Below are 144179 nucleotides of genomic sequence, written 5' to 3'. Positions count from 1 at the left end.
ACAGATCGACCTACTCCTACAGAGAGATGTTGTGTAGTGTAGTACGATTTTAGCCGCGAGAGTCGGTGCATCCTCTCGTTTCCGGGCGTGTCCGGTAGGGACATGTGGACAGCTGCCACGCCCGTTCCTGACCAGCCTGGCCCACCCAAAGCCCCTCCATCGCCCGCGCGCGCTTCCCACCCGAAACGGTCAGCGCCGCTCAAAAGAATCGGTGCCGCATTCATGCCCGGGCAGAGCGGACGCGACCTCTCACTGGCGCAAGAGTGATGGTTGCTTCGTCCGTCCAACTTACTGCTGGGTCTATGTGATTTGATGGCTCATTGGTCTTTATTACTGAGGTGGTAGGACTGCTGGATGTCCCACGCTTTTGGCGAAAGGAGGTACTACTACTAGATTACAATTTTCTCCATTCTTACAGCGGAGGCGTGCAAGAGCAGTGAAAACACACAGGCTCAGTGATTACATGGCCCACCTCATACTATCACCTGCGACACCTAACTCTTTACATAGTACTCCCTTCGTTCCTAGATATTACTAGATGAGTCCCCGCGCGTTGCCGCGGAACAGTGGTATATCTCTCTGCGCAAAATTATCGATTTCATAGAACTAAAAAAAACTCTATAACCGCATGACAAATGTGGTAGCCAAACTAAATAAACTCCCATCATCATTTAGATCATCCCACGTAAGGAAAAAGGATCAGCCAACTCCTACTGCATAATGGGATTATATTTTTCTTTTTGACATGTTAATGGGACTTAAAAGCTCACTTACATCCATGCTACCGGTGCATGCTTGCATGCAGACATGTTGATGTGATTTAAAACCCACTCACATGCATGTGCCACGGTATTTCTGCATGCTTGCATGTGGCTTAGTGCGGAGCCTCTCAACATCTAGATCAGACGGCTATTATGGACTGATTTACTTCATCTAACGACTACATCAATTTTGATGATGTGGCTCAAGGAGAGGATAGAGAATTCCTAGTAGTGGGGGCTAGCTATTACTAGTAGATAAGTCTTTGTAGAGATTCCACTACATACGGAACAAAATGAATGAATCTACACTTAAAATGCATCTATATACATCCGCATGTGGTTCATGGTGAAATCTCTACAAAGACTTATATTTAGGAACGGAGGAAGTACTAGTATAGTACGTACTGTAATTTATCAGCGAGATAAATTTGTACAATGCTATGAAGCTTCCAGCTTCTGTTACATGTATCTTGCGTCCAAGGTTGCCCGTTGCAACATTTCATCAAATACAAAGGAGACTAACATGCATGCTATTGCATCTCATTGATTGACAGATCATAGCAAATATGTACTCCCTCCGTTCCAAAATAAGTGTCTCAACTTTGTGCAAACTTTAGTACAAAGTTGTACTTCTACTAAAGTTGACACTTATTTTGGAACAGAGGCAGCTAAGGAAAAAAACGATCCATGCAGTCCCTAGCCCTTGAACCGTGAACCCTGACCAGGCTTCAATTTGCTGGCAACGTTCGAGCTTCCTAATAAATGAAGTTTGCAACCTTTTGACCATCGGATCATTTTGTGCAGTTTCACCAAAATCGAGATATATGAGCATCCCTGTGGCAAAGAAATTGAAGAAGCATGATTAGAATAAGATTACTGGGACTAGATGATGAGACATAAACTCATCACAAATATAGTACGTAGAAGCCAGTAGAGGTATGTGCGGGGCAAAGAAGTAGAGAAATATCCACAGGGAGTGATGTGGGCAGCTGGAGCAGTGGTGCAAGCCGGCTGTAAAGGGAGTTGTACCTGAGGGACGTAGCTCAACCTTGAGGAGGGCGGCGGGAGGCGGCAACTGCCCACGTCGCGGCAGTGAGCAAGGGACGAAGGCAACCTCACCGGCTTTGTGAGAGAGAATGGTGGGGACCCCTGATCGGGACTTGCTGACAGTGGGTTTTCGCCGTCGGCGACGGCCACCGCATCTGCACTAAGCATCCACCCCTTCCCCAAGCGGACGTGATCCGCCGGGATATTAGAGATGTGGGCACAGTCGTTTTGTGCGAGAGAGTGTGAAGAGAGCAACCCCAGCAAGCAACCGTGTAGGCTGGCCCGTCCTGACTATGTATATAGTGGAGCGGTTTCCTTTTCTCTCCATATGAACCTATCATATTGCGTACGTGCCACTGAAGAAAAAAAACTTTATTTATAAATGACGCGGCACCTACTACTCGTTCTCCTATAACCTTGCGCTTGACATCTCCAAAATATTAACCTTGCGATTGGCTCTTCGCCTCTTCGGGAAGTCGAGCAATAATGGTAGTGCACTACATATCATTATGGTTATATGAGACCGAATGAATTGCTGCACGTCCACCATGTGGGCGAGGGTTGAGGGGCGAGGGAGAGTGCTACATACGGAGCAAATGAGTGAATCTACACTCTAAAATACGTCTATATACATCAGTGTTTGGAGTATGTACTAGTAGTTCATATTGAAATCTACTAAAGGACATATATATTCCAAACAATATGATATAATCTCTATAACCAAGGTAGTAGGGACGAGGAGTAAACAGAGGGAGTAGTAAAATTTTCTCCTCATCCTGCGAGCCACCGCGCGCATGGGCGAAGGAGCGGGCGTAAGGCGGAGCAAGCTTCACCTCATCCTGCGAGCCACCGCGCCCGTGGGCGGGGGAGACGGCGTACTAAGCAAGCTTCTCCTTGTTCTGCGAGTTGACGGGACACATCAAAAGTACTCCAGTGTATAGAGCCTTGCCTCTAAGGTAGGGCCCACATGGTTTGCCTCTTTTTTTAACATAACACGTCAAGTCGCAATTTGTTTGTTCACCCGTGGTAGACGATCCTCCCTCCACCAAGTGGACAACCAGTACACGTGCCAAATTACCACGTGGGCTACCTTTTTCGTACAGAAATGAGCTCCACCGTGTACCCGCGCGGGTGTGGTTAGGAAAGAGACGGGAGTACGTGCGCCGTGCATGCACCTCTTCTCTTCGTGCACGTCCCCCACCTACGTGGGTGTGTGTGAGAGATACAACCCGCGTTCATGAGTGTTTTTTGTTTTGGGGTGGGGGTGGGGTGGGGGTTGATTTCGTGAATTATTTGTGGGAATATGTGTCGATGACATCTCAAACAAAATTTTGCATGCAATGTGTGTGAAATGGAGGCCTATCCATATCATACATAGAGGGTCGGGCAATCCACGAGAAGAGAGGGAGGGGTCATAGCTATCGATAGAGTCGAAGAGAGGATCAAGTGGGTGGGTGAGAGATCGATGAAGAGAGCCATCGAAATTGTGTGTGTGTGTGTGCAAGTCAAAGATATAGGGCGACTGGCCTACCGGAACGTTAGAGGGCACATGTCAAGTTTGTGTGTGGCAGGGAGACATGACTAGAGCGCTCGATGTATCGGTGTGTGTGTGGGGGGGGGAGGGGGTGGGGGGAGGGGTAGGCAGAGGCCTAACTATAGAGGTAGAACGACTCGTATATGTGTTGAGAAGGAGAGACCCAGCTATGTCTTGAGGGAGATCGGTCGACATCTATACATAACTGAAGGACGGTAAATATGATGGGACAGAGAGAGAGAGAGGAGGGAGAGAGGGAGGGAGAGGGAGGGGTAGAGTGCTGGATGGGTGATGGAGTTGCTTCTCGAAGATGGTGGGAGAGGCCTACTAGACAAACTGAGGGTGGAACTGCAATGTTATCAATAAGAGTGGGGATGTGTTTCTGTGTGTGCCTGTGCGTGATAGATCTGTCGGGACGCATCCATGGATGATGAAGGGGAACCATGTGTTTGGTAAGCAAACCTAACTAGATCGGTAGATCTATTGTTGTTTGTCGGAGGAAGGGAGAGACACAACTAATGAGGTAGATCGATTGACGTGTGGTAAAAACGAGTTATAAGGACCTAGCTAGCTATATGTATAGCGAGAGATCAGTCGGTGTACGTCCATTTGTTAGAGGCAAATAAGGCCCAGCGAGATGGATAGACAGAGAGAATGGAGCTAGAAGGTGGTGCGAGAGGCCCAACTACTAGCTAGATAGGGGGAGGAGTGTGCGGTTGTGAGATCGATGAAAAGAGGGGCGAGAGTTTACACGTGTGTCTGACCGTATGAGAGACACGAGGCAAGGACACATAAAGGAGGAGATTGAAGGTGTGTGTGTATGTTGTAGGCAGGCATCGCTGGAGAGGTTTATCGATCGGTGTGTGTCGGAAAGGAGTTGTGGAGACTCTGGGAGAACGAACTAAAGAGAAAAATCAATGTGCCCGGTGGATAGAATGCCGAGGGAGGGCGAGGGCGAGGAGGGCGTGTGCATGCACGAGAGAAAGTTAGTGGTAGCTACAAAGGTTAGAGGATTGTGTGGGTGTAAGAGACTAACAAAGATCATAATTTGATATGAAAGCGGATTCATATATTTGAATAGGAGATCATAGTGTTTTAAACATTGCATGCATGAATATAGCGGTGATACACGTGCTGTGCACATGTTATACCATAATGTAATAATGCATGGCGTTTGCAACTCACAGCTAAATGCCGAACAATCTAAACCATACTATACATCAAACAATCTCACATTTTATTTGAATTTGTGATAACGTGTGGCGTTTGCAGCTTACAACTAAATATCGAACAATCTAAACAATACTATATATCGAACATTCTCACATTTTATTTGAATTTGTAGTAATGTGTGGTGTTTGCAACTCACATCTAAATACTTGTAGGCGTAGGGGGCGGGGCACCATACATAATGTGATAAACACATTGTACATATGAGACATGGTTTAGATTATGAAGATCTAGCTAGAGCTAGAAATGTAATGTGATTTGAAATCAAAATAAAGTGGATTCAAAAAATCTAGTTCGAGTTCATATAGTACACATAGTTCATATGTAACTCGAGACTAATCATGTGGTGTGCTGTGAAGATAATACACAAACGATGGTTTAACTTGACAATAATGATGATTGTAGATCTTATTAAAACAGAGAAACGAACTCAAATGCTTTGACTTCACAACAATCATTACTGTAGATCTTATTCAAATAGAGAAACGAATTCAAATTTAATTCATATTGAAGCGGTAGTATATACGTTTGGAATGCACTAAAACGTTCATTTGAGTAGTAGGTTGCATGCATTATACACGTAGCGAAATATTTTAATTGAACATAACATGAATTCAAAGTTTTGAATGAGATTTGTAGTGCGCATTGATTTGGTACAGTATACGTTAGGCTTGTCCGGAAATTTCAACCCGCGCCTTGTTAGCCCGAAATATTTAAGATATATCTTTGTCTCGTTGTGCTCCGACAACTCCCTCCATCTCAACCCGCGCCTTGCTATTCCGAAATTACAACGCGCGCGAAAACTCCCACCTCCTGTGAAATCCCGACACGCGAAATGCCCGTGGTACCCCTGAATCGAAAGAACCGCCTCAAATCGGTGGGGGTACTTTCGTAACTTACCCCACATTTCGGACAAGCGCGTCTCTAAGCCATGGTTCCCCACTGCCATCCCATCCGCCCACCCATTCGTACACCGAGGCCGCGAAAACCCGCGACGAAACCCCACACCCTGCTCCGTCCACCACCCAGCCGGAGCCTCTTCCCCGACGACGTCGTCCACAGCAACACCTCGACGTCCCTCATCCACTGTACCGGATGATGATCCGTCGTCGATCTCATCGTCCCGCCGGCTCAGCCACCCCGTCCTCCACCTCCAAGGAGCTGCCCCGACGTTCCCCTCGTCTTTCGCGCCACCTCCATTCCCACACCACCGTCTTCACATGCACCACCGGAAGAGCATCATCTTCACCGTTTCCTCGGATGAAGCTGCGGCCTAATCGGCGCCACCAAAGAGGTTGTACACTAATCGCCGCATTTTCTTCTTGATTCGATCTCACGGTGCTGCCGGCGCTCGTCGGGGTGAAGGAAGAACCAGCCGCAGCAGGGAGGGGGGCTCGCCGGAGAGGTACCCCACTATCTATCTTAGGGTTCAGGATGGGGGCGGTGGTCGCCGGCGGTGGCGGGGCGTTGGCGGGGTGGTGGCGTGGGGATCACCAGAGAAAAAGCTCGGCACGGGGGGGCCTAGAGGGATGGTCGGGGCGGCGGCGGACCGGCGGTGGGGAGTGTTTTCGGTGCGGGCGGGGCGGCGCACCGCCGGCCGCGGGCGGCGGGGGGCTGCTGTTTGGCCGGTGGTGGCTGGCGGCTCAGGGGAGTGGAGGTTGAAGATGAACCGCAGGCCCTTGATTTCGTATCCAACGGCTGCAAAATCTACTGACCAGAGATGAAAAAGTCAGTCGACCGACGTGTAGCCTCACCTTGCTAGTGCGTTCAGTTTCGACAGAAAAATTCAGTTTCGACAGTTACGTTTAGTTTCGACAGTTAAGTTCAGTTTCGACAGTTAAGTTCAGTTTCGACAGTTAAGTTCAGAGATGAGCGGCTGATGTATTTTACATCTAGCACTTTGTGGTTATGTATTTTATGTCATGTATTGGAGATGCTATTAGAATTCCACTCAGGTTAACATTGTTTGTTGTCTCTCTTGTCCTGCTTCAGCCTCGGCGTCGTACAACTCACCGGAGCTGCTCCAACGATGAAACCCTCCATCACAGCGGAGCAGTACCTCGGGCTCCATCTCCAGATGCCTAAGATCTTCTTCCCCTCCTCCGACCGCAAAGTCAGCCGGAGCATCCTCACCGGCCAACCCAATCACGCTGAGATCGACATGGCTTCGCGAAAGAGGTTGTACACTTGTTGCATCTCTTTTTTACTCTACATGTTATATATATTGTCCACTGAGCACACGGATTTCTTCCTTTAGTGTCTCCTTGAAAGAAAAGACGTAGGAATTTTAATTTTCACTTGTCCTCCGTTTCAAATTCCTATTCATGAAGCACAAGACTAAGAGATAGTAGCATAATAGCATTATAACCGTACATTTTCTTGTGGTTTGACTTAATCTCACCATGCTTCTTTGCATCCTGTGATCTTCCAATTGTTGTGAATCAAACACCCAGATTGGCAGAAATCCTGTGTTTTGAAATTCTCTGTTTTGCACGTGCATTCCTATCCTATTCCTGTCTACTTCCTATCCCTGCATTGTTGGAATCCTCCAATTCAAACGAGCCCTTACAGAATTACTTCTCTTACAGATAGTTGTCAAAGAAAACCTTGCGTGGTTTGTCCCGCTCCTGCTGCGCCGTCGTCCACCCCAGCTCAGCTGCTCCAACGACAGAAGGGTCCAGCACAGCATGGATCCGGCCTCCAGACTGTCTTTCGCCGCCTCAGATCTTCTTCCCCGCCGCTGGCAGCCATGAAAACTGCATTACCGTCATCAACCGAGCAGATGACCTCGAGGACTACAAGGGTCCGCAAGAGAGGTCGCACTCTTTCGTGTCTACTTACGTTATGCATCGCTTAATATTACATGATACTTTATCATCCTGTTCACCGATTAGACTCTGAGTCAGCTCCAAACTAATGGTCAAACTTGAGTTTTTAAATGGTTGTGGGGTACATATCGGGGCCGCTATCAATAGTATCTATCTACTATCTGGTTAATCTCCGGTGTCTACTATGAGTTTCATGTTGGGTGGGAAACAAACAGTAAAGAAGCCATTATCTGTATTTTTTAACTGAAGCCATTATCTGCCTGCTATTATTGGTTTTGGGTCTATCCACAGGTTGCTACCATCACTCTGGATTTCTGCATGCACTCCTTACATAACCTCACTATGTTTTATTCCTATGCATGACAGTTATTGTAAACAATGGAACTGAACATGTAGAGCAAAACAGACGAGCCTTGCATGGCAATAAAATTTCATGCAGACGTCGCTCCATGGTAGGCGCAAAGGCAGCCCCCCTCCACGCATTTCGGATTGTAATTGAGAGGAAGATATCTGTTCAGGGGGTTCAGAAGGAGAAGACAACTCCTATTTACCCCCTGAGGTCTTCGCTCTAACTTGGCATGCTGATGTTGGTTATATCATGCATATGGTGTCTTGCATTGCTTACTTTATACATCAAATATGTCATCTGCTTAGTTTAGACATCCTTTGTGCGAATGCCATCTGTTTAGTTTATTCATCGTTTATGTGAATTATGCAATGCCATCTTGTTTAGCCAGGCATCATATATGTGAATTTTGCAATGCCATCCTGCTTAGCCAGTCATCTTATATGTAAATTATATCAGGCCAACCTTTTTTCCGTTACATATTACATTTGTCAACAATGTTAGTACATTCAACTACTCTTCGTGTGCATCAGCCATTTGACACAGTGATGGCAAATTCTGGAGTGAAAACAAGGTCTTCAGAGCAGAGTATGCTATCTAACGAAGCGCATATCTCACTGGTTACGGATAGCTCCTCAGAGGAGGATTCAGAGACAGATGACCAGTCCTATTCCCCCCGAGGTGTATGCTCTAACTTGGCAGGGTTATGTTGCTCATATCGTGCGTATGGTGTCTTGCATTGCTATGTCATTTGATTAGTTTAGACATGATTTGTGTGAATGCCACCTGTTCAGTGTCTAATTACCATATATGTGAATTATGCATTGCCATCTTGTTGCAAGACATTTTATATGTGAATTATACAATGCTATCTTGTTGCAAAGGCATTATATATGTGAATTATGCAATGCCATGCTGTTTAGCCAATCATCATGTATGTGAATTATATCATGCTATCATTTTTTTGTATTACATGTTCCATTTGTCGACAACGTTTGTATATTCAACTACTCTTCCTGTGCATCAGCCATTTGAAGCTCAGCCATTTGAACCGGTGATGGAAGTATCTGGAGTGAAAACAAGGTATTCAGAGCAGACAATGCTACATGCTGAAGCAGACATCTTGCTGGTTACAGAGAGCTCCTCAGAGGAGGATTCAGAGACTAATGACCAGTCCTATTTCCCCCCTGAGGTCTATGCTCAAACTTGGCAGGGTTATATTACCCATGTCATGCATGTTGTCTTGCAGTGCTTAGTTTTTACATCATATATGGATTGCCATCTGCTTACTTGCTTACTATATAAATCATATATTTGAATTATATCATGCCATCATGTTTACATAGTACATACACATCATCTATCTGAATTATGGCATGGCAACCCATTTAATAAAGACATCATATAGTTATATCATCTCATCCTGTTTAGTGTTTACAGTCATCATATTTTGAATTATGGCATTCTATCCGTGAATGTATGTGAATTATGGCATGCCAACCTATTTAATAAACACATTATATAGTTATGTCATGTCATCCTGTTTACATAGTCTCATATTTTGAACTATGTCTTTCCATCTTTTTTAGTTAGCCATCATAATGTGAAATTGTGTCATGCTATCATGTTTAGTTAGCCATCATATATGTGAAATTGTGTCATGCTATCCTGTTTGGTTAGACAACATAAATATGAATTATTTCATGCCCTGTTTTATTCCCCACTATCCATTGCACCTGTCTATCATACAATGTCTATACTTTCAATTACTTTTCTTGTTTATTAGCCATTTGAATTGGAGAGCGTGATGGCAGTATCTAAGGGAGCAACAACACGGTCTTCAGAAAAGATAGTGCTACCAGTTGATGCAGATAGAGCCACGGTTGTACTTGCCCAAGGACCAGATCCACCACACATAACCCAGACTCTCGCAGATTGTACCCCTACCCAGTTGGACAGAGAACCAGCTACACCCCTTCTAACCCCAACCCCGGCAGATAGTAACCCAGCTCCAGTTGACACAACACCGTCTCCACGACAGAGCACCCAAACACGAGTAGTTAGTAAGGGAACTGCAGTGCCCAAAGCACGAGGACCACCACTCCGAATCCCAACTCAACGCTTAAAGGAGAAGAAGATTTGTTCTCAGGTCAGGTTCTGTAGCTATGGTTCATACTCCTTTGCTCTTGCATTACTGTATTTACTCATACCAACTATTTTCAAATTTGAAGGATGGAATTGAAACTCCAATGGTGCAACAGGTATGTTTTAAACCTGTTTCTTTAACTGGTTTGCTGTTGTAACCTGCTCTATGTTGATTTCAGTTTCAATTGAATAAACAGTTATGTTCTCATGTCATGCACATTACAAGTGTTGTTATTGCTCTATAGTTACCCGCACTTATATTTTGTCTATTCTGCTTTGTCTTGAACAAATATTATATGAACTATGTCTCTATCTTGATTTGGCTACAAAAACTAGAATGATATAGACCATAAAGTGACCATGGTACATAGATATATGTTTGTTTCATGCTGTTATCCTGTCCACTTTACTACTGAACTCATTTACCAAAATGAGTTTCATATACAACATGGTAAACATGTGATGTGCCTGCTTGTTTCTCTTTTAGAATGTGGACAAAATATTGGAGAACAGTACCGCGTTATCCAATGGTAAAGGAAGTAATGAAGATAAGGTTCAAGATAGTGAGACATCCCTGTTGGTCTCCAAGAAAGCTGAGAAAAACTATCTTGACGACAGTGAGGGAACCCAAAAGTCCTGTCTTGATGTAGTGTTCGAGTTACTGGCCACTACTACTGGCACAAGCTCTTCGAATTCGCTGCCTGAATCAGTTTGTCTTCTTGAGTCTCAACTTCAAGTTGAAAGACATCGATCAGATGTGATGCGACATGAAGCTCAAGGACTGAGGAAGTCAATGCAGAATTCAGATGCATATTTTCTGGTGCAACAGCAAGCGCTGGAGGATTTAAGCGCCAAACAAGAGAAAGTTAATAAGCTTGCTAAGCATCTTGCCAACATTATGGGTACCCAGGATATTGTTTCTTGAGATCTTCTGAAGTGGTTTCAATTCTGGATTTGTTTTGCTGCGGCGTTTATTTGCGCTGGTCGCCAACTTTGACAACCAGTGTATATGATATGCTGCTTTGTTCCCTATATTTGCACTGGTGGCGAACTTTGATGCCCAGTGGATGTAATATGTGTAATAGCCGTGATAGCCTAGCGTTAGTTGCTTGCTTATTTATTTCCTTGTTGTCTTGTTTATTTGTTTGCTTGTAGTCATTGCAGTTCTTTTTCCGCAGTTAGCTAGTGGCTGCAATGACCTATTTTTTAAAACTAGGCCACAATAACCATGGGCTAATATTTACTGTAGTGACACTGGGCCTCCTACTGGCCGTAGAAACAGTGGGCCTTCTATGGGCCGTAGAAACAATGGGCCTTCTACGGGCCGTAGAAACAATGGGCCTTCTGCGGGTCGTATCATCAATGGGCCTTATACGGGCCGTATGATCGATTGGCCAAACATGGGCCAAACAGACCACATTATGGCCGTAAACCGGCTAGAGTTGGAATCGTCCGTTCATGAGCCGACCATAATGGGCCATCGTTAATAGGCCGTATTTGATGACGCTATGAAAACGACCCAATGTATTAACGGACCACAAACGGGCCGACTATAACCACGGGCTGAATTTTGCCCACAAGCAGAAAATTACAGTAACGGGCCGTAAGTAAACGAATGCTGGAAATGAGCCCAAGAATAAATGGGCTCTGAGAAGGCCAAAAGATAACATGGGCTGGAAACGGCCCAACGGAATAACGGGCCGTTAATGGGTATAAAGTGATACACTGTTCATTACGGGCCAGTTTCACCACGGACCGTTAATGGGTGTAAAGTGATACACTGTTCATTACGGGCCAGTTTCACCACGGGCCGTTAATAGGCCAAGAGTTACATAGGGCCTCATATGGGCCGAAAGACGTCATGGGACATACATGGGCCAGAAGTGAAAACGGGCTGGAATCATATTGGATGGCCCAGATGATGCTACTGGGCCTAATTCGGATAGGGCGTAACGGGCCTTGGGTTAGCGGGCAGCGGGCTGTAATGGGCTATATGCGAACAGGCCGTTAACAGGCTTTCCATGGGCCGGCCCGCCACCTTTTGACCAAGTCAAACAGGCCGGCCTTTTCACAGGAATGGGTCTCTGTTGGGCCGTGCCATGTGTCGACGTATCATAGGCGCCTTCTGTCCAATGAGTGGATGACATCTGTCTCAACGATAAGCCGACACGTGTTTCCTCCAGCCAATGATGATTTTACACGTGGAAAATCCCCATTGGTCGGGGCTTTTAACGGGTTATCGGATCCAAAACCCGACCCAATAGCTTAACGGCGTTCCGTTACGGTGGATGCCACGTGTTGGTCACACTTGACGAAAGCACTTCTGTGACGCGCGATTTATCGTCATGGAAGTGGACACTTCCGTGATGATAATTTTGGTAATGTCATGGAACACTTCTACGACAGCACATGTATGACTATCTTGATTCTGTCATAAATTTGTCATGGATGTACATGCATGACAAAAAACGTGACCTACTGTGAGAAACACGTATCATCACAGGAGTGTATTTTTTTGTAGTGTAGAGTAATCAAAGCAAACAGTCCTAGTATGGCTGGCTGATGCAAACAAGAAATTGAACAGATGTGTGAGCAAATCTTACATATCAAGAAAAGAAGCAAAGAAGGAGGCTTAAAGACCATCACTTGACCGACCAGATTTAAGGGGCATTTAAACATCATGTGCAACGTATGAACTAACATAAACATTGCATATTCCAGATTCTACAATGGAATGCACATGTATTAGGTTATGCCATGTATGATGATGCCTAAATGTACAGATAGCAGGCAGGAGTGATTCATCATTGCACGCACAATATAATTGCAGGTTAAGGGCCAGTTCGATTCCGCCTTTTTAGGGCATATTGTCAAAATAAGCCATAAAAGATGTAAAGAAGTCATTTTTGAGTTATGGGCTTGGGCTTAACTAATTCCGCTTTGGAGGGGGGTGTTTCGGGTAGAACCTCACTAAAAATTGAAGGGAAGGGGAATAGTGAAATGACTCTGTTGTCTGCCTATATTACACTAAAAATGCAACTGCTGACGCCCATGTCACACCTGACCCTCAAGTAAAAACAAACACGCAAGCATTCATTGCCCTGCCCGCTTGCATCTCCTCTCCCCTTTCCCTCTACCCCGATCCCCTGCTTGCAGCACTAGGGTTCCTCCAGCGAGCCGTCGCCACTGGTCCCATCTGGCCTAGTCTTCGACGATGCTATGTCCAGCTAGGCTACATGGCCGGCAGGTAGGGGCAAATCTCCCTGGCTGCTCCTCCCTCTGGCGCCGCGCCTCATTCTCATGGTCTCCAGCAGCTGCTCCACCGTGGTTCGTCCAACGCACTACTCCGGCGGGCGCTGCACAACTATGGCTGATGCCACACTGCGGCAGAAGGCACCTTATTCCTCCTCCCCTCCTCCCAGGCCATGGCCTTGAGGTGCTGTTGAAGGATGAGCTCATCCAACAAGGTGAGGATCTCCTCTGATTTTTGTCAAATTTTCATTCTGATCCACTATACGATGAATTGCTATGAGCTGCTTCTGCTGCTGCTATATGATGCATTGCTATGAGCTGCTCCTGCTGCTGCTATATGATGAATTGCTATGAGCTGCTGCTGTATGATGAGTTGCTATGAGCTGCTGCTGCTGCTATATGATGAATTGCTATGAGCTGCTGCTGCTATATGATGAGTTGCTACAAGCTGCTCCTGCTGCTACTATATGATGAATTGCTATGAGCTACTCCTGCTGCTGCTATATGATGAATTGCTATGAGCTGCTCCTGCTGCTGCTATATGATGAATTGCTATGAGCTGCTACTGGTATATGATGAATTGCAGACTGCTGCTGCTGTATGATGAGTTGCTATGAGCTGCTGCTGCTATATGATGCTTTTAGGTGGTGCTGCTATACGATAATAACCAGCCACTTGGACCATTGAATTTCAATAAATAATTGTTTTTCATTTAAATGTGGGTCATCGTTCTTCGTTTAAATTAGGCAATGGGATCTCTATGGAAAACATTGACCAAAGTAGATTGTGCCAAGTAGATGGTATCTTTGTATTTGCATTTTGAGCAAATAGTGATGGTCTATTTTCCTATCATATTAATTACTGCACTGGGTTCAATTTGTGATGTTTGCAAGTCAAATTAATTTCCATATGGGCAGCAAAATGAAAAAAAATATAATGCAATCTAGACTTTCCACTGATCATACCAAAGATAAGCTGAAACGCAATGAAAAGAACTGGTTGGTTTATTACATGGAGCTTATATTCACAGGTGCTTATTTTCTTAGGATAACTCATAATAACTGTCCCTAAGAAACTTGGCTAATAGAACTGGCATACAAATAACATGTCACGATGATTGAAATGGAGGAGTGACGTACCATAGCACACTGTATAGGCTCACCGCTGCCTCTCCTTTTTTGCGATGTTCCATGAAATTGCCACATACATCTTGTACTTTTTCATTGTGTAACCCTATCTGCAAGTTGACACGGCTAATTTCAGACATCCCTACATGATACTACATTGCATATCCCTTGCGCATATTTAAACCACCAATTAACGATTGTGTGCGTACCATAAACTAGCCATGACTCTGTATGCTGGACTAGCAGGCACTCTAAGGGAGCCTAATGTAGTGCACTTGGATTCCTACATGCCACCTATGATTTTGTGTAATGTACTGCCCCTGTTCCTAAATATATGTCTTTGTAGAGATTCCAGTATGGACCACATACAGATGTATATAGATGCATTTTCGAGTGTAGATTCACTCATTTTGCTCCGTATGTAGCCTATAGTGGAATCTCTAGAAAGACTTATATTTAGGAACGGAGGTACGAGGTAGTATCATGTATGACATCTACATATCTAATTTAGCATCCAGTAGTAGAAATCATTGTCTGCACAAAGGGATTACTAGTCGAAAATCCTAGCAAAGTACGCTGGCAGGCACAGAACAATACAAGAGAGAGAGACGCGCTTACAAGATCATAGCAATGCCTCAGTCCAGGATCTTGGTTGGCCAAGCTGTTAGATCCAGAAGAAACATCGTCCTTGTAGTTTTTGCCAGCTGCATAAAGGTAATAGCGACCGGTTAGTATATTTGAAGTACATCGGGCAGGTGATGCTGGACGGGTTTAAAGGTGACAAGTACCTAGGCCGTGGCAGGTGCTTGGCATCTCTCCAGACGGTGGGAATCAGGTTAGAAACGTCGAGGGTGATGACGCTGCGCTGGCTGTCGGGGTGCGGTAAGGAGATCTAGAACCGTCGAGTAGGGTGTTTGTGGAGCGGCTCCGGTAGGGTGGACTACAGTGTGGGCGAAGCGGATCTGTGGCCGTGGACGAGGGCATAGGTGAAGTTGCTCCGGTGGTTGGGTTAAGGATGGTGTCGACGACGCGGATCTACGGTCGTGGACGGGGCGTCAGAAGCTGCTCCGGTGGTTGGGTTAAGGATGGTGTCGACGATGCGGATCTGCGGTCGTGGACGGGGCGTCAGAAGCTGCTCCGGTGGTTGGGTTAAGGATGGTGTCGACGATGCAGATCTGCGGCTGTGGACAGGGCGTCAGAAGTTGCTCCGGTGGTTGGGTTAAGGGTGGTGTCGACGATGCGGATCTGCGGCCGTGGACGGGGCGTCAGAAGCTGCTCTGGTAGGTTGGATGAGGGTGCGAGGAAGCGGATCTAAGGCCGTGGACTTGTGAGTTGGCAAAGCGGCCCCGGTAGGGTTGAGAATGGTATAGGCGAAGCTACTCTGGTAGGGTTGACGATGGTGTCGGCGAAGCGGCTCCGGTAGGGTTGAGGAAGGTGTTGGCGAAGCGGCTCTGGTAGGGTTGAGGAAGGTGTCGGCGAAGAGGATCAGAGGCCGTCGACGGGGGCGTCGGTGGGGCGGCTCCGGGGGTGTGGACGAAGCGTCTCCGGTGGGGAGTACGAATGAGCCGCTGCAGATGTGCGGCGGTTGACGAGAGTACCGGTGAAGTAGATCCGGCGCCGTGGACAAGGCCGGCACTGAATGGACTGTGGTACAGTGGTGGATGAGCAGTCTACTTGTTTCTAGGGGAGGTGGGAGGGGTAGATGCGGCCGCAGAAGCAGATCCGACGAGGTGGACGCCGCTGGCAGTGAATGGGCTATGGTACGCCGGTGGATGAGCAGTCTAGGGTTTCGAGAGGGGAGGGGAGAAAGGGCGATGAAGTACGGATGGTGTGATGTAAGATGCTCTGGTGCTGTGGAGTTAGTCGTTTTTGCGAGAGGGGGAGAGGAAATGGGGGTGCCGTGTAGTGGGGGAACCGGAAGTTACTAAAGCAGCCCCGACCTATCATGTAGATGAGGGCGGTATTGTAACTGTTGGTCTCCATGCACCAAGGACAAAAGGGGGATTTCGCATGCTAAAGACTAAGGTGGTGGAAATTTTAGAAGGAGGCGGGAGATTTTGCCTCCCGCGGGATCGTTCGTATCTAGTTTCAACTAATTTTGGAATGTGCTAGCGGGAAGGTCATGCTAGACTGTGTACACGGGGCACGCGTCAGCAGTTAATAACTGGTGTGAAGTCCACCCCAGAAAAAAAGACAATAACTCGGGATGATGCGCCGATAACTTGGACGTTCACACGGGCACGACCAATCGTACGGGTGTAGTGGCGCGTTCACAAAAAAGGGATCAAACGCTCAGCCTATGTATTTCTCGTGTAAATAGATAATTTAGTGCCATTGGTTATTTACTTTAAACATAATGCATTGACGTGTTAGTGTAGAGGCGCACAAAAAGAAATGGATATTGTAGTCAGCTACTTAAAAGTGTTACCTCATATGATTACATAGCCTCCATTTCATAAATTGCGTACCCGTTGAATTCATATATGAATATTACATATATTACTTCAAAATAGAAACTTAAATCATCCAAGACTAATGAATTTGAATGGAAGAGTAACAATGGTGCCTATACATGATAGCTACATTGGTTGTTTGAAGAAACATCACTGTAACTTTGGCATGCACAACTGAAAAGGTTTATTTAAATAGAAAAAATGTGATATGTGAGTGTCCAATCTTTATAGCGTTGAATCGATATTGTACCTTTGGCCACGATACGAAGTAGATATTGACTTATGTTCAAGCGATGCACGTCCACGATCGCTAGATAGTGATACGTGAATGAATTGTGCAATCTCTCTCACACGCATACATATCTCATTTCCGTGTGCGCATCGGAATCACACACGCGCACTTCATGTATTTCTCTCCCTCCGTTAAATTCGTCTTTCTACCCCGTCCTACAAGTCTCTCACACAGAAACACACACGCTCTCTATGTCTAACACACCCACCCCTTTAATTCCGCCCACCCACAGCCACTAATGTCTCAAAGTATAATAATGTCTCTCACACATATGCTATCTACCTATCCCTTAATATAGCTAGATATGTGTCACACAAACTCCTTCTCCCTACTAGCAAGATGCCCATGCGTTGCACGGAACATCAGGATGCATTTGTATGAGAAGTTTATCTTGTGGGAGAAATGGATGAACGAGGGAATGCCTTATTTGCAAATGCGGAGAGGGGTGTGGGTATCTTTTTGCAAAATTGCCATAGTTTCCTTCCTGTCCGTCGGATATAAATCGGATGGCCTATATTGCAGGATGGCAGGAACACCATCATCACCAACTCTGTTTTTTTATAAGAGTAGAGATATATGAGTGTCACTGCCCCCCCACACACACCCACACTTCCCAACACCGAAGGAGTAGGGTGACACCTCGATCTTGATACTAATCTATCGACTGGCTTCTCTCTCAAACATACACACACACACTACCCGGCACCGAAGGAGTAGGGTGGCACATCGATCTTGATAATAATCTATCTACTCCTCTTTCAAACACACAAACACACACACACTCACTAGTTGTGCCTCTGTGCCTACCGCGCACACTCTCGATACGTCTTTCTCTCCCTCCCCCCCCCCCCAACAATGACAGCAGAAGGGTGACAACTCGATCTGATCATAATCTGTCAATTGGTTTCTCTCTCAAACATCGTGTCTCGGTGCCTCGCTCGGTAGCCCCCTCGATATGTAGACTTCTCGCGCGCGCACAGCTGTAGTGACGATGACGCTGAACCCAGTGTGCCTTGTTTTTACCGGCCTCATGTGATAGTTTTCACCCTGTATTCTGTTAATTAACAAGGCAACCTTTTCTTTGTTACTACTAGTGAATCTGAAATCATTCGGGGCAGACATAAAATATATCACTTCAACCCAATTATCATAGCAACTATTTTAAAAGAAATTAGCTAGCTGCCCGTGCGTTGCACGGAACATCAAGATGCATTTGTATGAGTAGTTTATCTTGTGAGAGAAAAGGTTGAACGAGGAAAGGCCTTATTTGCGAACGTGGAGAGACGTGTGGGTATATTTTTGCAAAATTGCCATAGTTTCTTTCCTATCCGTTAGATATAAATCCAACGGCCTATATTGCAGGATGGCACACACACCATCATCACAAACTCTGTTTTCTACTCCCTCCGTCCGAAAATACTTGTCATCAAAATGGATAAAAAGAGATGTATCTAAAACTAAAATACGTCTAGATACATTTCCTTTTATCCATTTTGATGGCAAGTATTTCCGTACGGAGGGAGTATTTGTCTTTTTAGAGATTTCAACAAGTGACTATGACCGGACCTTACCAACATACTCAAAAAAGTAGTCCATAATTTTGATGTTACCCTCTTTTCTTGGCGGTGCAGTGCCATCTGGATACCTCATAAATAAATCAAGGACAAATCTGACCCCTTCCTGAAAAGACATACGGAGCAAAATGAGTGAATCTACACTCTAAAATATGTCTGCATACACATCCGTATGTGGTAGTCCATTTGAAATCTGAAAAAGACAAATATTTAGGAATGAATGGAGTATATATAAGAGTAGACATGGAGATATATCTCCAGCATGGTCTACAACAAAAATGTGCTGGGCTGGTTAGTGCCGGATGCTCGCAACGCGATGACATGAGTTTGAATTCTGTCTTTTAACTTTATATTTTTATATTATATATTACTCTACTTATTTAATATATACTTCTTTCGCTACTGTACAGACAGTGGAACCCACAGAGTACTTAGAATACAAGATTAAGGATGGACTTGTTTCTTTTTAACTTTCTGTACGAAGCTGTAGCCACCCTGCAACTCACGTGTACACTGTACATGCAATTAACTTTTTATAGAGGGACAATCATACAGGCAATTAACTCAAATGGATTGGATGTCACTCTATTATTTCCAGCATAAAGAGCATCTCCAACGGCAGTCGGCAAATTTCCTCCCGCTTCCTTAAGCGGAGGACGACATCAAACGCCAGCGACATACATTTTTACAACTCTAACCAACTAGATGAAATTCGTGCAAACACGGACTGATATCATATAAGCATGAAGGATTTCATATAAAAAAGCCGGATCTTCATATAAACATGACGGATTTCATTACATTTACATGAACTAAGAGGTGCCAATCCGGCTCTCTTGTATAATTAATACTCCCTCCATCCGGAAATACTTGTCCTAGAAATGGATGTATCTAGACTTATTTTAGGTCTAAATGGCCGCCCCCGGATTCCTTTGTCTTCCTCATGTCCGTCAGACACTTGCGGGGTCGACGAAGGTCCTCGGAAGAGATGAAGCAGCAAAGAAACCACCTGAATCCGCGGTCGTCGCCTCAGCGGTGGCCTTCATGGGTCTCAAGTGGCGGCGGCCTCCCATGTTCTACTTCTCCTCGATGATGGCGGCGGACACGGAGAAGCTGGCCACCGACTCGTCGCTCTCCACGCACCCGGCTTCTGTCTCTGCCTGCATGGCGCTGCCGCAGGCATGGGAGGCGCGCCCACAGACATGGGAGGCGTGGCCACCGCAGACACTGGTGGCGCGGTACGACGAGGCAGCGACGGCGCCCGTACCGGCGTGCTAGCCGCCGTGCCGGCGTGGAGCAACTCGCCACTCCTCATCGAGCTGAACTGGAGCGGCGAGTTGCTGAACCACGCGCCTGCTTGGGGCGGCAACTGGCTCTGTCGGGCCAAGCGAGGTTGGTGAAGCACCGAGCGGCCTCGCCCGTATCCGGAGGGCTCGGCGGGCCACCCAGCCGGGTAATATGCCAGAGAATGACTCATCGGAAGCCATCGGAAGAGTGGAGAAAATGGGGAAGGAGGAGATGGGGGAGCGGCGGAGGGGTGCGATTCTTGCCCGCTGTCTTTCTGGCCTCGTGTAAATAGAGGGCGGACGGTAGGAGCTTGGCCGGTGTCTGGCCTCGTTTAAGCTGAGGGCGGACGGGAGGAGCTCAGCCGGTGTTGCGTTTAATTCTGGCCCGCTCATGAACGGACGTGTGGCAGGAGTAGGATTCTCAGTTTGCATGCGGGTTTAACGGAGGGGTTTAATGGAGGCGCCGGGCGTGCAGCGGGCGGCGCAGTACTATTCGATTTGACAGCAGTAATGAGCCGTCAAATCACAAAGGCCCACGCCTCTCGTGAAACCGACCGAGCTAGACTGCCCCGCCCTCTAGCCTTTTAAAAAATGTATATAGTCCACTTTTGTACAGTAGTAGTATCGATGGATTGCGCCATGGAGAAAAACTTGAAATTAAAAAAAGGTGGTACATATAGAGAGCGCTCGTCGCCAAGTTATGCATATAGTACTATTAAAAAGGCTTGTCACAATAATGGTGTCCAGCACAAGTGCACAACCCACCCCTCAAATAAAACTAAGCACCCTGGAATTCTTTGACAAAACTAAGCACCCTGAAATTCTTTGACAACTAAACTGCTGGCTATATGATGTTGGCCATATATATTGTATGTATATAATGTGAAGAAATGAGTGGTAGTACTATACCAACTAAAAGATGAAATGTAAGAAATACTAGTATGTACGTACTGAAGAGTTAAAGTAACAAGAAGAAACATAACATAGTTCTGCCGGGGGCTCACCACAACACACCCCTCAAATTAAATTAAGCACACCTGAAATTAAACTTTGCAACTATTCCGGTAGACACTGTATTAGAACCACCATGAGCAACGACACTGCCACCTTACTCGGAGTCCTCGTCCACGTCCTCGACTTCGTTCTTGTCCCTCTTCCTCTTGGCCGATACTTCTTTGCTTGAACCACTTGGCTGTTGCTCTTCATCCAACCCTTGTAGATATTGAAGCAAAGGTAGCCATCCATTGCAGCGTTGTGGATGTGGTCTATATCTAGTACATTCTGCTGCCATGCATGACGATGAAACGTGTATGGAGGTTTCTCCAGTTTACCGTACGAAAGATGAACCATGGCTCCTGCCAGGGTCAGCATTGAAGGCTGACGAGAGGACACCAGCCGATTCTTCTGGAGGTCGAAGGTGTTGCCTACAACGAGGCCTATCCGACGCAGGACTTCTTTGTCGTTACCAAAGTCTACAGTAATGAATTTGACTAGGTTGCTCTCGAGGAAGTCCTTAAAATCCTGGCACTCAACGTCGGCATGGCATATGTGGTAGACCAAGCATAAGTCATGCACGCAAACCTGGATCACGGCGGGCTTCTTCCTCTCTTCGTCCTTTATATCCTTCTCTCGTCCCAGGACTGTGGTGTACTCAACGTCTAGCCCAGCGACCCACTCATCATCTGAGTCTTTGAACATGTGTCTGAAGCGAGAAAGGCATCCTTTCACCGTCGCGGAAGAACGGGTGTAGATGACGTCGAACTCATCGCCGGTGATGGTTCTAACCTTGTACTCACCGCCGATCAGGGAGATTTGGGACGCCATGGATTTGGGAGGAGGGTTAGGATTAGTGGAACTGTCGTAATGTGAATGGACGGGACGACTAGGAGCGAACCGCCGTAGTATTGAAGGACGTGCGGGGACGAGTAGGAGCGAACTGCCAGCGTGCGAACGGCAGGGTAGTGGCTTTCCATTCTCCCATGATACGGGCTTCCGAGAGCCCTTGGATCTGAGATCGAACGGTTGCATGGCCTGATTCTAGACCTATGGGTGAATATCCTATCCTGGAGGGTTATTCTGCAAATTTTCAGCAACTTAGCATGCGACCGTTTGATCTCAGATCCAAGGGCTGCCAGCAGCCCGTATCGTGGTCGCGCCTACCACGACCGTCGCGTCGCTCGTGCGGTCGCGCCCTTGGAGATTTAACACGGTGTGTTAGGCTATCTGATGTTGGCATGTCATACTTAGTCACTCATACTAGAACAAGGTTTTGGCTATAAGGTTGGCTATAAGTATATTTATTTTTTTACTTCTCTCTATCTCTTTCTTCGTACTCCCTCCGTCCCATAATATAAGAACGTTTTTGACACTAGTGTAGTGCCAAAAACGTTCTTATATTATGGGACACGGGGAGTACTAGTATTTATTGCATTGCCAAGGAGTAACCTCTTCCAATGAAATGGTGTTGCTAAGTTTGCTTCATTTAATTAGCTATAGACTCAAAATTGTCTTTTCACCTAGGTACACGCGCTTAGCACCGTTCTTCCTTGGGTCACCAAACTAGTCTCTCTCTTCTTGATTAACTTGCCACATCAGACTTTATGCCTATGTGGCAAGCTTAAGCACCTATAGGAGCAAGTAAGTACAATAGTGCGCTTTACATGGCATTTTTGCATATGTGGAGGAAAGAGAGGCAAGGAAAAAGTGGAGAAGTGGGCTCTCATGCAAGAGCCAGCCTCTACTACATGGTGGAGCATTGGGAGAGACACCTGTATGGAGGTGGTCAGGAATCGGGAGACTCGCGCCGGTCGTAGCGCCGCAGTTAAAATGATAATGGCAAGTCAAATCACGGGGGCCCACCTGTCCAGCAGTAACTCGCTGTCAAATCACACAGCCCTACGTTTGCAGCAGCCTACTCCCTTGTCTTCTCGCGTCTTTGTCGAACCGACTAGGCGGAACTGCCCCGTCTACCGCGCAGGAAAAGCCCGCGCAGTATACTCCCTCCGTCTAGGTGACCAAGGTGGAGAGGAAACGAGAGAACTTAATGTTTAGTATTTGCTAAGGCTGGTTGTAATGGTACTAGCCTTAGCAATTTGGATGATGTGTCATAGAACTAAATGAAGAAAGAGAGAGAGTTGAGTACTATGTGTCATACATGGCAATAAATAAAGTACTACATGATACTAATATATGATACATGGCGCAGGAGTACTAAGTATTATTAATACAGTTTTGCTAGAACTCATCTAGATGAGATATAATTTGGTCTCATTCATCTTTTATAGCCATTGGATGTGATGCTATATAAGATGCGTGTGTGCTGACGTGGGTTGTATTTGTTCTTGTGCAACGAACTAACCACTGCATGTCATGTTTGATAGTCTCAAGTCATTAAAAGCATACAAGCCCCACATCTCTTCTTGGTTGATTCCTCTATTTATGTCAAAAAATAAGAAACAACGTGAGAGTTAATGCACCACGCCTATGTGTTTACTATTTGGTTTTCGTAAGATGACTTAATACTCACCTAGACGGAGGGAGTATTCGATTTGATAGCGGGCGGCGCAGTTCCCGATATGGCTTTAATGCAGACGAGGGAGGGAGTAGCGGTTCCTGATATGTTGAATGACCAATGCATCCTCCTTCAATTAATGCATGAGGGAAGTAATGGGAGGAGGTCCGGGAAAAGAGGCTGCACGATGTGAATGCAACGCAGTTTGCCCTCATTGCCCTCATATAAAGGCGCCCCTCCATTCCAATGCATCTACCACATCGTACACACCTAAGCATTTGCCTAAGCACCTACACTAAGCGCAAAAGAGCTCACTCCAGACCCATGGCGGCGATGCGCGTGAGCGGCCAGCGGCTGCGCCAGATGGTCCACGACGCCGGCCTGCGGCATGGCGCCGAGGATCGTCTCCAGACGGTGTTGGAGACCGCCTGGTGGATGGCCGCCGTCGACGCCAACTACGACTCTCAGTTGGACCAGATGATCGTTGCCACCAGCAACAAGTTCACCGTCCTCAAGAAGCTCGCGGATGACATCGCCGTACTCCTCCAGCCCGCGTGCCCGGGCTCCTTATTGCTTGCCACCCTAATCGGCCTCCATGGCCGGAACCTCTTTCAGGCAATGGTGGCCCTGCGACTGCCCGCCGACACCACGAAGAATGTCCACCTGGAGGTCGCGCTCGCCGCGAGGCGCCTCGCCCTGCAAGAATTCATCGACCTACACATCCACGTGTACGAGGAAATCGTGTACATAGGTATCTACAAGGCCAGTGAGGACGCTACGACGTTGGCCTTCCTCAACCGGCTGGAAGCCTTGGATGCCTTTGCTGAGAAGCACCTCGACCTCGCCACAAAAGCCGCCGCTCCTTAGCCGCCGGTCGGTGGCCCGACGCACTAAGTTGAGGAGGAGGAGGTCGTACGTTCGTGGATCCATCTTTGAACTTGCCTTCTGTAACCACCACTGCGATCGCATCATCGTGGCCTTAATTCTTATTGTGCTGTTGCATTCTCATTCCAGTCAATACCGACATGTGCGATCCCTTTGCTTAATTATATGCATCACTGTAACTAGTACTCCATCTGTCAATTTATAAGTTCTGCTTACCTTTTCCATCAACTTCGTGCAACGCGCGGGCATCTTGCTAGAAACACTAGAATATGTCTATATAATCCGTATGTGATAGTCCATTTGAAATCTCAAAAAAGACAAATATTTAGGTACGGAGGGAGTAATATATTAGGAGTATATCAAAATAATAGTGATTTCTTTCAAGTTTGTGAACAAATACTACTATTCTTCTACTTTGGATCCGTCGCAACACACGGGCACATTGCTGGTAAAAGGAAAAGGCCTGTTGCGTTCGCGTCGCACCCCCACACGCCCGGGAATCGGGAGTACAACACGGCCCGTCCGGCACGACACATAGCTTAGGGAAGGCGTTTTGCCTAGCATTTTCACTTTCATGTGGGACCGCCGTTGAGCAAACCGACACCCCGCCCGCCGCCGGGTTGGAAAACAGAAACGAGGGGAAGATCTAGATGTAGCACGGAAGCCAAGAAATTTGGTGTCAGACGGGGCTCGTTGATACAGTAGGAGCATTCCGTACTAGTACTACTCCAACTAGTACCAAGTTTGTACTCCTAATACTATATTACTAGTACTACCACTATACAACTAGTAGGTACGTGCACGGCACAACATCGTAGGAACAAAAAACGGGAAGATCTTGTTTTGGGTGATTTATCTTTTTTTTAATCAACGTAGTATGAATAATATGATGTGGGGGGCACCCATGAAGCTTATGTGGCTTGGTTGCATGGCTACGGAAGGTTAGAGAAAAATAAATAGATAATGTGTTTAGAGTGCACTCCACTAAATAGATATAGTTTGGATCCATTGCAACGGACCGACACATCTATATCTATACCCCCTATATAGTGTGTGAAAAACTTTGAAAGTTGGTCGTTGGATGAAGCCAATCCGACGGTACAAAGATGGCAAATCCGAGCACTACTGGCCGTTGGATATCATCCACCAGATTCTGCCACATGTATAATCTAGAAGACTCCATGGTTGAACTTAATTGATGACTAACTTTGCCACATCGAAGCTTAGGCAAAGTTATTAGTTCTTCAAAATGAGAGCCACAAGTTGGCAAGCCTAAGGGAATCTTGCCACATTTTTTGTGTGTATCTCATGTGGGGCCTTAGTGTGGCTTGCCTAAGGTGTGGCTTGAACCAAACACTCACCTAAGTTAATCAAACTTGCCTAACCTTACATTCCACCAGATTTTGCCACATGTTAGAATCCAGAAAGCTCCACATGTAGAAGCATAATGCACAAACCACCAGAATCTCATGCGTGCAATGCACGTGTACCTTACTAATACTAGTTGGTAGTAGTAAGAAACAAATTCCAGTTTTGGCATGAGCTCGTACTGCAGGAGCACCACAAGGCCTGCCACAGGAGTTACATTTCCCTCTCGGGGCCCACGGGACCAAACTTCAGTGGCTTAGTGCCCGGCCTATGAGTCAATGACATGTGGACCTTAAATGCAGCTGGCCCACATGTCATTCTCATGGTGGCGGCGTGGTTCGCGACTCACTCGTTCGAGATGAACCGGCCGGTGGTGGCGTGGTCGTGGCGAGGGTGCCACAGCTGGGCGTCGGGGCGTTACGAGGCGTAGATGGCCACATCGGCGGGTACTACTTGTAGTACATAAGTACTCCAGCTGAGGATTGATGACCGGGAAGAAATGTGTCACAGCCGCTGGATGAAAATTCGATGGTGCGGGAGTACGGATCGGAGCACAGCAGCGGAGCAGGCAAACCGCGTCCAATCGGGTGTGTCTGTGGTAGAAAGTTGATGGTCGCCGCAGTTCGGCTGGCCCACATGTCATGCACACAAAGGCAGAGGAGCGGTGGGGCCGAGAGGGATGAGGGGCACGTCGGGGGGATGAGGATCCCCTGACACGAACAATCCTACCATTCTGTCACTGACATGTGGGACCCATAAGCGTGGGTCCCACCTGTCAGCGAAGGAAAGGCAGGGCAAGGCAGTGATAGCCACGTCAGAGGATCCATGTCCACGTCGGGGGACGTCGTGCCGTGGGTTGGAGCGGCGTCGTGGGAATCGCGTGTGGGTGTGGCAGTGGTAGAAACAAGAAACGTGATGGTCGCCGTGGTTCAACTTCCATGGACAAGCTGTCATGTCTGCTGACACAGGTATATCAGAACTAGAGTGTTTATATTTCAAGCACGTGAACAAGTATTATTCTACTACTTTGGATCCATTGCAACGCACGGGCCAGCACATTGGTAGTAGTAGTGTCCATCTCTATCTCTAGAGGCCTTCCCTCGTTCATCCTTTTCTCTCACAAGATAAACTACTCATACAAATGCATCTTGATGTTCCGTGGAACACACGAGAATGTTTCCTTGGGGTCTCTCCAGCGCGGCGTGGCCGTAGTTGCAAGTTGACGCCCCTTGAGATGCCGACGTTGAGGGGCACTCGGATTTCCTCCGATGAGCAGGTAAGATGAGTTTGATCACGTAGTAAATGCATTCTAAAGACTACTTCCGTGTCCATTTCCTAATTATCCCCCTGCCCACTGTTTCACAGGTTAGGCTCGGTGCGAGTGGAGATTGGCTTGCATATGTACGGGAGGGTACCAACATCAATTTGCACAACATTTACAACGGTGACACCATTCCCGTAGAACCTTTGTCCAACATTGGGATCAGCCATGCAACGGGGCACCGCATGAATTGGTATGATGGAACCACGGTGAGATTGAATAAGATAGCATGAACCTTGCACATGGAGGTCAAAGGCGGACCATGCTGTCTGCGGCCCATTTGTTGCCGTACGAGTAGGAAGACGCTGTGCTCCTTTCTAACCGCATCTTCGCGGTGATAAACCAGGGGACTTATTTTGTATGGGACACATCCTACGATATACTCCCACTCTCCCAGTTTATTTGTTTTGGATCTTTTCGTTTTATAAGTTTCAAATTCAAATTTAGAGCTCCCCATCACATGTTGAGATTACAATGTCCATTAAATCGTTGCGTGCATGTATAGTAAAGAAACAAATCTCGAGTTTGGCACGAGTTCGTGCTGCGGGAGCACCACAAGCCCTGGCGCAGGAGTTACATTTCCCTCTCAGGGCCGTCGGGACTGAGCTTCAGTGCCTTACTACACCAACCTTTGAGTCAATAACATGTGGACCCGATAGGTGACTGGTCCACATGTAATGCTCCCGTAGGCAGAGGGGCAGTGGGGCCAAGAGGGGTGAGCCGCAGGTCGGGGGACGTGTGGTTTCATGGGTTCGAGCGGCGTCGTGGGAATCGCGGGTGGCTGTGGTAGAAACTTGATGCTCGCCGCATTTTAGGTGGCCCACATGTCATGCACACAAAGGCAGAGGGGCGGTGCGGCCGAGAGGGGTGAGGCGCATGTCGGGGGGCGTGGTGCCGTGGGTTGGAGAGGCGTCGTGGGAATCGCGAGATGAAACGTGATGGTCGGCGTAGTTGAACTTCCATGGACAAGCTGTCATGTCTACGGACACATGCACTGCATACCGATCACTGGAAGGAGTAGCAAAGAAAGCTATATATGCGGATAAATAGTTCCTTATAGTCAAGTGGACCCACGCTACTACTCTGTTCCAAATACATGCACACCATCGAAATAGTCCATCTATATCAATATACACCAAGAGGGAATAATTTTTTTTACAAGAGAGGAAATAGTTCATCCATCCATAATGCCCTCCTGCTAGTGCAGCCTTTTCTTCTTCTTCTTCTTCTTCTTCTTCTTCTTCTTCTTCTTCTTCTTCTTCTTCTTCTTCTTCTTCTTCTTGTTCTCATTCTCTGTGGGAGACGGCTTCACAACAAGCTCTTTGGACCTTGCAGCTATCTCGAAACTCACACGGGCATCGAGGGCAGCATATTTTATCCGCTCGTACGTCAAGGGATAATTCTCCCATCCAGACGATCTTAATGCCACCGTCTCATCACCCTTCTGAAGATTTGTACCAAGCACAAAATTTGCTACGTCGAATAGGGATGGTGTCTGTTTATCACAATCTTCTACAGGAATTTTGATTCTGGTTTGTAGGTCAGCGATGCTTTTCAAATCAAGGTTGTACGGCTCCATCTTCTGTTTGTCCCCTTCGATGGCTGCCCCACAGAAGTATACGTCCTCCCGAGACAAGAAATCGTGAAGCTCACCTGGTATGGAGGGCGAGTGTATGATGTGGTACACCAAAACATCATCTTCGAGGCACAGCTGAAGGACGGCGGCGCGCTGGATCTTCCCAGGGGCACGCTCCGTGTACTCTGCGTCGAGACCGATGACCCTCGTCTCTACCTTTTCGAGGTAGTTGGATACATTGTTGATCCACTGCCGAACAACCCTTGGGTGGACGGTGACGGTGGCAACTATGCGCATCGAGCCTTCACGAGGACATGTTGGACGCTAAAAACCTGCATCTCGATCTCTTTTGCCATTTGGAACCGCTGGAACGGAGGGCTATGGTTTGGAGAATTAGGATTAGATGGCTAGTCTAACTGAAGTAGTAGATGATTATTTAAAGAGGTTAAAACAATGTGAATGCAGTGGGGTTTGGATGCAAATGAAGACGAAGGGGAGGTGAAGAAGCCGAGGAGAATCGGTTCCCGATGGAGAAGTAAATGGGAGAAGTGGCGTGCAGGCAGTTGATTAGACGGCTAGGTAGACTAAACGAAAAGGCTATGCGGGTAGACTGATGAGTCATACCTGTTCGTGTATGTGCACATCCTTCCTGATAGGTGGGACCTATGCAAACAGATAAAAAAATGTGTCGTAGTTTTTTTTGAGCATGTGAGTGGGAGACACAACATTCTCTGGTTAAGGAATACTCCCTCCGTTTAGGTGAGTATAAGTCACCTTATGAAAATCTGGTTTTCCCAAAACCTTTAGGCCTGGAGCATTAACTTCCTGCTCGATCCCCTCCCAGCCTCGTTAGCCAGCGTTCTCTTCCTCTGCTGCCGCATTCTACCTTTCCATTTTTCCTCTTCTCAAGTGTGGAACGATCTGCATGCCGTCCTTGATGCACCAGAACGACCATTGCATGCATCGCGGCAGGGCGTTGATTGGGCATGCACGAGAATTTGGTTCTGCTCGCAATATGGATGATACCTGAACGATGAAGTGAACATGCATGCTAGCACGGGAGACCTATTTCCGCTATACAATACTGGAGTACTCATGTTCCTACTGGTAGTAGTAGTAGTACAACTGTGGTACACTTGATGGTCAAAATACTATTCATCCAGTCCTCACAGTGAAGTGACAACACCCTGCGCCTGACACTAGTCCAGGCGGCGTGTTCAGGTTACCAAAGTCAGCCTCACCCTGTGCACTGTGCAGTCTGTCACCGCCGCTGTACAGCACATTGGCGCCTCGCCTCGTCTCCCTCTCCGCTCCCATAGCACCACTCCATCTCCATCTCCTTCTCCTTCTCCGTCTCCGTCTCCATCTCACTGTGCCCCCGTGTACCGTCGCCTCACTCGCCTCCCCCAGTACCACTATTCCCAAGCTAGCTGCTCCAGCACCGACATCCTTCTCCCCCGTAAATCAAGCCCCCTTCCAAACTCCACCATGGCCGAACGCGAACCGCGCAACATCCATATGAGCCGCGATTGGAGCAATCTCCCCAGTGACATCCTCGACCTCTGTTGTTCGTGTATGGATATGTTGAGCGCCCTGCGGCTGGCTGCATGCTCGAGGGACATGCACACGACCATCGTCGAAGCGAGGCCTAAGCTTTTCAAGACACCCTGCTTGCTGCTATCTGGTCTTGCGAGATTGGCTCACCATGATACGGAGGCGTGCATGATGCCCCTCGACTTCAATCCAATCTCCATTAGCCAAAACTTCTTTGCAGGTATGTAGTGGGTCGCCGTACATCATTTCCCTCGACATCGATCCGATCACCATCGCCCGAAACTTCTTGGCAGGTATGTACTGGGTCGGCATGAACTCCCACTGGATGGCTGCCTTCAGAGAAGACGGTAAAAAGTTGGTGCTCGTGAACTTCCAGACCTCCCATGAGATTATCCTTCCTCCGTTGGATTATATAGAGTATTACCATCGCGGTCCAAGTCATCTAGATTACTACGTCAGTTGGACGGACCATGTTTTGCAGAAGATTGTAATATGCCAAGTGCCCACCCGACATGCGAATTACGCAGACTTCAAGCTAATTTCCTTGTTCGATCGCGGACTCGCCTATCTTTACGCCGGTGCCTTCTTTAGCTGGAGACAACTCGGCTCGCAGTGGATCATCGTCAAAGCTGATACACACTTCTGTGATGCTATTGAACACAATGGCATCATCTACGCGATCGACAAAGCAGATGGCACCATGTATTGCTGGGACGGCGCGTGTAAGTTGTTTCCGTCTCATGTTAATGATGACGTCATAACACTGTAAGAACTTTTTGTGATGATTGGCATATCCCTGTTTGAGCAGAATTTGAGTAGAACTATGGCAATGTATTAGAGACGCCGTAAATCAGCTATATTTGGAATGAGTTAATTCATGCGATTGTGACCATGTCATTACAGCCAATTTGTACCCTAAATAATCAAACAGTTAGGAATATATGGATATTATCCTTATTTTACAATAATCTATATACTACTACTAAATATGAGTGTGTATCAATGGCCATGTTAGTTTCCTCATTTTCATGATGTAGAAACATGCACCACACTGTTGGTTTCATCTAACCATACATTAGGGAAGTAAATGTGCATATGGAGGACTCTATATTTGGAAGTAGTGAAATCCTGCAATGCTTACCATGTGTACATACCTATATTCGCCCTTCAGCAATCAATGGCTAGAATAATATCCTCACAAAAAATTTGCCCACAGAACACGAGTATATAACAATGCATGGTCTGTTAGTTACCTTGAAGAATTTGTTTGTGAGGACAGAACATGATTACTCCCTCCGTTCCCAAATATTTGTCTTTCTAGAGATTTTAACAAGTGACTACATACGGAGCAAAATGAATGAATCTACACTCTAAAATATGTCTACATACATCCATATGTTGTGTCTATTTGAAATGCCTAGAAAGACAAATATTTGGGAATAGAGGGAGTACATAACATGCATGACATGGTAGTTTCCTGTGAAGAATCGATTGCGAGATAACATGAGTATAACCATGCATGGCACTTCTATATTTTCGAACCCAGTATACATTTCCCTGTATTTTCCTCCCAGTTCAAGAGGGACATATCAATGCTGTTTCTTGCATTATCCTACTCATACTCTGAACAATGCTGATCTTACATTAACAATGCCTGTCCTTTTTGATATGATGCAGTGCCCCTACAGTTACTGCCCTTTGTAATCACACCACCTTTGCCAAAAACAGGGAAGCACAACTGGTTCCTCGCTCGATCAGACGACGACAAAAGACTGATGATCATTCGGACACATGAGCCGGGAAAGTTATATTGCAAAAACCCCACTGTATACAAGCACCGTGTAATACGTGAGTATCCGGACAGTGGCTGTTACGTCTATGAGCAGGATACCAGCTTGTTGGGGCCTTTAGGATTTTTTAGTTGGAGGCGGGTAAACAGCCTTGGTTCACACTCTCTGTTTCTTGGACTCAATTATCCGATTAACCAGGAGATCACCGTTGGCAAGGACCTTGATGGCAGAGAGGCTCTGTTTGCTATGGAAAACTGTGTCTACACGGCGAGCCCTACGAGTTCGGGAGCAAACTCCCCTGATTGTCAATGATACAGCCTGCAGCCAAAAGAAGGTGAGAATGACAAAGGCATCCGGATTAACTTTGATCCTTGGATGTCTCAATTACGACAGGCAGTGAAGTGGTTCAAGCCTTCAGGTTGATAGGTAATTGGGCTGTTGCATCGAAAGGGTGGAGTACTGGTGTCTCCGGATCACTGGTCGCTGAAGCGGGGCTGCAAATTATGATGGTGTTGGATCATCTCTTCGAATGACTTTGTTGTCTTTGCTGCTGGTTCTGGATGGGTAGTTCTTTCTTTTGTTATGCATATTCCTTGTCATTTGGTCATCCTCGTCTATGTCACTCTTACTATGTAATAATTGCTTCTGTTTAGAATGTCATTCTCGTCTGGATCACGAGAGTCTGAGCACTGCAGATGGGTGCGTTTTGGTGGTGTAGCAAGACTTCTTATGAACTATCATGTCTTGCTGTTTATGTCAGTAGTAGTCACTAGTCAGTATTTGAATGTTGTATATATCGTCGTTTCGAACTGTTTATTGTCTCGAACTACTGGTGGGCTAAATGAGGGCATCACCATTCTCCAGTGTTCAGAGTATATCTCCTTTTTTCAAGTTATATAATTTGAGCTCAGTGTCTTTTCGATGATGTACACTTGTTTGGACCAGTGAGGTGTCGTTGAATATGGGCCGAGTAGTAACGCAATGCCAAACAGGTCAATTATGACTCTCAGACCGGGCTCTCAAAAGATCCTGAAAGAAAGGCCGGGCTCTCCAAAAAAGAAAGAATAAGGACTCTTAGGCCGACATGTGGGTGCCACCGGTGTTTTCGTGCGCTTGCGTGCCGAGAGCATATTGGCGCGTGCTCAAAATTCATGCTACCTTTTCATCCCCAGTCTCCCGCCCCTCCCCCACCTCTGGAATCTCGATTCCTACTCCAGTTCCCCCAAATCCCCCTCATGTACTCCCTGTACTCAAGCTCACTATCATGTCACCAGTCAACGCGGATCTCCGAGCCGGAGATCCTGAGGTCCGTCCTGCCTTCGGTCACTGCGTGCTGTTGCTCAACAGTGGCATGGCGGCGCTTGACGACCAGTTTGCCGGCAAAGTGTTGATGGTAACCATCAACGGCAACCGGCCTCCCGTCTCGCCGGACGACCTTGTTAAAGCTCTTGGCATTGCGCACGGCATCCAAATAAGTGACTTGCTCGTCGAAGTCTGTCCGCCACCGGCTGATTTCTTCGTCAGGTTCCGGACAACTTTTGACTGCAGTCGTGTGTTCGAATCTTCCCGGCGTTTGTTCTGCGATGGCGCGCTGGTGAGCTTTGATCGGTGGCACCCAGGATGGGGCTCGGTGCCCTCTAAGCTTGAGTTTTTAACAAATCTTACCTTCCACGGCATGCCTCGACGTGCTTGGAACAGCGAGTCCATGAACGAGCTTATCAACGACCTTGGAGGTGAGCTTGTAAGTATGTTTGTTCCTCCAGACAGCTGGGCTCTGACGGTTATGGCATGGATGAAGAAGCCGTCCACCATACCGAAGGTGATTGGTGTTGAGATACCGGTGCAGGAACCGGGGTTGTACTATTTGTCGCCACCAAGGCCGCCGCGGACCACGTTAGGGATGTACCTGTATCGAGTGTTCGTGCATGTCGAAGAAGTGGTCAATCCATCAATCGAAGTCCTGCCGCCGCCGCTGGTGCCAGGGTCCGTCGACGACGTCCATTACAAGAGTCAACGTCAGACTTTCCCCGTGTTGCTCGGAACGATGGATGGCACAGGGCCTACTCCATCGCGCGGCGGAGGCCACTGCTTCTTTGGGAGAAGAGGCAGGGCTGGCTGCCTGGATGTGCTCTAATTTGAGGTAACAACGGAATCTTGTCAGATGCTAGTTAAATCCGACCTATGGGTGTGAAGCACTGATATGCCAGTACATTTGATTGTGACCTGTTCTAATTTTGTACCTGAACTTTTTTTAGAAAGGGCTGTACGTCAACTTAATTTGCTAGCAGAACTTATTGTGGTGTCTGTCTGTTTTCTTTGCACAACATTCAAGATATTTCCCTGTCATTGATAAAGACGATGAACCGTTATGTACGACTTCGTTGGTTTCAACATAGCCCTTCCCGTAGCGATCCACTGCTTCCATCCTGATTGTGCCGCCTGCGTGAAATTTTTGTATGCAAGTTCAGTGTGCTATGATGTTCTATATGATTGTGTCAACTATATAAGTTTTTACTAAGCATCAGCAATGCATATGGCTGAAAGATGTATTTACGAGCATCGACCGATGGGTCTCTCTCTCTATCTCTCTCTCTCACACACACACACGCACACGCACAAGTGGGACCCGTTGAATTATTTATTTGCTCATGACAGCTTTTAATTAGGTTCCACTGTAATCTAACTTTTTTCTTAAGTTATTAATTGAGCTCAGTGACTTCAAAAAGTTGTACAGAAGCCTTGTTTGGGCCTTTCCGGCGTCGCTGAATGTGGGCTGAGTAACCATGTTAGGTTGTACTGTACTACACATGCCTTTTTTTTTTCAACATCAGCAATGCAACTGGGCCGACAGTTGTACACAATATCCGGGTCAACTTGTTATTCTCCGCCCCGCTGGGCTGCAAACTTTCCTAGGAGGTATGCATTAGGCTTAACAAGAAAATGGACTTTAAGAAATAATAAATGGGATGTAATTATAATAACTGGACAGTTACTATGCACCAAACACGTAATTAGTTTGAAAAATATATTATTTTTGGAAATTGAAAATTTTAATTTTATTACTTGTTGCGCGCGCAATATTTCGTTGGATTTTAATGTAATACAACTTTATTTTGAAATTATATTTAACCTGACTAGAAATTTCGGATAAAAATATTTCGGATCCCATCAAAATGTGGGAATTTTTTTTGAATTCTGTTTTGAGCGGTTGTTTGAAATTATTAATCGTTGTCCTAGCTAGATGTTGGGCTGTACTTTTAACAAACTGTAAATGGACTGTAGTAAATTCCATTAGAATTAAAAAATGGGATGTACATTCTTAGAAATCGCAAATGGGCTATATGTTCTCTGCCAAATCCGAGCTGTGGGCCTACTAAGTTGACGCGTACCAAGGGCTTTGTCAACTTAGTCAATATAAACGATTCTAGCTGCAGTGATCGTACGATGTCTATCCAACGGCCGTAGTGCTTCTTCAACCTCTGGTCTTCTTACTCCAGCCGCCCAAAGCAGCGCCGGTCGTGTCGCGTGCTCCTGCCTCCCGTGGCCGGCTGTGATGCCGCGGAGGCCTCACCGCCCCGTACTACTCCCACCGCTGGCCATGCCATCCCTCTACTCACCCACACCCCCTGTTATTTTGCGGCGACGACAGCCTCACACCGCAGCCGAACCAGTGAACCCTCGTACTCCTCTCCGCGCGGGCTTCCACTGCTGCGTCTTCCCCGGCTCCGCGTCGTCCCCTTCCCAGGCCTCGCCGTCGTCCAGACCACCACCCTGGTGCTCTCGGTGCAGCATGGTCAACGGTCGACTTCCATCGGAAGAGTACTGTACGTGGAGAGGCTGACAGCTGGGTCCAGGCGGCCGCAAGGAAGTGCCTCCTTATTACGCGCAAAATAATTATTCCTCCACCTGACAGCAGGGACCCACCGGACGGGCCACCTTATTTCACGAAAAAAAGTTCCCCCCTGACTGCTGGGACCCACCAGATGGGCCAGCGTATTTCGTGAAAAAAAGTTCCCCCCGCTGTCAGCTCGGACCCACCGGAAGTGCCTCCTTATTACGCACAAAAAAATGAATACTCCCCCTGCTAGCTGGGACCCGCCATGGTGGGAGGCTGACTTGTGGGCCTACTAAGTTGACTAGGATGGGGGCCTTTGTCAACTTTAGTCAATATGAACGATTATAGCTCCAGTGACCGTACGATGTCCATCCAACGGCCGTAGTGCTTCTTCAACCTCTGGTCTTCTTGCTCCAGCCGCCCAAAGCAGCGCCGGTCGTGCCGCATGCTCCTGCCTCCCATGGCCGGCTGTGCTGCCGTAGAGGCCTCACCGCCCCCTACTATTCCCACCGCTGGGCAGGCCCTGCGGTGACGGCAGCCTCACATCGCAGCCGAACCAGTGAACCCTCGTACTCCTCTCCGCGCGGGCTTCCACTGCCGCGTCTTCCCCGGCTCCCCGTCGTCCCCTTCCTAGGTCTCGCCGTCGTCCACCGCCCTGGTTCTCTCGGCGCGGCGTGGTCAACGTAGTCAAGGAATGACTTCCATCGGACGTGGACTGTACGTGGAGAGGCTGACAGCTGGCTCCACGGACGCAGCAGGGAAGTGCCTCCTTATTACGGGGAAAATAATGATTCCTCCACCTGACAGCGGGGACCCACCGGACAGGCCACCGTATTTCGCGAAAAAAACATTTCCCCCTGACTGCGGGGACCCACCAGCTACATCTTCGCACGCAAGGAAGTGTGTCCGGGCAAAAAAAATGATTCGCCCCCCTGACTGCTGGGACCCACCAGCTACATCTTCGTAGGCAAGGAAGTGCCTGACAGTCGGGACCCACCTGGTCGAAGCGTACGTACCATTGTCATTCAGGTCGCGAACGTGTACGTACATACTGGTCGATGTAGAGGCGCGCACGTGTCGTAGTAGAGGCACGCACGTAGCATGTACACGTACGTACAGCGGCCAGTGTGCAAGAAAGAAAATACGGCCATGTACGTACCTACGGGCAGGGTCTCGAACGCCTACTCGCGCATACGTACGGCCAGGGCTCGTGTACATGGCTGGGTCAGAACGGAGAAACATCGTCGTTGTCGTGTTCATGGGTAGCCAACCGGCTGGGTCGGAACGGAATTCGTCGTCGTGTTCATCGGGAGGGCTTGGACGGAACAGCTGATGGAAACGAGGCCTGGCGTACCGCAGAACGGAGAAAATGGCCTTGTGTTCGACCGGCCATGTTTGAAACGGGATCTTGTTCATCGGGAAGGGTCTGGCGTACTGCAAAATGGAGGAAACGGACCTCCTACGGTTGAAACGGGGGTCCTGTTGATCGGGAGGGGTGTGGCGTACCGCAAAACGGAGGAAACAGACTTGTGTTGGAGCGCTACGGTCGAAATGGGGGTCCTGTTCATCGGGAGGGGTGTGGCGTACCGCAAAACGGGACTCCATGGGACACTGTTCATCTCCACCGTCGACCCCCTCCAGCCTCCACGGGCTACTGTTCATCCACCGTCGACCTCCTCCAGCCTCCACCTGCGACTGTTCATCCACGGGCTCCTGTTCATCCAGCCTCCACCACGCGCTACTCCACCGGCTACTGTTCAACCAGCACTCTCCACGGGCTCCTGTTCAACCACCCCTCCACGGGCTACTGTTCATCCAGCCCTCCGCAGTCTACTGTTCATTCTGCCCTCCACGGGGTGGTCCTGTTCATCCTGCCCTCCACGGGGTCCTGTTCATCCAGCCCCAACCGGCTTGATCGATCGGGGTCATGTTCATCCAGAGGCAACACCACGGGGTCCTGTTCATCCACCCCCACCGGGAACTGTTCATCCAAACCCCCCAGCAACGCTCACTGTTCATCCAGAGGCAGCATCTATCGGCTTCAGTTAGCAGCAGTAGCGAAGGAATCGCTCGATCGGGTTCAGTTAACAGCCATCGATCGATCGCTCGGGTTCAGTAACGCGTAGCCTGTAGTGCAATCGCTCGGGTTCAGTTAGAGCCCAACGCCTCGCTCGGGTTCAGTTAGAGCCAACGCCTCGCACACACGCGCGTACGTGTACGAGAGAAACGCGCATCGCTCAGCCCCCGACCTCCCACCGTAACCGGGAACTCCCCCAAATTTTCCTCGCCCTTGCTTCTACCACGGTTTTTTCCGTCATGGACGGCCCAAAGAATGTCATGCAGCTGCGTCTCCGGCCCGCCCAGGGCAAAAATCCCATTTTCTGTCATGATTTTTTGTCATAGAAGTAGGAGCCCACCACATCTATGATGATACCAGGTTTTGTCACAATTATCGTCATAGAAGTGTCATATGTATGACAGAAAAAAATTCGTTCGGCCCAAAATGTCACGGATGTGTCTTTTTTTTGTAGTGTCTTCCCTTATTAATTCTTTCATGAGTTGCATCATTGACTAATGCCATGTTTGTCAATCTCTAATAAAATTTTCTACTTATACTTTTCCTTATGTGGTGTCATCACCTACCATAAGATTAGCATATGATCTTCTTGATTTATTTCCTTTCTTTTTATTGTAACATCAAAGTAAAGAAAGCAAAAAACTCAAACTAAACTTTATTATATAACTCGCACACGATTACAAGGATAGATCACTAAGCAAACTCTTGAAAAGAAAGGATCGAACTAAACTTTTATTCATCTAAAACAAAAGATTGAACTAAAATAAGTAAAGGCAAAAGATAGTGGGGATGATACGATACCGGGGCACCTCCCCCAAGCTTGGCGGAAGCCAAGGGGAGTGCCCATACCCGATACTCAATTTTCTTTTGGTGATGAAGAAGAAGGTGGGGGTGATGAAGAAGAAATATTGTCCTCGGGTTTCCATGGCAGAGGTCCACCATCATAAGAGGAGGAATTCAAAGACTTGGTTTTGGAGATCGTAAATCTGGCTTTGGAGGAAGTTGATTTGCTCCTTGAGGGTGAAAGCGATGTCCTTCATGGGCTTGCCATCCACCTTAGGATCACGGGAAAGGTCTGTGATCATGAGGTGATTGGCGTTGAGCCCACGCTCCACCATCCCCTTGCACCGGAAGACCTCCTGCTCCATAGCTTCAAGCCTGGCCTCCACGGTTCCCGTCCCCTTGGGACCTGGCACATCGCGGAGGTGAAGCACCCCCTCATGCATCTGGATGACCTGAGGGTGCTGCACCACCTCCCGCAAATATGGGTTAATGACGTTCTTGAAGGAGCTTGAAGAGGAGCTTGAAGAGGCCATGGTAGATGGGATCTGACAGAAAACAGCAAGGAAAGAAAATAAAAGATTTCTCCACGATACGGTGGTCAATAGGTTCGGGGGGTATATAAAGATTTTTTTTATCTTGGGAAACAAGCAAACGGAAGAAAAACAGAGTCCGGAAGGTACCCGAGGTGGGCACAACCCACCTGGGCGTGCCCTGATGTCTTGTGCCCACCAGGGTACGCTTCCTGAAAGTTTCTTATTTTCATAATTTTCTAAATATTCCAAAACTGACAAAAAATATTTTTGCAGATTTTTTGGAGCCCGTTTACTTACCGTATCACATACCTCCTTATTTTCATGATTTTGGAGTGTTCCGGAAGGACTCTTTTATGTGTTATTCCAGTGTCAAAGTTTGGATAATATTGCTTTCAACATTTAATGGGCGTACCTGAGATATAATGTTTTATTCGTTGCCCATTAACAACCTTCGGGTTAGTGTCTTCGACGTCGTTTATTTTGATAGCTCCAGACCGATAAACCTCCTCAATAACATAGGGTCCTTCCCATTTTGATAGGAGTTTTCCTGCAAGGAATCTGAAATGAGAGTTGTACAAAAGAACATATTCTCCAACTTTAAACTCACGCTTTTGGATTGCTTTATCATGCCATCTTTTAATTTTTTCTTTAAATAACTTGGCATTTTCATGTGCTTGGGTTCTCCATTCATCTAAAGAGCTAACATCAAATAACCTCTTTTCACCGGAAAGTTTGAAATCATAGTTGAGTTCTTTAATTGCTCAATATGCTTTATGTTCTAACTCCATAGGCAAATGACAAGCTTTTCCATAAACCATTTTATAAGGAGACATACCCATAGGATTTTTATATGTTCTTCTATAAGCCCAAAGTGCATCATCTAATTTCTTAGACCAATTCTTCCGGGACCTATTGACAGTCTTTTGCAAAATTAATTTTATTTCTCTATTACTAAGTTCAACTTGACCACTAGACTAAGGATGATAAGGTGATGCAATTCTATGGTTAACATCATACTTGGCAAGCATTTTACGGAAAGCGCCATGAATAAAGTGTGAACCACCATCAGTCATTAAATATCTAGGGACTCTAAAGCTTGGGAAAATAACTTCCATAAGCATTTTAATAGAGGTATTGTGATCAACACTACTGGTTGGAATAGCTTCTACCCATTTAGTAACATAATCAACAGCAACCAAAATATGTGTATACCCATTAGAGGAAGGAAAAGGCCTCATGTAATCAAATCCCCAAACATCGAATGGTTCAACAGCAAGTGAATAATTCATAGGCATTTCTTGATGCTTACCTATATTACCTATTCTTTGGCATTCATCACAAGATAAGACAAACTTACGGGCATCCTTGAAGAGAGTAGGCCAATAAAATCCGGATTGCAATAACTTTTGAGCAGTTCTATCTCCAACATGATGCCCTCCATAAGCTTCGGAGTGGCATTACCGTAGGATTTGTCCATGTTCATGCTCAGGTACACAACATCGAATAATACCATCTACTCCTTCTTTATAAAGATGTGGGTCATCCCAAAAGTAATGTCTCAAATCATAGAAGAATTTTTTTCTTTTGTTGGTATGTGAAACTAGGTGGTAAATATTTAGCAACAATGTAATTAGCATAGTCAGCATACCAAGGATTATTATGAGCAACATTTATTGTAGCTAACTGCTCATCAGGAAAACTATCATCAATAGGTAGTGGGTAATCAAGCACATTTTCAAGCCTAGACAAGTTGTCAGCTACGGGGTTCTCTGCTCCTTTTCTATCAGTGATATGTAAATCAAATTCTTCTAGCAAGAGAACCCATCGAATAAGTCTAGGTTTAGCATCTTTCTTTTCCATAAGATATTTTATAGCAGCATGGTCGGTGTGAACAATTACTTTTGAATCAACAATGTAAGATCTAAATTTATCACAAGCAAACACCACTGCTAAGAATTCTTTTTTCAGTAGTAGCATAATTTCGTTGAGCACTGTCTAGAGTTTTAGTAGCATAATGAATAACATTCAGTTTCTTATCAACTCTTTGTCCTAGAATAGCACCAAAACATAATCACTAGTATCACACATAATTTCAAAATGCAAGTTCCAGTCAGGTGGTTGAACAATAGGTGCAGAAATTAAGGCTTTCTTGAGTGTTTCGAAGGCTTCTAAACAATCATCATCTAAAACAAGAGGAACATCCTTTTGCAAAAGGTTTGTAAGAGGCCTAGAAATTTTAGAAAAGTCTTTGATAAATCTCCTATAGAAACCAGCATGACCTAGGAAACTACGAATACCTTTGATATCTTTAGGACATGGCATTTTCTCAATTGCATCAACCTTAGCTTTGTCCACTTCAATGCCTCTTTCAGAAATTTTATGACCCAAGACAATACCTTCATTAACCATAAAGTGGCACTTCTCCCAATTCAAGACAAAATTTGTTTGTTCACATCTCTGCAAAACTTGGTCAAGATTGCTTAAACAATCATCAAAAGATTTCCCATAAACGAAGAAGTCATCCATGAAAACCTCAACAATCTTTTCACGGAAGTCAGAGAATATAGCAGTCATACATCTTTGAAAGGTAGCAGGTGCATTGCACAAACCAAAAGGCATACGTCTATAAGCATAAGTTCCAAAGGATAAGTAAAAGTGGTCTTTTCTTGATCAGGTTGAGAAACAGGTATTTTTGAAAAACCAGAATATCCATCAAGGAAGCAAAAATGTGTGTGCTTAGATAATCTTTCTAGCATTTGATCGATAAAAGGCAGAGGGTAATGATCTTTTCTAGTTGCTTTATTTAATTTTCTAAAATCAATTACCATTCTATAGCCCGTAACAATTCTTTGTGGAATAAGTTCATTCTTATCATTAGGAACAACAGTAATACCTCCTTTCTTAGGGACACAATGAATGGGACTTACCCATCTACTATCAGCTATAGGATAGATTATACCCGCTTCCAGAAGTTTTAATATTTCTGTTCTTACCACTTCTTTCATCTTGGGATTTAACCGACGTTGGTGATCAACAACGGGTTTAGCATCAGGTTCCATATTAATTTTGTGCTGACATAGAGTGGGACTAATGCCCTTTAAATCATCAAGAGTATATCCAATAGCAGCTCGGTGCTTCCTTACAACTTTCAATAATCTTTCTTCTTCATGTTCTGAAAGGTTAGCACTAACAATAACAGGATATATCTTCTTTTCATCAAGATAAGCATATTTCAAAGTGTCTGGCAATTGTTTTAATTCAAACACAGGATCACCTTTAGGTGGAGGAGGACCTCCTAGAGTTTCAATAGGCAAATTGTGTTTAAGTAAAGGACGTTGTTCAAAGAAAATCTTATCTATTTCATTTCTTTCATGCATATGTAAATCATTTTCATGGTCTAGCAAATATTGTTCTAGTGGATCAGTAGGTGGCACAGTAATAGAAGCAAGACCAATTATTTCATCCTTACTAGGAAATTCTTTTTCATGAAGCTTTCTACTAAACTTGGATAAATTGAACTCATGAGACTCATCACCAAAACTAACACTGACAGTTTGTTTCTCACAATCTATCTTGGCATTAACGCTGTTCAGGAAAGGTCTACCAAAGATAATGGGACAAAAGTCATCTTGTGGGGAACCAAGAACAATTAAATCAGTAGGGTATTTAATTTTCCCACACAAGACTTCAACATCTCTAACAATCCCAAGTGGTGTGATGGTGTCTCTATTAGCAAGTTTAATAGTGGCATCTAGTTCTTCTATTTCAGCGGTTGCTATGTCATTCATAATTTCTTGATATAAGGTAAAGGGAATAGCACTCACGCTAGCACCTATGTCACATAAACCATGATAACAGTGATCTCCTATTTTAACCGAGACAACATGCATGCCAACAACGGGTCTATGTTTGTCCTCTTTATTAGGTTTAGCAATTCTAGTAGCTTCATTGTAAAAGTAAATAACATGCCCATCTATATTTTCTTCCAAGAGATCTTTAACCATAGCAACACTAGGTTCTACTTTGATTTGTTCATCAGGTTTGGGTGCTCTAATATAACTTTTGTTGACCACAGTTGAAACTTTAGCATGTTCCTTTATCCTAACAGGGAAAGGTGGTTTCTCAATATAAGCAGTAGGAACAACTGGATCAACATTATAAAGTATAGTTTCTTCTTTAGCTAGTACCAGTTCTTTAATTTCTTCTTTAATAGGTGGTTGATATTTAAACCACTTCTCTTTAGGGAGATCAACATGAGTAGCAAATGATTCACAAAAGGAGGCTACTATCTTAGAGTCAAGTCACTATTTAGTGCTAAACTTTTGAAAAGCATCGGCATTCATAAAAGATTTAACACAATCATACTGAAGCTTAATACCTGACTCTTTACCTTCGCCGAGTTCCCAATCTTCAGAGTTGCGTTTAATTCTTTCCAAAAGATCCAACCGGAATTCAATAGTCTTTTTCATAAAAGAACCAGCACGAGAAGTATCAAGCATGGATCGATCATTTTGAGAAAGTCTAGCATAAAAATGCTGGATAATAATTTCTCTTGAGAGCTCACGATTGGGGCACGAATATAATATTGACTTAAGCCTCCCCCAAGCTAGAGCGATACTTTCTCCTTCACGAGGCCAAAAATTATATTTGTAATTCCGATCACGATGAACTAGATGCATAGGATAATTTTTTTGGTGAAACTCCAATTTCAATCGATTCCAATTACAAGATCCAGTATCATCGCAGAGCCTATACCATGCCAATGCTTTTCCCTTCAAGGATAAAGGGAAAACCTTCTTCTTAACATCATCTCCGGGTAAACCTGCAAGCTTAAACAATCCACAAATTTGTTCCACATATATCAAGTTCATATTAGGATGTTCGGTTCCATCTCCTGCATAAGGATTAGCTAGCAGTTGTTCTATTGTACCCGAAGGAATTTCATATTAAATATTTTCAGTAGGTGCAGTAGGTTGAGGGGTAGCTAATTGTGGTTCCGGTCGAGGTGAAGATACCCCGAACAAACCCCTCAAAGGATTTTTTTCCATAGTAACAAGTGATAGTAAATTTCAGCACACTATATAAATGTTTCCTTACCAAATTCCACTTACCAAAGGCGCTTCACTCCCCGGCAACGGTGCCAGAAATTGCCTTGATGACCCACAAGTATATGGGATCAATTGTAGCTCTTTTCGATAAGTAAGAGTGTCGAACCCAACGAGGAGCAGAAGGAAATGACAAGTGGTTTTCAGCAAGGTAATGTCTGCAAGTGCTGAAATTGTAAGTAGTAGAGTAGTTTGATAGCAAAATATTTTGTAACGGGCAAGTAAAGATAGTAGTAGCAAAAGTGCAAAAAGGTAGCCCAATCCTTTTGAGGCAAAGGACAAGCCAAAACGGTCTCTTATAATAGGCAAAGCGTTCTTGAGGGTACACGGGAATTCCATCTAGTCACTTTCATCATGTTAGTTCGATTCGTGTTCACTACTTTGATAATTTGATATGTGGATGGTCCGGTGCTTAGGTGCTATTCTTACTTGAACAATCCTCCTACTTATGATTAAACCCCTCGCAAGCATCCGCAACTACGAGAAAAGTATTAAGAATAAATTCTAACCATAGCATTAAACTTTTGGATCCAATCGGTCCCTTACGGAATAGCGCATAAACTAGGGTTTAAGCTTCTGTCACTCTCATAACCCATCATCTAATTACTACTCCACAATGCATTCCCTTAGGCCCAAATATGGTGAAGTGTCATGTAGTAGACGTTCACATGACACCACTAAGGGAATCACATATACATACTATCAAAATATCGAACACATATCAATTTCACATGGTTACTAGCAACATGATTTCTCCCGTGACCTCAAGAACAAAAGTAACTACTCACAAATGATAATCATGCTCAAGATCAGAGGGGTATTGAATGGCATAATGGATCTGAACATATAATCTTCCACCAAATAAACCATATAGTAATCAACTACAAGATGTAATCAACACTACTAGTCACCCACAAGCACCAATCTATAGTTCTGGTAACAAGATTGAACGCAAGACATGAACTAGGGTTTGAGATGAGATGGTGCTGTTGAAGATGTTGATGGAGATTGCCCTCCCCAAGATGGGAGAGTTGTTGGTGATGATGATGACGATGATTTCCCCCTCCGGGAGGGAAGTTCCCCAGCGGAATCGCTCCGCCGGAGGGCAAAAGTGCCCCTGCCCAAGTTCCGCCTTGAGATGGCGGCGCTCCGTCCCGAAAGTCCTCTCCTTATTTTTTCTAGGTCAAAATGACTTATATACCAGAAGATGGGCACCGGAGGTGGGCCTGGGTGAGCACAACCCACCAGGGCGCGCCTGGGCTCCCTGGCGCGCCCAGGTGGGTTGTGCCCACCTGGTGGGCCCCCTCTGGTACTTATTTTCTCCAATATTCTTCATATATTCCATAAAAATTCTCCGTGAAGTTTCAGCTTGTTTGGAGTTGTGCAGAATAGGTAGCCTGACATAGCTTTTCCAGGTCCAGATTTCCAGCTGCCGGAATTCTCCCTCTTTGTGGGTACCTTGCAAATTATCAGAGAAAAGGCATTAGAATTACTCCAAAAAGCATTATTATGCATAAAAACATCATAAATAACAGTAGCAAAACATGATGCACAATGGACGTATCAGGGGGCAGGGATGGGAGAAGCCACCAACCTGAGCGCCGCCTTGTTGTTGCTAGTTACAGCTCCTGGTCTCTTTGGTCGTCCAATTGGCTATGGGACTAACATAGAGGTGGTTGATGTGTGCATTTTGTGGTCTTAGGTTGCAACCAACCTGGTGCACTCCCCGGCATCACGCTAGAGTGACGTGGGGAGGAAGAAGATTAGAAATGTCCTGAATTGGGAGCTAGGGAAAAGTGTTTACAGTTCATACATAGTCCTCTCATGACGCTACCAATGGCTATTTAACCCAGACACACTCGCATTCACATATTACATGGGCCACTTGTATGGGTCGGGTGTCCTGTGTAGCCGCAACGGTCGTTGCACGCCCCTCTCCTTGAAACACGGCTTGCCCTCAAGCTGGTGGCATTTCCTAAAGGACGTTGTACCATTCCCAGGTAACAATTAACAATGGCAGGCCGCTCCACGCAATCTTGTATTGCTTCCTCGTGCCACCGCTGAAATACATTAGTCTTGACTACAACAGTTGAGCTGGACGAGGCCCTTTGTTGCAAGATGCAATGCATTGAAGAGACATACCATCAGGCATCAGTACTTTCAGACTCCGGTGCTTTGGTGGGTTTAAGGAGTTAAACATGGACGACTAGGTGAATCTTGTTGGTAGCAGACAAGTCCAAACGATAGGAGATATCCCTCACTTTAGAAAAAGCCTAATAAGGGCCAAAATATTTGAAACCCAACTTGTGATTGGAACGCCTGGTCACATATTGTTGCATATACGGTGGGAGTATCATATAAACCCAATCTCCAACTGCAAAGTGGTGCTCATATTTCTATTTGTCTTCCTGTGCTTTCATATGATGTTGAGCATGCAACAAATGTTCTCAAATAAGATTTGTCATCAGAAGTGGAATTCTGTAGATTATCCACCCCTAAATGTCGTGGTTAATACCAATAAGACCTGAAAAGGAGTTTGACCAAGCCCAAAGTGATAACTAGTATTGTACCTATATTCGCCATGAGAAAACCAGAAGGCCCATTTCTTGGGAACTGGATGAACCATGCACTTGAGAAAGGTATCAAGCATAGATTTAATTTTTCTATCTACACATCGGTTACTAGATGATCAGTTGTGCTCATGTTCATCTTTGTATCAAACAACCTGACACGGTTCTTGCCATAGTGTACTAGTGAATAAAGGATATCACTACTGCAGGTTGCTGCGAACGTGACACTAAAATCAAAGACCCTTTGACAAAACTTTGTGCGATGCACTAATCGCAAACGGTGATGTAAAAAACCATCAAAAAAGATGCAAAATGTTTGCGATGAGTGATACATCAAACACGGTTCAAATTTTAGTTGCGTCTGCGATGAGGGGCATACGGTTGATATGTACGAACTGTTTGCGATGAGATAGAACAACACAAACGGGTAGCCAGATCAAGGTGTGTGCGATATACGCCATACAGTTCGCTCCTATGAACTGTTTTTGATGATTGAGGTGAACACAAATGATTCGGCGTAACAAGATGTGTGTGATACCCCGACAAACATGTCGGTAATCAGAATTGTGTGCGATCATTATAGACAACCCATACTGTCTTTTTTGTGAATTGTGAGCTTGTCAGGGCACATAGTTCAACAAACCAACCTGTGGGTGATAATGTGGAAGATCTCTATCGAATACATATTACTAACCGTCTGCGATGAGATTGACAGGATAAACAGAGATATATACAGTCTACTTAATTTAGTCCTTCTTGTTGTTGTTGTTGTTGTTGTTGGATGGCCCGGCGACATCGTCTTGGCGAGGATGCTTCTTGCCGCTGACCATTGGCTTTTCATCGCCGCCGCCATCGTCATCGTCGTTGCTGTCGTTGTCCTCCTCCTCCTCGTTCGACCATTCCTCCTCCTCATCATCGTCGTCCTCTTCTTCGTCCTCCGACGGTTCCTCGTCCGTCTGGTTATCGTCTGACGACTCCAGAGGCGGTGTCCCTTCCATGAACCGGATATAATCGAGGTCTGGGCTCGACGCCAGACTCATGGAAGACGAGCGGGATGATTCCGATGTTGACCTATCATCGGGCGCTAAACTGCTGGCCGAACTGTCGTCCTCGCTGTCGCTCGACATGGCTGCAGAGTATGTGCCAGTGTGTAGCATAGCCTGCCAGGGACGATGAAGATGGTGGACACTTAAGCGGGGTATGCAGAGAAGAGGAACTGCCAATTGAAGCGGGGGTTTTTTGCGCGGGGGGGGGGGGGGGGTCGGAAATTGAAGCAGGGATTGACGTATTATTTAACTGCTGATATAATCAACCGCAATTATTTGTACCCAGTCGCTCCAAATTCCCGGGGTTGCGCTGGACTCCAATTGGCTATTTGGCTGGTTTCCTTTTTCAGGACAAAAACAAGGAACGAGTTTTGGGATTATGCACCGGTACCGGTACGAACGGAGTAGGACAGTTGGCAAGCAATACATTGAGCTCTTCTTATTGATAAAGCCAGTAATACTCAAACTAGAAAGGAAAAGAAAAAAGACAAAGAAAATATCTACATGAATCTTCGCGTAACATCAATGGCATAGGACCTAGATGTGCATTACTTAGAGCACATCTAGATGTGCTTTAGCAATACTGTCAAACAAAACCCCTAATCATCATTGCAAACAGCGCATAGAACATGGCTAATGCGACAACCACAACTACACATTCTAGTTTCTTCTTGTCTCTTGCTTTCATCTGTTGCCTGTGATTGATTCTTTCTTGCTTCATCGTACTGATTGTACAGTCCAGATCAGCCAGTTTCTTCTTCATCTTTACGTTATCTTCTACGAGCTTGGTGATAACACTCCGAGCCCTGCCATGCCATTCTTCATCCAGCTAGTTAACAAAGGCACAAGCCTCATATCCCTGATTTTCAAAACAGGGTCAAGCGGCGCATTAAAAAGGGCTGGCCCGTTAAAAGGACGCTTACTTTGTGAACGAAGTTCAGAATCAACAAGGGTTCTCCGAACGAAGGGAGTGTACAACTGGGGCGCAGCCTAATGTTAAATAGTATTCAGGATGAGCGGTGGCATTAACTGAAGTAAAATGATGAACTTAATTAGCACTAACCTCTAAGGGGCAACTGAGAAACTTCCTGCCAATGTCGAATCCCTCCGTGCATACACGTCAAGCAGGAGTGTGCCCGTGCACACAACTCAGCTTTTGGTACTTCTCGGTGGCGCAAAACTCGGAGTCGAACTCATGTTGCGGGAGTCTTGAGTCATGCTCCGGATTCGGCAGTAGATCGCTTTCCTAGGGGGGAGGGGGTCATTCCGGACGGATTCAATAAGGAGCTATACTTTGGACATGCTAAAATAGATTGGGATAGATTGGAACCTGACAGGACGATTCGGATCCGTAGTACACATGCCTTCTGATGACCTTAGGCAAGTGCTCAGCAGCGACCGCCATCGTGGCAGCGATACGAGCAGGGCGGCCGCACCAAAACCATCAGCACCACTCACCCGCATTCCCCCAATGTCGGCACCACGCAAGGGAATTTGGAGGCTATATGTGTGGATTTGGGGGAAATGGGGAAACTGTGGAGATAAGTTAACGGTCGGGAACTACTTATGGCACTATATGTTGTATACGACACACTGTTTATACATGTCATTTGTGTTAGGTATTACAATGTCACACACGATTTCCGCACCAAACCGTAGGTTAGACACGATTGCCGTTACATAACCGTATGCGATGTACTACCCTGTCCATATAATTGGGTCACGGTGAGATACCGTGTAAACAGCCGCTCTGCATATTGAGATGGCGGCGGCGGCCTAGGCAGCGGCTACCAGAGAAGAGGTCAATCCTCGGTCGGTGGGCGGTGACGGCGTCATAGGAGGTCAATCCTCGGTCTGCGGCGGGAGATAGGAGGAGCTCAACCATCGAGGTCGGCGGCGGCGTGATTCGAGCACATCCATCACAGTCGATGGCGGGATAGTGGAGGTCGAACTTCAGGCGGCAGCCACACTAAGCTTTGCTCCTCGACCCTGCTGTCTCGGCGTGCCACCGCATCACGCTTGTCGATCTTCTGGGTGGAGGTCGCCGTGTGGCTAATTAATTAAGGTATTCTTTTCATGAGTGGCTTAATTAAGGTATTCAGTTCCTAAGGGTAGTGTTGCACTACTACTCTGCGTGTAAATTGACTGGCCATTAATTTTTGTCATTGCATGTCTGGATAACAACATGGAGCGCCCTCAGTAATTATGAAAATAAAACCTTGTGATTTATGCAGGCATCTTTCGGCAGCAGTTAATCTATGTATTAATGTTTTTTTTAATTACCATTCGCGTGCTGCAGATGGAACAATCTCGATGGATGAAGAATCGGAAAACCATTGATTTTATCAGTGGCGTGACAGAGTTCATGAATTTGGCTGAAAGTACAAAAAGGAGAATTGGTGATGCGGATTACATCCTGTGTCCATGTACTGGTTGTGCCAATACAGAGTCACATGAAGTTGCAGATATCCAGATGCACTTAGTCTCTAGGGGATTCATGGATGGATATACACGTTGGACCAGACACGGTGAAGAGGAGGCCATGGATGAAGATACCCAGGGCAGTGAGATGCCAAACCCCGATAAGTGTCACATGGATGTTGAATCTAACATCGGGGCAGAGGTGTCAAGCTACCAATGGAACACCGGAAAGCCGAAACGCCCACTGGAAAACCAAGACGTCGACGCAGATGACGATGATCTTGATATGCCAGATTTTGCTGCTATGATTGCAGATTTCGAGGGCCCAAAAAAGGATATGATTGGGTACAAGGATCTGCCAACCATTGATGCGGACTCCAAGAAAGAATTGTATCCAGTTTCCAAAAAGAAATATTCCAGGTTGAGTGCCACCCTAGCGCTTCTCAGATTTAAAGCAGCAAACGGTCTATCAAACAAGGGCTTCACAGAGATGTTAGGTCTTTTCAAAGAAATTCTTCCGGAAGATAATGTGCTCCCCAGAAGCATGAATGAAGTGAAGAAAATTGTTTGCCCATTGGAACTTTAAGTACAGAAGATACACGCTTGTGTGAATGATTGTATATTGTACCGTGGTGAGTACAAAGATATGTGTGCATGTCCCACATGCAAGCATGCATGATACAAGCGCAGGAGAGCAAAGGACAAGTACAAATTAGACGATGAGATCAAGACATGAATCCCGTTCAAGGTTGTTTGGTACTTGCCTTTAATTCCAAGGTTGAGGCGTTTCTTTGCCAACCCTAGAGAGGCAAAGAGGTTGTGGTGGCATCATGATGGGGCTCAGTGGGAATTAATCGACAACAAGTTTGAAAAATTTGCCAAGGATCCTAGAAGTATAAAGCTCGGGGAATGTACTGACAGGATGAATCCTTTTGGCGATATGAGCACCAATCACAGCACATGGCCGGTGCTTCTGTGCATATATAACCTAGCTCCTTGGTTGTGTATGAAGAAAAAATACATTATGATGTCAATGATTATCCAAGGCCCGAAGCAACCTGGAAATGACATCAACATTTACTTTCAGCTACTGGTAGAAGAACTGCTGACATTGTGGATAGATGCGCCTGCTGTAAAATATTATGATGCTTACAAAAAGGAGATTTTTGATATACATGCGATGCTGGTGCACACCATTCAAGATATGCCGGCATTAGGCAAAACATCGGGGCAGAAAACAAAGGGAGATGTAGGGTGTGTCACATGCATGGATAGGACAGCTAGCAGAAGACTTCCCAACTCGCACAAAACAGTGTATTTGCGTCATCGTAGGTTCTTACGGAAATCTCACCCATACCGAAAGATGAAAGCTGAATTTGATGGTACAACAGAGGCAGGTGTGGGCCCAAGACCCTATGACGGGGAGGTAGTCCACATCATGGCTAAAAAAATTAATGATGTGCTTGGCAAGAACCACCCTTTGACTGTGAAACAAACACCCAAGGGTCAAGTGTTTAAGAAGAAATCGGTGTTCTGGAAATTACCTTACTGGGAGATTCTACGTGTACGTCACTGCATCGATGTCATGCACGTATAGAAGCACGTATGTGAAAGCATCCTTGGTACTCTGCTCAAGATTAAAGGTAAAAGAAAGGATGGTGACGGTTCACGGCTCGATATGCTTGCTGATCAATCAAAACGCAAGAGTGACATAGAAGATGATGTCAAATTCATCAAAGCTTGCCAGAGTTACAATTTCAGTACAAAAGAAGCAACACAGTTCTTCACCTATTTGTTGTCAGTTAAGACACCCTCTTCCTATTGCACAAACATCAGAAGTCTCGTGGATGTGAGCTCAGGTAAAATGAAGTTGGGACACATGACGTCACATGATTGCCACGTAATGTCAACACAAATCCTCCCGGTGGCCATCAGGAATCTGATGGACAAAGATATAAGAAACACACTCATTGACCTCTGTGATTTCTTCAACCAACTATTGCAGAAAGTTGTAAATCCTGAAGAGTTGGATCATATGCAAGATGATATTGCAAGAATATTGTCCAACCTAGAGATGTTTTTCCCACTGTCATTCTTTGATGTCATGGTCCATCTCACTGTGCACCTTGTCGACGAGATAAAGTATTGTGGTCCTGTGTTTCTTCGCAACATGTATCCCTTCGAGCGATTCATGGGAATACTGAAGCGCTTTTGTCAGAACTGAAACCATCCAAAGGCAGGCATCCTACAAGGTTATACCGTGGAGGAGGTGGTTGAGTTTTGCACCGAATACATGAAACAAAGACCTATAGGTTTGCCCCTCTCTCACCATGAGGGAAGGCTGAAAGGTAAGCCGGTCCTTGCTGGCACACAAATGACTGCACCTAGAGAATTGGCAGAGAAAGCCCATTTGACGGTACAGCTTAACAACCCAGTTCTCATAGCTTATGCCGAAGAACACTTGGCAGAGATACGCCAAAGCTTCTTACCAATGGTGCCTTCATCAGATGTGGAGATGAAGGAGCACACTAAGAACTACACTGAATGGCTGAAGAATCGTTTGGCACAAGGATCCATCGATGACATTGCTACGTGGTTGGCACAAAAGCCATCACCTACGATGTTGATGTACCAAGCGTATGACATAAATGGATACACGTTCTACACCGAGGAACGTTATCAGAAGACCTCGTATCAGAACAGCTCTGTTCGAATAGAATGCATGACTGTAAATGAAGCTGATAAAAGGGTATACTATGGAACCATCAAAGAGATTTGGGAGCTTGACTATGTGAAAGTTAAGGTGGCATTATTCAGGAGCGCATGGATCCCTCTTGGTCAGGTAAGTATTGATGAGTACAGGAAGACCTGTGTTAACAGGACAACGACGGAATATCGTGCGGACCCATTCATTCTTGCCAGCGATGCTACCCAGATTTTCTTTGTGGAAGACCCCTTGCATAAGAACTACCATTTAGCGATGCATGGGAAGAGAAAGGTACTGGGTGTCGACGATGTTGCCAATGAGGATGAGTGCGATGAATTTGATGAGTTGCCAGCCAAGGGATCATGCACCCGTGTAACAGAGCAGCGTAAAATCATCAAAAAAAACCAAGTTCATTCAGGGTCAACGTAATGATCCCAGTTCCCCCATGTACATGGGAATTAAGCCGTAAGACTAGTCTTTATGCCTACCCTGCAACTTAATTCGTTCAATTTAGAACTGTCGTGTGTACTGAATTTGTGAGTTATGCCCAGTTTTTTGTTGATGTAAGAACCGTTAATATGTTGACCTTGATATGTTGTCACCTCAGGCAATGAATATGAACTGTTTTTATTATTATTGTTATATCATAGAGGTCGCACACTCAATTGATCTCAATACAGTATGTGTGAACAAAAATATGCAATCTGGTTTGCGAATAGCACACGGTTCGTTGATGAAAGCCGTGTGCCGGCCAAACCCCGCCAGCCTACCCACGATCTAAATCGTGCTTTCTGATTAGCCAGAATCCAAACCCCACGGATCGTACGTCTACACCGTTGGATGCTCCCAGATTGAACGGTGATCCTCATCCCTTTCGACAGCAGATGCAGTTCCGGTTGTAATTTTATTTTTATGCACAAAATGCTCGTTAATCTCAAAAAATGTCTTAAATATAGCTAATGATACCTGAAATGCGCCAGAAAATCAAACGTGTAGTATAATGGTGATTGCGTACCGTGGAAATTTTTATGAGGCCAAACGATGAAGTCACCGGCCACAGGAGTTTGAATTGACACGTCTCTTTTGGAAACAATGATCCTTCATGTGAGATGCTACGGTTTGGAAGGAGCGGTCATCAAAACTTGTGCCAAACTTTACCAATTTTTTTCCACGGGGTCGTGAGAGCACGTCACGGGCCCACATCGATTTTGATGATGTCCGAACTCCATCTGAATTTCCTGTAATTAAATACCAACTACGCCTACGCCAGTGGCCGCACCTCGCGGCCGAAATGTTTGAAACTTCTCCCCGCTTCTCGAACAAACGGATGAAAACTCACAAAGCGACGCACAAATGATCTGCACACCTTCTTTGCTAGGCTGATAGTAAGGGGGTACCATAGCTAGTATCATGCATGCGAACTACGCAATTTTGATGAGCTATCATAGAATTAAATGAACAAAGAGAGGGTTAAGTATCATACCATGAAACCGTATCATAATAAATGCTATGCTACTATGTGTCATGCATGACAATATAAATAAAGTACTACATATGATACTAGCTACTCTATGATACTATGCATTGGACTAGCCACAGTGGGAGTAACTACAGCAATAACATCGAGTCCAACTCAACAAATTTGCTTATGTGGCAATGAGTTAATGAGGAGAAAGGTAGTTTGAGTAACTTAGCTAGTTACTGTAACATCACATGTCCCAATGCAATATGAGTCTATAACCTAATAAATGAGGCTTTGCATGTTACCATACTTATGTTACTACCCACTATGAAAGGTAGTAACATAGTCTAGGGATATGTGTATGTTACTAGTGTATGTTACTGTCCATTGTGGCTAGTCTTAGGCTGGTCATAGTGGGGAGTAACTTAGAATAGTAACATGCATACGTTACTAGTCTATGTTACCACCCTAATAGTGGGTACTGTCATATGTGTGGTAACATAGATGTGTCCATTTATTGCGTTGTAGACTCATTTTGTATTGGAAAGCGCTATGTGATGGTTATGTTACTCTATTTGCCTCTCTCCTCATTAACTACATGCCACCTCATCACTTTTGCTTATGTGGCGTCTATGTTACTACCTATGTTACTCCCACTATGACCAGCTTAGAGCAAGTACAATAGAGTGACATAAGCAGGCTATATATAAGGGAGAGAATAATATATATGTGCTTATTAGTTGGAGGAAAGAGAAGAGGAGAGAGAAGAGAAGCGGGCTCTTGGTTAGTATAGCCAGCTGCAACACGAGACCCAAGCACTTTGTGAGGATGTAAGGTGGGCCAACTATTGATAAACTACTACGTATTTAAAACTTATTATTGTACATGCCCGCTAAGAGGTTGGTTGTATATGACATGGCAACTTCTTATAGCCGACCGTTGGCTATATTACTAACCATGCTCTTAGTGAGGTAGCTAGTATATCATAGACTAGCTAGTATCATACTCCCTCCTTTCCGGTTTAGGCTGGTTGTAATGGTAGTATCATAAGCGGTATCATGCATGCCAACTAGACTTTCTGGATGATGTGGCACACAGTTGAATGAGGAAAGAGAGGATGTGGTATCATATCATTATACCATATCATATTAAACGTTGTACTACTTTGTGTGATGCATGACAATTAATAAGGCAACCTAAGATACTAAGTTATGATACTATGCATTAGGGAAGTATACACTAGTATATATTATATGCATGATACTAGTATATGATACTCCCCATTACAACCAGCCTTATAGAGCTCAATTCAAAAATCTCACCAACCAAGGTAGATGGTGAGTGGTGGAATACTTTTTGTAGTTTGCAAAAACACCTAATTAATGCTTTTGTTTTCCTCAAAAAATTATGTTTTCCAATGTATTAATTGCAATACATGCATGCATATAATGTACATGCATTGGGCAAATTTCTCTTAATACTTGCATGCAATGATCTAATGCACCTTGGAATCTGAACATGTGATGGGGAACAACCAAACTGAGCTTTATAAAATGGAAAAACTAAAATTTTGAGATAAGCCTATAAACCGGAAATGAGGGAGTATATATGCATGATACTAGTATATATGATTGGTAATACCTCCGTAATGCATCATGCATAGTATCATAAGTTAGTATCTTAGGTTGCCTTATTAATTGTCATGCATGACACAAAGTAGTACAACATTTAATATGATACGGTATCATGATATGATACCACACCCTCTCTTTCCTCATTTAACTGTGTGCCACATCATCCAAAAAGTCTAGTTGGCATGCATCATATTGCCTGATACTCCCATATTACAACCAGCCTTATTAGGGTGGCCATAGTGGGGGTATCATAGCCGATATCATGCACTATGGAATAGCAAATATGATGATGTGGCAAAGAAGAAATAACATAGGTAGATACTGTAACATATATATATATAATAAATGCTATACTACTTTGTGTCATGCATGGCCATAAATACGATCATCTATGATATATACTAATCTATGATATTATATATGCACTATGAAGGTACGTACGTAGTATCATACACTAGTATCATATGCATGATACTATATATAGTATATGATACTCCCCACTATATAAGGTTCGCCATAGTGGTGGTATCATAGCCGACAATGTCATGCATGCACTCGGAAATAGCAAGCATGCTGATGTGGCAAAGAATTAAATATATATAGAGAGGGTTAGAGTAACATATAGGTAGATACCGTATCATGTTAAATGCGATGCTAATTTCTGTCATGCATGGCAATAAATATGATATATGATACTATACTCTATGTATTATACTATGCGCTATAATTAATTAAAGGTAGTATCATACACTAGTATCATATATACTCTCCACTATACTCGTGATTTCTTACCGTGGAAAAAAATTGCGAAACAATGAGCTCATGTATTCATTCGAACAAAAATATGATGTTAGGTAATGTAAATGTTTTCAAAGAGCACACGGTTCACTCACAAAAGCCGTGTGTCCACTAAACCGTGGCGGATGCCCCCCCCCCCCTGTCACACGCGCACTGAGTCCTGCGTTCTGATTGGCCAGAGCCCAAACCCCATGGATCGTACATCTGCACCGTTGGATTCTCCTTGATCGAACGGCGATCCTCGCCCCTTTCGACACCACATGTAAATGTTTTCAAATAGCCCCTCCGAAAAAAATGTTTTCAAATAGCACACGGTTCACACGAGAAAGCCGTGTGCCTACCAAACCGTGGCCGATGGCCCCCCTTTGCTGTGCGCGCGATCTGAGTCGGGCGTTCTGATTGGCCAGAACCCAAACCCCATAGATCGTACGTTTGCACCATTGGATGCTCCCAAATCGAATGGCAATCCTCATCCCTTTCGACAGGAAATGCAGTCCAGTTAGGAATTGATTTATATGCCAAAGTGCATGGTAAATGCCAAAAAAAATGTCTTACATATAGCACACGAAACCTGAAATGCGCTAGCAAATCAAACCCGTGGTATAATTGTGATTGCTTTACGTGGGAAAAATTTGGAGGCGAAACGATGAACTCACGTCTTCATTTCAAAATTAGTACGCGCTTAGAGGCAACCGTTCGCATAGGCCTTTCCGCGCGCGCAGCGACCGGGGATATTTTTCACCCTTTCACCTAGGCCACCAATGCCCGGAGTCCCCAACACCCCCCACCGTCCGCCCGCGTTTCACTCAACTAGTCCACCCAATCTCCATCGCCAGCTCCCCCCCAGATCCACAGCAGAACCCTCTCCGGCGCCGCCGTGCTCACCCCGGCCGTGTGCCCGCTCTTCGGCATCAAGCCTACCTCCACTGCCGTTCCCAACATGCGGCGGCCCGCGCCTCGCCGTCTTCGTTTGCTCGCCAGCCACCCTCGAGCATATCGATGCAGTAACCCTCGCCTCTCTTGTGGTCCGGCCGGGTTTGCATTAAGAAGCCTGTTAGTTACTGCTCTCCATCACGGTGAGGCATATTTCCTCGCAATCCCTCTTCCAATTTCGTTCCGTATATTCCCAAATTTGCTATAAAATAACGGAGAGCATATGTATGTTCATTATCTACCTTCCTTACTACATATAAGCTGTATTTGTTCCAATAAGTTACTGCCTATTTACAAATCGCGGGCGCCCGAGTCACACAAACTTAACAAATTAGCCATACATTTTCTAAATTATTGCATGGCATGTTTAGAAAGCTTGATACCAAGTTGTTAGTTTTATGCTTATCCTCCTTTCCTGAGTTTCGCATGTGTTCTCTGTATATGCCGAGTAGCAGAGACAGCACTCATGCTTTAGGCGATGTATCTCCATCTGATTTGGACTACCCTAGGTCTTCAGCAGATTATGAGGGATCAAGTAATCTTGAACGGGATAGAGCTGCAGCAATTACCCTTCCGGTCAGGACACGGAGGAACGCTCCAAGGAAGCCCACACCAGCCTAAAGGTGTATATGAAGTAACCGAGATTGATTTAAAGTCTTGGGCTCACTCTAAACCAGATAAAGCATGCACGAGGTTTAGGAGTGTATGTGGACTTGTTGGTAGGGCAAGGCTCAACATTAATCTGTCGGGGTTTCGGAAGGCTGACACAGAAACACGGCGAAGGATAGTCCGGGAGATCATGGATCACTTCAACGTTCCAGAGTAGTGGAGAATGCAGGTGGAACATGCTGCACTAAAGAAGGCTAGGTATGCTTGGAGAAATTAGAAGCACGTGCTGTACAAGAAGTACTTGAGTGAAGGCAAGGACCCAATCCCCGCCGTCGGTGTCAAAGCCGGCGGATCTCGGGTAGGGGGTCCCGAACTGTGCGTCTAAGGTCGATGGTAACATGAGACAGGGGACACAATGTTTACCCAGGTTCGGGCCCTCTCTATGGAGGTAATACCCTACTTCCTGCTTGATTGATCTTAATGAATATGAGTATTACAAGAGTTGATCTACCACGAGATCGTGATGGCTAAAACCCTAGAAGTCTAGCCTGTATGACTATAATTGTGTATATGCCGATCCGGACTAAGCCCTCCGGTTTATATAGACACCGGAGGGGGCTAGGGTTGTACAAAGTCGGTTACAGAGAAAAGGAATCTTCATATTTGATCGCCAAGCTTGCCTTCCATGCCAAGGAGAGTCCCATCCGGACACGGGAGAGAGTCTTGGGTCTTGTATCTTCACAGCCCATCAGTCCGGCCCATGTCCAATAGGCCGGACGCTCGAGGACGCCTTAGTCCAGGACTCCCTCAGTAGCCCCTGAACATGGCTTCAATGACGAGGTGTCCAGCGTGTAGATTGTCTTTGGCATTGCAAGGAGGGTTCCCCTTTCCGAATACTCCAAAATAGTCTTCGGACGAAATGAACGTGTCCGGATCTGCAACACAGGTACCACACACACAGCCGTAGAGAGTATAATTTCATGAGTCCCATCCGCTGACAACTTTTTGCAAGATGGCGTCACGTCTGCCCGGTCATTATTTTGAACTGTTTTCGTCTGCCGTTCCACGTTTCGAGACGCGGTTTCCATTGGCACATCTTGTCAAAGCAGAGATCGTGTCCCCTTATTGCGGGGTTCTCATGAATACGGGCATGGGTAATCCAACCGTGTCGTTTGCACAACCCTTGGGAATAGGCAAGTTTTAAGGCGAGTGGGGAGGCGCTCGATATTCACTGCCTTTATAAGGTGATAAGGATTCCCTTTCTTCACCCACGCCTTCTCTCTTCCTCTGCCCCTCCATCCTTGAGCTCCAGCGCCCAAGTTCCCATCTTTTCACCTCCAGCAAGCACTCGACCATGTCCGGATCCGGAGGGCAAGGCAAGTGGATGGCCTCCTCCGTTAAGGAGAAGGACATCGCCGAGCTTCGGGAGGCCGGGTATCTCGCGAAAGAAATCACCCACCGGCTTCCGACCAAGGGGCAAGTCGTCCCTACATCGAAGCCCAATGAGAGGGTGGTGTTCCTCCCTCATTTCGTCCACGGGTTAGGGTTTCCACTCCGCCCTTTCGTCCGTGGACTTATGTTCTATTATGGGCTAGATTTCCATGATCTAGCCCCAAACTCTTTCCTCAACATCTCGGCATTTATTGTCGTGTGTGAGGCTTTCCTCCGCATCCAGCCCCACTTCGGACTATGGCTCAAGATCTTCAACGTAAAGCCGAAGGTGGTGGATGGCCAACACGTGGAGTGCGAAGGAGCCATGGTGAGCAAGATGCCCAACGTCACATGGCCCAAAGGCACGTTTGTGGAGACTGTCAAGGAGTGGCAGAAGTTGTGGTTCTATATCACAGAGCCTCGCGACGCCACCTGGGCCGCGGCTTCCGAATTCAAGTCCGGAGCTCCAATGCGGCTGACCTCCTGGATGGAGAAGGGCCCAAATTGGTGTTCGTTGGATGAGCTGATGGCACTGCAAATGCGCATCCAAAGCATGGTGGACAAAAACATCAAGCTCGTCGACGTGATCCAGGTGATGTTAGTTCGCCGGATCCTCCCCTGCCAAAGCCGAACCTCCCCTTTATGGGAAATCGATCCGGAGAAGCACCAAACCTTGGTCAGGCTCTTCGGAACCACTCACGAAGATGCCTGGAAGTTGCTCTTCAAGGGCGACGAGAAGCCGCCGGCCCTAGACTCGGATCGTGGGCACGATCTTGCCCATCCCGCCAATGCGGTAAGTTCCCCACGTCTCAAGGCGTACCCTCTACTTGCTTGTTCAAGGAGGGTAACTAAACTTTACTGATTTATTCTTTCAGGTATGGACAGAGAAAGCGGAGTGGATTCAATGTTCGGCTCCACTGCCCGAAGAACCAGTCATCCTGCTCCTGGCGAAGATGCTGGTCCCGGCGCCCTACCAGCCGCCGGAGAAGAAGGCCAAGAAGAAGGCCAAGGGGGGCCGAGGTGGCCTCTACCGCAAGGGCGCTTCAGACGTGATGTCCGAAGACAAGCCTCACTCCTCTGCCGCTGAAGACGACGACGACGAGGAGGAGGAAAGCAACTCTCTCCCAGAGGGGGAAGGAAGAAGAGGGCGGCCTCCACAAATTTGGAGGCGGAGGCGCCCAAGAGGGGGAAGGCCCCCCTCGCGGATAACTCCGCATGGGATGTCGACAGCAGCCCAGAGCGGCGCCCCCAAAACGAGCCCCTGGCCGCATCGTAAGTACTAAAAACCCGTATACGTCCATGTGTCTGCTTCGTGGTATTAATATTTTAAATTATGCTATTACAGTCCAGCCCACGACAGCTCCCAGCGATCCTCATCAGGAGGTTCGCTAGATTCAAAGGCGATGGCCAGCGAGTCACTGCCGGCCGCTCACTCTCCCACGGCCAAGGGCGACGACGAGGTGGTGTCCCAAAGGACCATCCCAGGCCAGGGAGTGGTTCAGGAGGCCGTCAGGGTGGCGCCAGAGGATGACTCCTCGGCTGCTGGACACCTGGGGGAGGAAGCCCCCATGGAGACTGGCGATGGGGGCCATATCCAATTCGGCCCCCAGCCGAATACCATCCCGGAGACCTATACGGCTCCGGAGTCAAGAGAGCAGCCTTCCCCGAAAGGAGGAGTTGTGCCTGTTCCGCCGGTGACCTCTGTCCAACCAGAGGCACCGGATAATCTGCTGGAAGCGCTACGAGGCGCTTCCATTGTGGATGAACATTGTATCCTTATGGGTATGGTGATTGAGAAGGTTCAGTCCATCAAGAGCGGACTGACCGAAGCCTGCAACAGCCTGCTGATCGGCTTTGAGGTAAGCGATGCAAAAGAAAATGTCCGAATATAGACAGTAGCCCCTGAGACACTGTCCGGTGTTCGGAAAGAAAAGCCGGATAGAGGATCAATTAAATTTCGCAGGAAACCAACTAAATGTGTCTTATTTAAATAAGCAGGCATCGTTGCTAGCTGCGACCTCACACACTGCCGAAGTCTCCGGACTAAAGCAGAGACTGGAGCAGGCTGACGAGGAGCTCGGCCAAGCGAGGAAGTAGCTAGAGGACCAGCAAGGTATGTAATGACTTGCTATATATTCGGAAATAATAAATGATGTGTTTTGACCGTAGTGTCATGATATGTGTAGGAGCAACGACTGAGGTCAAGGCCCTTAAAAAGGCCCTGGCCGAAGCCGAGGAGAAAGCTGCCAAAGAGCAAGCCGCCCGCAAGAAGCTCAAGGCCATGCTTAACGAGGTCCAGCAAGAGCTCCAAGACGCTGTGAAAAATGCGAGACCTTGGAGTGCGATGTTTCGGCTCGAGAGACCGAACTCGCCAAGGCTCGCCAAAGCGCGGAAGAGGCCTGGGTTGAAGCCCGGGGCGCTCTCCAGGAGATCCGGGAGGCCAAGAAGATTGCGGCGAGTAAGGCGTTTAGTATGCAAAGCAAGTATGTGAAGAAGAAGTATTTCTTACTAACCCGGATTCGGAGTTCTCCAGGGGCGTTTGTGGATCTGCCACGCAGTGTATCCGAGCTGCGGAGTTCTTCCGAGCCGAAGAAGGGAGCTCAACGGAGAAGCTGTTCTGGTCACAATATCTTTCGCTAGAACATCCAGTGCCCTTCAGCGATAAGCTAAAACAGCTGGTCGAGCTACACAGGGTGGCCGAACTGGCGATGAAGGATTTGATAATCCAACTGTGGCCTGCCGAAGCTATACCCAGCAGCTACTTTGGCCTCGTGAAGCGGCTGGTGAATGCCTGTCCTCGGCTGGACGTCGCCAAGTGGTTGGTCTGCATCGAGGGCGCGCGCCTGGCCTTCGCCCATGTCAAGGTGTGGTGGGCGAAGATGGACGCCGTCAAGCTAGCGACCGAGGGGCCGCCTAAGGGCAAGGAGCACCGCACGTCCGAGCGATATCTTGGAGACGTCCTGGAGGGGTCTCGCATTGTGGCGACGCAATGTGCGAAAGACATTATCTTTGAATGAGTACATTCATGTTGTCTCTGCCTTGGTAAACAAAGTGGTTATGTAATATAATGTTTGTTATGTTTTTTAAAAAAAATTACCTCTTGTGCGGCCGTGTTGTATGAAATTTGAGAGTTGGCCAGTTGTCGGCTTCTGCCCCAACATAGGTAGTATGGGGGTGTTCGAGATGGAATCTAAACACTCTTGATCCAATTGTTTGGTCCTTGAAGGAGGTGTTTAGCTCAACGAACCAGGAAATCAGACTATGCGGCTTGAACACCCTCACTTAGCCATAGGAGCTTGACAATAAAAAAATTTAGACATAGCCCCTAGTATCCGAACTAGGACGCTAAAAGCACCTGATCGGGTAAGTATCGATCCCTCGCATAATGCGGAAAAAATCTCTAACGATTTAAAACCTCCGAAGAGCTGACCGGCTCTCGCCGCATCATGACAGTCAGTTTTCGACTTTCTATACTGAGGTGCTCCTTTGGGTAAACCAGGGCACAATCGCAGGAGTTCTCCCTTTACTACCTTAGCCGATATAGTGGAACGTAAGGTAGCAAGCACAGGAGCCGGGCAACCCAACTATTGACGAAAGACATGATTCAGAGCCAATGCATATAGTGCTAAATTCGGGGTGCCGAACTATACTGTAAGAAGTGTTCGGGCTTTGTTGCTGTAGTGCGGGGCACTGTGAAGCCCCTGGCAAATGTGAAACATACCAAAGTGTATGGGTGCTATCTAATAAGATTATCAACAGAAAAAGGAAAATAAAAAGGGAGCAAAGGTAATGAGCTGGGGCCCTGAAATTTGGGCCGCAAACTGTTTCCATTATAATTTGATTAATACGTCAAGGCGCATTGATACAAATAGTGCGATAAGCAACATGCTATTTAACATGCCACAACCAAGGGAGTGCTGCGTTAAAGAAACCACCTAGAAGTTCCCTTGTACGTCTGTGCTTCCTGCCATCTTGGTGTATTTATCCTTTGACAGGACCAGTGGTCAGGCCGTCAGGGAGGGCCTGTGGAAAAGAAACCTAAAAAGGGAAAAAAGGAAATAGTGAAAGTATATGTGTCCGGGAGCGGTCGAGCCGTATTGTGGATCACAAGGTAGGTATGCCTCCGTCTACGCCCATGGTATTTTGAGTGCGTAGTTATGTACGCGCGGTGCGAATGCCGCCACTTGATCGGGACTGGGACGGAAATTGCTAATCGAGCTCTCAACGAGCCGAGCTGTCCTGCTGCAGAATAGTCCGGATTCTCTTGACGGTGTCGGAGGGTTCGGCCGCTGAATTGAAGTTCTGCTTGAGAAGGCCGCTCTGTACTTCTGCCGCTAAGGCAGCGGTGTGCTCCTCGGTGCGGAGGGAGCGTTTCGTGTTTCCATTAACTGTTATGACGCCGCGTGGTCCGGGCATCTTGAGCTTGAGATAAGCATAGTGTGGCACCGCGTTGAATCGAGCGAATGCGGTTCGTCCAAACAATGCATGATAGCCGCCGCGAAAGGGGACGATATCGAAGATTAACTCTTCGCTTCGGAAGTTGTCCGGAGATCCGAAGACAACCTCTAGTGTGATTGAGCCCGTACAGCGGGCCTCTACACCTAGTATGAATCCTTTAAAGGTGGTCTTTGTGGGCTTGATCCGTGATGGATTAATGCCCATTTTGCGCATTGTGTCCTGATAGAGCAGATTGAGGCTGGTACCACCATCCATGAGGACTCGCGTCAGGTGAAATCCATCAATGATTGGGTCGAGGACCAGCGCGGCCGAACCATCATGACGGATACTGGTCGGATGATCCCAATAATCAAAGGTGATCGGGCATGACGACCATGGATTGAATTTTGGGGCGACTGGCTCTATCGCATAGACGTCCCTGAGCGTGTGCTTGCGCTCCCTCTTGGGGATGTGTGTAGCATATATCATGTTCACCGTTTTGACCTGAGGGGAAAACTTCTTCTGTCCCCCTATGTTCGGTTGCCGGGGCTCCTCGTCATCGTCCTCGCTTTGCGATCCCTTTTCCTTGTTCTCGGCATTTAACTTGCTGGCCTGTTTAAAAATCCAACAGTCTCTGTTGGTATGATTGGCTGGTTTGTCTAGGGTGCCATTTATCTGGCACGGTCGATCAAGTATGCGGTCCAAGCTGGATGGTTCCTGATTGTTTCTTTTATACGGCTTCTTCCGCTGACCAGACTTGGAGCCGCTGAATCCGGCGTTGACTGTACTGTCATCGGTATTGTCACCATTGCTTCGGCGTTTGTTCGTCGGGGTCTTCTATATCTTCGGCACCGTCCGGAGTGTTGTCGTCTCCTGTGCCGATGTTGCTGTCTTTACTGCGGCGCAATTTAGAGCGGCGCCGCTGACGCCGGTGCTTTGGTTGTGTCTTGGGGGGTGGGGTCATCCTCCACTAGGTTTTACTTGTCATCGCCGCTATTATCTATTGGTGCATCCACCATGTATACGTCATATGAGGAAGTGGCCGTCCATCGTCCGGTGAACGGCGGGTTTTGGGCCTCCTCTTCTCCGGCATCGCCGTCCATACCGTCGATGTCTTCGGAGTCATAATCGAGCGCGTCGGTTAGGTCTTCGACAGTGGCTATGAAGTGGGCGGTGGGTGGGAAACGAAATTCTCCATCATCAGCCTCCAGTTCAAACCGGATATAATTCGGCTGAGTGTCCCCCGCTAGGGATAGATTTTTTAATGAATTGAGCACATCGCCTAAAGGCGAGTGCCGGAAGATGTCCGCGGCGCTGAATTCGGTGATCGATGACTGATCCTGCTCGACATACGCGGACACACATGGTTTCTCAACTTACAGACGGAAACGAGTCCGAGGTTTCGGAGACACATATATCACCTGAGGTTAGGTCTGTGTGCGGCTCCAACGCCGCGAAATCTACGGCTTCCGTGGCGGGGTTGAGCTTCCCGTCCTCGGATGGCATGATCTGCTCCGGATCTAAGGCCAGAGCGGTTATAGGTGCAATTTCCTGGGCATAGCCTGATGACAGATTTAAGTCATGTTCATCGTGGCGACGGGGAGCGACTGCCGTGGTCTCAAATCCGTCGAAGATCAAGTCTCCGCAGATATCTGCGATGTAGTTCAAGCTCCCAATCTGACCTGATGGCCAAGGGCATAGCCGTCGATCTGCTCCAGATGGCCAAGCGAGTTGGCCCGCAGTGCGAAGCCGCCGAACACGAAGATCTGTCCGGGGAGGAAGGTTTCCCCTTGGACGACACCGTTGTTGACGATTGAAGGAGCCATCAAACCTTTTGAGGACGGCACAGTGGAACTCTCAATGAAAGCACCAATGTCGGTGTCAAAACCGGTGGATCTCGGGTAGGGGGTCCCGAACTGTGCGTCTAAGGTCGATGGTAACAGGAGACAGGGGACACAATGTTTACCCAGGTTCGGGCCCTCTCTATGGAGGTAATACCCTACTTCCTGCTTGATTGATCTAAATGAATATGAGTATTACAAGAGTTGATCTACCACGAGATCGTGATGGCTAAAACCCTAGAAGTCTAGCCTGTATGACTATAATTGTGTATTGGTAACCCACAAGTATAGGGGATCGCAACAGTTTTCGAGGGTAGAGTATTCAACCCAAATTTATTGATTCAACACAAGGGGAGCCAAAGAATATTCTCAAGTATTAGCAGTTGAGTTGTCAATTCAACCGCACCTGGATAACTTAATATCTGCAACAAAGTATTTAGTAGCAAAGTAGTATGATAGTAACGGTAGCGGTAGCAAAAGTAATATTTTTGGGTTTTGTAGTGATTATAACAGTAGCAACAGAAAAGTAAATAAGCGGAGAACAATATGTGAAAAGCTCGTAGGCATTGGATCGGTGATGGAGAATTATGCCGGATGTGGTTCATCATGTAACAATCATAACATAGGGTGACACAGAACTAGCTCCAATTCATCAATGTAATGTAGGCATGTATTCTGAATATAGTCATACGTGCTTATGGAAAAGAACTTGCATGACATCTTTTGTCCTACCCTCCCATGGCAGCGGGGTCCTAGCGGAAACTATAAGGGATATTAAGGCCTCCTTTTAATAGAGTACCGGACCAAAGCATTAACACATAGTGAATACATGAACTCCTCAAACTACGGTCATCACCGGGAGTGGTCCCGATTATTGTCACTTCGGGGTTGCCGGATCATAACACATAGTAGGTGACTATAGACTTGCAAGATAGGATCAAGAACTCTCATATATTCATGAAAACATAATAGGTTCAGATCTGAAATCATGGCACTCGGGCCCTAGTGAGAAGCAATAAGCATAGCATAGCAACATCAATCTCAGAACATAGTGGATACTAGGGATCAAACCCTAAAAAAACTAACTCGATTACATGATAAATCTCATCCAACCCATCACCGTCCAGCAAGCCTACGATGGAATTACTCTCGCACGGCGGTGACCATCATGAAATTGGTGATGGAGGATGGTTGATGATGACGACGGCGACGGATTCCCCTCTCGGGAGCCCCGAACGGACTCTAGATCAGCCCTCCCGAGAGAGTTTAGGGCTTGGCGGTGGCTCCGTATCATAAAACGCGATGAATCTTTCTCTCTGATTTTTTTTCTCCCCGAACATGAATATATGGAGTTGGAGTTGAGGTGGGTGGAGCTCCAGGGGTCCCATGAGGCAGGGGCGCGCCCAGGGGGGCAGGCGCGCCCCCCACCCTCGTGGAAAGGGTGTGGGCCCCCTGGCCTTGATTCTTTCGCCAGTATTTTTTATTATTCTCAAAAATAATCTCCGTGAAGTTTCAGGTCATTCTGAGAACTTTTGTTTCTGCACAAAGATAACACCATGGCAATTCTGCTGAAAACAGCGTCAGTCCGGGTTAGTTCCATTCAAATCATGCAAGTTAGAGTCCAAAACAACGGCAAAAGTGTTTGGAAAAGTAGATACGACGGAGACGTATCAACTCCCCCAAACTTAAACCTTTGCTTGTCCTCAAGAAATTCAGTTGATAAACTGAAAGTGATAAAGAAAAACTTTTACAAACTCTGTTTGCTCTTGTTGTTGTAAATATGTAAAGCTAGCATTCAAGTTTTCAACAAAGATTATGAACTAACCATATTCACAATAACTCTTAGGTCTCAAGTTTACTCATATCAATGGCATAATCAACTAGCAAGCAATAATAATAAATCTCGGATGACAACACTTTCTCAAGACAATCATGATATGATATAACAAGATGGTATCTCGCTAGCCCTTTCTGAGACCGCAAAACATAAATACAGAGCACCTTTAAAGATCAAGGACTCACTAGACATTGTAATTCATGGTAAAAGAGATCCAATCATAGTCATACCCAATATAAATTAATAGTAATGGATGCAAATGACAGCGGTGCTCTCCAGCTGGTGCTTTTTAATAAGAGGGTGATGACTCAACATAAAAGTAAATAGATAGGCCCTTCGCAGAGGGAATCAGGGATTTGTAGAGGTGCCAGAGCTCGGTTTTAAAGTAGAGGTAAATAATATTTTGAGCGGTATACTTTCATTGTCAACATAACAACCAAGAGATGGCGATATCTTCCATGCTACACACATTATAGGCGGTTCCCAAACAGAATGGTAAAGTTTTTACTCCCCCTCCACCAACAAGCATCAATCCATGGCTTGCTCGAAACAACGAGTGCCTCCAACTAACAACAGTCCCGGGGGAGTTTTGTTTGCAATTATTTTGATTTGATTTGCATAAAGCATGGGACTGGGTATCCCGGTGACCAGCCATTTTCTCGTGAGTGAGGAGCGGACTCCATTCCTCTTGAATTTCATTTGAAGGTTTAGAGTTTGGCACATACAAATTTACTTGGAACGGCAGGTAGATACCGCATATAGGAAGGTATGGTGGACTCATATGGAATAACTTTGGGGTTTAAGGGATTGGATGCACAAGCAGTATTCCTGCTTAGTACAAATGAAGGACAGCAAAAGACTGGGAAGCGACCAACTAGAGAGCGACAACAGTCATGAACATGCATTAAAATTAATAAACATTGAGTGAAAGCATGAGTAGGATATAATCCACTATGAACATAAATATCATGAAGGATATGTTGATTTTGTTTCAACTACATGTGTGAACATGTGCCAAGTCAAGTCACTTGAATCATTCAAAGGAGGATACCACCCTATCATACCACATCACAACCATTTTAATAGCATGTTGGCACGCAAGGTAAACCATTATAAACTCCTAGCTAATTAAGCATGGCATAAGTAACTATAATCTCTAATTGTCATTGCAAACATGTTTATTCATAATAGGCTGAATCAGGAACGATGAACTAATCATATTTATAAAAACAAGAGAGGTCGAGTTCATACCAGCTTCTCTCATCTCGATCAGTCCATCATATATCGTCACAATTGCCTTTCACTTGCACGACAGAACAATGTGAATAATAATAATAGTGCACGTGCATTGGACTAAGCTGGAATCTGCGAGCATTCAATAAACAGGAGAAGACAAGGCAATATGGGCTCTTGGTTAAATCAACAATAAAGCATATAAGAGCCACTTCAACAATTTTATTATGGTCTTCTCCCATCGACCCCCAAAGAAAAGAAAAGAAATAAAACTATATACACGGGAAAGCTCCCAACAAGCAAAAGAAGAACAGGAAATATTTTTGGGTTTTCTTTTAATTATTACTACTACAGCAAGAAAGTAAACTAGCTAAAAGCTACTACTATTTTTTTGTTTTCTTGAGGTTTTTCAAAAGCACAAGAAGAAAGCATTAAAAGGAAAATAAACTAGCATGGATATTACAATGAAAAAGTATGAGCACCGACAACTAGCAATGAGTGAGTGAACATGAATGTAATGTCGGTGGGAAATACGTACTCCCCCAAGCTTAGGCTTTTGGCCTAAGTTGGTCTAATGCCACGGCTGGCCTGGCGGATACCCAAAGTTATAGTTGGGGTCGTACTGAGATGCAACAGTTATTGCATCATGGGTTGCAGCTTGGAGGCGAGCTATCTCTGCCCTCCTCTCGTACTCGTTCGCCTCCTCCCTGGTTATGAAATATTTCCCCTTCGCCTGAAAGTCAAAGAAAGTAGGAGCAGGAAGAGCGATGTGATAGGTGCGTCGTCTGTCAAAGATTAGTCGGTACTGCAGGAACTGATCGTTCCTCTCAACAAAACGATGACGAACCATAGCCTCATAATCTAAATGAACAGGAGGCAACTCAATATCATACTCACGTATCGATATATTAAGAAAGTTAGCTAAACGGGTTGCATAAATTCCACCAAAGAAATCTCCATTAAATCTATTATTATGCAACCTATTATCAACAATGGCTCCCAAATTATAATGTTTATCTCCTAATACAGCACTCCTGAGAACACTGAGGTCGGGGACACACATGTGACATGCTTCATCCTTACCATTTATGCACCTACCTATGAAGAGAACAAAATAATGTATAGCAGGAAAATGAATGCTCCCTATGGTAGCTTGTGCTATGTCTCTAGGTTCCCCACAGTTATACTAGCAAGAAAATCTCTAAATTCAGATTTGCGAGGTTCACTAGGACTACCCCATTGTGGAAGTTTGCAAGTAGTATTAAAATCCTCTAAATCCATAGTATAAGAATTTTCATAAAGATCAAACAGGACAGTTTGAGAATTGCGTGATGATGAAAATTCAAACCTCCTCACAAAGGAATCAGTGAGATAGTGGTACTGACGGCACTTATCTGCCTGGAAGCTCACAAGATCAGCGTTACGCACATATGCGTTAAATTCTTCCTTGATTCCTGCTCGATCCATGAAGTCCTCTGAAGGCCATTCACAAGCCCGCACTTGAGCGTCCCTTGGTGGTTCATTGTCGGCATCGCGCATTGCGAGCCTGGGTCCTTGCTTCCTTGAAGGGCCACCTTGGTACATTTTCCTAAACATATTTCTTCCTCTAAAAAATTTCTGAAAATTTTAGTAACTTCAAATAAAAGTGAACCAAGCTCAACAAAATTGATAGCAACTACTCCCACAAGTGCCTAGAGACTATATCATGCATTAGAACTACTTGGAACCATATAAATTTGACATGCAAGCTCAAGAACATGGTAACCTAGGCAGCACAAATTTGCAATGAATAAAGCACTAGAACAAAAACTAATTGGACCATTGGAGGAGTCACATACCAAGGAACAATCCCCCAAAGCAGTTTTGTGAGAGGTGCTTTGAGCAAGGAGATCGAAAATCGCAGCAAAATGAGCTAGAACTCGTGCTTGAGCTGGTTGGTGATTTGTTTGGGAGGAAGAAGGAGTGTGTGGGTGCAGGAATAAGTGGAGGGGAGCCACCATGGGCCCATGAGGCAGGGGGCGCGCCCAGGGGGGTGGGCGCGCCCTGGACCCTCGTGGCCAGGTGCTTGCTCCCCCTGATGTGTTCTCAGTGCCAGATATTCTCAAATATTTTAGAAAAAAATCATATTTCATTTTCGGGGCATTTGGAGAACTTTTATTTTCAGGGTATTTTTTATTGCACAGATAATTCAGAAAACTAACAGGAAATACTATTTTTGCTTTATTTATTCTAAATAACAGAAAGTAAAAGGAGGGTACAGAAGGTTGTGCTTTCTAACTTCATCCATCTCATGCTCATCAAAAGGAATCCACTAACAAGGATGATCAGGTCTTGTTAACAAACTCATTCCGAATAACATGGAACCGCAGAAATTTCGAATAACACTATGTTACCTCAACGGGGATATGCACGTCTCCAATAATAAGAATATCATATTTCTTCTTGACAGTAGGTACTATCAACTTGAGGTTGTTTCCTCGAAAAGTGTACCGTATGCTCATTGCCATTAACATGAAAACTGACATTGCCTTTTTTGCAATCAATAACAGCCCCTGCAGTATTCAAAAAAGCTCTTCCAAGAATAATAGACATACTATCATCCTCGGGAATATCAAGAATTACAAAGTCTGTTAAAATAGTAACATTTGCAACCACAACAGGCACATCCTCACAAATACCGACAGGTATAGAAGTTGATTTATCAGCAATTTGCAAAGATATTTCAGTAGGTGTCAACTTATTCAAATCAAGTCTACGATATAAAGAGAGAGGCATAACACTAACACCGGCTCCAAGATCACATAAAGCAGTTTTAACATAGTTTCTTTTAATGGAGCATGGTATAGTTGGTACTCCTGGATCTCCTAGTTTCTTAGGTATTCCACCCTTGAAAGTGTAATTAGCAAGCATGGTGGAAATTTCAGCTTCCGGTATCTTTCTTTTATTTGTAACAATATCCTTCATATACTTAGCATAAGGATTCATTTTCAGCATATCAGTTAATCGCATACACAAAAAAGATAGGTCTAATCATTTCAGCAAAGCGCTCAAAATCCTCATCATCCTTTTTCTTGGATGGTTTGGGAGGAAAAGGCATGGGTTTCTGAACCCATGGCTCCCTTTCTTTACCGTGCTTCCTAGCAACAAAGTCTCTCTCATCATAACGTTGATTCTTTGATTGTGGGTTATCAAGATCAACATCAGGTTCAATTTCTACATCATTATCATTTCTAGGTTGAGCATCAACATGAACATTGTCATTAACATTATTACTAGGTTCATGTTCATCACCAGATTGTGTTTCAGCATCAGAAATAGAAATATCATTGGGATTCTCAGGTGTGTCTATAACAGGTTCACTAGAAGCATGCAAAGTCCTATCATTTTTCTTTTTCTTCTTTTTAGAAGGACAAGGTGCATCAATATTATTTCTCTGAGAATCCTGCTCAATTCTCTTAGGGTGACCTTCAGGATACAAAGGTTCCTGAGTCATTCTACCAGTTATAGTAGCCACTCTAACAACAAAATCATTATTCTTACTATTCAATTCATTGAGCAAATCATTCTGAACTTTAAGTACTTGTTCTACTTGAGTGGTAACCATAGAAGCATGTTTACTAATGAGTTTAAGTTCACCTTTAACTCTAGACATATAATCACTCAAGTGTTCAATCATATAAGCATTGTGTTTTAATTGCCTACCAACATAAGCATTGAAGTTTTCTTGTTTGACAATAAAATTATCAAACTCATCTAAGCATTGGCTAGCAGACTTATAACGAGGAATATCACCTTCATTAAATCTATAAAGAGAATTTACCTTTACTACCTGTGTCGGGTTATCAAGACCATGTGTTTCTTAAACAGGCGGTAAATTAAGACCATGTATTTCTTCAACAGGAGGTAAATTCTTAACATCTTCAGCTTTTATACCTTTTTCTTTCATAGATTTCTTTGCCCATATCTTCAGGACTGAGAAATAGAACACCCCTTTTCTTCGGAGTTGGCTTAGGAGTTGGTTCAGGAAGTGTCCAATTATTTTCATTTGTCAACATATTATTCAATAGAATTTCAGCTTGATCAACAGTTCTTTCCCTGAAAGCACAACCAGCACAACTATCCAGGTGGTCTCTGGAATCATCGGTTAGACCATTATAAAAGATATCAAGTATTTCATTTTTCTTAAGAGGATGATCAGGCAAAGCATTAAGTAATTGGAGAAGCCTCCCCCAAGCTTGTGGGAGACTCTCTTCTTCAATTTGCACAAAATTATATATTTCCCTTAAAGCAGCTTGTTTCTTATGAGTAGGGAAATATTTAGCAGTGAAGTAATAAATCATATCCTGGGGACTACGCACACAACCAGGATCAAGAGAATTAAACCATATCTTAGCATCACCCTTCAATGAGAACGGAAATATTTTAAGGATATAATAGTAGCGAGTTTTCTCATCATTAGTGAATAGGGTGGCTATATCATTTACTTTAGTAAGATGTGCCACAACGGTTTCAGATTCATAGCCATAAAAAGGATCAGATTCAACCAAAGTAATTATATCAGGGTCGACAGAGAATTCATAATCCTTATCGGTAACAAAGATAGGTGAAGTAGCATAAGCAGGATCATATTTCATTCTAGCATTCAGAGTTTTTTGTTTCAGCTTAGCTAATAATTTCTTAAGATCACTTCTATCATTGCAAGCAAGAAAGTCTCTAGCAGTTTCTTCATCCATAACATAGCCCTTAGGCACAACAGACAATTCATATCTAGGGGGAGAATCTTCATCATCACTTTCATCAATATTATCAGTTTCAATAATTTCATTCACTCTAGCCCTAGCAAGTTGTTCATCAAGAAATTCACCAAGTGGCACAGTAGTATCAAGCATAGAAGTAGTTTCATCATAAGTATCATGCATAGCAGAAGTGGCATCATCAATAACATGCGACATATCAGAATTAATAGCAGAAGCAGGTTTAGGTGTCGCAAGCTTACTCAAAACAGAAGGTGAATCAAGTGCAGAGCTAGATGGCAGTTCCTTACCTCCCCTCGTAGTTGAGGGATAAAATTTTGTTTTTGCGTCTTTCAAGTTCTTCATAGTGAACAGCAGATATAAATCCCAAGTGACTCAAAGAATAGATCTATGATCCCCGGCAACGGCGCCAGAAAATAGTCTTGATAACCCACAAGTATAGGGGATCGCAACAGTTTTCGAGGGTATAGTATTCAACCCAAATTTATTGATTCGACACAAGGGGAGCCAAAGAATATTCTCAAGTATTAGCAGTTGAGTTGTCAATTCAACCACACCTGGATAACTTAATATCTGCAGCAAAGTATTTAGTAGCAAAGTAGTATGATAGTAACGGTAACGGTAGCAAAAGTAATATTTTTGGGTTTTGTAGTGATTGTAACAGTAGCAATGGAAAAGTAAATAAGCGGAGAACAATATGTGAAAAGCTCGTAGGCATTGGATCGGTGATGGAGAATTATGCCGGATGTGGTTCATCATGTAACAATCATAACATAGGGTGACACAGAACTAGCTCCAATTCATCAATGTAATGTAGGCATGTATTCCGAATATAGTCATACGTGCTTATGGAAAAGAACTTGCATGACATCTTTTGTCCTACCCTCCCGTGGCAGCGGGGTCCTAGCGGAAACTAAGGGATATTAAGGCCTCCTTTTTATAGAGTACTAGACCAAAGCATTAACACATAGTGAATACATGAACTCCTCAAACTACGGTCATCACCGGGAGTGGTCCCGATTATTGTCACTTCGGGGTTGCCGGATCATAACACATAGTAGGTGACTATAGACTTGCAAGATAGGATCAAGAACTCTCATATATTCATGAAAACATAATAGGTTCAGATCTGAAATCATGCCACTCGGGCCCTAGTGACAAGCATTAAGCATAGCAAAGTCATAGCAACATCAATCTCAGAACATAGTGGATACTAGGGATCAAACCCTAACAAAACTAACTCGATTACATGATAAATCTCATCCAACCCATCACCGTCCAGCAAGCCTATGATGGAATTACTCACGCACGGCGGTGAGCATCATGAAATTGGTGATGGAGGATGGTTGATGATGATGACGACGGCGACGGATTCCCCTCTCCGGAGCCCTGAACGGACTCCAGATCAGCCCTCCCGAGAGAGTTTAGGGCTTGGCGGCGGCTCTATATCGTAAAACGCGATGAAACTTTCTCTCTGATTTTTTTCTCCCCGAACACGAATATATGGAGTTGGAGTTGAGTTCGGTGGAGCTCCAGGGGGCCACGAGGCAAGGGGGCGCGCCTAGGGGGGCAGGCGCGTCCCCCCACCCTCGTGGAAAGGGTGTGGGCCCCCTGGCCTTGATTATTTCTCCAGTATTTTTTATTATTCCCAAAAATAGTCTTTGTGAAGTTTCAGGTCATTCCGAGAACTTTTGTTTCTGCACAAAGATAACACCATGGCAATTCTGCTGAAAACAGCGTCAGTCCGGGTTAGTTCCATTCAAATCATGCAAGTTAGAGTCCAAAACAAGGGCAAAAGTGTTTGGAAAAGTAGATACGATGGAGACGTATCATGTATATGCCGATCCGGACTAAGCCCTCCGGTTTATATAGACACCGGAGGGGGCTAGGGTTGTACAAAGTCGGTTATAGAGAAAAGGAATCGTCATATTTGATCGCCAAGGAGAGTCCCATCCGGACACGGGAGAGAGTCTTCGGTCTTGTATCTTCATAGCCCATCAGTCCGGCCCATGTCAAACAGGCCGGACGCCCGAGGACCCCTTAGTACAGGACTCCCTCACCCGCATACCCCCAAATTACAAAGGCAGACCGGGTAGAATTCAAAAGGGTCAGGGCAACTAATGAGTTTGCTGACAAGAGTTTCAAGCAATCGGAACTTCAGAAGAATAACATACACCCCCACCGTATGGGTGTGGCAGGATACTACGGCATGAAACGGATATGGGAACAGAAGGACAAAGAAGCAGTAGCGGCGGGTGGGAATCCAGCCTTTAGTGAAATCAGGGGCGAACGCGCCAGAGACTACTTTCGGGCACGTGCAAAGAGGCGTGATGACGGAACTTATTACTTTGAAAACTCACATGATGCCAAACTGTATGAAGTGATGTTAGAGGCTTCCAAGATCCCTAGAAGGTTCTACAGGAACTCAGGGCCATGTGACATTCTGTCCATTGCTATGGAAACAAAAGAGCCCCCTGGACGTGCAAGGGGTATAGGTGTTAATATCCCGCACAAGAGGGCTTTCACACTAAGCAAAGAAGAGAGGCTCAGCATGAAAAAAGTGAGGAGTGAAATGAAGCAGAATGAATTGTATGAAAGGTTGAGGAAGGGGATTTATCCAGCTGTTCGAAAGGATGTTGAGGAGTCAATGATGATGCAGAAGACTCTAACACTGACAGATAGCCAGCAGATGGGAGGGGAGGTGGGCATGGAGGATTCTGCTTATTGCGCGACAACACTGCACAAGAGTAGTTGTGTATCAGCTGACCCCAGCGACACTGAGACTGCAGCTGCTCGTGATGATGCTATATCTGATCTATCTGGAATGAAAGACAGACTGAAGGGCATGCTTACACATTATGAAGGTACATTAAAATGTGCAACAACCTGGGTTTGCCCACCCTTCTTGGAAGATGGCCTCTTCTTGGACAATGTGCCATTGAAGCCAGGCTGTGTGAAGTGCTACGTGACTGAAGTAAAGCCTGGATTCAATGAATTTTCCCTAAAGAATATCCTAGGAGACTTCGATGAGCAAATGACCTTGGGAGAAACACTGTTACATCACATCCAGTGGCCATGAAAGGAAATAGAGTTCAACGATGAGATCCCTGAAGCCCCGCCAAGAGCAACCACTGTCGCCCTCAACTAGTGACGCTCTCCATGCCACAACAGCTCTCGCGGGCTGATGCATCAACCTGTGATCAGCCGGCCCGACTTTGTGGCATACAGGCCATGTCATCCTCCGCCCCAAAGCAGCCAGTGGCAAGGCCTACAACTGCTAAAGATGCACCACCGGTTCAGATACCGACCCCTGAAGCAGCGGGGGGAGACCCAGCTGCAGCACATGCTCAGCAGACCAACCTGGTGGAATAGACTGCTAAGTAGTCTGATGCTTCGGAACCGCCTGCTAAGCAGTATGTAGGTCCAGAACCGACTGCTCATCAGTCCGTTGGTCCGCAGTCGCGTGATCAGCATACCAATGCGTCAGCACTTCCTGCTCAGCAAACCAACGCGTTGGCACGACCTCCTCAGCACACCGACAAGTTGGCACCACCTGTGCAGAAACCCGACATAGCTTCAACTCATGGTCAGCAGTCCGATGCCTCTGCTCCTACAGCCCAGCAGTCCGTCACAGCAGCACCGCCAGCTCAGCGGTCCGGCATAGATGAACCATCTGCTAAGCAGTCCGTCCAAGCTTCACCGTCTACTCGGCAGTCTACCTTGCAGGCAACCATACGTTCTGCCAGAAATGCTTCAAATACCAAGAAGTAAGTGGCCAAAAAGGCTACACCCACGAGGAAGCGCAGCGGGAGAGTGAAGAGGAAAGAGAACGATTGCCTCTTACTTAAAGCACTCATAGCCCAGAACCAAATTAACAGCAGCTTGTTCGAATCGGGGTGTAATATTATTTCTGACGCCATGGATGATGAAGAAGTAGATTTGTTGCTTGCTAAAAGTAAAGCAGACATACTTCAAGCATGCAATTACATCCATGGCCAGCCATTTCTTGTTGGCGAATACTTTGATGAGTGCAGCTCCAGTTGTCGCGAGTTACATGAATATTGCATGGATCTAATGTCAGAAGGTCATCATGGTTTGCTAGTCCACTACAACAGAGATCATTTCCGACACGATGCTGGTTCCATCAATGTGAGTTTCGAGGACTTACATCTCTTCTTCAGCTTCAACGTGCTCGATGCCATTCTTGTTAGATGCCTGATTTTCTAAGTACTTAACAAACTCTGATCAACTTCTCCATACAAGGCTGTAATGCTAAACAGCTAACTGCATTTTATTCCTCTCAGGGGATTGAGCGCGCAGAGAAGAAAAATGGAGAGTGTGTATTTCATAGATCCTGAATTAGCAAATGGCACAACAATACATGGTAAGGACCTACGGGACTGGGCTGTTAACGCGGTCGTCCGTCTCTTCGAAAACTCATCCCATGCAGAATCATTTCTCTGGCCATATCATGAACGGTAAGTCAAGTAAACAACCACGCACATAGTGATTGTCTTTCAGATTTCGACATAATTCGTAAGTTCATGGCTTTCTTAATATGTAGCAATCATTCGATATTGGTATTCATTGTTCCAAACAAGAACACGGTTTACTACATCGATTCTCTCAGAGAGTCAACAAACCCTCAGGATCTGACGCATCTTCAGCAATTCCTGGATAGGTATTGAATTATATGATGTTGAAATTAATTTACATTCATACATGGTTCAATAATTGATGTTGTCAAAATTCATCATCATTTTCAGTGTGCTCGCATTGTGGAATATTAAACTAGGGAACCTGTTCAAGAGGGAACTACCTCTGCAGCACGAGATCGTTTCTCCGGTAACACACCAAAATCCGTTATTTTCGGAGTGTTACTCCAACAGTCTGCAAATACCTTTCCTTACGCTAGTCAAATGTTCAAGCTTCTAAATAAACCTCTTTCTATTTTGTCCAAAGAAAAAATAATACATCTAACACCGGTTAGGTTGTTCCTAACAGGACAAATACATGACTAATTCTGTATAAAAAAATTTAGTGTCCTCAGCAAGAAGCAGGGACCAACCTTTGTGGATACTATATTTGCAGACACATGATCTCCATCTGCAAATCTGCTGATAGTTGTGACGATCCTCGTGAATTAGTACCAGCAAGTCTATCTTAATTAATATCTTCTACTCCACTCATATGGCATATTCTGATCTTAAAAATACTGCAGCTCATCTTAAAACGAGAACCCCTAAACCACTCCCGGCTGGTGAATTGCTGATGGTTCAAAGATTTATCAGCGACTTCTTCCTGGATCACTACATCAATCCCACTGGTGATAACGAAGCTTTCAGCATGCGTTCTCCTGAAACATTGAGTAAGAGTAAGCTGCTAAACATATAACACATGGATCCATTGTTTTCCATCTGATGAGATCTTCGTATTTCGTACACTCTGAAATGCATATATGTGTGGATTCCACGGCCACCGGCGGCCCGAGGCCACCGGCCCTGTCCGTCCGCTCCGCCGTCCTCATCCTCATCGCCTGGGGTCCTCCGTTGGAGCCGAGGGCCCCTGCAGCTGCCGATCGCCGTCGTCCCCTTTTGCCTCTGTCTCCGACGCTGGCCGGCGACCTCGAGCACCCCTGCTGCTCCTAATCCGTCAAGGGCCTTCTGTGGCCGTTAGGTGAGCTCCACTCCGTCCTCTCCCCCTCCTCGATTCACCGTCGTAGGTCGCCGTCCGCGTCATCTGTGCTTCTGACTATGGCCGCGGTCACTGCACCCAGTCTACGCCCCGCGCTTGCCCGCATGCGCACGGCTTCGCTTGCCGCTCGCCCGCACTGCTGCGTTGCTCTGCTTGCCTGCTCTCATGCTGCTTGCTGCACGTCGCTGCTCCTCCCCCCGTGTCGCTCCTCCCCTACCTTCTCTTGTTGCCGTGATGCTGCTGCTGTTGCTCGTTCTGCCACTGGTCGCCGCGCTCCGCCACGTTAGCGGCCGGAGCGCAACTCCCGTGCCCGGTCGCGGGCTCCCCGCGCCTTCCTTGCCTTGGCCTTGCCCCCAGCCTTCCTCTCCCGCTGCTCGACCAGCCACGCCCCGGCGCGCACTGCCCGCGTGTGGCCGTGCCCCCGCTCCACCTCTAACCAGGCCGTCCCCGCGCGCGCGTGCTGCCGCTAGCCGTCGCGGCCGGCTGTTGCTAGCTTGCTACTGCTGGCCATGGACGTGGCCATGGCCGAGCAGCCGTGCGTGTGTGTGTGTTGTGCGTGCGTGCAGTGTGTTTGTGTGCTCTGAGTGTGTGGCCGCGCCCACCTCCGGCCTCGCCTGCCTTCGGCCGGCCTTGCCGCGCCGCCGTTGCTACTCCTTGCTGCTGCTCTGCCCGCTGCGCTCGGCTGCTGCTCCCCTGCTACAGTAACATTCAGCTACTGTAGCAGTAGCCAGCTTTGCAACTATTACACTAACTAGCCCTCTTGACAGCCTCAAAACATCAACTAAACAAAGTTTAACATAGCTAAAATAAATATGTGCGGGTAGTGCACTTGACAAGGTTCAAAACATCCCATTGGGCCAAATTCAAATAAGGCATGGATTAAATCCTGTAAAGATCACAAAATCATATGTTCGTATATTTTAACAGTTTCTGGAATCAACAACAAGTGGCACTATTCAAGCAAAGTTTTGTTTAAGCAAATGAACACTAACAGTGATGCAATTGATACCATCTTGTAGATCACAGGGAAATGGTCAATATCGATATAAGATACTAATCCATAGGATGGGCAGAACCATAGTTATAGCCTTTTGAAATCAGCTAAGTGAACTTTAAAAACTGAACAAATCTCAGACTTAGCCAATTTTCAGGAATTCCAAATAGCTGTTTAATTCTTCGGAAATTCGTAGGAATTCATCCGTAACTCGAATGGAAAAACTTTGTACATGAAAGTTGCTCAGAACGACGAGACGAATCCGGATTCGCAACCCGTTCGTCCACCACACATCCCTAGCATAGCAAACACGCAACTTTCCCCCTCCGGTTCATTCGTCCGAAAATGCCAAACTTCGGGAAAGCATTCCCATATGTTATCACTCTTCGCCGGTAGCGTGTAGCACCGCGTTAGAACACATCTAGCTTTGCCTGTTGTCCTGTTATGCACTTGCTTGCTCTCTATTTATTGTTTCTTCTCCCTCTTCTCTCCGGTAGACCTCGAGACCGATGTTGCCCCTGTGATCGACTACGTCGACGACGACCCCTCCTTGTCAGAGCAACCAGGCAAGCCCCCCCCCCTTTGATCATCCCGATATCGCCCATTCCATTCTCTCATTCTTGCATTAGATTTTGCTACTGTTATTGTTTGCTCCTATTCTGATGCATAGGCTGTTTATTGTAACCTGCTGTTGTTACCTACCTGCTTATCCTAAACTGCTTAGTATAGGCTGGGTAAAGACCCATCAGAGACCCCCCACTTTGTCCCGACCACCCCGCTGGATTACCAGAAGACCCGATCAACGGGATCGAAGACCAGGCCCCGGCATCGCACATCACTTTCCCCTTGGTGCTAGACACACAGTTACAATGGTTACTATGACTTTACACTGAACCATGTTACTAAAGATGGGTTGGCCCTGAGGGTTACCCGCGCGAGCTTAATTGCGAGTGATGTGGAGTCGGGTTGACCTGGAGGGTGCCCGCGAGATAATTACGAGGCATGGCCGGGCATTCTTAGCCCTTGCCGCAAGTCCTCGAGACGGGGCGACGAGGTCACATCTTCGTGAGTCTCTGCTTGTTACCGCGCGTTCCTAATCCACTATGATTTGGATATTTGATCCGAGGGGCCTCTGGCCTGATAGAACTAACCATCACGTGGGCATAGTATGGGCGTTCTGCGTCTTATACATCAACCGAAGCTTAATAGATGGCAGCGACTGAGCGGCGCGCGCCGGGTTGGACTGCGTAAGCACCTGCCTTTTTGAAGGAGGTAGCTAGGTCCGCTCACCGGCCGCGTTCGCAACGTGCAAGAGTTCTCGGGGAGATGGCCCATGACCCCTGGGGGCATAGGTTTAGTCCGGCATGCTGACCTCTCTATTAAGCCTAGGTCGGGTTGCGGCGTATTGTTTGGCCGAGGCCGGGCATGACCCAGGAAAGTGTGTCCGGCTGGAGTTAACCGAGCGTGGTGGGTAAGTTGGTGTACCCCTGCAGGGAAGAAAACATCTATCGATAGCCTGTCCTACGGTAACAGACACTTGGATTTGTATCCCGATCGATACAACTAGAACTGGATACTTGAGATGAGACATGGATATGAGAAATGGATAGTATGGCTCTGGGTTTGCTTTCTCGCAGGGAGTCGAGAAAGGATCTCTGGCCGAGGTTGATAACAGTACTACTACTTTACTTTATGGTACTCTACTCCCTCCTGTTGCTGCAAGATGGTGGTTTCCAGAAGATGCTAGTCTTCGATAGGACTAGGTTCTCCCCTCTATTCCGGCATTTCTGCAACCCAATCCACATATACAGCCTTCCTTTGATAATGTTGCATATGTAGTGTAGATCCTTGCATGCGAGTACTTTGGATGAGTACTCACTATTGCTTTGCTACCCCTTCCCCCCCCCACCCTTTCTTCTTCTTTTCGGTTGATGCAACCAGATGTCGGAGCCCAGGAGCCAGATGCCACCGCCGATGCCTACTACTACATGGAGACCGTCGACGACCAGGAGTAGTTAGGAGGTTCCCAGGCAGGAGGCCTTGCCTTTTCGATCATAGATGCTTTTGTGCTAGCTTTCTTAAGGCAAACTTGTCTAACTTATGTATGTACTCAGATATTGTTGCTTCCGCCGACTCTTGTGTATTCGAGCCCTCGAGGCCCCTGGCTTGTAATAGAAAGCTTGTATTATTTTAATTTGTGTCTAGAATTGTGTTGTGATATCTTCCCATGAGTCCTTGATCTTGATCGTACACATTTGCATGTATGATTAGTGTACGATTGAATCGAGGGCATCACAAGTTGGTATCAGAGCCGACTGCCTGTAGGATCCCCCTTTCCAACCCCTTGGCCGAAGTTGAGTCTAGAAACCGAAAACCGTTTTACTAACTTGGCTGTGTGGCTTACGGGCCCACGTCGCCAATTGGGTGGTATTAGGATATTTTATTCCTCTTCTATACTCTGGGACTCTGATCTCTCTTCCATTCGGGTTAAACGATTTTGCTAACTTTAACATTAGGATCTCGTAACTACTTCCTCCCAGAGAGCCCCTTATTACAGATGATCGCGTGCTGCACCAGAAGATTCCGAAGATACTCTCCGATGTTATCCCGATAACTTGTGCTCATCGCGTTTGAAATTCCCTACCACCAATAAGCCCCTATGACTAACTGCATATCCTTGTCGCTCATACCTTCATCCCCAGTTGCTCTTGTTATTGCAAGATACCCCGAAATACTTGTCGTTGTTCCGAGAATCCTTTTGTGCCTACTGCCTTGTAGTTCCTTGTCGCCTGAATACACCGACAAATTAATCCTCACACCTATCGAGGATTTGTTTTTCCCCAGTTGTTCTTATGTTTCACAAAATTCTTTGAAATACTATTCGATCTTCCGAAAATCCTCAGCAGCCTATTGTTGTTGAAATTCTTGTTTGCTTACATTATGGTTAATTCCATAATTCTAGTAATCTTCGTTGACATCCTCTGTCACTATCGTTTCGAGTCCCTTGATCCAATATGTCGCGAATGCTCGTAATCCTCAATCAGATCCTAGCATTTATCCTTCCGGCTCAGACGTCACTCCAAACATGAGCTTGTTCTTGTCAAATCAAACCTTGTTTGATTGTCGATCTGTATCGATTCAACTCAATTATCTTTTGATCGGAGCCTCTGCTTCAGATCTTCTGATTTGAAAATCGTAATTCCTTTGTATTCAAGCTTTGAAGTTATCCAGTTATATCTATAACCCGATGCCTTTGCATTCTTTCTTCTTCTAGGTGAGTATCGATACTCACATCAGATCTTTTATGGACCGCCATATCCTTGGTTGGATTATTATCCGACAATGTCCTTCATATTCATTAAACTTGTGAGTTTTGCCCTGACACATAATGCCTTTGGTAAATTCTATCATCTGCTTTTGTCAACCATGCTCTGCTTCGAGCTGGTATATTTTAATCCTGAAGTTAGTGGTATATGTTCCTAAGATACCCCTACGGGTTGAACCTATGCCTTCACTAATCCGTGTGAACTCAAAAGAGATGTGAGTCATACTCTTCTGGTGCTTCATCAGATAAATCTTTCGCACTACAAATTCTTCAAAAACGAGGAGTGAATGAAAGGTTATGCATTGAAGAAGTGGGAGTCGGCCTTGAACCTTTGTGTTCATGCCCATGGACCCAATGTAGAACTTATCATGGAAGCTACTCGTAAAAATAATTACCCCCTTGTTATAAGTTCATCTTGTATCGGTGGTTTGATCATTCATAATCGTGGTTCCGACCATAGTTACTCCTTAATTCCATTTCCCGGACAAGTTAAAATACTTGTCTCCTACAAGTCATTTCACCTGTCCAACCTCTAATTTGATCTACCTTCAAGTATTGCCTCATGTTATCTCGATGATATTGTGTCATTGCACTACCTCCTGTAAATTCTTAATTGGAGTGATACTCCGTCACATCATTCCTAGCCTGATCGGCTATATCATTATCGTGCTAATTTAACTGTGCTACCTGGTCCTTATTCCCGGAGCACAACTTTTCGACGATCAGCGAAGCTTACGTCGATCTTCCTCATTTTATCAATTCACCTCGAACAACAAGCTTGATTTTGAGCTTGTGTCTTATCCGTGGTTCCAATAGCCTTTCGCTTCATCCTTCATGTTGCTTGATGGCATCGCTCCTCGATGGCATCTTCATAGAGCCTCTCGACAAATGCGTCGTGATCAGCATCAACATTTTGACTTCCGTTGAGATGACAATTGAATTCATGGTGAGAAATACCATCCTTGACCTTCAATGATTTGAGTTATCATTGAAACCCCCTTGTCTTCTTTCCAACACATGTTTGATCATGTCTTGGTTATACCTTGGACTCCTTGCTATTCCTGTAATTGTTCTTTGAGTATTTCTTGTGATCTTCAACTCCAACCCCTACTTGGAACACCATGTTAATGCTACCTCGAAGCATGACTGAGGTATTCCGAATATCAACAAGAACATTGGAAGCACATTGTTGAATGTTTCTTTATCTATTATCCAAAGACCGTTGTATGTGTAATATCATGATTCTTCCCTCGCCCCCTTTATCTAAATGCTTTTGAACTTGTTGTCTTATCATGGATATCATACTCTGCTTGTCCTTGGGAAGGATATACCCCTGAAATATGCGTTTAAACACATTTCCTTTCCATTGTCTTGTTTAACCTTTCTTGCGATCTATATGATCTAAGCAAAAATAATTCCATGCTTATAAAAATGCCTCAAGGTACAATTCGGTTAGTACGACCCTGTTACTAATGTTGATGACATTCCGGTAACCACCGATGGACGAGAACTTTGCCTACTGGTCAGCCTCGTTTCAATGAGCAGGAAAATAGTTCTCTTCGTCCCTCGCCCTTGGTACCAACGTGGTTGGCAACATAGCTGACAGTGTATCATCTGACATGCCTTACTATCGGCCCCCTTTCTACTTTTAACCCACATGGTGGGCTCATAACCCACAGTTCCACAGGATTGGAACCTGACTCTCCTGTATAACTTTGATTCCGAAATATTCTTGCAATTGGCTTCGTATCATGTCACGAGCCACCTTTCGAGAGATGATCTATTCCCGATGCTCTGAACCCCTTTCTCACACTCTGTACAGGTATCAATTTGTCCATTCGCTTGAAACTTCCTATTGTACCTTCATACTTTGCTCTCAATGTTTATTAAGTTTCAACTCGAGAGATACTTCTGCCTCATTCCCTGAATTGTTCACTAGATAATTAACCCTATAAGGGTCAATTCTCCGAAGTTACTCTTTACTTCCCCACTTAAATCTCGGCACGAGATTTCTTGTAGTGGAGGAGATTTGTAACACCCCCAGTGCCATGCTACAGTAATCCCCTGTTAATGGTGCCATGTCATCACATTACTGTTGCTAATCTTCACTTGATCCAAATCACCATTCAAATTCAAATCCAATCTAAAGTAAAAAATCATATTTGTCAGACATGAAATCAAAAATCTTCATCTTGTGGCAAATAATTATTTGTTAATATTGGTGGTGGACCAACATTTTTGCAAGGTGTTTAAATGGCCTAAACCAATTAAATCAGTGGCTAAAGCAATAGATTAAATGGCTTTTTAATTTATAAAAATTGCTACCTTTTTCAAAAAGCCTCACAATTCTTTTTGTGGCATTGCACAATAATTCTTTGGATTTGTTTTAGCCAGTGGCATAATTTTGCAAAGTCATTAGTGGCTAAAAGAAAAGGCAAAAGCTGCTGGAAAAGAAAAACAAAAAAAGAAAAAGAAAAGGAAAGAAGAAGGGGTGGGAGAGCCCCTGGCCTCCCCTTGGGCTTTGGCCCATCCCACCTGGGCCGGCCCACATAACCCACCCGAGCCAGCCCAGTTGCCCCCCCCCTCGCACCGGTCTCTCCCCCCGCCCTGTTCCTCGGTCTCAGACCGCAACAGGAGGTTGGTCGCCGTGGAACCACCTCGCCGGCGACGGCCCGCGAGAGGATAAGGCCCCGCACCTCCCCGCCTCCTCGAATCCCCCCTCACCTACCGCCACTCCCACTCCCCCCACTTGCGCCTCTCCTCCCCCAGATCCACCTCTCCCCTCTCCATCTCCTTCGTTCTAGAGAGGTGACCGACGCCATCGCCGCCGTACCTCCGTCGATTCCGCGGCCACCGGCGGCCCCGAGGCCACCGGCCCTGTCCGTCCGCTCCGCCGTCCTCATCCACGTCGCCTGGGGTCCTCCGTTGGAGCCGAGGGCCCCTGCAGCTGCCGATCGCCATCGTCCCCTTTCGCCTCTGTCTCCGACGCTCACCGGCGACCTCGAGCACCCCTGCTGCTCCTAAGCCATCAAGGGCCTTCCGTGGCCGCTCGGTGAGCTCCACTCCGTCCTCTCCCCCTCCTCGATTCACCGTCGTAGGTCGCCGTCCGCGCCGTCTGTGCTTCTGACCGTGGCCGCGGTCATCGCGCAGTCACTGCGCCCAGTCTACGCCCCGCGCTCGCCCGCATGCGCACGGCCTCGCTCGCTGCTTGCCCGCACTACTGCCTTGCTCTGCTTGCCTGCTCTCGTGCTGCTTGCTGCACGTCGCTGCTCCTCCCCCCGTGTCGCTCCTCCCCTACCTTCTGCTGTTGCCGTGATGCTGCTACTATTGCTATTTCTGCCACTGGTCGCCGCGCTCCACCACGTTAGCGGCCGGAGCTCAACTCCCGCGCCCGGCCGCGGGCTCCCCGCGCCTTACTTGCCGTGGCCTCGCCCCTAGCCTTCCTCTCCCTCTGCTCGACCAGCCATGCCCCGGCGCGCGCTGCCCGCGCGTGGCCGTGCCCCCGCTCCACCTCTAACCAGGCCGCCCTCGCGCACGCATGCTGCCGCTAGCCGTTGCGGCCGGCTGCTGCTAGCTTGCTACTGCTGGCCATGGACGTGGCCATGGCCGAGCGGCCGTGCGTGTGTGTGCGTGTTGTGCGTGCGTGCAGTGTGTGTGCGCGATGTGTGCGTGCAGTGTGTGTGTGCTCTGAGTGTGTGGCCGCGCCCACCTCCGGCCTCGCCGCGCCGCCGCTGCTACTCCTTGCTGCTGCTCTGCCCGCTGCGCTCGGTTGCTGCTCCCCTACTACAGTAACTGTAGCAGTAGCCAACTTTGCAAGTATACACTGACTAGCCTTCTTGACAGCCTCAAAACATCAACTAAACAAAGCTTAACATAGCTAAAATAAATATGTGTGGGTGGTGCACTTCACAAGGTTCAAAACATCCCATTGGACTAAATTCAAATAAGGCATGGATTAAATCCTGTGAAAATCACAAAATCCTATGTTCGTATATTTTAACAGTTTCTGGAATCAACAACAAGTGGCACTTTTCAAGCAAAGTTTTGTTTAAGCAAATGAACACTAACAGTGATGCAATTGGTACCATCTTGTAGATCACAAGGAAATGGTCAATATTGATATAAGGTACTAATCCATAGGATGGGCAGAACCATAGTTATAGCCTTTGGAAATCAGCTAAGTGAACTTTAAAAACTGAACAAATCTAAGACTTACCCAATTTTCAGGAATTCCAAATAGCTGTTTAATTCTTCGGAAATTCGTAGGAATTCATCCGTAACTCGGATGGAAAAACTTTGTACATGAAAGTTGCTCAGAACGATGAGACGAATCCGGATACGCAACCCGTTCGTCCACCAGACATCCCTAGCATAGCAAACACGCAACTTTCCCCCTCCGGTTCGTTTGTCCGAAAATGCCAAACTTCGGGAAAGCATTCCCGGATGTTATCCCCCTTCACCGGTAGCGTGTAGCACCGCGTTAGAACACATCTAGCTTTGCCTGTTGTCCTGTTATGCACTTGCTTGCTCTCTATTTACTATTTCTTCTCCCTCTTCTCTCTGGTAGACCCCGAGACCGATGCTGCCCCTGTGATCGACTACGTCAACGACGACCCCTCCATGCCAGAGCAACCAGGCAAGCCCCCCCTTTGATCATCCCGGTATCGCCCATTCCATTCTCTCATGCTTGCATTAGATTTTGCTACTGTTATTGTTTGCTCCTATTCTGATGCATAGCCTGTTTATTGTAACCTGCTGTTGTTACCTACCTGCTTATCCTAAACTGCTTAGTATAGGCTGGGTAAAGACCCATCAGAGACCCCCCCACTTTGTCCCGACCACCCCGCTGGATTATCAGAAGACCCGATCAACGGGATCAAAGACCAGGCCTCGACACCGCACATCACTTTCCCCTTGGTGTTAGACACACAGTTACTTTACACTGAACCATGTTACTAAAGATGGGTCGGCCCTGAGGGGTACCCACGCGAGCTTAATTGCGAGTGATGTGGAGTCGGGTTGACCTGGAGGGTGCCCGCGAGATAATTACGAGGCGTGGCCGGGCATTCTTAGCCCTTGCCGCAAGTCCTCGAGACGAGGCGACGGGGTCACATCTTTCGTGAGTCTCTGCTTCTTACCGCGCGTTCCTAATCCACTACGATTTGGATATTTGATCCGAGGGGCCTCTGGTCTGATAGCACTAACCATCACGTGGGCATAGTATGGGTGTTCTGCGTCGTATACATCAGCCGAAGCTTAATAGACGTCGGCGACTTAGCGGTGCGCGCCGGGTTGGACTGCGTAAGCACCTGCCTTTTTGAAGGACGTAGCTAGGTCTGCTCACCGGCCGCGTTCGCAATGTGCAGGAGTTCCCGGGGAGATGGCCCATGACCCCTGGGGGCATAGGTTTAGTCCGACGTGCTGACCTCTCTATTAAGCCTAGGTCGGGTTGCGGCGTATTGTTTGGCCGAGGCCGGGCATGACCCAGGAAAGTGTGTCCGGCCGGAGTTAATCGAGCATGGTGGGTAAGTTGGTGCACCCCTGCAGGGAAGAAAACATCTATCGATAGCCTGTCCTACGGTAACGGACTCTTGGAGTTGTATCCCGATCGATACAACTAGAACTGGATACTTGAGATGAGACATGGATATGAGAAATGGATAGTATGGCTCTGGGATTGCTTTATCGCAGGGAGGCGAGAAAGGATCTCTGGCCGAGGTTGATAACACTACTACTACTTTACTTTATGCTACTCTACTCCCTCCTGTTGCTGCAAGATGGTGGTTTCCAGAAGATGCTAGTCTTCGATAGGACTAGGTTCTCCCCTCTATTCTGGCATTTCTACAGCCCAATCCACATATACAGCCTTCCTTTGATAATGTTGCATATGTAGTGTAGATCCTTGCTTGCGAGTACTTTGGATGAGTACTCACGGTTGCTTTGATACCCCTTCCCCCCCCCTTCTTCTTTCCGGTTGATGCAACCAGATGTCGGAGCCCAGGAGCCAGATGCCACCGCCGATGCCTACTACTACGTGGAGACCGCCGATGACCAGGAGTAGTTAGGAGACTCCCAGGCAGGAGGCCTTGCCTTTTCGATCATAGATGATTTTGTGCTAGCCTTCTTAAGGCAAACTTGTCTAACTTATGTCTGTACTCAGATATTGTTGCTTCCGCCGACTCTTGTGTATTCGAGCTTATGTATTCAAGCCCTCGAGGCCCCTGGCTTGTAATATAAAGCAAGTATTGTTTTATTTTGTGTCTAGAGTTGTGTTGTGATATCTTCTCGTGAGTCCTTGATCTTGATCATACACATTTGCGTGTATGATTAGTGTACGATTGAATCGAGGGCGTCACACCTTCCCGGGCATCCCCAAGCTTAGTTGCTTGGCTCTCCTTGAATAATAACTTGGGGTGCCATGGGGCATCCCCAAGCTTACTCCTTATTCCTTCATCCATCGTGATTTCACCCAAAACTTGAAAACTTCAATCACACAAAACTCAACAAAACCTTTGTGAGATCCATTAGTACAAGAAAGCAAATCACCACTCTAAGTACCATTGAAAACCCATTCATATTTTATTTGTGCATTATACCAACTGTATTCTAACTTTACCATGTCTTATACCCCCCCCCACCCGATACAATCCATAGATTCATCAAAATAAGCACACAACGCAAAGAAAACAGAATCTGTCATAAACAGAACAGTCTGTAGTAATCTGGACACTTCGTATACTTCTATAACTCCAAAAATTCTAAAATGTTAGGTGAACGTAGGAAATTTGTATATCAATCTTTCGTAAAAATCAGAACTTTATCACACCTCTGTGATTTTAAACAATTCTGCTACTGGGCGCAAATGTTTCTATTTTTCAACAAGATCAAATCAACTATCACCAAACATGATCCCAAATGCTTTACTTGGCACAAACACTAATTAAAACATAAAAAAACACAATCATAACAGTAGCATAATTGCGTAAACACTCAAGAACAGAAATAAAAAGGAAAAATAAAATTTATTCATTGGGTTGCCTCCCAACAAGTGCTATCGTTTTATTCCCCTAGCTAGGCATAATGCATAGATTCAAGTATTGTCATCTTTGGTTTTTGATCCATATGATGCCCTCATGATTGATTCATATGGTGGCTTAGTTATGGTTCTAGGGAAGTGTTCCATACCCTTTCTTAGTGGAAATTGAAATTTAATATTCCCTTCTTTCATATCAATCATGGCACCTATAGTGTGTAAAAACGGTCTACCAAGTATAATAGGACAAGACGGATTGCAATCAATATCAAGAACAATAAAATCTATGGGCACATAGTTCCTATTTGCAAGAATAAGAACATCATTAATTCTTCCCAAAGGCTTTTTAATAGTAGAATCCGCCAAGTGCAAATTAAGAGAATATTCTTCAATATCGGTAAGACAAAGCACATCACATAAACATTTCGGAATTGTGGAAACACTAGCACCCAAATCACATAAAGCAAAACACTCATAATTTTTAATCTTGACTTTGATAGTAGGTTCACATTCATCATGTAATTTTCTAGGAATTGAAATCTCTAATTCCAACTTTTGTTCTAAAGCTTTCGTCATGGCATCTATGATATGTTTAGTAAAAGCTTTATTTTGTTCATAAGCATGGGGTGAATTTATCATGGATTGCAACAAAGAAATACACTCAATCAAAGAGAAATTATCATAATTAAAGTCTTTGTAATCCAAAAGAGTGGGCACATCACTAGTTAAAGTTTTGACCTCTCCAAACCCACTTTTATCAATTTTCTCAACAAGATTTCTACCCTCCGAATTATCGTGATGCCTTCTAGCTAAAGTTGACTCTTCTTCAGTCCCTTTATCATCAAATTTAATTTTATTAAACAAGGAATCAATAGAAGAAACACCAATCACTTTAAGATTTTCATCATTTTTATGAAAGCAATCACTAGAAAACGCTCTTTCTAAAAAATTCTCTTTTAGCTCTAAGCATAGCGGTTCTTTTCTTACTTTAATCCATAGAAACATAAAAGTATTTAATTGATTCATTGATATCAACCTTAGGTGGAAAAAAATTTAATCTTGAGATTTTCTACATCATGGGAAATTCTATCAAAGCTTCTAGACATATCATCAATCTTATCCAATTTTTCTTCTATCGTAGTGTTGAAATTTTATGAGCATTGATAAATTCTTTAATATTACTCTCAAGATCAGAGGGGTTCCTATTATTATTGTAAGAATAATTACCAAAGGAATCGCCATTATTATTAGAGGATTTTCTAGGAAAAGGAATAGGATTAAAATTACCTCTATAAGCATTGTTATTAAAATTGTTTCGTGAGACAAAATTCACATCTACGGGATCACTATTTTGCTCAATCAAAGTAGACAAAGGCACATGATTAAGATCAATAGGAGAACTTTTACTAGCAACCAATTTCACAAGAGCATCAACTTTTTCAATCAACGTACTAATTTCTTCAATCGAATTAACCTTTTTACTAGTAGGTGCTCTTTCAGTATGCCATTGTGAATAATCCAGCATTTTAGTAGCTTCACCCAATGTAATTTCCATAAAAGTACCACCCGCAACGGACTCTAAAAGTTTTCTAGAAACAAAATTCAATCCCGCATAAAAAATTTATAATCATCCAAAGATTTAAACCATGACTAGGACAATTTCTTAGCATCAATTTTATTCTTTCCCACGATGTGCAACATGTTCATGCTCAAGTTTCTTAAAATTCATGATCTGAGTTCTAAGGGAAATAATTTTTGCGGGCGGAAAATACTTAGTAATAAAAGCATCTTCGCACTTATCCCAAGAATCGATACTATTGCGAGGCAAAGAAGAAAACCAAAATTTTGCACGATCCCTCACAGAGAAAGGAAATAATTCCAACTTCACAATATCATTGTCCACATCTTTTTTATTTTTCATATCACACAATTCTACGAATGCATTTAGATGGGATGCGGCATCCTCATTAGGAGTACCGGAAAATTGCTCTTTCATAACAAGATTCAACCAAGAGGCATTAATATCACAAGACTCCGCACTAGTGGAGGGAGGAGCAATCGGAGTGCAAATAAAATCATTATTATTGGTATTGGAAAAATCACACAACTTGGTATTTTCTTGAGACATCGCAACTACGCAACAAAGATTGCAAACAAAAACAGATCTGACGAGAAAAAGGCGTACGAACGAATAAAACGGCAATTTTTTGTGAAGTGGGGGAGATGAAAACGAGAGGCAAATGGCCAATAATGTAAATTTCTAGGAGATGAGATTTGTGATTACGAACCTGATAGATGTTGATAATGTCTCCCCGGCAACGGCACTAGGAGTTCCTTTTGATGTCACTTGAAACTGCGTTGGTATTTCCCCCAAAGAGGAAAGGATGATGCAGTACAGCTACGGTAGGTATTTCCCTCAGTTGTGAAACCAAGGTATCAATCCAGTAGGAGAACCAAGCAACACTATGTAAACGGTACCTGCACACAAAGAACAAAAAGTTGCAACCCGACGCGTATGAGGGGTTGTCAATCCCTCTTCGGGTAACGGCTCCAGAAATTGTCAAGTTGATGGGATAAATTTTGTGGTAGATTGGATAAATAGATCTTGATAAAACGTGAAATAAAAAAATTAATAAAAAAGTGCAGCAAGGTATTTTTGGGTTTTTGGAATAATAGATCTGAAAACAAAAGCGAATAAAAATAGATCTCAAAGCAAATATGATAAAGAATAGACCCGGGGGCTGTAGATTTCACTAGTGGCTTCTCTCGAGAAATATCACACGGTGGGTAAACAAATTACTGTTGGGCAATTGATACGTCTTCAACGTATCTACAATTTTTTATTATTCCATGCTGTTATATTATCATTCTTGGATGTTTTACAATCATTTTATATCAACTTTATATCATTTTTTGGGGCTAACCTATTGATATAGTGCCCAGTGCCAGTTGCTATTTTTTCCTTGTTTTTTACTTCGCAGAAAATCAATACCAAACGGAGTCCAAACGCAGCGAAACTTTTTGGAGATTTTTTCTGGACCAGAAGACACATGTTGGGCCAAAGAAGTACCAGAGGGGGGCTCTGAGGGGAGCAGAACCCACCAGGGCGCACCTGGGGGCCCAGGCGCGCCCAGGTGGGTTGTGCCCACCTCGGTGGCCTCCTGCACCGCCTCTTTGCTCTATAAATACCCCAATATTCCAGAAACCCAGGGTAGTCGACGAAAATCAATTGCAACCGCCGCAAGTTCCAGAAACCACAGGCCTAATCTAGACACCATCACGGAGGGGTTCATCATCCTTATTGGTGCATCTCCGATGATGCGTGAGTAGTTCATTGTAGACCTACGGGTCCCTAGTTAGTAGCTAGATGGCTTCCTCTCTCTTTTGATTCTCAATACAATGGTCTCGTGAAGATCTGTTTGATGTAACTCTTTTTGCGGTGTGTTTGTTGGGATCCGATGAACTTTTAGTTTATGATTAGATCTATGTTTTTACCCATGAAAATTATTTGAGTCTTTTGATCTCTTATATGCATGATTACTTATAGCATCGTATTTCTTCTTCGAATCATTGGTTTAGTTAGGCCGACTAGATCGATTTTTCTTGCCATGGGAAGAGGTGGTTTGTGATGGGTTCGATCTTACGGTGCTCAATCTCAATGTCAGAAGGGGAAACGAAACGTATGTGTCCTTGCTATTAAGGATAACAAGATGCCTACTAATCTTGGACGTGATGCCTATATATTGATCATTGCCTTGGACATCGTCATAATTATTCGATCTTCTATTAATTGCGGATTGTGGCTTGTGTGCATGTACTGTTTACGTACTGTTGCGTGATTCTCCTACTGGTTCGATAACCTTGGTCTCATCACTGAGGGAAATACCTAGCGTCGCTGTGCTGCATCATCCCTTCCTCTTTGGGGAAATACCGACGTAGTTCAAGCCGCAATCAAAAGGAATTTCTGGCGCCGTTGCCGGGGAGACATCATCAATATCTACTAGGTTCCTAATCACAAATCTCATCTCCTTGCAATTTACATTATTTGCCATTTTCCTCTCGTTTTCATCTCCCCCACTTCACAAAAAAATTGTCGTTTTACGCCCTCTTTTTCGTTCATGTTTCTCGTGGAGTTCCTGTCACCATGAGTGACTTTGGTATGGCAGAAACGATGATGGCCTTACTCCTAAAATTGGACGATCTGGCATTCTGGATGCTAAAACTTTCGTTCTGGGGCAAGGGAATGTTATAGGAAAAGAACGTATCCAAGAATTTTTCAATTGTGCTGGAAATTTAAGTCTTGATGATGATCCTATACTTAAGAGGACTAAATCTTATGCGGAAGCTATTTCAGCGCTAGTCCTGAAACTTGAAAATAAATTTATCCGCACTCATCCTACCTTTTAAAGATTGTTTTTTGAGTTACCCATTATAAAGAATCATAAAGCTAATAAGTTAGCCACCCTTATTCTTATGAATGAATTTTATTACACAATACGAGAAGCTAGGGAAAATTTTGAATTCTATGGTATGAATCATGGAAAACCAGTGATAGATGAAATTCTTTATAATAGTGATTATGTGCTAAGACATTTGCTTGGGGATAATCAAATCTTTGATGAGAATCTTAAGAAGGAAGTCCCTTTTTTAGATATAATCCAACAAGTTTTCATTGATGTTAATCAACACTATTCTTGGATTGTTGCCGGAAATCAAAGGGGTTACGATGATAAGCAATTTGATAGTGCTAAAGTCTCTATGGATAAGGTGTTTCATGTTTTCTTTGCAAAACATCCAGACAAAAACACCTCTAAAGAAATGTAACGCCCACGATGCGGCTATATCTCCCACGTGTCGAGGCACGACTTAGAGGCATAACCGCATTGTGGTATTGTCGCAAGAAGGGTTATCTTCACACAATCCCATGTAATGAACAAGAATGGGATAACGAGAGTTGGCTTACAATCGCCACTTCACACAATACATAAATATAATTCATACATCATCCAAAATACACACATAGACCGACTACGGTCAAATCCAAATGAAAATAAGATAACCCCAAATGCTAGATCCCCGATCGTCCCAACTGGGCTCCACTACTGATCATCAGGAAAAGACACATAGTAACGACCACGTTCCTCATCGAACTCCCACTTGAGCTCGGTTTCGTCACCTGCACTGGCATCGTCGGCACCTGCAACTGTTTTGGTAGAATCTGTGAGTCACGAGGACTCAGCAATCTCACACCCGCGAGATCAAGACTATTTAAGCTTATAGGAAAAGATGGTGTAATGAGGTGGAGCTGCAGCAGGCACTAAGCATATATGGTGGCTAACATACGCAAAAGAGAGCGAGAAGAGAAGCAATGCAACGGTCGCGAAGCTAGAAATTATCAAGAAGTGATCCTGAAACTACTTACACTCATGCATAACTCAAACCGTGTTCACTTCCCGGACTCCGCCGAGAAGAGACCATCACGGCTACACACGCGGTTGATGTATTTTAATTAAGTCAAGTGACAAGTTCTCTACAACCGGACATTAACAAATTCCCATCTGCCTCATAACCGTGGGCACGGCTTTCGAAAGATAATACCCTACAGGGGTGTCCCAACTTAGCCCATTATAAGCTCTCACGGTCAACGAAGGATAAACCTTCTCCCGGAAATACCCGATCAGTCTCGGAATCCCGGTTTACAAGACATTTTGTCAATGGTAAAACAAGACCAGCAAAGCCGCCCGATGTGCCGACAAATCCCGATAGGAGCTGCACATATCTCGTTCTCAGGGCACACAGGATGAGCAGTCCGTACAACTAAAACCAGGCCTCAAGTCTCCCCGAGGTGGCGCTGCAAAGGGCTCTAGTTTGGACCAGCACTCAGAGGAACACTGGCCCGGGGGTTTAAATAAAGATGACCCTCGGGCTCGCGAAAACCCAAGGGAAAAGGCTTAGGTGGCAAATGGTAAAACCAAGGTTGGGCCTTGCTGGAGGAGTTTTATTCAAGGCGAACTGTCAGGGGGGTCCCATAAATCACCCAACCGCGTAAGGAACGCAAACTCAAGGAACATAATACCGGTATGACGGAAACTAGGGCGGCAAGAGTGGAACAAAACACCAGGCATAAGGCCGAGCCTTCAACCCTTTACCAAATATATAGATGCATTAATATAATAAGAGATATTGTGATATTCCAAAAATATCCATGTTCCAACATGGAACCAACTTCAACTTCACCTGCAACTAGCAACGCTATAAGAAGGGCTGAGCAAAAGCGGTAACTTAGCCAAACAATGGTTTGCTAGGAAAGGATGGTTAGAGGCTTGACATGGCAATATGGGAGGCATGATATAGCAAGTGGTAGGTAGCGCAGCATGGCAATAGAACGAACAACTAGCAAAGCAAAGATAGAAGTGATTTCGAGGGTATGGTCATCTTGCCTGCAAGGTTCTCAGAGTTGTCGAAAGCTTGATTCTCGTAAGCGTACTCAACAAGTTCCTCATTCACGAACTCGTCTCCCGGCTCTACCCAAAACAAGAACACAAGCAATGGAACCACAATCAATCACGGGAAATGCACAAGCAACATGATGCAAAACACCAATGATATGCAAGATATGATATGCGATGCATATGCGTGCTCCGGAAGAAAAATGATGAACAAGGCAGTAACTTGGCAAACCAAGAATGCCACTGGAAAGATGAGATGATTTCGGTTGAAATCGATATGAAGATCACCGGAAACGGATGCACTGTTTGCAAATGGCAAGCAAAACAAGAATGACACGAATCTCTGATTAACAGCATGATAGCACTTAGAATGCAACAAGAAACTATGCTATAGCACCCCAAAATAGCAACAAAGCATATGGCAGTAATCTACAGGAGATTCTTGACAAAAGATGAACACTGAGCTACGGCTAGATCACAACACAGCAGGTTCAAACAAGCATGGCAAAAGTGCAAAAGATATCAGGTTCACAGACTTAGTGAAATTACTGGACATGCCTGAAACAGCATCAGGTAGCAATGTTCAGAGCACGGAATCAACATTCTACAGGAACTTAACATAGTAAAACAAGGAATGACAGTAATCTACTAAATGCATATGACAAAAGTCCATTAATGACCATAGGCCAAAAAGGAGCAGAAGATATGATGGCAACCATGTAAACATAGCAAGTTCCGTTAACAGGTTTCAGACTTGGCAGAAAACAGAGAATGACAGAAACAATAATATGAAGGCATCTTTGTGAGCTTGGTGCACTCATCAAAAAGCAATGTATGACAAAAAAAAGCACACCTACAGAAAGATGGCATGTTTAAGAAGCTATCCATGGCAAGATCAAGTATATAGCATGTATGAAACAACTACAACAAGCTTGGCAAAATTGAATATCATGTTAACAATCTGCCAGAAATATTTTATAGCAAAAGTAGAGCAAGATTGAGTCATGCTATGGTACTCCATAATTGCAAACAAGGGCATGAATGGATCAAATACAACAATATCAACAAAACATCCTTAGTGAACATCTCCAAAAGGAGCAGGGATCTCTCTGTAGCGACATGGATACATAGCAACAAAATAACAGCAGTCACAGACGGTAAAATTACCGTCTCTGAAATCAGAAACATCACGAAGCCTAGTTTGCATGCTTGTGCTAGTCACCACAGAGATCACAAAAATACATGGCATACACCTCTGTAAAGATGGCATGGCATACATCAAAACACATGTAGAGCTCATGCCCATAAGATGCACAGATTAAATGCAACAAAAATAACAAATCCTCAAGTTCTGATAAGCAACAGCAGATAACAGCAACTAGCACTCTTACACCAGAGATTTGGGCATCAAGATGGACTTAAATGAACATGGTGCAATGTAACAATATGAAGAGAATCTCGAGACAAACATTTTGATATATTACACGCACGAAACGGAGCTATATGCAGTGAGTTATGATGCGATGAACAGGAGCATGTATTGCAAAAATATAAGGACTTGGAAGATTTCGGGAGAGGGAGAAAGTCAACCCTAGGCCAGATCCAGATCGGGCTCGAGCTCGGGGACGACCGGAGTTCGTCGCCGGAGACGGAGGACAGGGAGACGCGGCGGCCGGCGACGGAGGGGAACGGCGGCGAGGAAGGAGACGGCGGGGTCGACGGCGGCGAGTGCGGGAGGAGGCGACGGCGGCGGTGCTCGCGGCACGGGCGACGAGGATCCCCGGCGTGGAGGCGCGGGCGGCCGGGCGGCGAGGCAGCGACGAGGCACGCGGCGGCGCGGCGAGGAGACGGGCGGCGGGGCGGCGCACGGCTCGGGGCGCTCGGGAGGAGGAGGCGGAGGCGCGGGCTCGCGGGCCGCGGGCGTACAGGCGGCGGCGGAGGGACACGTGGCAGCGCCTGATTGGTGCGGGGCGGCGGCGGACACGTCCTCCCGGGGAGAGGGAAGGGGACTAGGGTTTGACCCGGATTTCAGAGGGGAAGGTCTTTTTATAGGTAGAGGGAGCTAGGAGACTCCAAATGGAGTGCGGTTTTCGCCCACACGATCGTGATAGAACGACCTAGAGCATGGAAGAGACTTAGAGGCGTTTTGGGCTGTTTGGAGGGGGTTTTGCTGCAACACACAAAAGGCATCTACGGTTACCCGGTTAACCGTTGGAGCACCAAACGACCTCCAAATGGAACGAAACTTGACAGGTGGTCTACCGGTGGTATACCAAGGCCACTTGACAAGACTCGGTCCATTCCGAGAACGTTTAACACCCGCACACGAAAAGAAAACAAGAGGGGTGCGCCGGAGGAGGTGGGAGTGTCGGATTGCAAAACGGACAACGGGGAAAATGCTCGGATGCATGAGACGAACACGTATGCAAATGCACTGCACATGATGACATGATAAGAAATGCATGACATGAACAAAATGCAAAACAAAAAACAAAACCCGACAACGGAGGGAATATCATAACACATAGCCGAACATGGCAAGAGTTGGAGTTACAAATATGGAAAGTTACATCCGGGGTGTTACAAGAAAATGAAACTAAAGATGACAATACTTAGATCTTTGCATTATGCCTAGCTAGGGGCATAAACGATAGCGCTTGTTGGGAGGCAACCCAATGAATAAAATTTAGTTTTTGCCTTTTTCTTTCTGTTCTTGAGTGTTTGCACAACTATCCTACTATTATGATTGTGTTTTTTATGTTTTAATTAGTGTTTGTGCCAAGCAAAGCCTTTGGGATCATGTTGGGCGATAGTTAATTTGATCTTGCTGAAAAACAGAAATTGTTGCACCCAAAAAAATAATTCTCATTTTTAACAGAAGCACGATAAAATACTGATTATTTTTGCAGAATTTTTGGAGTTAGAGAAGTATTCGAAGTTTTGAGATTACTACAGACTGTTCTATTTTTGACAGATTCTGTTTTCTTTGCGTTGTGTGCTTATTTTGATGAATCTTTGGTATGTATTGGAGGGTATAAGCTATAGCAAAGTTGGAATATAATAGATATAATGCAAAAAGAAAATATGAATGGGTTTGCAACAGTACTTATAGTAGATTTGCTTTGTTATACTAACGGATCTCACGAAGGTTTTGTTGAGTTTTGTGTGATTGAAGTTTTCAAGTTTTGGGTGAGATCACGATGGATGAAGGAATAAGGAGTAAGAAGAGCCTAAGCTTGGGGATGCCCCATGGCATCCCGAGCTATTATCGAAAAGAGAAGCAAGCAACTAAGCTTGGGGATGCCCGAGTGGCATCCCCTCTTTCTTCTAACGACCATCGATATTTTACTTGGAGCTATATTTTTATTCGTCACATGTCATGAGTTTTTCTTGGAGCGTCTTGTATGATATGAGTCTTTGCTTGTTTTGCTTATTATTTTAAGTCATCTATCCTTGCTGGACACACCTATTTGAGAGAGCCAAAATTATGCCATGACTTGTTAGAATTGCTCTCTATGCTTCACTTAAATCTTTTTGAGCTATGGAATTGCTCTAGTGCTTCACTTATATCTATTTGAGCATGGTGTGCTTTATTTTTTTAAGAAATTCTCTCATGTTTCACTTATATTATTTTTAGAGAAGAAATTTTTTATGCTCATGTTCTTCACTTAGATTTGTTTGAGCTATCCAAGCAACATATAAATTTAGTCCCAAAGTGATAGATATTCAAGAGGGATATAATAAAAACTTTCATGAAGATCATTGGACAAAATAAACTTGACTCCTTGTAATAGTTTTGTGATATGTTGATATAATATGTGAGTCATGTTGATGAGTAATTATGCTTTAGTAAGAATATTGGTGTTAAGGTTTGTGATGCCCTATGCAAGCACGAAAGTCAATAGTTATGCAATGAAATTATATCCTACTTGTGGTGCATTATTCGGTGTTAGTTATGCTTAATGCTCGCTTATGAGATTTTTTGTTTCTTGGTTGGATGCTTCTCAATCTTTTGCTAGCCTTCATTTGCACTAAGTATGATCACTACTTGTGCATCCAAAACCCTTAAACCATTTTTGCCACATGAGTCCACTATACCTACCTATATGCGGTATTCTTTTGCCGTTCTAAGCAAATTTGTATGTGCCATCTGTAATTTTCAAAATAAATTTATCTTTTGTGTGGCCGTACCGCTCATGAAATGGTAGGGGGTGGCTGATATATTTCCATGCTAGATGTGTTATTCTCAAGATGAGTGTTTATTCACTTGTCATTGCACGAGAGTACGGCAAAGGTATTTGGGATGCCCAGTCCCGAAATGAAAAATGAATTTACTTTATGTTGTCAAATAATAAATTCCTTGGAAAGTGTTGGTATGGACAGCACCCGTGGATTCAATTAGTCGTGGAATGTGAAAGTATGGTGGAAAAAGAATAAACTTTATTTTCTGTTTGGGAATCGCCTATGATATATCTAGCATGGAAAGTATTGGGAACTACTCGATCGTTTTCGTTGACATGAAAAGCATGCCACCCAAAATGTTTTTATCTCTATCTTTTTCACTTTGAGCTCTGGCACCTCTACAAATCCCTACTTCCCTTTGCGAAGGGCCTTTCTTTTACTTTATGCAATTTTTATTTTGAGTCTCTATCTTCTCTTATAAAGCGCCAACTAAGGGGCACTATGATCGTACTTGAGCATCGGGTGTAGCTAATATGCGAGTGTGTTTCATGAATGGATCAATGATTGAGCATAATGGGCTAGGGATAACTTGCTTTAGTGTTGATATTTTGAAAGACATGGTTGCTTGTTGATGTGCTTGAGTATTGAAATCTTCATGTAAAAACTAGACTATTGCTTTGAATCATATAAAAGTCCAAATGTCCATGCTACAAAGAAAAGAATATGTGATGAACATGTTAGGAAACATTCCACATCAAAAATTATGTTTTTATCATTTACCTACTCGAGGACGAGCAGGAATTAAGCTTGGGGATGTTGATACATCTCCAACGTATCTATAATTTTTTATTGTCCCATGCTGTTATATTATCATTCTTGGAGGTTTTACAATCATTTTATAGCAACTTTATATCATTTTTTGGGACTAACCTATTGACATAGTGCCGAGTGCCAGTTGTTGTTTTTAATTCGTAGAAAATCAATACCAAACAGAATCCAAACGCGGCGAAACTTTTTGGAGATTTTTTCTAGACCGGAAGACACCTGTTGGGCCAAAGAAGAACCGAAGGGGGGCTCTGAGGGGAGCACAACCCACCAGGGTGCGCCTGGGGGCCCAAGCGCGACCAGGTGGGTTGTGCCCTCCTCGGTGGCCTCCCGCACCTCCTCTTTGCTCTATAAATACCCCAATATTCCAGAAACCCTAGGGGAGTCAACGAAATCAATTCCAGCCACCGCAAGTTCCAAAAACCATAGGTCTAATCTAGACACCATCACGGAGGGGTTCATCATCCTCATTGGTGCCTCTCCGATGATGTGCGAGTAGTTCATTGTAGACCTACGGGTCCGTAGTTAGTAGCTAGATGGCTTCCTCTCTCTCTTTTGATTCTCAATACAATGGTCTCTTGGAGATCTATTTTATGTAACTCTTTTTGCGGTGTGTTTGTTGGGATCCGATGAACTTCCAGTTTATGATCAGATCTATGTTTTTATCCATGAAAGTTATTTGAGTCTTTTGATCTCTTATATGCATGATTACTTATAGCCTCGTATTTCTTCTTTGAATCTTTGGTTTAGTTAGGCCGACTAGATCGATTTTGTTGCCATGGGAAGAGGTGCTTTGTGATGGGTTCGATCTTACGGTGCTCGATCTCAATGTCAGAAGGGGAAATGACACATATGTATCGTTGCTATTAAGGATAACAAGATGGGGTCTATTTCTACATAAATAGATCTTGTCTACATCATGTCATCGTCCTTATTGCATTACTCCGTTTCTCCATGAATTTAATACACTAGATGCATGCTCGATAGCGGTCGATGTGTGGAGTAATAGTAGCAGATGCAGGCAGGAGTCGGTCTACTAATCCTGGACGTGATGCCTATATAATGATCATTGCCTGGATATCGTCATGATTATTTGAAGTTCTATCAATTGCCCAACAGTAGTTTGTTTACCCACCGTATCCTATTTTTCTCGAGAGAAGCCACTAGTGAAATATACGGCCCCCGGGTCTCTTCTTTATTATATTTGCCTTCGAGATCTATTTTTATTTGCTTTTATTTTCAGATCTATATTTCCAAAAACCCAAAAATACCTTGCTGCACTTTATTTTATTTTGCATTTATTCATGATCTATTTACCCAATCTATCATATTTTTATCCCGTCAACTCGACAATTTCTGGCACCATTACCCGAAAGGGATTGACAACCCCTTTAACACGTCGGGCTGCAAGTATTTGTTCTTTGTGTGCAGGTACTGTTTACGTAGTGTTGCATGATTCACCTACTGGTTCGATAACCTTGGTCTCATCACTGGGGGAAATACCTACCGTCGCTGTGTTGCATCATCCCTTCCTCTTGGGGAAATACCGACGTAGTTCAAGCCGCAATAAGCAATTGATAGAAGATCGAATAATTATGATGATATCCAAGGCAATGATCAATATATAGGCATCACGTCCAAGATTAGTAGACTGACTCCTGCCTGCATCTACTACTATTACTCCACACATCGACCGCTATCCAGCATGCATCTAGTGTATTAAGTTCATAGAGAAATGGAGTAATGCAATAAGAATGATGACATGATATAGACGAGATCTATTCATGCAGGAATAGCCCCCATATTTTTATCCTTAATAGCAATGATACATGCGTGTCTTGCTGCCCCTTCTGTCACTGGGAAAGAACACCGTAATTTCGAACCCAACACAAAGCACCTCTTCCCATGGCAAGACAAATCGATCTAGTTGGCCTAATAAACCAAAGATTCGAAGAAGAAATACGAGGCTATAAATCTCATGCATATAAGAGATCAAAGAAGACTCAACTAATATTCATGGATATAGATCTGATCATAAACTCAAAGTTCATCGGATCCCAACAAACACACCGCAAAAAGAGTTACATCAAATAGATCTCCAAGAGACCATTGTATTGAAAATCAAAAGAGAGAGAGGAAGCCATCTAGCTGCTGCCTACGGACCCGTGGGTCTATGGTGGACTACTCACGCATCATCGGAGAGGCACCAATGAGAATGATGAACCGCTCCGTGATGGTGTTAGATTGGATCTCGTGGCTGTGGATCTTGCGGCGGCTGGAATTGTGTTTCGTCGACTCCCCTAGGGTTTCTGGAATATTTGTGAATTTATAGGGCGAAGAGGCGGTGCAGGGGGGCTCTGTGGGGGCACAACCCCCTAGGCGCGCCCTGGTGGGTTGTGCTCCCCACGGGCCTCCCCTCGGGTACTTCGTTGGCCCACTGGGTGTCTTCTGGTCTAGAAAAAATCTCCGAAAAGTTTCGCTGCGTTTGGATTCCGTTTGGTACTGATATTCTGAAAGTACACAAAACAAGCAAAAAAACAGCAACTGGCACTGGGCACTATGTGAGTAGGTTAGTCCCAAAAAATGATATAAAGTTACTATAAAATGATTGTAAAACATCCAAGAATGATAATATAAACAATAAAAAATTATAGATACATTGGAGACGTATCAGTGTTCTGTTGGCGAACGTAGCATGCAATTTCAAAAAAATTCCTACGCTCGCGCAAGATCTATCTAGGAGATGCATTGCAACGAGAGGGGGAGAGTGTGTCCACGTACCCTCGTAGACCGAAAGCGTAAGCGTTCGACAACGCGGTTGATGTAGTCGAACTTCTTCTCGTTTCGACCGATCAAGTACCGAACGTACGTCACCTCCGAGTTCTGCACATGTTCAACTCGATGACGTCCCTCGAACTCTTGATCCAGCAAAGTGTCGATGGAGAGTTCCATCAGCACGACGGCGTGGTGACGGATGGTGAAGTGATCCATGCAGGGCTTCGCCTAAGCACTACGTGAATATGACCGGAGGCGTAAACTGTGGAGGGGGGCGCCGCACACGGCGAACAATGTTTGTTGTGTGTTCTAGGCGCCCCTCCCCACATATATATAGGTGGGAGGGGGAGGGGGACAGCCATGGGACACCCCAAGTAGGAGGAATCCTACTTGGGGCCTCCTCCAATTCGGCCTCCACCTTTCCTTATCTCCGGAGGGGGGAAGGAAAGAGGGGAGAGGGGAAAGGAAGGGGGAATCCTATTCCCTCTATTTCCTTTCCTCCTCCCCTTTTCCTTTCTCCACTTAGGCCGGCCCATATGGGGGAGCACCAGCCCCTTAGGGGCTGGTATGTCCCGCCCTTGGCCCAATAAGGCCCATATCTTTGCCAGGGGGTGCCCGGAACACTTTCGGTGACCCTATACGTACCCGGTACCCCCGGAACACTTCCGGTGTCCGAATACTATAGTCCTATATATGAATCTTTACCTCTCGAACATTTCAAGACTCCTAGTCATGTCTGTGATCTCATCCGGGACTCTGAACAACATTCGGTCACCAAATCACATAACTCATATAATACAAATCATCATCGAACGTTAAGCGTGCGGACCCTACGGGTTCGAGAACTATGTAGACATGACCGAGACACCTCTCCGGTCAATAACCAATAGTGGAACCTAGATGCTCATATTGGTTCCTACATATTCTATGAAGATCTTTATCGGTCAAATCGTAATGACAACATACGTAATTCCCTTTGGCATCGGTATGCTACTTGCCCGAGATTCGATCGTCGGTATCTTCATACCTAGTTCAATCTCGTTACAGGCAAGTCTCTTTACTCGTTCCGTAATGCATCATCCCGCAACTAACTCATTAGTCACATTGCTTGCAAGGCTTATCATGATGTGCATTACCGAGAGGGCCCAGAGATACCTCTCCGATTCTCGGAGTGACAAATCCTAATCCGGATCTATGACAAGCCAACAAACACCTTTGGAGATACCTGCAGAGCATCTTTATAATCACCCAATTATGTTGTGATGTTTGATAGCACACAAGGTATTCCCCTGGTATCCGGGAGTTGCATAATCTCATAGTCAAAGGAATATATATAAGTCATAAAGAAAGCAATAGCAAAAAAACTTAACGATCATTATGCTAACTAACGGATGGGTCTTGTCCATCACATCATTCTCCTAATGATGTGATCCCATTCATCAAATGAGAACACATGTCTATGGTTAGGAAACTTAACCATCTTTGATTAACGAGCTAGTCTAGTAGAGGCTTACTAGGGACACAGTGTTTTGTCTATGTATCCACACATGTATCAAGTTTTCGGTTAATACAATTCTAGCATGAATAATAAACATTTATCATGATATAAGGAACTATAAAATAACAACTTTATTAGCACCCAAAGAGTACTAAGGTGTGATCTTGTTTTGCTTGCGAGAGAAGTTTAGTCAACGGGTCTTCCACATTCAGAGCCGTATGTATTTTGCAAATTTTATATGTCAACAATGCTCTGCATGGAGCTACTCTAGCTAATTGCTCCCACTTTCAATATGTATCCGGATTCAGAGCCGTATGTATTTTGCAAATTTTCTATTTCAACAATGCTCTGCATGGAGCTACTCTAGCTAATTTTGTATGTCAACAATGCTCTGCATGGAGCTACTCTAGCTACTCTAGCTAATTTCAGTGTACAAGCTTGCGTCGACGTAACTCTTTACGATGAACTCTTTATCACCTCCATAACCGAGAAATATTTCCTTAGTCCTCTTAGGTAACTAAGGATAACTTTGACCGTTGTCCAGTGATCCACTCCTGGATCACTATCGTACCCCCTCGCCAAACTCATGAAAAGGTACACAATAGGTCTGGTACACAACATAGTGTACTTTATAGAACCTATGGCTGAGGCATAGGGAATGACTTTCATTCTCTTTCTATTTTCTATCGTGGTCGGGTTTTGAGTCTTACTCAACTTTACACCTTGCAATACAGGCAATAACTCCTTCTTTCACTATTCCATTTTGAACTACTTCAAAATCTTGTCAGGGTATGTACTCATTGAAAAATCTTATCAAACGTCTTGATCTATCTCTATAGATCTTGATTCCCAATATGTAAGAAGCTTCATCGAGGTCTTTCTTTGAAAAATTCCTTTCAAACACTCCTTTATGCTTTCCAGAAAATTCTACATCATTTCCGATCAATAATATGTCATTCACATATACTTATCAGAGATGCTATAGAGCTCCAACTCACTTTCTTGTAAATACAGGCTTCACCATAAGTCTGTATAAAATCATATGCTTTGATCACCTTATCAAAGCGTATATTCCAACTCCGAGATGCTTGCACCAATCCATAGATTGATCGTTGGAGTTTGCACACTTTGTTAGCACCTTTAGGGTCGACAAAAACTTCTGGTTGCATCATATACAACTCTTCTATAAGAAATCCATTAAGGAATGCAGTTTTGACATCCATTTGCCAGATTTCATAAAATGTGGCAATTGCTAACATGATTCGGACAGACTTATGCATCACTACGAGTGAGAAAATCTCATCGTAGTCAACATGTTGAACTTGTCGAAAACCTTTTGCGACAAGTCGAGCTTTGTAGATAGTAACACTACCATCAGTGTCCGTCTTCCTCTTGAAGATCCATTTATTCTCAATGGCTTGTTGATGGGCAAGTCCACCAAAGTCCACACTTTGTTCTCATACATGGATCATATCTCAGATTTCATGGCCTCAAGCCATTTATCAGAATCCGGTCTCATCATCGCTTCCTCATAGTTCATAGGTTCGTCATGGTCTAGTAACATGACTTCCAAAACAGGATTACCATACCACTTTGGTGCGGATCGTGCTCTGGTTGACCTACGAGGTTTGGTAGTAACTTGATCTAAAGTTTTATGATCATTATCATTAGCTTCCTCTCTACTTGGTGTAGACATCACGGGAATGGTTTTCTGTGATGAGCTACTATCCAATTCTAGAGAAGGTACAATTACCTCATCAAGTTCTACTTTTCTCCCACTCACTTCTGTCGAGAGAAACTCCTTCTCTAGAAAGGATCCATTCTTAGCAACAAATATCTTGCCTCCGGATCTATGATAGAAGGTGTACCCAACAGTTTCTTTTTGGGTATCCTATGAAGACGCACTTCTCCGATTTGGGTTCGAGCTTATCAGGCTAAAGATTTTTCACATAAGCATCGCAACCCCAAACTTTAACAAACGACAGCTTAGGTTTCTTGCCAAACCATAGTTCATATGGTGTCGTCTCAACGGATTTAGATGGTGCCTATTTAACATGAATGCAGCTGTCTCTAATGCATAACCCCAAAATGATAGTGGTAAATCGGTAAGAGACATCATAGATCGCACCATATCTAATAAAGTATGGTTACGATATTCGGACACACCATTACGCTGTGGTGTTCCAGGTGGCGTGAGTTGTGAAACTATTCCACATTGTTTTAAATGAAGGCCAAACTCGTAACTCAAATATTCGCCTCCACGATCAGATCGTAGAAACTTTATTTTCTTGTTATGATGATTCTCCACTTCACTCTGAAATTCTTTGAACTTTTCAAATGTTTCAGACTTGTGTTTCATTAAGTAGATATACCCATATCTGCTCAAATCATCTGTGAAGGTTAGAAAATAACGATATCCGCCGTGAGCCTCAACACTCATCGGACCACATACATCGGTATGTATTATTTCCAATAAATCAGTGGCTTGCTCCATTGTTCCGGAGAATGGAGTCTTAGTCATCTTGCCCATGAGGCATGGTTCGCAAGCATCAAATGATTCATAATCAAGTGATTCCAAAAGTCCATCCGCATGGAGTTTCTTCATGCGCTTTACACCAATATGACCTAAACGGTAGTGCCACAAATATGTTGCACTATCATTATCAACTTTGCATCTTTTGGCATCAATATTATGAATATGTGTATCACTACGTTCGAGATTCAATAAACCATTTACATTGGGTGTATGACCATAGAAGGTTTTATTCATGTAAATAGAACAACAATTATTCTCTGACTTAGATGAATAATCGTATCACAATAAACATGATACAATCATATTCATGCTCAACGCAATCACCAAATAACATTTATTTTAGGTTCAACACTAATCCCGAAGGTAAAGGGAGTGTGCGATGGTGATCTTATCAACCTTGGAATCACTTCCAACACACATCATCACCTTGCCCTTAACTACTCTCTGTTTATTTTGCAACTCATATTTTGCATTACTACTCTTAGCAACTGAACCAGTATCAAATACCGAGGGGTTGCTATAAACAATAGTAAAGTACACATCAATAACATGTATATCAAATATACCCTTGTTCACTTTGCCATCCTTCTTATCCGCCAAGTATCTAGGGCAGTTACACTTCCAGTGACCATTTCCTTTGCAGCAGAAACACTCAGTTTCAGGCTTGGGTCTAGCTTTGGGCTTCTTCATGGGAGTGGCAACTTTCTTGCCATTCTCCTTGAAGTTCCCTATCTTTCCCTTGCCCTCTTTTCTTGAAACTAGTGGTCTTGTTAACCATCAACACTTGATGCTCTTTCTTGATTTCTACCTTCACTGATTTCCGCATCGTGAAGAGCTTGGGAATCGTTTTCCTCATCCCTTGCTTATTATAGTTCATCACGAAGTTCTAGTAACTTGGTGACAGTGACTAGAGAACTCTGTCAATCACTATCTTATCTGGAAGATTAACTCCCACTTGATTCAAGTGATTGTAGTACCCAGATATTCTGAGCACATGCTCACTAGCTGAGCTATTCTCCTCCATCTTGTAGGCAAAGTACTTGTCAGAGGTCTCATACCTCTCGACACAGGCATGAGTCTGAAATAACAATTTCAACTCTTGGAACATCTCGTATGCTCCGTGGCGTTCAAAACGGTTTTTGAAGTCCCGGTTCTAAGCCGTAAAGCATGGTGCACTAAACTATCAAGTAGTCATCATACCGAGCTTGCAAAACGTTCATAACGTTTGCATCTGCTCCTGCAACAGGTTTGTCACCTAGTGGTGCATCAAGGACATAATTCTTCTGTGCGGCAATGAGGATAATCCTAAGATCATGGACCCAGTCCGCATCATTGCTACTATCATCTTTCAACTTAGTTTTCTCTAGGAACATATCAAAAAATAATAACAGGGGAGCTATACGCGAGCTATTGATCTACAACATAGATATGCAAATACTTCCAGGACTAAGTTCATAATAAATTAAGTTCAATTAATCATATTACTTAAGAACTCCCACTTAGATAGACATCCCTCGAGTCATCTGAATGATCACGTGATCCATATCAACTAAACCATGTCCGATCATCACGTGAGATGGAGTAGTTTTCAATGGTGAACATCTCTATGTTGATCATATCTACTATATGATTCACGTTCGACCTTTCGGTCTCTAGTGTTCCGAGGCCATGTCTGTACATGCTAGGCTCGTCAAGTTTAACCCGAGTATTCCACACGTGCAAAATTGTCTTGCACCCGTTGTATGTGAACGTAGAGCTTATCACAGTCGATCATCACGTGGTGTCTCGACACGACGAACTGGCGCAACGGTGCATACTCAGGGAGATCACTTATACCTTGAAATTCAGTGAGGGATCATCTTATAATGTGACCGCCGTACTAAGCAAAATAAGATGCATAAAAGATAAACATCACATGCAATCAAAATATGTGACATGATATGGTCATCATCATCTTGTGCCTTTGATCTCCATCTCCAAAGCACCGTCATGATCTCCATCGTCACCGGCTTGACACCTTGATCTCCATCATAGCGTCATTGTCGTCTCGCCAACTATTTCTTGTACAACTATCGCTACCACATAGTGATAAAGTAAAATAATTACATGGCGATTGCATTTCATACAATAAAGTGACAACCATAAGGCTCCTGCCAGTTGCCAAACTTTTACAAAAGATGATCATCTCATACAATAACTTATATCACATCATGTCTTGACCATATCACATCACAACATGCCCTGCAAAAACAAGTTAGACGTCCTCTACATTGTTGTTGCAAGTTTACGTGGCTGCTACGGGCTTCTAGCAAGAACCGTTCTTACCTATGCATCAAAACCACAACGATTTTTCATCAAGTGTGTTGTTTTAACCTTCAACAAGGACCGGTCGTAGTCAAATCCGATTCAACTAAAGTTGGAGAAATAGACACCCACCAGCCACCTTTATGCAAAACAAGTTGCATGTTTGTCGGTGGAACCGGTCTCATGAACGTGGTCATGTAAGGTTGGTCCGGGCCGCTTCATCCAACAATACCGCCGAATCAAAATAAGACGTTGGTGGTAAGCAGTATGACTATTATCGCCCACAACTCTTTGTGTTCTACTCGTGCATATCATCTACGCATAGACCTGGCTCGGATGCCACTGTTGGGGAACGTAGCATGCAATTTCAAAAAAATTCCTACGCTCATGCAAGATCTACCTTGGAGATGCATAGGAACGGGAGGGGGAGAGTGTGCCCACGTACCCTCGTAGACCGAAAGCGGAAGTGTTTTACAATGCGGTTGATGTAGTCGAACTTCTTCTCGTTGCGACCGATCAAGTACCGAACGTACGACACCTCCGAGTTCTGCACACCTTCAGCTCAATGATGTCCCTCGAACTCTTGATCCAGCAAAGTGTCAAGGGAGAGTTCCGTCAGCACGACGGCGTGGTGACGGTGATGGTGAAGTGATCTGTGCAGGGCTTCGCCTAAGCACTACGTGAATATGGCCGGAGGCGTAAACTGTGGAGGGGGGCGCCGCACATGGCTAACAGTGTTTGTTGTGTGTTCTAGGCGCCCCCTCCCCACATATATATAGGTGGCAGGGGGAGGGGGACAGCCATGGGGCGCCCCAAGTAGGAGGAATCCTACTTGGGGCCTCCTCCAATTGGGCCTCCCCCTTTCCTTATGTCCGGAGGGGGGAAGGAAAGAGGGGAGAAGGGAAAGGAAGGGGGAATCCTATTACCTCTATTTCCTTTCCTCCTCCCCTTTTCCTTTCTCCACTTAGGCCGACCCATATGGGGGCGCACCAGCCTCTTAAGGGCTAGTCTGTCCCGCCCTTGGCCCAATAAGGAACATATCTTTGCCGGGGGGTGCCCGGAACCCCTTCCGGTGATCCTTTCCTCCTCCCCTTTTCCTTTCTCCACTTAGGCCGGCCCATATGGGGGCGCACCAGCCTCTTAAGGGATGGTTTCTCCCGCCCTTGGCCCCATAAGGCCCATATCTTTGCCGGGGGGTGTCCGGAACCCCTTCCGGTGACCCGATACGTACCCGGTACCCCCAGAACACTTCTGGTGTCCGAATACTATCGTCCTATATATGAATCTTTAGCCTCGACCATTTCGAGACTCCTCCTCATGGTTGTGATCTCATCCGGGACTCTGAACAACATTCGGTCACAAAATCACATAACTCATATAATACAAATCGTCATCGAACGTTAAACGTGCGGACCCTACGGGTTTGAGAACTATGTAGACATGACCGAGACACCTCTCCGGTCAATAACCAATAGCGAAACCTGGATGCTCATATTGGTTCCTACATATTCTACGAAGATCTTTATCGGTCAAACCGTAATGACAACATACGTAATTCCCTTTGTCATCGGTATGTTACTTGCCCGAGATTCGATCGTCGGTATCTTCATACCTAGTTCAATCTCGTTACCGGCAAGTCTCTTTACTCGTTTCGTAATGCATCATCCTGCAACTAACTCTTTAGTCACATTTCTTGCAAGGATTATCATGATGTGCATTACCATGAGGGCCCAGAGATACCTCTCCGATACTCGGAGTGACAAATCCTAATCTCGATCTATGCCAACCCAACAAACACCTTCGGAGATACCTGTAGAGCATCTTTATAATCACTCAGCTACGTTGTGACGTTTGATAGCACACAAGGTATTCCTCTGGTATCCGGGAGTTGCATAATCTCATAGTCAAAGGAATATGTATAAGTCATGAAGAAAGCAATAGCAATAAAACTTAATGATCATTATGCTAAGCTAACGGATGGGTCCTTTCCATCACATCATTCTCCTAATGATGTGATCCTGTTCATGAAATGACAACAAATTTCTATGGTTAGGAAACTTAACCATCTTTGATTAACCAGCTAGTCTAGTAGAGGCTTACTAGGGACACAGTGTTTTGTCTATGTATCCACACATGTATCAAGTTTCCGGTTAATACAATTCTAGCATGAATAATAGACATTTATCATGATATAAGGAAATATAAAATAACAACTTTATTACTACCTCTAGGGCATATTTGCTTCATGTTCTGTCTCCTTGCCTTTCCCAGTTGGTGTTCATGCTAGGGGATATTAGCATTGTGTTGTATCTCACTGCTCTGTGTTTCGTCTTCTTGCCTCCCAGGCTAGATTCCAGGTTAGGCGAGTTTAGCGTTGTGTTGTGTGATACTTGTATCTCTTGTTCTCCTTTTACCCACACTTAATATTTACCCACACAATGTTGTTCTTGATACACAATCTTTGAGTATTCGCGAAAAAATGCCGAGCTTGAATAAAGCAAAAACATGTGCACTCAACGGCTTGCCCCACAAAAGAAAATTTCGAAGTTCATTGAAGGATGAGTTTGGTTGATTACCATACAAGAAATATTTAGTCTGACTTAGCCTTCCCATAACAGCAATCATTTGATGGAAATATGCCCTAGAGGCAATAATAAAATGGTTATTATTATATTTCCTTAATCATGATAAAGGTTTATTATTCATGCTAGAATCGTATTGACCAGAAACTTAAATACATGTGTGGATACGTAAACAAATACCATGTCCCTAGTGAGCCTCTACTAGACTAGCTCGTTGATCAAGATGGTTAAGGTTTCCTAACCATAGGCATGAGTTGTCATTTGATAACAAGATCACATCATTAGGAGAATGATGTGATGGACAAGACCCATCCGTTAGCTTAGCATATGACTGTTCAGTTTATTGCTATTGCTTTCTTAATGTCAAATATTGTCGGATCTGGGGTTCTGACAAAACCCTTAAGGTTCGAACTCTGGGGTGCACGCGAAGTCTTCCCCTCCTACCGATCTACGCCCTAGCTCGCTAAGATCTCGCGGACGAACTCGACGAACTCGCAACACAAAAAGACACGAAATTTATACTGGTTCGGGCCACCGTTGTGGTGTAATACCCTACTCCAGTGTGTGGTGGTGGATTGCCTCTTGGGCTGATGATGAACAGTACAAGGGGAAGAACAACCTCCTGAGGTTGACGTGTTCTTGTGCTCTGCGGACTTGCAGGTGTGAGGATGGAGTGGATCCAGTCCAAGATGAGTTGCCCCTACTGTGGTGACTAGTTCTACTTATATAGGCCCTGGTCCTCTTCCCAAATTTTGAGCGGGAAGGGAGCCAACAATGGCAGCCAATTTGAAAGGGGACAACTAGTACAAGCTATCCTGACAAAAGCGGCCTTCGCCTGCAAAAGGCTCTAGTGATGACGTCGTCTTGGGCTCCATGGTGACCTCCGTCTTGCCGTCCCGCTGGTTTTCAGTCTCGTTGCACTGATATGGAAACCTTTGCCTGATGCCTCGGTACTCCACGCTTGCGCTCGCTTCCCTAGCACCAAAGAGGAAACAAGGATGTTGCGCGCGCTGGCGCCCGCCTGGTGTCGGTCGTCATGGCTCACGTCACTAGAGCCTCGCAAGGTTTGCCCCGCCTTGATATCTCCGCTCCTCGCGAGCCTTCCTGGAGAGGCCGCTCCTGAGGAGGTCTTGCGTCGTCCGCCTCGCGAGGCTTGGCTCCTCGCGAGGGTCTTGAATGCCTTGTCGATGAAGGTGGGTCGTGCAGGCCTGCTAGCACAGCCACGCTGTGGGCCGCAGGCAGGCAAGTCTGGGACCCCGGTTCCCAGAACGCCGACAGTAGCCCCCGGGCCCAAGGTGCGCTCGGGCTTGGCTTCGAGGCGAAGCCAAAGGTCAAGTACGGAGCACCGCGGGCCCCAAAAGCCTGCGGCCTCTGTTGACACATGGCGGTTGATTGGACGTGGGCATCTCCACTTCCCCACGCTGCCTCGGCAATTGCTCGATTTGACAAGTCCCTGCGACATTCAAGGAACGCCATCATTACCTGTGATCGTGGGGGGCACTGGTTGGCCTTCTCTTGCTATAAATGGGGAGGGGGCAGAGCCCCCGTCGCCCATCTCTTCCTTGCTCGCTTGCTTCTTCCTCCTCGCTCCATTGCTAGCAGCGCCACCAATGGCGCCACGAAGGAAGTTCTTTGCCGCCGAGAAGGGGAAAGCCCCTCGCGAGGGACCCGGTTCCCTGGCGCCCAAGCGCGGGCGCGGCCGTCCGCGCTAGCACGTCGCGACCCCCGCCGCGGCCCACTGTCGTGGCGGCGCTGCGGCACGTGGAGGGGGTCGTCCCAGCCATGGTGGTCCAGTTGACGAAGGGAGGCATGCCATGGTGGCGCGGCCTCCCCGTCCGCGCTTCCATTTGGTGAAAGTGTCGCCGGAGTTCGTCGTCTGGTCGGAGAACCCGGCCGGCAACTGGCTCCAGCTTCCTCGCTTCTTCATCGACGAACTGCCGGGCTCTGGTCCAGGCGGGCTCTGGTTGCAGGCGGATGGTTGCTGCAGCAAGGCCTCTTGGGTGATGGTCGAGACTTCCGCCGCGGGCAACATAGCCCTGGCCCGTGGCTGGCAGACGTTCGCCCGCGCGCGCGGCCTGGGCAGGCGGTGCGCCCTCCACTTCAAGTATGATGGTGGAGCGACTCTCTATGTGAGGGTGTTTGGGGAAGATGGTCGCCGCGCCGTGTGCTGCCCCGAGGCGAACGATGGCGAGGAGGTGCTCGGCCTTGGCGACGGTCGCGACGAGGATGAGGGCGAGCCCGCCCCCAGCGGCGACCGTGTCTCGTCCAGCTACAGCGGCTCTTCCTCCGGCGACAGCTCCAACAGTGGCGGCTACGACCAGCCGCTGAGCCCGCTTTGAAGGCGGCAGCGGGTCGTCTCATCGCCGCGCCTCCGTGAAGCGCGAGGAGGGGTCTAGCTAGGCTCTGGATGTCGCTAGGGGGCTGCCTCCGTGGATCGCTGCAACGCTGCTTTTGTTTTGCTCTTTTTCCTGCATCAAAAAATGAAACTAGTATGGGCCCAGAGGGGCGTGTATCGAACTGTGGTTCCTTGGTTATTGCACTATGCGTGTTGTTCCCGTGCCGTGTTGCTATTTTGCGCAGAGATAACTTAACCTGGTGCATCCGGGACACCCTCTTCCTTACGAGGTGTTTGTTTCCTCGTATCCATCCTGACCTGGTGGTCTGTGCTTGCTCAGGAACTGCAAAAATTCGTTAGGAGGTGCGCTAGAAGATTTGCCGTCCACCCAAGCCTTGACCTGGCGCTTTGTATCGCGGTACCCGAGGGGCACGGACTAGGAGAGATGCGCCAGTTTTTGGGCTCGAACGAGGGTGGCTCGCGAGAAGGCAGAGAGGAGAAAAATGCTCGCGAGGGCACCTGCCTAGCCCCTCGCGAGGTATGCGAGAGAGAGAACACGAGCGAACCAGAGCCAGAAAATGTGGTAAGAGGCGAGGGAGTCGAATCAGCAAGGAACACCAAACGCAAACTTCGATTAAGGAAAAGCGAGCCCACTACGGAGAGCAAATGAAAAGCCGCGTCCGGCACCTAATCTAGTCTTCAAGTCTTCTCACTAGCGCGGAGCTAAGTGCTACCACTAGGCGTGGGAGGGAGCCCCAGGGCCTGAGGCCGGTGCTCCTGAGACTCCGGGGCGTGTACAGCCCCACTCATTATTACGTGAGAGTGTCACGGGCGGCGATTCTTTACAGGCACCGGGCCTTCTTCACAGGCTCTGGGCCTTTCTTCACAGGCTCTGGGCCTTGCTTCATGGGTAGAATTTCCGGAGATGCTGGATGTTCCAGGCCTGGAGACATGGACGATCCTGAACGGGCCCTCCCACATGGGTGAAAGCTTGTGCAGCCCTTCCCTGGAGAGGACCCGCCTCAGGACGAGGTCGCCCACCTCGAGTGTCCTGGAGTGGACGTTGCGGCAGTGGTATCGCCGCAGCGCTTGCTGATACCTTGCCGGCCTCAGTGCAGCTTCGCGACGACGTTCCTCCCCCAGCACGACATCCATCCCCCGCGTGGCGACCTGCTGCGTTTCGTCGAACGCCAGGACCCATGCAGAGCGATGCTTCACCTCGTGAGGAAGGACTGCTTCAGCTCCGTAGACAAGGAAGAATGGGGTCACGCCCGTTGGCTTGGTGGCGGTGGTGCGGATGGGCCACACCACGGACTGAACCTCGTCGTGCCAGCCCCTGCCACAGGCCTTGAGCTTCTTCTTGAAGGTCCTGGTCTTGAGGCCCCTCAGGACCTCCGCGTTGGCGCGTTCGGCCTGACCATTGCTCCTGGGGTGCGCCACCGAAGCGTAGCAGATCTGCGTTCCAAGGTTAGCACAGTAGGTTTTGAAGAGGTTACTAGTAAACTGTGAGCCGTTATCTGTGATGATGCGGTTGGGGACCCCGAAGCGGCACACGAGGCCCTTGATGAACTTGACAGCGGAGCCAGCTGGGATGGTACGGACGGCTTCCACTTCCGCCCACTTGGTGAACTTGTCGATAGCGACGTAGAGGTAGCGGTAGCCCCCTGGCGCTCGAGGGAACGGGGCCAAGATGTCCAGCTCCCAGACCACGAACGGCCACGTGAGCGGGATGGTCTAGAGGCCCTGAGCCGGCTGATGAATTTGCTTGGCGTGGAACTGGCAAGCTTCGCAGGACTTCACCAACTCGATCGCGTCATTGAGCGCCGTGGGCCAGTAGAATCCACTGCGGAACACCTTGCCGACGAGAGTCCGTGACGACGAGTGGTGTCCGCAGTCCCCACCGTGTATGTCAACCAGCAACTCCTTTCCTTGGTCACTGGAGATGCAGCGTAGCGTAACATCGTTCGGTCGCTTCCTGTACAACTCGCCGTCCTGGATACAGTATGCCGTGGCCTGCCGGGCCACGCGCTCTGCGTCCTCTTCCTTCTCTGGCAGTGTCCCTTGCATCAGGTACTCCTTGAATTCCTTGGTCCAGCATTCCTCCTAGGGCTCGAGCGCCAAGAGCAGGCGAGCTCCTGAGGTCGGGCCACAGGCTGGGGCCCCCGTGGCAGGTGGCTGTGGGAGCTCCTCCCGAGGCCGAGCCGTGCTTGAAAGTGGTGGTGTCGCTGATGGCTTGAAGAGCCGTTCCTCAAAGACGCCGGGCTCTTGCGGCTGCCACTTGGATGCTCTCCTGGCGATGTCGTCGGCTTCCTTGTTGGTGCCCCGAGGCACGTGCTGTAGCTCCAGGCCCAAGAACTGCTTCTCCATCTTGCGCACCTCCGCGAGGTATGCCTCCACATGCTCATCCTTCGGCTCGTATACTTTGTTGGAGAAGTTGACGAGGAGCTGCGAGTCGCCTCTAACGGTAAGGCACTTCACCCCCAGAGCTGCTGCGGCCTTCAGGCCAGCTATGAGGCCTTCGTATTCTACGATGTTGTTGGAGGCCTTCTCGCCGTGCTGAAAGCAGAGTTGCACGGCGTAGTAGAGCTTATCCTGAGTGGGCGAGATCAGTACTGATCCAGCTCCTGTGCCTTGGTGCGCGAAGGCGCCATCGAAGTACATGACCCAACCGTCCGGTGCCTCGCTTCCTGGCGAGGTGGATCGGTCTTCGCCTTCTTTGAGTGTCGGGGCATCCGTCCATTCCGCCACAAAATCAGCGAGCGCAGACCCCTTGATGACCCTGGTAGTGCTGAACTCCAGCTGGAATGCTTGCAGCTCGATGTTCCACTCAGCGACCCTTCCAGCTGAGTTGGAGCTCCTGAGCACCCTCTCCAATGGGTAGGCCGAGACGACCTTGATAGGGTGGCCCTGGAAGTAGTGTCGCAGCTTGCGTGAGGCCACCAAGAGCGCGAGCAGGAGCTTCTGAGGCATGGGGTATCGTGCCCTTGCGTCCCACAACACGGTGCTGACAAAGTACACTGGGTGTTCGACGAGGGCTGGCGCGCTGTTGAGGCTCGGGTCTTGCGGAGATTGGGGCGTCTCCTGAGGTGGAGGGGCTCCTGAGGCCCGATTGCTTTCGGGAATTGCGGCAACGTCGTCTTGCCGAGCTTGGTCTTCTGCTGCCAAGGCTTTTGCGGCGCCTTCCTGACCCTACATTACTTTAGTTATAGCTTGGCGCAATGCACCCTTGGCTTGGTGCTCCTCCCGAACCGCCACCAGTGCTGCGCTGGCGGAGTACGGGGTGGCGGCAAGGTAGAGCACTAGGGTCTCGAAAGGTCATGGTGCCACCATCACCGGAGGGTTGGTCACGTACTTCTTGAGGTCTTGGAAGGCTCGGTCGGCCTTCGGGGTCCACTCGAACGGGCCCTTCTTCTTCATGAGCTTGAAGAAGGGTAAGGCGCGCTCTCCCAGCTTGGAGATGAAACGCCCCAACGTAGTCACCCATCCCACCAGCTTCTGCATCTCTTTGAGGGTCTGTGGTGGGCTCATGTCCTCGATGGCCTTGATCTTCTCCGGGTTCGCCTCGATCCCTCTGTGGGACACGAGGAATCCCAACAGCTTGCCGGAAGGGACACCGAACACACACTTCTCCGGGTTAAGCCGCAAGTTCACCTGGCGCAGGCTCTCGAAGGTCTCCTCCAAGTCTTGAATCAAGGTTCTCGCCTCCGAGACTTTACCACTATGTCGTTGACGTAGGCCTCTGTGTTTCTCCCGAGCTGCCGCCCCAAGGCGATGTGCATCAGCCGCTAAAAGCTCGCGCCCGCGTTGTGCAGCCCGAAGGGCATGCAGGTGTAGCAGTACACCCCGCACGGGGTCAGGAAGGATGTCTTCTCCACATCTTCCACTGCCATCTTGATCTGGTGATATCCTGAGAATGCATCCAGGAAGCACATCAGGTCGCACTCGGCGGTGGAGTCGATGATCTGATCGATGCGTGGGAGCGGGAACGGATCTTGGGGGCAGGCTTTGTTAAGGTTGGTGAAGTCGACGCACATCCGTTCCTTCCCGCCTTTCTTCGGCACTACGACGGGGTTCGCCAGCCATTCAGGATACCGAACCTCGCGGATGGCTCCCGCCGCCTCCAGGTTGCGGGTCTCCTGGACGATGAAGGCCTGCTTCTCAGTGGACTGCCGTCTTGCCCGCTGCTTCACGGGGCGTACATTGGGGCACACCCTTAAATGATGCTGAATCACCTCTCTTGGGACTCCTACCAGCTGATTAGGCTCCCACGCGAATATATCCTTGTTTGTGCGCAAGAACCTCACCAATGCTTCCTCTTGACCCGGGTCGAGGCCGGCGCCTAGGGTAAAGGTGGCTCCTGAGGGTCCGTCCTCGTTGACTGGCACCTGCTTGGTTTCCACCTTGTCTTGGGTGAACAGCTGCTTCTTCTTGGTAGGCGCGGCCTCCTTGGCTTCGGGGGTACCGGCGCCGGCGGGCTGCGCCGCCGCTGCGGTCTTGAAAGCAAGCTTGAGTGCCGTCACGGCCTCCTTGGTGTCCCCCTTGACGGTGAGGACGCCTTTGCTCCCAGGCATCTTCATGAGGTTGTAGGCCGGGCGAGTCGCTGCCATGAACTGGGCGAGAGCTGGGTACCCGAGGATGGCGTTGTACGGGACACCGATGTGGGCGATGTCGAAGTCGACCAGCTCAGTGCGGTAGTTGTCGCGTGTGCCGAAGGTGACTGGGAGACGGATCTGTCCCAGAGAGTGGGCAGTGCCGCCACCAACTCCTGAGAAGGGCTTGCTGAGACTGAGCCGCTCGAGCGGCACGTGAAGAAGGCTAAAGGCCTCCACGGAGAGCAAGTTGAGGCCGGCACTGTCGTCGATGAGGGTCTTGGTAACAGCCACGTTGCAGATGGTGGGCGTGCAGAGCATTGGGAGCATGCCCGAGCCAGCGGTGGAGTCGGGGTGGTCTTCTGAGCTGAAGGTGAGGTCGGCCTCTGGCGCAGCCCAACCCGGCGGAGCCCCCGGGTGCTTCGAAGCGGCCCCAATCTGACGGAGGAACGGCTTGACGTGGCGATCTGAAGGCGGTGCTTGAGAGCCGCCCAGCAGGGCTGCGACTGCGTGGTGCGCCGGCACCGCGTAGCGAGCAGTGAAGAGGTTGCGGAGTTCCCCCAAGGACGCCACCGTGGATCCAGGAAGGTTGAGCAGCCAGGCGCGTGGCTCGCCGGCGAGGGCCATGGGGAACCAGTTGGCCATGACCTTGTCGTCGCCCCCGGCCTCGAGGACAGCCTCCTCGTACGCCAGTAGGAACGGCGACGGGTCCGCCGCGCCGTCGTAGCGCGGCAGCATCTCCGGCCTGAACTTGGGTGGCCATCGCACCTGTCGCAGGGCGGGGGCCAAGGCTCGGAGCCCCCTGGCCCAGTCGTCAACACCAACCGCAGGAGCGGATGGCGGGGCACCTGCCATGGGGGCGAAGTGCGGCGGCCCGGGGCGTAGGCCGGCGGAGAGGAGCTATGGCGCACCCCTACCTGGCGCGCCAAATGTCAGATCTGGGGTTCCGGCAAAACCCTTAAGGTTCGAACTCTAGGGTGCACGCGAAGTCTTTCCCTCCTACCGATCTACGCCCTAGCTCGCTAAGATCTCGCGGACGAACTCGACGAACTCGCAACACAAAAAGACATGAGATTTATACTGGTTCGGGCCACCGTTGTGGTGTAATACCCTACTCTAGTGTGTGGTGGTGGATTGCCTCTTGGGCTGATGATGAACAGTACAAGGGGAAGAACAGCCTCCTGAGGTTGAGGTGTTCTTGTGCTCTGTGGACTTGCGGGTGTGAGGATGGAGTGGATCCAGTCCAAGATGAGTTGCCCCTACTGCGGTGGCTAGTTCTACTTATATAGGAACTGGTCCTCTTCCCAAATTTTGAGCGGGAAGGGAGCCAACAACGGCGGCCAATTTGAAAGGGGACAACTAGTACAAGCTATCCTAACAAAAGTAGTCATCGCCTGCAAAAGGCTCTGGTGATGACGCCGCTTAGGCTCCATGGTGACCTCCGTCTTGCCGTCCCGCTGGTTTTCAGTCTCGTTGCACCGATATGGAAACCTTTGCCTGATGCCTCGGTACTCCGCGCGTGTGCTCGCTTTCCTAGCACCAAAGAGGAAACAAGGACGCTGCGCGCGCTGGCGCCCGCCTGGTGTCGGTCGTCATGGCTCACGTCACTAGAGCCTCGCGAGGTTTGCCCCGCCTTGATATCTTCGCTCCTCGCGAGCCTGCCTGGAGAGGCCGCTCCTGAGGAGGTCTTGCGTCATCCGCCTCGCGAGGCTTGGCTCCTCGCGAGGGTCTTGAATGCCTTGTCGATGAAGATGGGTCGTGCAGGCCTGCTAGCACAGCCACGCCATGGGCCGCAGGCAGGCAAGTCTGGGGACCCCCGTTCCCAGAACGCCGACAAATACATATTCCTTCGACCATGAGATCATGCAACTCCCAGGTACCAGAGGAATGCCTTGTGTGCTATCAAACGTCATAACGTAACTAGGTGATCATAAATATGCTCTACAGGTATCTTCGAAAGTGTTTGTTGAGTTGGCATGGATCAAGAATGGGATTTGTTACTGTGTATCGGAGAGGTATCTCTGGGCCCTCTTGGTAATACAACATCACAAGAAGCTTGCAAGAAAAGTGACTAAGGAGTTAGTTACGAGATGGTGCATTACGGAACACGTAAAGAGACCTACCGGTAATGTGATTGAACTAGGTATAGAGATACCGACGATCAAATCTCGGGCAAGTAACATACCGACAAACAAAGGGAACTACGTATGTTGTCATAAAGGTTCGACCGATAAAGATCTTCATACAATATGTAGGAACCAATATGGGAATCCACGTCCCGCTATTGGTTATTGATCGGAGAAGCGCCTCGGTCATGTCTACATCATTCTCGAACCCGTAGGGTCCGCAAGCTTAACGTTCGTTAACGATATAGTATTATATGAGTTATGTATGTTGGTGACCGAATGTTGTTCGGCGTCCCAGATGAGATCACGGACATGACGAGGAGCTTCGGAATGGTCCAGAGGTAAAGATTGATATATGGGATAATATTGTTTGGTCTCCGGAAGGGTTCCGGAATTCACCGGAAGGGGTTTCAGATGTTTCTCGAAATGTTCTAGTGCAAGAACACTTTATTTGGGCCAAGGGGTAAAGCCCACGGGGTTTAAGGAAGGTGCAAAAGGAAGTTTTGTGGAGGCCGGGGGCCAGAGGCCAGGGACCCTGGCATTTGGGGCCAGACGCCATGGACCCTGGCGTTTGGTCCTCAAGTCCGAGAAGGACTCTTGCCTTGCGGGCTAAACCGACTTTGAGGAGGCTCTTTCTCCAAGAAACGACCCCAGGACTCAACATATAAATAGAGGGGAAGGGCTAGCACCAAGAACACATCAAGATTCACCAAGCCATGTGCCGGCAACCCCGCCCCCTCTAGTTTATCCTCCGTCATAATTTCCGTTGTGCTTGGCGAAGCCCTACGTAGATTGTTCTTCACCACCACTGTCACCATGTCGTAGTGCTGCCGGAACTCATCTACTACTTAGCCTCTCTTGCTGAATCGAGAAGGAGAGGACGTCATCGAGCTGAACGTGTGCTGAACGCGGAGGTGTTGTATGTTCGGTACTTGATCGGGATGGATCGTGAAGGTGTACGACTACATTAACCGCGTTGATAAATGTTTCCGCTTAGCGGTCTACAAGTGTCATGGTTTTGTCACGGCAGATGTCCTAGAGAAAGGACTTAGTCGTGGAGCCATCGCGATGGGTTAGCTTAAAGGGGTTAAAGCGGACAAGGGACACAGAGAGTTTTATACTGGTTCAGCCCCTTGCGGTGAAGGTAAAGGCCTAATCCAGTTGTTGTGGAATTGCTAGGGTTTCGATGACCAGGGAGCGAATTCACTATGCCTGGCTCTCGAGTTGTTGTTTGTTGTCCCTAAACCGCTGCCGGGTCGTCCCCTTATATACATGGGTTGATGCCCGTCGGTTTACAGGATCCCGAGGCCGGCTCATAAACATGTCCAGCTCGGTCTCTGCTCTTTCTATCTTACAACACAAGCTTACATATCAATGTCGGTTTACGTCTATAGACCTTAAACCGTCTTTGGGACCTGGGCCTTCATAAAGCACCACCGTCTGTCTTCATGGGCTTCAGGTACAGTAATCCATTATGGGGATAACCCGGCCTCTCCTGGCCGGTTTACGCCCAGTAGTAATATCCCCAACATTAGGCCCTAGATTGATTTGAACTGGTTCATGTCAATCTTCAATGCATCATCATCTTCACAGAAATCTTGTAAACCGCCCTGATGTCATCTTCTAGAAGCGTGATAAACCGCCATGACGTCACCTGCTATTAAAAATTGCATATAGCTCACCTTCTTTAATGAGCCTCTGACAATCGAGGCAACAGCACTGCCATATATCTAACTTTTGGGCTCCTCGATTCTCGCGCCTGTCACTTATCCCTTTGCTTTTATAAATAGGACCAGGGGGTCTTTCCATCCCCCCCCCCCCCCCCGTGCCTCTTCGCATCGTCTTCTTCCTCGCGCCGACCGAACCTTCGAGCTCTGCCGCCGCCGTCGATCTTCGCATCTGCCTCAACAGCGGCCGCTGCATCAACCTGATCGTACCAGAAAGCCGCGGCGCCTCTCCGCTATTCTTTCGACATTGGTAAGTCTTCTACCCTAGATCTTATCATTCGGGTTTGTACTTATCGGAGTTCTTCGTAGTTCTTGGAGCTGTTCTTCCTTGTTCCTCTTCAGTAGTACAAATGGCAAGTTAGATCTGATATTTTCCAATGCCTTTGTAATTAGAACTCCTTTTTCCTCATTAGAAGATCTGCTTTGGGTAGAAAAACTCATCCGGAACTATTAAACTGCTTAAGCACCTGCGCTTTAGGTCAGAATATATTTTGATTTTCCAACGCACTGCAGATCTGAAATTACCATGCCAAGCTGTGAAACTTGTTTTTCCTTCACTTATGCATCTTACATCTGTATCTTCAATACTAGAGTAGGTGGTTTAATCTCATCGAAAAAATGATGACCCGGTAGGTACCATTAGTCCCCTGTTGAACCGCCAAGCCGCTTTATCTTTGTACATCTCCCATGTCTGATTCCGGTTTAACAATATGTACATATTTATGTCTTCTTCTGCTCTTGCACCGCTTTATACTTGTCCATCATAAACCTTAAACCGGCAATAACCATGTTTCAGCTTTCCATTGAAATGGCCAAACAAGTCTATGAGTGCAACTGGGTTCCTTCCCGGGTTACTGAAGAACAATTAGACAGATGTGTTGCAACTGGCGCTTTAGCCAAGAAAGAGGTCATCCATTGGAGGGCCCCTGGTCCGGAAAATCCTCCTGAACTGAAAGACGGAGAAATAGTTGTTTTTGTTGACCATCTGGGTCGAGGCTTTAGCCCTCCTGGTTCAAAGTTTTTTCGAGATGTGCTTGCCAGTTTTCAGCTCCACCCTCAAGACATCGGTCCAAACTCTGTGTCCAACGTCTGCCATTTCAAGTCTTTTGCGAGGCTTATCTTCAAGAGGAACCCACAGTTGAATTGTTTAGGGATTTCTTCTATTTAAACCGTCGCACAGAGTTCACACATGGACCCAACACTGAACTCGGCGGAATGGCGATTCAAAAGAGGAAGGATGTCAGCTTCCCTCACCCCAAGCTTCACAGTCACCCTAAGGAGTGGAACCAGACCTAGTTTTATTGCAAAGACACATCTCCAACTGATGAAAATCCTTTGCCGGGTTACCGCCCTCACCGTCTTAGCAATACACATCCCTTTCCTCAGAGACTAACCGCAAAGGAGAGGTCCAACTATGCCCCACAACTGTCAAAGCTTAGAGCCTTCATGGCAAACGGTTTAACAGGTGCTGACTTTGCTCGTTGTTGGATAACTTGGAGCATACTGCCCTTAAGCCGACGCCCCGGTTTAATGTGTGAATATACCGGGAGTTTGAAGGACCCTCAACGACACGTTGACATTCAGCTTACCGATGCGAAAGTTACTGAGGCTGTGAAGAAGATACTGAATGAACCGGAGGCTGTCTGTAGCCAGACCGGATTAAGTCCTTTCTGTGTTTCCAACAAACCGCCAACGGTAAGGATCATATACCCTTTTTACTTTAACTTGCTTCTTTCAAATATTCTCTCAAAATTTTGTCCATCTTTGACAGGGCGATGATCCGTTCTGGAAGAAAAACCCACAGGATAAAACGGCAAAACCACAAGATAAACCAGCAAAGCCACTTCACCACAAGACCAAGGTTGTCAAAAAACCTGCCAAGAAGAGGACCACTGCGTCTTCCGAGCCAAATGCTGATGCCGATTTGGCTAATCCGGACTCAGAGGTAGAACTTGACTCTCTTGGTTCATTTTTCATACATCTCATTGACAATGACCATTATCAGGACGATGCTGAAGTCAGCCAAGCTGATGATGTAGAGGTAATTATCCTTTCCTCTGGTTCAGATCTTCTGCCAACACCGAAAATCCATCGAGCAAACCGGAAAGAAAAATTTTCTCACCCCCTTGCTCACTTGGACCCAAACTTTCTTTTGAAGACGCAGCAACATGAAGCTCGCCGCACAACCCGGCATAGTGGCCAGGTAGTCACCTCAGCCGGTTTACCAAATACTCCAGTCCGGAAACGTCAATCAGAGGTCTCTTATATTCCTGACACTTCTTGTCCCAAGGCGGGTTGTTTCCGTCAGCCTCTTAATCCGTCTGACTCAAATTATCAGGGCACGCCTCACTCATCCTCTGGCGAGTCAACGGCCACCCAGCTTCCAGCCCTCAAGACAGTTCCTAGGTAAGCTATGCCTTAAATTTGTTCTTAATACTTATGTTCACCTGACGTATTGATCTTTATGTTTATTCTTCTCAGTGCCAAGCCAAGACCCAGCAAGAAGGCTCGGTTAAACAAACCGTCAGAAGAAAATGTGGTTATTGAACCGGAGAAAACCCCAGATCCAGTAGAGACCAACACGGACGCTCAGCTTGATGATCCGCCACCATAAGATTATGACTTCGTCATGGAACAAGTAGAAGTTGACACCACCGGTCACACTGACCAACCGACTAGTCCGGCTCTGTAACGCCCACGATGCGGCTATATCTCTCACGTGTCGAGGCACGACTTAGAGGCATAACAGCATTGTAGATTTTGTCGCAAGAAGGGTCATCTTCACACAATCCCATGTAATGAACCAGAATGGGATAAAGAGTTGGCTTACAATCGCCACTTCACACAAATAACAAGTTAAACATACATCATCCAGAATACAACCAAGGTCCGTCTACGGAACCAAAATAAAGAAGACAACCCCAAATGCTAGATCCCAGATCGTCCCAACTGGGCTCCACTACTGATCATCAGGAAATGAAACATAGTAACGACCAAGTTCTTCATCGAGCTCTCACTTGAGCTGGGTAGCATCGCCTGCACTGGTATCATCGGCACCTGCAACTGTTTGGAAGTATCTGGTGAGTCACGAGGACTCAGCAATCTCACACCCACGAGATCAAGACTATTTAAGCTTATGGGTAGGAGAAGGTAGTGAGGTGGAGCTGCAGCAAGCACTAAGCATATATGGTGGCTAACATACGCAAATAAGAGCGAGAAGAGAAGCAACGCAATGGTCGTGAACTAGAAGTGATCAAGAAGTGATCCTGAAACTACTTACGTTCCAAGCATAACACAAGAACCGTGTTCACTTCCCGGACTCCGCCGAAAAGAGACCATCACGGCTACACACGCGGTTGATGAATTTTAATTTAAGTCAAGTGTCAAGTTCTCTACAACCGGATGTTAACAAATTCCCATCTGCCACATAACCGCAGGCACGGCTCTCGAAAGTTTATACCCTGCAGGGGTGTCCCAACTTAGCCCATCACAAGCTCTCACGGTCAACGAAGGATATTCCTTCTCCCGGGAAGACCCGATCAGTCTCGGAATCCCGGTTTACAAGACATTTCGACAATGGTAAAACAAGACTAGCAAAGCCGCCCGATGTGCCGACAAATCCCGATAGGAGCTGCACATATCTCGTTCTCAGGGCACACCGGATAAGTCAAGCTATGAGTAAAACCAGTCCTCAAGTTGCCCCGAGGTGGCCCCGTAGGTTGCTCGGTTCGGACCAACACTCGAAGGAGCACTGGCCCGTGGGGGTTAAATAAAGATGACCCTTGAGTCTACAGAACCTAAGGGAAAAAAGGCGTAGGTGGCAAATGTTAAAACCAAGGTTGGGCCTTGCTGGAGGAGTTTTATTCAAAGCGAACTGTCAAGGGGGTCCCATAAATCACCCAACCGCGTAAGGAACGCAAAATCAAGGAACATAACACCGGTATGACGAAAACTAGGGCGGCAAGAGTGGAACAAAACACCAGGCATAAGGCCGAGCCTTCCACCCTTTACCAAGTATATAGATGCATTAATTAAGATAAGAGATATTGTGATATCCCAACATATCCATGTTCCAATATGGAGCAAACTTCATCTTCACCTGCAACTAGCAATGCTATAAGAGGGGCTGAGAAAAAGCGGTAACATAGCCAAACAACGGTTTGCTAGGAAAGGTGGGTCAGAGGCTTGACATGGCAATATGGGAGGCATGATATAGCAAGTGGTAGGTAGCGCGGCATAGCAATAGAGCGAACAACTAGCAAGCAAAGATAGAAGTGATTTCGAGGGTATGGTCATCTTGCCTAAGATCCCGCAAGGAAGAAGAACGAGTCCATGAAGAAGACAAACGGACGTAGTCGAACGAATCCTCACAACTCCGGAGCGAAACCGAAGCTAACGAGAGAAGCAAACCGGAAAGAAGCAAACAACATGGTAAGCAACCATCACATAAACATGGCATGATGCACAATCAAGTATGATGCATGTCCGATTTAATGAGGCATGGCATAGCAAAATGCACAAACAAAACTACAAATTAAGTGGAGCTCAATAAGCAACTCGTTGCATATTGATGAAACACCACATTCAATCATTTAGTTCGCTCTCGTTTATGGTACTCATCAATATTAAATGTTGTTAAACATGGCAAGAGGGTGAAGCATAAATAAACTAACTATTTAGGCAAGTTTAAATGAGGCCGGAACAACAAACAACAATGCCGAAAAATCCCCATATGCGTATTTTGGATTTGGCACTGTTCTGCCCTAAACACAATTTTAATGTTGTTAAACAGAAAAATGAAGTGCACCATGTTAATCTATGCATTTTTTCACCCCATTTACATATAAAGTTTATTAAATTTGGAGCTACGGTTATTTAGTTATGAATTAAAGCATTTTAGCATGGCATTTGAGCAAATTAATTCAAACAACATTTTAAACATTTTAAACATGGATGAAAGTTGGATATTATGAAACTAGATGGAATTCTAAGCATTTTACATGTTTCAAGTTTTAACATGTGGTGCATGGTTATTTAGTTATTAAATGCATGAACGGCAAGGGGTTTTCTGCAATTCTGTAAAACCTGGGATAAATGCTAAAACGTCCAGAACTGAAGAAAAAAAATGATGCGGGCTGAAACTGGAGACTGGGGGAGCTGCTCACATTGGGCCAAGCCTAGTCGGTGGAGAGGCAAGGCTGGCAGGCCGACGCAGGGGAGCTGCCGGGCCGAAGCAGAGGAGCGGCTGGGCCGGATCTGGCGAAGGGGAGGTGGCCCAGGCGCGTGCGGTCAAGGGGCGTGGTCAACGCGGGCAGGGGATCGGGCGGGACTTGGCGCTGGCCTCGTCCTCGAAGGAGAGGAAGCAGGGGCGCGACGGCGGACCTCCGGGAAGAAGATAGCGGCGGCGAGATGGTGGGCTCGGCAGGCGCGAGAAGTGGCGGGTCGGCGAGGCAACCGGCAACGGGGAGAGCTCGGCCACGAGGATCCATGGCGAGGTCTCTGCAGAATAACAAAGTGAGAGAGATGAACTGAGCAAGAGACGCAGAGAGAAGACGGCGGGAAGAAGCAGAACGCGAAGAAGAGGAGGCAGGGCATGGCGACATGACCTGCTGGTCACCAGCGGCGGCAGGATGAGGTGGCGTCGGGGTTCACACGGGGGTCGAAGAGGAGGCATCGGGCGTGGAACGCGGGCGGCTGCTCGCTGGTCTTGGCGCGGGCGAGCAGAGGGACTCGGCGTCGAGGGACGAAGGGGGTGGACAGGTTCGAGGCTCTCTGACGCGGATCGGGCGGAACTCACGGTGACGCAACGAGCGGGAGCTACGGGAGGCCATCCATGGCGGCGCTGCGAAGACAACAGAGAGAGAGAGAGCAGCGTGAGAGAGAGAGAGAAACAGAAGCAGGGGGAACCAGAGAAAGGGAAAAAGGGGCGCGAGGAGACGGTGACCTGCTGGTGGTGCCCGACAGCGAAGGGAGCTCCGGTGGTGCTGCTGCTTGCAGCGGCGCGCGGGAAGCACGGGAGGAGGGCGATGGGGGTCGGCGTGGAGTGGATCGAGGAGCTGCTCTGGTTGGCCGGGCAAGCAAATCGGGAAGGAGCAGTGGAGAGCACTAGTTGGTGGGTGGAGGAAAACGAGGGGAAGGGGGATCCCGAGGTGGATCGAGACCGGGTGGCGGCGGAGAGGAGGAAGGATGGGACAACTCTCCCAGAATTTAGGGTTGCCCCATTTATATATGCGGGTGGATTAGGTTAGGGGTATTCGGTCCGTCCGATCGTAATCGGGCGGTCGAGAATAAGTAGGCTAGGGCGTCCAATTAAGAAAACGGAGATGTTTTATAGATGTTTGGGGATGACCCGAACCCAACAGTGATGACTGAGCGGGTCGGGTTCGGGGGAGCTTTCGGACGCGCACGAGGGGTCGATGCACTGTGCAAAGAGGGGTTAGGCGAACGAGGTCAAGTGTGTGGTTGGATTGAGAATGGTCAAGGAAGACAAACGGTCTGACGACATGCCACGGAGACAAGGAGAAGCGGCAACTACGAACGACTACGAGTTTTATGAAAACATGCGGATGCAATGCGTATGATGCGACGATGAATGCAACAAACAAATAAATACACGCGACGATAATGAAAAACAAGGAAGGCGTCTGGAGCGTCGGTCTCGGGGCGTTACAACAGTCCACCACTACAAGAGGATCTCGTCCCGAGATCTAGGATGGCACTGGAGAAAAGCGGAAGAGGAAGAGGTAAAACAAAGTTGCTTCTTTGACAAACGAGTGAAACCACGAACCTTGAGAGGTCGCAAAGCTTGAAGAAATGAAACGACGGGGGTGAACAATATTTAAAACACTCCGTTCAGCAAGAGGAACAAGGAACAATATGAGAACTTTGTGGGTTGAAAGACATGAATGAATAGTTCTAGCGTTAAGAGGACCTGTAACCACTCCGGTTGAAACGGAATAAGCAAGGAAAGAACATGATCTTTGATAAAACGAGATGATGGTTAGAAGGGAGTTAAATCACAATGCCTCTGGAACGAGAGAATAGAATCTAGATTGATGGAAAGAAAAGAACGGAGAAGAAAATGACAACTCCTCCCACAAATGAATTTGAAAGAAACAACCTTACGAAGAAGGCTTGAACGGAGTTGTTGAAAAATCAACAACGAAAACAATAAGCTGCTTGTGGGCTTATGGAAAACATCCCAATAAATTGAGGCTAATTCTGCCACCAATGAAAACAAAGATTGATTGAGATCAACGAAGAGATGAAAACTTCTTCACCGAGATGAGAAGGAGAAAATTGGATCATTGATGAGCACCACAATAGCAACATTCTTTAGGGAAGGCTTTAGGTGAAATATAACCCAAGATAACTCCAACAAAGAGATTGATGTGTTGAAAGATCTCCTGAGCGAAGAGAAAAAATGATGGGTTTAAATATCTCATTCCTTACAACTTGTGAATCATGAAACATGAAGGAAATTGTCAAGAATGACATAGCACCATCTCAGAAGATAAGATAGAGAGAGTTGCACTTCGGAATGCAAGATGAAGAATGCTTGAACTCCTCAAAACAAAACATGTGTTGAGCACCATGTTTATCTTTGAGTATAGCTTGGCAGATCATAACTTTGAGAGAAATCTTGAAGAGCAATTGAAGAATGAAAGGAATCCTTGATGAACCACCATGTAGAGCCTCCATGAAGAACTCCGGTAATGAAAGGATGATAAAAAAAGAGAAGTTGAAAACACAAGGTGAAGCCTTGCGATGATTTAGATGGAGCTTCGCGACGAGATAATGCGGAAAACTTGGAACTCCGGAAAAGAAAAGATGAAACACATGAAACCGAGAAAAATGACATGACGAACCACTCTGGAAAGAAAAAAACTAGATCACTTGGATGAAACAAGAATAAGAATTATGTTATGCGTATCCTTCACCAATTTAGATTGATGACAAGCAACGGATTTGGCATACTACTTATTCTCGTTGAAAAGGATTGAAGAGAGATATAGCGCAAACTTGAGAAGGTCTTCCACGAACCACCGGTAGGATTAGAAAAAAACGAATGAAATGATACGATAATAAAGGAATAGGCATGTTGAATGAACCACCGTAAGAATTGAAAATGAACGTAGCAAACGCACAATTCACCGGGAAGAATTGGAAAACGAATAAAGATACTTGACATAATTTAGATACAAGTGAAACGAAGAGATCATGAATTGATTAGAGAATACTTGAATGATGCACCGATAAGATTTGGAGAACGAGAGCTGAATGTTGAGAACGAATAAATCTTCTGAAATGGTGGCCTTCGGAGAATCAAACTGAAAAGACTCATGAATTGCTCCGGATGGGTGAAAGGAATTCTCACAATCGAAAATAATTATGAGAGGATGGCATAAGCTAGAACTATGAATCGTTGGAAGAACGGGTAAGGATTTAAGAGGAACTCTTCTTCGGTCTTCAAAATCCGAGAATGACGACGAGAAATACCACCAAAATTATTGAGACACTCCGGAACAATGGATAATAGAAATGATGAACCAACGATGAAAGAATTAGAAAGATCTTGGAGAAAGACATATGACTAATGAAAATTGATTCTTACGTCAAACTTTGAAAAGAATTTGGGAATAGCTCCGGGAAAATTAGAAGAGTCAGGTAAGATCCTGGGAAAAGACCTGTGGGTTAGGGCCCACTCAAAAGATACAACGTTGATCGATTACTTGAAAGGGAGATTGCACCGGTTGAATTAAATGGCTTGAATGAGATAACAACCTCAAAATAGTTTGAACGGATTAAGAATGGAAGCTTGAATTTTCTGAGATATATTCAGCGCTCCGGATACAAATGAATGGCGAAAAATGGATGATTAAGAGGTGCACCGGCATGAGAAAACATTTGAAATGAGGAAAGGAATATGATCAACACTGTAAGCTTGAATTGGATCCACCGGAGAAGAAACAACAACGAAGGATGATGAACTTGAAACGGTTGAGCATCTTCATGGGAAATCACTGGATAATAACATTGATGGAAAAGAATGGAGAGACTTCCCATCAATAAGATGGATACCCGATTAGAAATCTGAGTCCTTGAAGAAAGAGGGTGGGAGGGCGGGAAAAACAAAGGCAACTTGGGGCATATGGAACAAACAACGTTGAGAAAACTTATAACTGATCTTCCGGATGGGGAGAATGATGGTATCATCTCGAAGAGAAACGCACTGGTTGGAAATAGAATTAAGATGGCAATCTCGATGATCAAGAAGGATCAGTATCCACATAGGAATATGAGAACACCACTTAGAAAAAGTTATGGAATCAACACTTGACATCGAAGCAACTCGAATACCACCACAAAAACAAAACAAGGATTTGGCTTGCAGAAATAAGCCGGAAACAAACATATGATAGAGCTTTCGCCCAAAGTGTTCGTGATGAGGCCCCACGGGCACGACGTACAGCGGACTTCACGAATGACAAACAAGACGTCCCCGAATCGGCATAGCCAAGGATTCTTTAAGACGCCTCGCGACCACTGTAAATCGACCGTGAAAAGCGAACCACTAGACGTTGGACCCCAATCTCAAATCATACATCTGTCGAAAAGATATTCTAGGAGCTACTTGAATTCCCACCTATAAACTCCCGAAACTTTCTGGTTATGCAATCTGGTGTTGGGGATACAGGGGACACAATATATCTCACCCAAAACTAACAATCCCTAGATCCAGCTGTATCCATCCGTCAACACATAACCAAGAAACCTTCGGAAATCGTGTACCTCAACCTTCGAAAAGCACCCGTTATACGAGTTATGGCAATACTCCCGAACTCCCGCCCCAGTACTGGGTGGCGTCGAGGTGATCTCACCAACAACTACATAAAAGAGATTTTCGATGTCGGCGAAACTCAGGTATTCCAGAACTGCAATGATAAAATTGTGACGACAACACCTCGGAGCTCAACTCCCCGGGACACTGCCACAACCCCTAAATGTCAGGAGGCACCAAGAACAATGTTCTTGTCACAAAACCATCAGAACGATTCCAAGATACCCGCGTGATCCTAATTTTTTTTAGTGAAATTTGAGGAGAGGAAAGTCAAAACATCTACGTCAGGAGGCCTCACCAGAGCGACGAAGGGACTGTGGAGTAAAAAGAATCCTACTCTCCGATATATATAATCGTAAGACTCAAAACATTTTTGTTCTAGATTCAACAACGTCGGCGATTCGATCAAGCAGGGGGCTCCTAAGTCGGGGATGGCTCTGATTACCAACTTGTAACGCCCACGATGCGGCTATATCTCTCACGTGTCGAGGCACGACTTAGAGGCATAACCGCATTGTAGGTTTTGTCGCAAGAAGGGTCATCTTCACACAATCCCATGTAATGAACAAGAATGGGATAAAGAGTTGGCTTACAATCGCCACTTCACACAAATAACAAGTTAAACATACGTCATCCAGAATACAATCAAGGTCCGTCTACGGAACCAAAATAAAGAAGACAACCCCAAATGCTAGAGCCCCGATCGTCCCAACTGGGCTCTGTTGGAGAACGTAGCAGAAATTCAAAATTTTCTACGCATCACCAAGATCAATCTATGGAGTAATCTAGCAACAAGGGGAAGGGGAGTGCATCTACATACCCTTGTAGATCGCGATGCGGAAGCATTGCAAGAACGCGGATGAAGGAGTCGTACTCGTAGCGATTCAGATCGCGGTTGATTCCGATCTAAGCGCCGAACCACGGCGCCTCCGCGTTCAACACACGTGCAGCCCGGTGACGTCTCCCACGCCTTGATCCAGCAAGGAGAGAGGGAGAGGTTGGGGAAGACTCCGTCCAGCAGCAGCACGATGGCGTGGTGGTGGTGGAGGAGCGCGGTACTCCAGCAGGGCTTCGCCAAGCACTACGAGAGACGAGGAGGTAGAGGGGTAGGGCTGCGACTGGGAGAGAATAACTCGTGTATTGTGCAGCCCCTAGACCTCAACTATATATAGGGGGAGGGGAGGGGGCTGCGCCCCCTCTAGGGTTCCCACCCCAAAGGGTGCGGCAGCCTAGAACCCATCTAGGGTGGCGGCCAGAAGGGGGAGAGGGGGAGGCGCACCTGGGGTGGGCCTTAGGGCCCATCTGCCCTAGGGTTTGCCCCCCTCTTCTCTTGAGGCGCCTTGGGCCTTGGTGGGAGGCGCCCCAGCCCACCTAGGGGCTGGTCCCTTCCCACTATTGGCCCATGCAAGCCTCTGGGGCTGGTGGCCCCTCCCGGTGGACCCCCGGACCCTTCCGGTGGTCCCGGTACATTACCGGTGATGCCCGGAACACTTCCGGTGGCCAAATCCTCACTTCCTATATATCAATCTTTACCTCTGGACCATTCCAGAACTCCTCGTGACGTCCGGGATCTCATTCGGGACTCCGAACAACATTCGGTAACCGCGTACATACTTTCCCTATAACCCTAGCGTCATCGAACCTTAAGTGTGTAGACCCTACGGGTTCGGGAACCATGCAGACATGACCAAGACGTTCTCCAGTCAATAACCAACAGCGGGATCTGGATACCCATGTTGGCTCCCACATGTTCCACGATGATCTCATCGGATGAACCACAATGTCGGGGATTCAATCAATCACGTATACAATTCCCTTTGTCTATCGGTATGTTACTTATCCGAGATTCGATCGTCGGTATCCCGATACCTTGTTCAATCTCGTTTCCGGCAAGTCTCTTTACTCGTTCCGTAACACATCATCCCGTGATCAACTCCTTGGTCACATTGTGCACATTATGATGATGTCCTACCGAGTGGGCCCAGAGATACCTCTCCGTTTACACGGAGTGACAAATCCCAGTCTCGATTCGTGCCAACCCAACAGACACTTTCGGAGATACCTGTAGTGCACCTTTATAGCCACCCAGTTACGTTGTGACGTTTGGTACACCCAAAGCATTCCTACGGTATCCAGGAGTTGCACAATCTCATGGTCTAAGGAAATGATACTTGACATTAGAAAAGCTCTGAGCAAACGAACTACACGATCTTGTGCTAGGCTTAGGATTGGGTCTTGTCCATCACAACATTCTCCTAATGATGTGATCCCGTTATCAACGACATCCAATGTCCATGGTCAGGAAACCGTAACCATCTATTGATCAACGAGCTAGTCAACTAGAGGCTTACTAGGGACATGGTGTTATCTATGTATCCACACATGTATCTGAGTTTCCTATCAATACAATTCTAGCATGGATAATAAAAGATTATCATGAACAAGGAAATATAATAATAACCAATTTATTATTGCCTCTAGGGCATATTTCCAACAGTCTCCCACTTGCACTAGAGTCAATAATCTAGTTCACATCACCATGTGATTAACACTCACAGGTCACATCACCATGTGACCAACATCCAAAGAGTTTACTAGAGTCAACAATCTAGTTCACTTCACTATGTGATTAACACTCAATGAGTTCTGGTTTGATCATGTTATGCTTGTGAGAGAGGTTATTAGTCAACGGGTCTGAACCTTTTAGATCCGTGTGTGCTTTACGAATATCTATGTCATCTTGTGGATGCTACCACGCGCTACTTGGAGCCATTTCAAATAACTGCTCTACTATACGAATCCGGTTTACTACTCAGAGTCATCCGGATTAGTGTCAAAGTTCGCATCGACGTAACCCTTTACGACGAACCCCTTTTCACCTCCATAATCAAGAAAATTCCTTAGTCCACTAGATACTAAGGATAAGTTCGACCGCTGTCATGTGATCCATTCCCGGATCACTATTGTACCCCTTGACCAACTCATGGCAAGGCACACTTCATGTGCGGTACACAGCATAGCACACTGTAGAGCCTACGTCTGAAGCATAGGGGACGACCTTCGTCCTTTCTCTCTCTTCTGCTGTGGTCAGGTCTTGAGTCTTACTCAATACTCACACCTTGTAACACAGCCAAGAACTCCTTCTTTGCTGATCTATTTTGAACTCTTTCAAAATCATGTCAAGGTGTGCGTTCTTTGAAAGTATCATCAGGCGTCTTGATCTATCTCTATAGATCTTGATACCCAATACGTAAGCAGCTTTATCCAGGTCTTCCTTTGAAAAACTCCTTTCAAACAACCCTTTATGCTTTCCAGAAATTCTACATCATTTCGGATCAACAATATGTCATTCACATATACTTATCAGAAATGTTGTAGCGCTCCCACTCACTTTATTGTAAATACAAGTTTCCAACAAACTTTGTATAAACCCAAAAACTTTGATCACTCCATCAAAGCGTATATTCTGACTCCGAGATGCTTGCTCTAGTCCATGGAAGGATCGCTGGAGCTAGCATACCTTTTAGCATCCTTAGGATCGACAAAACCTTTCTGATTGTATCACATACAACCTTTCCTTACGAAAACTGGTAAGGAAACTTGTTTTTGACATCCATCTGCCAGATTTCATAAATGCAGCTAATGCTAACATGATTCCGACGGACTTAAGCATCGCTACAGATGAGAAAATCTCATCGTAGTCAACTCCTTGAACTTGTGAAAATATTCTTTGCCACAAGTCGAGCTTCATAGACGGTAACATTACCGTCCACGTCCGTCTTCTTCTTAAAGATCCATTTATCTCAATGGCTTGCCAATCATCGGGCAAGCTCACCAAAGTCCATGCTTTGTTCTGATACATGGATCCTATCTCGGATTTCATGGCCTCGAGCCATTCGTCGGAATCCGGGCCCACCATCGCTTCTCCATAGCTCGTAGGTTCATTGTTGTCTAGCAACATGACTTCCAAGACAGGATTACGTACCACTCTGAAGTAGTACGCATCCTTATCGACCTACGAGGTTTGGTAGTGACTTGATCCGAAGTTTCATGATCACTATCATAAGCGTCCACTTCAATTGGTGTAGGTGCCACAGGAACAACTTCCTGTGCCCTCCTACACACTAGTTGAAGTTATGGTTCAATAACCTCATCAAGTCTCCACCATCCTCCCACTCAATTCTTTCGAGAGAAACTTTTCCTCGAGAAAGGACCCGTTTCTAGAAGCAATTACTTTTGCTTCCAGATCTGAAATAGGAGGTATACCCAAATGTTTTGGGTATTCTATGAAGATGCATTTATCCGCTTTGGGTTCGAGCTTATCAGCCTGAAACATTTTCACATAAGCGTCGCAGCCCCAAACTTTTAAGAAACGACAGCTTAGGTTTCTCTAAACGGTGTCGTCTCAACGGAATTGCGTGGTGCCCTATTTAAAGTGAATGCGGTTATCTCTAATGCCTAACCCATAAACGATAGTGGTAATTCGATAAGAGACATCATGGCATGCACCATATCCAATAGGGTGCAGTTATGATGTTCGGACACACCATCACATTGTGGTGTTCCAGGCGGTATTAATTGTGAAACACTTTCCACAATGTCTTAATTGTGTGCCAGACTCGTAACTTAGATATCTATATGATCATATCATAGACATTTTATCCTCTTGTCACGACGATCTTCAACTTCACTCTGAAATTACTTGAACCTTTCAATAATTCAGACTTGTGTTTCATCAAGTAAATATTCTCAGCATCTACTCAAATCATCCGTGAAGTAAGAACATATCGATATCCACTGCGTGCCTCAGCACTCATTGGACTGCACACATCAAATGTATTACTTCCAACAAGTTGCTCTCTTGTTCCATCTTACTGAAAACGAGGCCTTTCAGTCATCTTGCCCATGTGGTATGATTTGCATGTCTCAAGTGATTCAAAATCAAGTGAGTCCAGACGATCCATCTGCATGGAGTTTCTTCATGCATATATACCAATAGACATGGTTCGCATGTCTCAATCTTTTCAAAATGAGTGAGTCCAAAGATCCATCTACATGGAGCTTCTTCATGCGTTCTATACCAATATGACTCAAACGGCAGTGCCACAAGTATGTGGTACTATCATTACTATTTTATATCTTTTGGCACGAACATGTGTATCACTGCGATCGAGATTCATTTTAGGTGCAAGACCATTGAAGGTATTATTCAAATAAACAGAGTAACCATTATTCTCCTTAAATGAATAATCGTATTGCGATAAACATAATCCAATCATGTTTACGCTCAACGCAAACACCAATCTCGATGGTAGAGGGAGCATGCGATGCTTGATCACATTAACCTTGGAAACACTTCCAACACACATCGTCATCTCACCTTTAGCTAGTCTCCATTTATTCCGCAGCTTTTATTTCGAGTTACTAACACTTAGCAACCGAACTGGTATCTAATACCCTGGTGCTGCTAGGAGTACTAGTAAAGTACACATTCATATAATGTATATCCAATATACTTCTGTCGACCTTGCCTGCCTTCTCATCTACCAAGTATCTAGGGTAGTACTACTTCAGTGAACGTTCCCCTCATTACGGAAGCACTTAGTCTCGGGTTTGGGTTCAACCTTGGGTTTCTTCACTAGAGCAGCAACTGATTTGCCGTTTCATGAAGTATCCCTTCTTGCCCTTGCCCTTCTAGAAACTAGTGGTTTTACTAACCATCAACAATTGATGCTCCTTCTTGATTTCTACTTTTGCGGTGTCAAACATCGCGAGTTGCTCAAGGATCATCATATCTATCCCTGATATGTTATAGTTCATCACGAAGCTCTAATAGCTTGGTGGTAGTGACTATGGAGAACCATCACTATCTCATCTGGAAGATTAACTCCCACTCGATTCAAGCGATTGTGGTACTCAGACAATCTGAGCACATGCTCAACGATTGAGCTTTTCTCCCTTAGTTTGCAGGCTTAAGAAACTTGTCAGAGGTCTCATACCTCTTGACGTGGGCACTAGTCTGAAATCCCAATTTCAGTCTTCGGAACATCTCATATGTTCTGCGACATTTCAAAACCGTCTTTGGTGCCACAATTCTAAACCGTTAGCATTACGCACTGAACTATCACGTAGTCATCAAAACGTGTATGTCAGATGTTTCGCAACATCTACAGACGACGCTGAGGTTCAGCACACCGAGCGGTGCATTAAGGACATAAGCCTTCTGTGCAGCAATGAGGACAATCCTCAGTTTACGGACCCAGTCCGCATAATTGCTACTATCAACTTTCAACTAAATTTTCTCTAGGAACATATCTTAAACAGTAGAACTAAATCGTAAGCTATGACATAATTTGCAAAGACCTTTTGACTATGTTCATGATAATGAAGTTCATCTGATTATTGAACTCCCACTCAGATAGACATCCCTCTAGTCATCTAAGTGATACATGATCCGAGTCAAACTAGGCCGTGTCCGATCATCACGTGAGACGGACTAGTCATCATCGGTGAACATCTCCATGTTGATCGCATCTACTATACGATTCATGTTCGACCTTTCGATCTCTTGTGTTCCGAGGCCATGTCTGTACATGCTAGGCTCGTCAAGTCAACCTAAGTGTTTTGCATGTGTTCCGAGGCCATGTCTGTACATGCTAGGCTCGTCAACACCCGTTGTATTCGAACGTTAGAATCTATCACACCCGATCATCATGTGGTGCTTCGAAACAACGAACCTTCACAACGGTGCACAGTTAGGGGGAACACGTCTCTTGAAATTTTAGTGAGGGATCATCTTATTTATGCTACCGTCGTTCTAAGCAAATAAGATGTAAACATGACAAACATCACATGCAAATCATAAAGTGACATGATATGGCCAATACCATCTTGCGCCTTTGATCTCCATCTTTGAGGCGCGGCATGATCACCTTCGTCACCGGCATGACACCATGATCTCCATCATCGTGTCTTTATGAAGTTGTCTCGCCAATTATTACTTCTACTACTATGGCTAACGGTTAGCAATAAAGTAAAGTAATTACATGGCGTTTTCATTGACACGCAGGTCATACAATAAATTAAGACAACTCCTATGGCTCCTGCCGGTTGTCATACTCATCGACATGCAAGTCGTGATTCCTATTACAAGAACATGATCAATCTCATACATCACATATATCATTCATCACATCCTTTTGGCCATATCACATCACATAGCATACCCTGCAAAAACAAGTTAGACGCCCTCTAATTGTTGTTGCATGTTTTACGTGGCTGCTATGGGATTCTAGCAAGAGCGTTTCTTACCTACGCAAAAGCCACAACGTGATATGCCAATTTATATTTACCCTTCATAAGGACCCTTTTCATCGAATCCGATCCGACTAAAGTGGGAGAGACAGACACCCGCTAGCCACCTTATGCAACTAGTGCATGTCAGTCGGTGGAACCTGTCTCACGTAAGTGTACGTGTAAGGTCGGTCCGGGCCGCTTCATCCCACGATGCCGCCGAATCAAGATAAGACTAGTAACGGCAAGTAAATTGACAAAATCGACGCCCACAACTACTTTGTGTTCTACTCGTGCATAGAAACTACGCATAGACCTAGCTCATGATGCCACTGTTGGAGAACGTAGCAGAAATTCAAAATTTTCTACGCATCACTAGATCAATCTATGGAGTAATCTAGCAACGAGGGGAAGGGGAGTGCATCTACATACCCTTGTAGATCGCGATGCGGAAGCGTTGCAAGAACGCAGATGAAGGAGTCGTACTCGTAGCGATTCAGATCGCGGTTGATTCCGGTCTAAGCGCCGAACCACGGCGCCTCCGCGTTCAACACACGTGCAGCCCGGTGACGTCTCCCATGCCTTGATCCAGCAAGGAGAGAGGGAGATGTTGGGGAAGACTCCGTCCAGCAGCAGCACGATGGCGTGGTGGTGGTGGAGGAGCGCGGTACTCCAGCAGGGCTTCGCCAAGCACTACGAGAGACAAGGAGGGAGAGGGGTAGGGCTGCGACTGGGAGAGAATAACTTGTGTATTGTGCAGCCCCTAGACCTCAACTATATATAGGGGGAGGGGAGGGGGCTCCGCCCCCTCTAGGGTTCCCACCCCAAAGGGTGCGGCAGCCTAGAACCCATCTAGGGTGGCGGCCAGAAGGGGGAGAGGGGGAGGCGCACCTGGGGTGGGCCTTAGGGCCCATCTGCCCTAGGGTTTGCCCCCCTCTTCTCTTGAGGCGCCTTGGGCCTTGGTGGGAGGCGCCCCAGCCCACCTAGTGTCAATGAAATTCAAGTGTCAAGTTCTCTCCAACCGGACGTTATAAAATTCCCATCTGCCACATAACCGCGGGCACGGCTCTCGAAAGTTTATACCCTGCAGGGGTGTCCCAACTTAGCCCATCACAAGCTCTCACGGTCAACGAAGGATATTCCTTCTCCCGGGAAGACCCGGTCAGTCTCGGAATCCCGGTTTACAAGACATTTCGACAATGGTAAAACAAGACCAGCAAAGCCGCCCGATATGCCGACAAATCCCAATAGGAGCTGCACATATCTCGTTCTCAGGGCACACCGGATAAGTCAAGCTACGAGTAAAACCAGTCCTCAAGTTGCCCCGAGGTGGCCCCGCAGGTTGCTCGGTTCGGACCAACACTCGAAGGAGCACTGGCCCGGGGGGGTTAAATAAAGATGACCCTTGAGTCTGCAGAACCCAAGGGAAAAAAGGCTTAGGTGGCAAATGTTAAAACCAAGGTTGGGCCTTGCTGGAGTAGTTTTATTCAAAGCGAACTGTCAAGGGGGTCCCATAAATCACCCAACTGCGTAAGGAACATAAAATCAAGGAACATAACAATGGTATGACGAAAACTAGGGCGGCAAGAGTGGAACAAAACACCAGGCATAAGGCCGAGCCTTCCACCCTTTACCAAGTATATAGATGCATTAATTAAGGTAAGAGATATTGTGATATCCCAACATATCCATGTTCCAACATGGAGCAAACTTCATCTTCACCTGCAACTAGCAACGCTATAAGAGGGGCTGAGCAAAAGCGGTAACATAGCCAAACAACGGTTTGCTAGGAAAGGTGGGTCAGAGGCTTGACATGGCAATATGGGAGGCATGATATAGCAAGTGGTAGGTAGTGCGGCATAGCAATAGAGCGAACAACTAGCAAGCAAAGATAGAAGTGATTTCGAGGGTATGGTCATCTTGCCTAAGATCCCGCAAGGAAGAAGAACGAGTCCATGAAGAAGACAAACGGACGTAGTCGAACGAATCCTCACAACTCCGGAGCGAAACCAAAGCTAACGAGAGAAGCAAACCGGAAAGAAGCAAACAACATGGTAAGCAACCATCACATAAACATGGCATGATGCACAATCAAGTATGATGCATGTCCGATTTAATGAGGCATGGCATAGCAAAATGCACAAA

This window comes from Aegilops tauschii, chromosome 7 (genome assembly GCF_002575655.3).
Source record: "Aegilops tauschii subsp. strangulata cultivar AL8/78 chromosome 7, Aet v6.0, whole genome shotgun sequence".
NCBI classification, from domain to species: domain Eukaryota; kingdom Viridiplantae; phylum Streptophyta; class Magnoliopsida; order Poales; family Poaceae; genus Aegilops; species Aegilops tauschii.
Note: the sequence above shows the minus strand (reverse complement) of the source record.